The sequence below is a fragment of the Perognathus longimembris genome, chromosome 4 (assembly GCF_023159225.1).
Source record: "Perognathus longimembris pacificus isolate PPM17 chromosome 4, ASM2315922v1, whole genome shotgun sequence".
NCBI lineage: Eukaryota > Metazoa > Chordata > Mammalia > Rodentia > Heteromyidae > Perognathus > Perognathus longimembris.
The window spans coordinates 63804203-63948381 of record NC_063164.1 but is presented as its reverse complement, the minus strand read 5'-3'; the positions used below and the strand labels follow the sequence as shown (position 1 = coordinate 63948381).

General features: G+C 37.0%; 1 protein-coding gene across 2 annotated transcripts; it reads right to left on the bottom strand.

Annotated features, from left to right (window-relative positions):
• Positions 1 to 65885: 65885 nt before the first annotated feature.
• Acvr1c (activin A receptor type 1C) lies at positions 65886 to 143686 on the bottom strand. 2 transcript variants are annotated; one of them, XM_048345440.1, is made up of 9 exons: positions 143447 to 143686; positions 111469 to 111699; positions 93795 to 93956; positions 79758 to 79988; positions 76893 to 77060; positions 74916 to 75072; positions 73160 to 73284; positions 69039 to 69169; positions 65886 to 68217 (listed from the first exon to the last, which is right to left on the bottom strand). In XM_048345440.1, exons 1-9 carry the CDS (start codon positions 143517 to 143519, stop codon positions 68092 to 68094), a joined length of 1404 nt encoding a protein of 467 aa, XP_048201397.1. In that variant the 5' UTR covers positions 143520 to 143686; the 3' UTR covers positions 65886 to 68091. The 2 variants fall into 2 exon arrangements, with proteins under 2 accessions (XP_048201397.1, XP_048201396.1); XM_048345439.1 differs by having other exon boundaries at positions 93795 to 94034; positions 143447 to 143684.
• Positions 143687 to 144179: the final 493 nt, after the last annotated feature.

Genomic DNA, 144179 nt, shown 5'->3' with positions numbered 1-144179 from the left:
ACCCATAATTATAGCCATCTACAGAGAAAGCATTTAAATAAGCAAAGAAAATTTGATAATAATAATTTGGGATATGGAAGTGAAAGTATGCATTGCAAAAACTATGCTTAATTGAGCATCAAGTTATATTATAGGACTTAAAGATGTTTCATCAAATAGAAGACACCAATAAAAAATATTGACAAATAGTGTGAAATGATTAGAGTCTCCCCAAACATACCAATGTATGTACAGCAATTGCAATATAGTTATTCCAACCCATTAGGAAAAGCAGATCCTCCAATAAATGAGGATATAACTCATTTGAGAAAGAAATTGAGTCTTAATCTTTCCTCAAAATACATTATTAAGCTACAAGTAGCTTAACAGTAAACTTTCAGAATATATAAAATAATAGTAGGAAATATAGACTATTTTAGTATGATAATGTTGGGAAGAATTTTCCTAATAATACATAAAAGTCAAGAGAGTATTAACAATATAATATGAAAAACTCCTAATAACTTTCAATAAAAGCTACAAAATACAAAGGTAAAATGAAGTGACAACAAAAAATTGTGATAGACAATTGCCTAATGTTTATAACAGAGTGCTTAAAAATATGCTTGTTAGAAAAGTATTTCAAGTGGGGAAAAAGCTATCAACACATAATTTATAGAAGAATGAAAACTATTAATATGTTGAAACATGTTCAAACTCATGATAACCAAGACAGTAAAATTTAAAAGAAATATTCATTCTTTTCTACCAAGTGGACAAAAAATTTTAAATTGATGCTAACCAGTATAGGCAAAATTGCAAGACAGTGGGAAATCAAACATTTTCTGTAGGATTATAAATCAATAAAGCCTTATTAATTAATATCAAAACTTAAAGTGTCTCATTAGCAATTCTATTTTTAAGAAATACTCCTACAAAATTGCTCCTACCTATGCAAAAAATCATGTAAGAATAATTAATATAGAGTAAGTTACAATTTCATAAACTAGATAATTTATGGCAATTCAGTAGAATGCTTTGTGCCCATTACAAAGACATAAAACAAATATTTGTTTGCTGATAAAGATCTTTAGGACCAAATGGGAAAAGGGTAATATGTCTGGTCTCATCCCATAATTCCATTTATGCTTTGTGAGGGGAAGGGTCATCTTGGGCCTTGAATTTAGGTCATAGATACTGTCCCTGAGCATTTTTTCCCCATAAAGCTAGCACTCAACTACTTAAACCATAGTTTCAATTTTCCAGGTGTGTGTGTGTGTGTGTGTGTGTGTGTGTGTGTGTGTGTGTGTGTGTGATTAAATGGAGAAAAGTCTCCTGGACTTCCCTGCCCTGGCTGGTTTTAATCACCATCTTTAGAATTTAGCTTCCTGAGGAGTGAGGATTACAAGCTTGAGCCACAAGTCACTTAGCTAAGCTCTTTTCTTAAGGAAATACCACACGCACTAACATATATAGACTTAGAAAAAAAAAGAGTAGAAAGCCTGCTGTTGGCAGAGATGGAAAAGAGTTTGTTACATAAGACTTGAATCCTTTCCACAAATTTGATGTATACTAGTGTATATTACATCTTATTTGATAAACTAAAAATATCAAAACTTCACCGAGCATTTTAAAAACTCAATTACATTTTCTTGGTGATAACATTATTTTATAGGTCCACAAACTTGTATTTATAGTTCTGAGTGAGAATTATTAGTATACCCACTGGATGTCTGGTGTTTGTTGACAGCCTTAAGAATTTATTTTGTTTTACTGGATTTTTTTAATACAATTTCATGTTTCTTCATCATTTTCTATCAATGGAATAAAATTCTTCATCAGAAAGTTCTCCTGAGAAATATACAAAGTAATTCAGTAAAAGTTAGGAATACAATCAGAGGCCATAATTCTAGGTAAACAAGTGACAGAGTTCCTTCCTCTTCCCCTAGCTCTACTACACAGACCCTGTGTAAACAGACCCTGAAGAGCTAGAAAAACCTTCAGGACAATAACAAGCAAACTTGTTTGGGGACTGAAATAATACATGGGGGAAAAGAAAAACATGAGTTTGTCCCTTCACCTGCGAATAAGTTCTAAACATCTTAGCCAAACTCTTTCCATGTCCTGTATGTTCTAGCCAATCTATCTCATGATCTCACATCCCACCAAATCTTGGTCACACTCCTTCCTTCTGTGCCTTTAACAGAATGCAGCTCCTTCTCAGGGTTTTTCCTGCTCCTCATTCTTCTGCCCACACACTGCTGCTGAAAGCTACTGCATTTGCCTCTCCATTCATATCTCAGGGCTAGAGAACTAGAAAGGCACCAACTCAATTCAACTGAATGGATAAAGGTGTTAATCTGTTCCAAAAGGAACAGCTACAGGGAAAGCTTTTCCCTTAGTGTTCAATAAATAGTCCTCCCTCCAGTCTGTTCTCCATCTGTTGCCTGGATTAACTCTGCCACCTGTAGGGAATTTGTCTTTGAACACAGTGAGTGAATCAGCAGGGAAGGGCCAACAGGAAGGAAATGATGAGAGGTGTGCCTCACCATCTCCATTTTTGCTTCACATTCTAGAATTGTGTGTGTGTGAGTGTGTGTTGTGTGTGTGTGTGCACCCACGGGGAGGGAGGGGGACATGCACATGCCTGCCTGTGTAACAGAAGGAACTACAGACATGCAATAAGGTAACTTCTTAGACAACTAGAATCCTTGCTTTTATTTCTATTGCAACCACCTACACTTTTAAAAATAGATACAAAAATCTCAATTTAAATATACTAGAAGAAAATATAGTGTACTAATCATTTCTATGTCCCCTTAGAACAGAGAGAATTTATAGTAGGAGAAGGACAGAGAGGTCTTAGAGTAGGAATCAAGAAATATGTCTAAAATTTTACTTAATTAAAATTACAAGCCAAATATATGTAGTATAAGTATTAAGCACAGCACAAAACCCAATAACAGCATGTCCTGTTTAATAAATCCATACTATCTTTAGAACCTCCAACAGACAATGGTATCAATGATATCAGTCCATCTGCCTTTTTGTCTCCCCTTAAAAGCAGGTTGCTAGCTGAATTTACAGAACAGCAATCATCTTATTTAACTCCCTTTATTTCCAGATGAAAAGTTAACGTTAATATGAGGTCATTAGAGGAGCCCTGATCCATGATGATTGGTGATGCCACCAGAAGAAACGAAACCTATGTAATGACAAGGGCAAATTCTGATTATAAACTCCATTTGCAAGCCAAGGAGCACCAAGGTTGAACCGTTACCATGTAACGTAGGAAGAATTCTACCTAGAGTCTCAAGGAAACTTATTCTTAGTGACATCTCAGTTTCAGACTTTTCCCTTTTAGAAATCTAAGAGAATAAATTTCTGTTGTTCAGTACTACTAAATTTTTAATATTTTTAATATGTATGGAAGCCCTAAAAAATTCAGATATTCTCCATTCCTATTATTGAGAAATAAGATAGTATAAGAAGTGAAAAGAACAGATGACTATTCATGGTCTTTTGGGCCTACATACTGAACAAAACATATCAGAAAGTTATTTTGAAATTTTATAAACAATTATACAGTGAATTAGAGTGAATTTTTTAAAAATGTTTTATTTTTGGTATAGCACTGTAACTATCATATTTTATTCACTGAGGAATAGAGCAATGAGTGGGAAGAAAAGATTGTGAAATAAATTGTTTAAGCTAGGACAATTGAACAGCTAGCCTAGTTTTAAAATCAGAAGCCTATGGGATTTGCCATGCATTCCAAACACTGGTTTTCCAGAGACATCTATCCACTTCTGCTCCTTCATTATGTTTCCAGGAAAAAAGCACAGTATAAGCCTACTGTCCATCTGGGCAAAACATTTGGCTCTCCTGCCAGTGGGTAAGCAAGAGTGGTCCATTTCTTCTCTCTTCTACATTGACTTCCAAAGCCATGTGAACTTATAACCATTTACAACTCTGTAAGAAAGGGTTGTCAAGATAAAACTAGTGGGGCTAGGAGTATGGCCTAGTGGCAAGAGTGCTTGCCTCCTACACATGAAGCTCTCAGTTCGATTCCCCAGCACCACATATATGGAAAACAGCCAGAGGGGGCACTGTGGCTCAAGTGGCAGAGTGCTAGCCTTGAGCAAGAAGAGGCCAGGGACAGTGCTCAGGCCCTGAGTCCAAGGCCCACGACTGGCCAAAAAAAAAAAAAAAGATAAAACTAGTGAAAGGAGGAGAGAAATGGAAGGCTATAGCAATCACGTAGGTGCCAGACACCTTGTTTTCTTCTCTACTAACCTCCCCATCAAGGGGCTTTGATAAGGTCAATGGCAATTTAGACTGTGTTTCCCCACAAACGCATGCAAGTAGAAACACCACATTATTATGAAGATGAGATGACAAAGACATAGGAAATGGAAACGATCTCTGATAATACAAAGTATTATTTAAAAATATCTGAGTTTCAAAATTCCCTGGCAAATGAGAATGATAGAATTTGATACAACTACACTGCCCTGATACCATGTTACGAAGACCATTACAATCTAATTCCATTATTGAAACACAGCATCCCAAATTCAAGGAATGTCATCACTTCACCTACACAATAAAGTTCAAATTCTTTTACATATTTTGTAACATTTCCCAAACGTCTTTACACAGCAGTGTGTCCCTATGGGTATGCCTTTGACCTCATATGTGAAAGGATTAAGGCCCACTGGTTAAGCAAAGTCTTTGAGTGTGTTGCTTAACTTATCTGTGCTTCAGTGCCTCTGCTGTCAAACACATAAGTAATGCTCCATGTCCCCAGTGAGACGCACCAGTATCCACAATCATGTCGTTCAACAAGGCTTCCTGTTGTCATTACTATTAATTCTCGTTATTACTATTATGTCTCGTAGTATTTCTCACATTATTTCTCTCCAAGTACTCTGACTTGCTGTGTTTTCTGCACATACATAGTTCTTTCTAGGTTTTTACCTTTATAACACTTTCATATTGTTGGTACCCACTCTCTCAGGTCAAACTTCGATGTCCCATCATTCACAAAGCTTCACCTGAGATTCAGGCAGCTACAAGCAGTTCCTGCCCAGGTAATCTAATCACACCTTGGGAGTTTCTTATATGGTAAATCACATTTTTCTTGTTGTTATTATAAATATTTGCCTTTTTCTCTTGAGTGTTCCAACTTCTCTTCCTTATTCCAACCCAGATCTCTTCCTATTCTTTTTGTGTGCCTTTAGAACTTAAGAGTGATTTCATTAGCATGCTCAGCATTTGATGAATGCATTCATAATCCGCCCAAAGCTCTGGAAGTTGATTTATCTTCCCACAGACTTCTTACTTTGGGCAATGTAGGTGTTTGTTGAATAATGTTTATGATGATTTTAATACTCAAATGTAATTTATACCTGCTGGGGTTGTTTGCTTAAATTGTAATGAATATGAAATAATTTTGTTTGGAAAGCAAATCTCAAATAGGATAATAATGTACCTTTTACATTATTTCTTTGCATGAAGTACCATCAAGTAAAATATGCGGTCTTGATTTGCTGACTGCTTTTTAAGAAAATAGTTCACATTAACTGTGTCTGTAGATGATTAGAAGAATCTTAATTTCAGAAATGTAAAATTGGGAAAGATACCCATCAGAATTGAAGAAGCACACTTTTCTCTCAACACAGCCCCCCTCCATCTCCAAGACACAGTTACCGTAGAAAGAATAAAACTTGCCAGTCCAGTTCTGCAGGACAGAATACAACCTTCCTTTGCATTTGTCCCAGTCACCTACACCTCATGGTCTGTCACTCCTTCCTCTGGAATTTCTGACATCTTTCTCCTCATTAGCATAACACCAGCATCTTCCTAGTGCAGGTATGATGTTCAGTCCTCAACACGATATAATAGACAGCAAATGGACTCTGTATATATAATATTCTCAGCCTAACTGTCCTTACCTGATATATCTTGTCCAACTAACTGTTCGATTAAGTTTGAACTTCCCACCCTCACATATAAATCCATTTACAATTTGTTACTTAACTTTCCAATGTTAACTTGCAATAAAAATAAATTGGCTTACTGCTCCAAGATGTAATGGCTTTCCTTGTGACACCATCACCTTGCACTATTAAACATCAGTGACATTATGTAAATTGCTCTCTGTTTCAATAACTCTCTTTCTATCTCTAATCTTTGACCTTCTGGCCACTGTTAGGATCTCATCTCTAAATGCCACCTTTCTTATTTGACATCTTCCTCCTAAAAGGATTTCCTGATGACAGCAACCAGAAGCTCTCATTTCCCCTGGAAGGCTCCCATAGATTTTAGTGTTTGCCTTATTCACCTAGTCCTAATACCTCATCATGTATCCCAGCTATTTATGTGCATGTCCATTCACCTATTAGGATAAAAGCCTTGTTTTATGTATTTAGTAATCTCCCCTAGGCATAAGCAATATCCTAGTTCAGTTTTTGTAAGTGAGTGAATATATAACAAATGAAGAGAAAACAATATTTGGAGCAGATAATTTACTTGATTAAATCTAAAGTTTCTGAGATATCATGGGTGATAATGGAGCAGCTAAAAATGTCTTAGGTTAAGAATTTTATTGCATGCTATTTCATTTGATCACTTGATAGGACACACAGCAGGTTGGTAGGAGGTACTAAGCATGTTTAGAGTACATGAGGAGATAAAAACAGCCATTGTGCTTGACTAATTGTTTTATTTAATCCAAGTAGAACAAGGGCAAAATTGATTTTTTGATGTTAAATATTCTTTGGACATGAAGAAGGAAAATAAGGTATATACAAACAACTAAATAGTTGTGCCTTAGGTCAGAAAAATCAGAAAAAAAGAGGCTATGTAAAAAGAGGGAGAAAGGGTGAACAAATGCAGTCATTATATGTAATGCACATTACATAAAAATTAAACTAAGTAACTTGAAGATAGGGATGGGAGAGGTAAAGATGGGGGAGAACAATGGGAAGAAATGACTTTGATCAAGATGCATCATATCCATAACCTGACATACAGATTTATAATCTCTTTGTATAACTACTTAATTATAATTCAAGAAAACAGCAAAAAATAAAAAGAAGCAACTGTGACTCAATTTATAGGAAGTGAGATTGAAGCATATTGTGTCTTTCCTGCTGGTGATACAACTTCAAGCTCTATACTAAGGAGAATTTCAGCCCCACCCCACTCCACAGCACTGGAGAAGAATTAAAATGCAGGATGTGTAAGTGATGTGTCTAGAGAGAGAGACAGTAATTACTGGCCAGGACTGATGAAAATTCTCATGAGGACCTCACTGAACGTGGCTAAGCACCAAAAGGAAGACACAGCAGCTGCTTACCAGAGCACGTGTGTGGTGCAGAACAAAGACAGCAAAAAATATATCACTGGCTCTTAGCTACGAGCTAAGAAACCGAATGAAGGAACAGCCAGATTGTATTGATCTGTCACTCCTCTCTATGATATGATATTCAAGTCCATAATCAGTGTGCACTCATAGGTAAGCAGATTGCTAATATTCCTTAATCTTTCTTATGCTCTTATACTTCATTTCCCTAACTAATAGCTCTCTGAAAAGGATAATCTGCTTGGGTCCCATATTTTGTCCTATTTATAACACCTGGCAAAATCATTTATTATGCACAAATCATTTACTATAACCACAAAAGTAATGTTCCCTTCACCCTGCATTACAGACCCAAGCTTTTTCCCCGAGAAACAAGGTTTGCAAGGTAGGTATGTCAAATCTATTGACTCTCTCCTTTTCTTCCCTGGATTAACAAGTCAGTTTCCTAGCTGACTCCCCACCCCCTGAGATTTTTTTTTTAAATAGATCCTTTTGAAATCTTTTCACCAATGTAAGTGCATCCACGATCTGATGGCCACAATTTATTTCTTTTTAACCGTTGCCACTGAAATAGTTAACAGTCCAAAATGCATTTACTATATAGAGTTTTTATTCTTTACTATATATCCCTTGGTAGCTATTGTCTTTTTTTTTTCTTTTTGCCTAATGGGATACCTTTTTGAGCAGACTTTTCATGAAGTTGAAAAACCAAAACTACCTGAACTAGCGGTTGGTGGGAATCTGTTTGTATGTAATGTTTGGGGGTATTTCTTTTGTTCCTTTTCCTTCCTTCCTTCCTTCCTTCCTTCCTTCCTTCCTTCCTTCCTTCCTTCCTTCCTTCCTTCCTTCCTTCCTTCCTTTCTTTCTTTCTTTCTTTCTTTCTTTCTTTCTTTCTTTCTTTCTTTCTTTCTTTCTTTCTTTCTTTCTTTCTTTCTTTCTTTCTTTCCTTTGTCTGTCTGTTGCAAGACCGGAACTTGAACTCAGTACCTGATACTTTGCTCATTGGCTAGCACTCTACCAACTGAACCTGGAATGTTAAGAGTATTTATAGACACACAAGTACACAAATAAGCATGCTTCCTTTTGTCCTTTTCAGCAAACTATTTTGCCTTAGTCTAATCTTCTGTTTGTCTGTGGAAGTAGGAATCATGCTTGGTACCTTTTTACTACATGGGCCACTGAAGATCATCTACTGCTTGTTCTAAAAGCCCTGAAGTCTTTCCTTTATTTTCCTAGTGAGTCGTAGTTAGGTATAAACCTTTCTTGTGGTCTCTTGAAGAACTTGGGTGCTGAGAGAAACACAATTCTGTTATTTTGTTTTAAAGTATTGGTGCCTGGAAGTTCTATTCCATTCTGTAATTGTCATTCTGTTTCTTTTCCTTTCTTTTTTTTTTAACATTTTGCAAAAACTCTAACAAGATTTGCAAAGAAATATGCCAAATTGGCATGCAAGCCAGGTTTAAGAAAAAGTAGGGCAGGCTGAGAGGAAACCAGTGGATGCCCCAAAAGAAATTTCACTTGCATTAAATTTTTTAATTTTAATTCTTTCTTTTCTAAAGTTTGTGCTTGAATATGGCTATGAATAACAAAGACACAATGAACTATGGAGAGATAAAGAAAAGAAGGCAAGTATTGAACCCAAATATCAAGATTCTAGATTAAATAACATTCTTCAAATTCTGAGTGCTTTTTCTTTAGCTTTAGAAATGCTGTAATTTTTTTCTTCTTAACAACACTAACTCCATACACTCTGCATATGTTCAGATGTCTTCTTGTTTTGTTTTCCTGGTTAATGAAAAGCCATTATAAAATTTGAGGAAGGAAAAATTAAAAAAAAAAATCTCCTGATATATCAGGCACTAGTAGCTCATACCTATAATCTTAACTACTCAGGAGGCTGAGATCTGAGATCTTAGGCTTACAGTTCAAAGCCAGCCATAGTAGACAAGTCCATGAGATTTTTTTTTTTTTTGGCCAATCCTGGGCCTTGAACTCAGGGCCTGAGCACTGTCCCTGGCTTCCTTTTGCTCAAGGCTAGCACTCTGCCACTTGAGCCACAGCGCCACTTCGGGCCGTTTTCTGTATATGTGGTGCTGGGGAATTGAACCCAGGGCCTCATGTATATGAGGCAAGCTCTCTTGCCATTGGCCATATCCCCAGCCCAAGTCCATGAGATTATTATCTCCAATTAAGCACAAAATCCTGGATGTGGAGCTGTGGCCCAAGTGATAAAGTGCTAGCCTTGTGCAAAAAAGCATAGGGACCACCCCCATGCTCTGAGTTCAAGCCCAAGGACCAGCACCAAAAAAAAAGAAAAAAAGAAAAAAGAAAAAAAATCACCTGATACAAGCCTTTGCTGCACTGAAATGGTGAATTTGACAGATAGGAGCACAGTTTGCTTGGAGATACAACCTATCATCATCTCCTCCTTCCTTGCACTATAAAACACAACCTTTCCCTAGAAGACAGTGTTTTGTTTTGTTTTGTTTTTTCCTCAATTGTCTTTATAAATGTACTCTTTCAGCCTTTCAATCATTTTTCTTCTCTTTCAACTATGGTGTAAGAGTTCAACATGGTATAACATAACACATCATTTTCTTTTTTTTTTTTTTTTTTTTTGGCCAGTCCTGAGCCTTGGACTCAGGGCCTGAGCACTGTCCCTGGCTTCCTTTTGTTCAAGGCTAGCACTCTGCCACTTGAGCCACAGCGCCACTTCTGGCCGTTTTCTGTATATGTAGTGCTGGGGAATCGAACCCAGGGCCTCATATATACGAGGCAAGCTCTCTTGCCACTAGGCCATATCCCCAGCCCCTCACACATCATTTTCTGATACAACATAAAATAATCAGATCATTTATTCATCATGCCATCAAACATTTTAGCCTTGTAGCTTTACTATTTTTCTATTTCTCATAGTAAAAATAATTCTTTGCTGCTATTTTCTGATTTAAGACCCAAATTCCCATACATATTTCTGGTTTTGCTCTTTTCCTACACTTTTTCATGTGCTACATATCAGATTGCTAAGATTTCTGAAGCCTGACAGGAGAAGCATTTAGTACTCAATCCTGCTGCCTACTGCCTGTCAGCCATCCATCAAATCAAAAATGAATATGTAGGAATGTATTTCACAGACTTGGCAGGACAAAATTTTTAGACTCTGATTGATTTTACAACATCTACCCAATTGCCAGAAATCTATTCTGACAAACCTTCAATACTAAAACATAATTATAGAAAAATAAGTTTAAAAAAAAAGGTTTCATTCTTCAGGTACATAGAAATGATCCAAAAGCAAACAGCAATGCAATATTTATTTTTTATTTCTTATTAAAAATAAATAAATAAATTTAATACATGGTTCTGTGTTAGTTTCTAAGGTAAGGTCGGAACTGTGATATAGGTTAAATTATAAGTGGATAGTCAGTGGAAAATAAAATAAAAAGTATCAAAGCAAAAATGAAAACCCTATTGATTTCAAGAAACACACATGAATTCTTTTTGAGTGTTTTTTTGGGTTTTTTTTGCTCAGTCTATATGAGAAGGAGATATTTGAAATAATTTTTGTAAAAACTTCCCAGTAAAATTCTGCCCTTTACTCATAGAAAAGTTTGTCCAATAATATGGAGAAAATACTTCTAAGTAAATTAGAAAACATAAATAAATATATTCCAAAATAAAATTTTCTCTTAGGGAGAATCCTTTAAATCCATTTAATAGTAATTATAATTTATAAACCTGAATGTTTAGAAAAACAGATAGTCAAGTGGTCAACACCATCCATATGAACATATGCATACTGGAACACTGAGAATTGTTTGTTTTTATAAAAGCTGTCACTGAGGTATCTTTTCTGATCCTTGAATTCCTAACTAGGAAAAATGGAACTGAGTTGGTTGGTAAAAAGCCAACTTCCTGCACTGCTAATTTCATGTAGCCTTTTGTAGGTAGATTATAGTGGTCTGAAAGATAAGTCAAAGATGTTACCAAGGGGCTGGGGATATCGCCTAGTGGCAAGAGTGCCTGCCTCGGATACACGAGGCCCTAGGTTCGATTCCCCAGCACCACATATACAGAAAACGGCCAGAAGCGGCGCTGTGGCTCAAGTGGCAGAGTGCTAGCCTTGAGCGGGAAGAAGCCAGGGACAGTGCTCAGGCCATGAGTCCAAGGCCCAGGACTGGCAAAAAAAAAAAAAAAAAAAGATGTTACCAAGAAGTAGAGACTTCAGGAGGAGACCACAAGGACTCCTGCTATCCGTCTTTTTTTTTTTTTTTTCCTTCTTATTTATTGTCAAAGTGATATACAGAGAGGTTACAGTTTCATATATTAAGCCTTAGGTACATTTCCTATACTGTTTGTTACCTCCTCCCTCATTCCCTCCTCCTCCTCCCCCTTTCCTTCTCCCCCCCCCGCCCCCATATGATCAGCCTTTCTATTGTCAGTTGAGGGACAGGACATGACTAACCAGCCAGTGTCAGGCACCCAGAAAGAGTAAAGGGGTTCTGACTCCACACAACTCTTTGAGGTAGCACTTTTCCTGAAAAGTCAACATGGACATGAATTGCTAAGAAATTTATGGAGGATTTGAAATATCGACACATCAGGCAAGACATCTACAGAAGTGGGTGGATGAAATCCGGTGACTACAAAGAAGAACTGAACAGTGTCACTGAATTTTTGCTTAACTTTTATAAGTAATAAACAGAAAAGCACTGAGAATGTAGGAAAAAAGAAATATAGTGAATTGTATTTTTTTAATAGGGGTGGGAAGGAAAGGAAATTGTCTTAAATTCTCTTTTGACTTTTGCAGAAGAGAACATGCTGAAAGACATAATAAAAAAAAAATGTTTGTGGTCACAGTTCCTGCCAGAGTAGACTAATTGCCTTTGACTCACTTCTAATCTAGATGGATGTGGTGAAAATGGCTGAGGCTGTTTCACAGCACTGAGTGTAAATATAGAAAATTATACAAAGATTCTTATCTACAGAGGAGTGGAAAACATTGCCACATAGTGATGAAAGAGTCCACTAGAGAGGAAGGTAAGAAATGCCTCCCTTCCTGCTTCACTCCTCACCTGTGCATAAAGCTCCTGCCAGTTTCAAAAGAAGATCTGCACTGAAAGTAATAGTAGAGTATGTGGTGCAGTCTGAAGAGTTGGCCACTAGGAATGACATTAGCAAAAAAGTACATAAGAACTAAAGGAACTGACAGAAATATGACAGACTGGACTTCCGGGAAGACAGCGGAGGAGGAGCAGAGCCCTAGCTGAGCTCCCTCCTACATCGCAGTTTTCTCACCCCATAGAAACTTTTACTCCTAGAAAGACAGCCAGAGTAACTTCTAAGAGTACAGGGATTCTGGCCAGGAAGGAATAATCGACCTTGCTCATATGAAAACACAGATTTGAGCTCCAGGCGGAATCTCGCCACCGTGCCAGTGCCAATGCTGGCACAGCACCCGGCACAGTGACCCACACTCCGTGCAGCTAAAGCACACAGCGTAGACCAGGGAGAAATCCTCCAGACGGCGGTTGAGCACAGATGGGTTGAAATCGCAGAGAAAGCGTGAGTACCCCACGAAAGATATTCTCACTCACAACCACAGAGCAGCTTCTGGAAGGTAGCTCTTCCCCCACCGCCAGAGCAAAGCACCATCTTTGCCACTGGCATAGGGTCAGACCAGATTGGAACTAAAGCAGGCCTGGGGAAAGCGAGGACAAAGGAGCCACCTTTGAAAAGGGCAAGAGGGCCTGACCAGTGAGAGCCAGCTCCGCCCAGGAGAACGCCCCCTGCCCAGGCGGGAGGCTCGTCCTGGGCCACGGCTTAGCCAGAGGTGCCCTGCACTGCCTGCCGGAATTTCTAAATTTAAAGCGAAAGCGGTGAGCAGCTACCGGCAGGACGGAAACACCAGACGGGTGAACAAACAGTTCCTGAGGCAGATAAATGGTCCTGTCACAGAATAAGCCCAATTCCCAGCCCAAAACGGAGCTGAGTTCCATAGCCAGCTCTGCCAGGCAGCCACCCCGCCCAGGAGGGAGGAACCTCCTCCAGGCAAGCAACTGTCAGCCTGGTAAACCAGGCCAGAGGCGCCCCGCCCTGCTGAGTCCACTGCCTATTCAAAGCCAGGCATTAAAGGCCGTGGCCCCACAGCAGACAGAGGAGCCACGGTTCCCGAGACTGCTCACATCCCCATCTACACAGCACACCCAAGGCCTACCTGCAATCTGTGCAAACCACAGAGACCAAGGATTGCACCAACAGGGGAGAAGGGTCAGAAGAGATCCAGCCCCGGCAAACTGAAAGCAAGTCAGGAACCAATCAGGAAAATAGACTGCAGACCATCGCAAGGAAACCAGAGGCTGGGGAAAGACCACCCAAACATTTTTTAAATTTTTAAAAAAAATTTTTCACTTCTGAAAAGTCATTGGTTTTTTTTTGTTTTCCATTTTTACCTGTTCGTTTTATCAAGGTTTTTTTTTTTTTTTGGTTGTTCATTTTTCTGGGTTTTTTCCTTTTTATTTTTTATTTTATTTTTTTAAAATAATTTTTCTCTGTTTTGTGCATCTGTCTTCCAGTAGTTTTTCTTTATTTCTCTCTTTGCGTCTCTTTCTTTAAAAATTACTTTCCTATGAATAACACCTCCACTCTTTTCTGCTAACTCTCCATTGTCTATCATTTTAACCTTGTTCTTTCTACTGATTCTACTCTTCTCCACATTTCCACGTCACTGAAACTAAACCAAAATCATCATCCACCCCACAATATATTTTACTCTATTCACTTTACTACCTCTAACTTTCCCTCCTGACTTACTGCCAGGACCTTCAGGTTCCATTGACTCCTGGTTATTGGAAAGAGGGTATCCCTGCTTAATCCGAGTGAACCAAAGGGGTTCATAGAGAAAGCCAGTCCTAAAAGAACTTAATATAAGAACAAGAATTGCTGATAGGGAAGACACAGCTTTTAACAAGAAATGCAAATCAAAACAACATTGAGTTTCCATCTCACCCCAGTAAGAATGTCCTATATCAAGAAAACTAACAATAACAATTGTTGGAGGGGATGTGGCCAAAAGGGAACCCTACTTCATTGTTGGTGGGAATGTAATCTGGTTCAGCCACTCTGGCAAGCACTATGGAGATTCCTCAGAAGGCTAAATATATAACTCCCTTCTGACCCAGCAACCCCACTTTTGGGTATCTATCCAAAAAAACACAAACAAAATCACAGTAAAGCCACCAGCACAACAACGTTCATCGCAACACAATTTGTCATAGCTAGAATCTGGAACCAACCCAGATGCCCCTCAGTAGACAAATGGATGAGGAAAATGTGGTACATATACACAATGGAATTTTATGCCTCTATCAGAAAGAATGACATTGCCCCATTTGTAAGGAAATGGAAGGACTTGGAAAAAATTATATTAAGTGAAGTGAGCCAGACCCAAAGAAACATGGACTCAATGGTCTCCCTTATTGGGAATAATTAGCACAGTTTTAGGCAAGTCACAGCAGAGGATCACAAGAGCCCAATAGCTATACCCTTATGATCACATAAGATGATGCTAAGTGAAATGAACTCCATGTTATGGAAACGATTGTTATATCACAGTTGTAACTACTTTCAACGTCCCATGTGTATCTGTAGCTTCTACTATTGATGATGTTCTTGTATCACCTTCCTGTGGTTCTATCTATACTATCTCTGTAATCTTATCTGAGTATATTGGGAACCATCTATACTGGTATTAGAACTAGGAAAGTGAAAGGGAATACCAAAATCGAGAGACACAGGGTAAAAAAAAAGACAAACAACTACAAAAGTAATACTTGCAAACCTGTTTGGTGTAAGTGAACTGAACACCTCATGGGGGGAAAGGGTAAGGGGGAGGAGGGAGGGGGGAATGAGGAACGAGGTAACAAACAGTACAAGAAATGTATCCAATGCCTAACGTATGAAACTGTAACCTCTCTGTACATCAGTTTGATAATAAAAATTAAAAAAGAAATATGACAGATTATCCAAACTATTGCTACCCAGTTCAAGAAAAATAAATTCTAAACCACTCACAGAAGAGAAGGAAGATTTGAAACAATGAAAAGAAAGAGCTTTTCTTTAAAAATCCCAGTTTTCTAACTTTAATATGTATTGTTTACTTGAGTCTCAAACTAGCTTACATATAGTTGCATCATGTTACTCTGGTGGAAAAGTAAAATACTATTCTTCATTCTTCTCATAAATGTGCTGTATGATAGAGTTCAATTCTAAAAAGAGAGGAGGGAACAGAAACTACAATGTGTACGTATCAAAATTTTTAATGATTTCCCAGGACAGCGTAATAGATAAACATCCATTGGCATCATTAATGTGTTTAGGACTTGTGTCTGTAGGAGTTATTAAGTTATTAAGCTGTCATATATAAAAAAGAATCAAATTCTAAACTTTGATGTCACTGACTACTGATTTTTGTCATATACTTATAACAAACTTTATAAAATCACATTTTGGATTTTTAATTTAGAATAATCAAATAATTAGATATGAACAAATATACATTCTACATTTGCTTTATAATATTCTTAATACAGAGAATCTTAAGTTGATGACCTATATTAAGTTACTTCTCCCCAAAGATAATCTATAAAAACTCATTTCCGGGCTGGGCATATGGCCTAGTGGCAAGAGTGCTTGCCTCGTATACATGAGGCCCTGGGTTCGATTCCTCAGCACCACATATGCAGAAAATGGCCAGAAGTGGCGCTGTGGCTCAAGTGGCAGAGTGCTAGCCTTGAGCAAAAAAAGAAGCCAGGGACAGTGCTCAGGCCCTGAGTTCACGGCCTAGGACTGGCCAAAAAAAAACAAACAAACAAACAAACAAACAAAAAAACTCATTTCCAATAAACAACATTTCACTAAACCTGCTAAAGTCTTATCTCCAAGGGGAACTTAATACTGAATTTGCCTAGTTTCTGCCTCTGAATGAAGAAATCTTAAGAACAACTTCGTGTTATTTCTTTTTTCTTTCATTTTTTTTTCTTTGGTTTATCCTCTGTTGTTTGTTTATCCTATGTTGTGATTGATTTTGGTGCCCTATGTCTTGTATATATGTTTATCTGAATTTGGGAAGGGATGAGGAAGAACAAAATGGTGAGACAAAGGACAAAGGGTGAACAAATGCCACAGTAAAAAACTGTGTTGGGAAGGAATTTTACAACTGGGGTGAGTTAAGTCGGGGGGAAGGAAAGTGGGAGAAAATGAGGGAGGGCGTAACAATATTCAACAAGAAATGTATTTATTATCTTATTTATGTAACTGTAACCACTCTTTACATCACCTTTACAATAAAATTAAATTAAAAAATAAAGAACTTGATCTTTGTAGGGCACAAGACAGAAAATGATACGAAGTCATTCAAAGGATCTAGCAGAAAAGGGAATTTCTTCTTTAGCTGGTGACAAATATTATCTTTGATGGAAAAAGACAAGTTTAGGGATTCAGTACAATTTCAACAATTGGAGTCAGTGGCCAGTATTGATAAGTGGTAAACACAGAGAAAGAACACATCGATAACAAAGCAGGTATGCCAAGAATGTGGGTGGCTTCAGAGTTAACTACCAATACTGTAAAATACTAATAAACACTATAGTAAATGCTTTGGACGTGATTCTACCATAAAAGGGAATTTACCAATTTTTAAGCAGAGACATAAATTAACTAATTTTAGGGAAATTGACTTGGCAGTGGGTTATAAGTTAATTGAGGCTTAGAGAGATGAAGTTGAGTTCAAGTTGTGCCATGATCTTAAAAATAGTTAATAAAAGCTTGAACCAGAACATCATAGCAAGAGGCACTGTGGAGGAATCAACCTAGGATTTAGTGAATCAAAGCCTCAAAGAGGAGTTGGCGAGCAAATGGAAGGCTCTGAACCAACTTACATGAACACTGATGACAGTGAGCCTGTGCATATTGCTCTTCTGTCTCACCCTTACTCCTAACTCCATTGCCAGTACTACAAACAAGTACTGAAAAACATACTCACTTTGAAACCCAAAAGTTGAGCCACAAAATCCTTGCCACACTGGGAGATCTAATTTACTCTTTATCTATTCTACAGAAGCCATTGACCATACCAAATCAAGGAGCACCAAGATTGTGTAACTACGTAATCTTGTTTCCAAAAATAGTAATTGTGAAAGCTATACAATAACTAAATATACCTTGACCTCAACAAGATGATGAAGAGTCTGAGAATCTCTGTATATCAGTGCCTCACCAAAAAATCTGACCTGACCTGAACATGAAATGACTCATAATGTCAGAAAATCCAGTTGTAGTTGCCTACTCTCCTTCCACTAGTTACTGTCAAGTCAGGCACTGCTTGCTGCTGGATCTTATCAGTACAATGATGTATGAACAATGACAGAAGGCATGAAGGTAGGCCTAAAAGGACCTGTTCGACCATAATGTTTTAGAATTGTTTACATTTTAAAAGAGAATTATACATTAGTGCACTCAATACTTGGGGTGCCCATTTGGGTAGAGGAACTAGAAGAGACAGTATGGCAGCTCCTGCAAGTAGCATGACAACTTTAACAAAAGATATTGAGCTTGCCCTTCTAATAGATAACTTCTAAATGCACTCAAATATCAGCACACTAAACTTTCTTGGATTGATATTTAATTCGAAGCCTCATGAAAATATCATTACAGACTCCAAGGCTTTTGGTTTAAGCCTTTTGGGGGCCAAACCAGAAAGACAAGCAAAACTCTGGAATTAAATGCATGAATTGAGAGTTCTGCATGAAATGACCATGAGTACATTCAGGTGTGCATGTATGCATGAGGGAAGAGGGTAGCTCTATTCTCAGGGTCCAGGTTGGTCTGATATCAGATTATCAAGTATCAATGTCCAGAGAAGTGGGGGGGGGGGGTACACTGACAGCTGACTAGAGAATGGATAGAGCCTGAAGGATGGTACAGAGAACATAAAGATCAGAGAAAAACATTATATAGCAACAGGGATACATTCTGAAACAAATATGTGAATGTGACCTTCTGTCTGGGCTGCCCATACTTCTCTTACCCATAGCTTGCTTTGCTAGGCTGGGTCGCAAGTGTTCTTTGACATCAGACCCCAGCTGCCATTAGAGACATAGTCTCCATATCAAAGGCCCAAGAGAGATGTTATCACTTGCTCTTGACCTAATCTGGTAGGTAATAATTATCAGCTTCAAATCTAAAAGCAACAGAAGTCCAGACTTGACATTCAGTCTTCCTCATTTTTATCTTCTCACTCACCTTCAAAAAAGTAATTCTTGGAAGTCTCTTGGACAAAGATATGCACTAGCTATCACAGAATTATTTTATAAACAACTGTCTCCTGGCTTTTGTATCAAAATTGTTTAAATACACTAAAAAATAAAAATCATTGTCGTTCTGTGGATTAGTCCTGGAATGCAGGAATGGGTAGACTTCTTTTTCTTTGTCTTTTGGTATGATTAGTACTTTTCTTATGCATGGGATAATATCTGTGAGTTCAAACACTGTTTCAATCTGGGTAATAGTGGAAATCTAGAAGGAAAGAGCTAAACAGTGCTGCAGGTCCCCTAAGGACAACATGCAATGAAGCTAGTGAGGACAGCTGCATTTTCCCTTTTGTTGCCTCAGTTTTTGCATCCATATAAAAATAGCATCAACTTCCTGGGGTCTTTGTGAAAATTAAAGTGTTATGGAAAAACTTGACAAAATAGTAAGCCTTCAATACATATTAGAACAATTCCTAAGGAACTCTGAACTGCTAAGCAATGGCATGGCATGTGGACCCGCTACTCCCAAGTGGTAGAGTCAAACTTGCTTTAGAAAGAAAGATGTTCTGTTTCCACTTTAGGTAACAGTACAAGAAATGTATCCAATGCCTAATGTATGAAACTGTAACCTCTCTGTAATTCAGTTTGATAATTAAAAAAAAAATACAAAGTAGTCATTCTTAGGGAGAAATTAGCACAGGTTTAGGCAAGTCACAGCAGAGGATCACAAGAGCCCAATAGCTATACCCTTATAAACACGTAAGATGATGCTAAGTGAAATGAACTCCATGTTATGGAAACGACTGTTATATCACTGTTGTAATTATTTTCAACATGCCATGTGAAACCGTATCTTCTATTGTTGATAATCCTCTTGTATCCCCTTCCTATGGTTGTACCTGCATTATCACTATATCTTATATGAGTACATTGGAAACTGTGTATACTGGTATTAGAACTAGGAAAGTGAAAGGGAATACCAAAATTGAGAGACACAGGATAAAAAGACAAATGATTACAAAAGCAATGCTTGCAAAACTGTTTGATGTAAACCAACTGAACAACTCATGGGGGGAGAGGGAAAGGGGGAGGGGGGAGGGGGAAATGAGGGAGGAGGTAACAAACAGTACAAGAAATGTATCCAATGCCTAATGTATGAAACTGTAACCTCTCTGTATATCACTTTGACAATAAAAAAAATCAGTCATTCTTGGGTACAATCTCAAAGAAAGATATATGGTGGTTTTGATAATCATGTTGTCACTTCTTCAAATACCACACTGACTTACATTTTCCAAAATGTTAAAAAGACCACTAAATTTACACCTTTAATCTCACTTCCCAGTTCTGCTTCCCCTTCTTTATGATTTCATTGGGTAGGGCAAGATGTTTGCATGTGATAGATGACTGCCCAACCACAAGAAGCCAAGGAGATTGGTGGCTAACTGCAGTTTTGTGTCTAAGGTTTAGTTTCTCACAATATTCTAAGATATTGCATATAGTCTCAATCATGTTAAAAAGTATACTGATGTTTCCATTTGTTTTCATATGTAGTTTTTCCACTCAAATTAGATAGAGTCTAAGTAACTCAAAAGATTGCAGGGGTAATTTTATCTTCTTCCCTGAAATGGCCCATTTCCTAAAAAGTTTCCAAAGGCATGATTAATCTAAGCATGAAGGGATAGAGTAGTCTAAGGGAAGTGGAGAGTGGAGAATTTCCCATGAGATGAGATGATACAAATGCATAGCCATAATATCTTCACTTTTTATAACTGAGAGCAAGTTATCTGAAGTTTTGTGCATTTTGGGGTAATTACACCATTGTTCTGCTTATAAGGAACAGTTCCTCTCTGACTCAGGACTGTTGTGGGTTTTTCCTGTTTGACCTGTAGGTTTTTTCCTGTTGACCCAAGTATCTTAGTAACAGATGAAGTGGCTAAGTGTGAATTTTCTCTTTAGTAACCAGATTTTTCTGGCATTTTAGAGGAAAAACAATATATTTTTCTCTATATAACTTTCTTTTAACAGCTATAAAATAATTTTATACCTCCTCTTTGTTTTTTTCAATGTAGAGGTTTCTGAGGAACAGAAAATATGCCAAATATAAACCAAGGAGAACTTGTTGAATTTCCCTAATTTTGCTACTTCAAATCACTTTTTGGTATAAAACAGGATGAGATTAAATAAACAAAGAAACTAACTAACTAGGAAAATCACACCAATTCTATTTCTGTGTTGTTAATATGAAGAAATGTGTATGTGAATTGTAATGACTTCAAAGAGAGGGCTGTGCTTTGCTCAGTTTTTTCAATGATATATTAAAATGACTGTATAAGCACAGTGAGCCACCAATTACCTCTATAGAAAGTTTTTGAAGAAGGAAAAATCACTTACAAGGGGTTTTTTGTATGTAAACACTTAATGGGACTTTGACAAGCTGGTTCAAATCATCAGCAAAGAGACTGTATATAGAATGTATGTGACATAGTTACCCATAGGTCTTGTAGACCATTTCCTCTCCTTTCAGAAAAGAAAACCTTCCTCACTATCAAGCCAAATGACTCTCTTGTATCTACAAAGTTCTCTTTAATCATAATTCATCAGCACAAGCAGATGCTTCAACAGAAAGGCCACTAATGGTGATATTACTTCAAAACAGCAAAAAATAAATCCCTGTTAGGGATAGCCTGAAACTACACACACCAGTTCCCAGTCCCGCCAGGCTATGTATTCCTCATTGCTAACCTAGATTTTTTTAATGCTGTGATTAGAATCAAGATTCCTACTATAATTCCATCTCCTCTAGTCAAAAGTTTCTACACTTATCAAATTGTCAAAACCCAAGCATGTGCATGTACACACACACACACACACAAACACACACACACATATTCCTAAGTTGATAATAATAATTAATGATAACAAAATATGTAGGGGGAAGAAAGAAAAGCAAACAACCAAACTCATAAAGCAATCAGAAGGAAAAAAATAAAGGAAGTAAGAACAGAAGTCAGTAAATAAAGAACAGAAATGGTAGAGAAAATTACTGAAACCAAAATCTTCGCTCTTGGAGAAGCAATATAAAATTAGTCTATACAAAAAATAAATTTAATTAATTAATTGAACTGACTTCTTTTGTGCTCCCATTTACATATAGGTTGTACATCTTTTTCAGTCCTGGAAGCCCAGGACACATTGGGCATGGCATCTTCCTGCAATAAAATTTATTAGCCCATGAACCCCAATTTTTTCCAAAATCTAAATAATTGGAGCACTAGAATAAGCAATCTGATTTTGTAACAAAGGACAACAACTATAAGTAAAGGTTCTCTTTTCTAATAATAAATGTCATAGAGCATGTCAAAGGTCAGTATATTTGCTGGGCTGCATAGGGATTCCTGCTGTTAGGAATTTTGACACAATAATCCTCGAACGTTTTACCCTGTCTCCAAAAGAGATGATTTCAACTAGTTTCAGCTCATAAGTTTTGAAGAATTAGCGATCCACAGGGGTGTAGACCTGGTACAATTGTAGAATGCCAAACTACCAAATACTTGGTCCTGTGGTCTAACCTCAGTACCACTAAAATAAATAAATAACAGCTCTCAGTCTATAATCACCAACACCCAACAAGCAGTACAAACAAAAAATACATAAAAACTAGTGGGTAGTGAGTCTTTGTGCTAGGCAGAAGTGGTCAGATTTCCTAGCTCCTGGCTGCCTCTGGTGTCTGACACACTTTTCCTGCTCCAATGAGGATTTCTGACCCCCAAAACTTCTTTAGTTGCCTTAAAACGTAAAACAGCCTACGACAGCAAAGGGCCTGTTGGACTATTTTATCACAGGGCCACTGTGGTCCCCACATCAGGAAGCACTGTCAGCAACTCAGACTTTCTGAGTCAAGGGAATTAAAAATGGTGAAAGATTTGATAAACCAACGTTTGGAAACTTGCTAGGCCTCAGTAACCTCCACTAAAAAAACAAAAATCAAGCAAAATAATATTTTTCTCCTTTTTGCCTTTAGGCTCTGTTCTGTGGCTAGGACAATTTATGCCTCTCATTTTTTTTTCTTGTTCTCCCTTGGCTTTCTTGGTTCTAAGTACCCTTCCCTGCAGAGTCAATCTCTAACACACTTGCTTGTGTTCTGTATTCGCCTAAACACCACCACCCAGCCCTATGTGTTACAACAGTGAAATGACAAAGCTTATAAACCTGGAGGAGAGAATGTTGTCTTTCATGTTCTTTTATGGGATAATAATACATTTGGATAAAACACCAACATGATATTTTACCCCTAATAAACTTGTAGAGAACCAAAGTGTATTCAAAACTATATTTCTATAGAGACAATCATTTTATTCCACCCACTCTCAGGAAGATGACATTGGGCTCTCTGGGTTCCTGGATTTTTAAACTGTGATATCGTTGAGTCCCAGGGCATTAATTACTGTGGCATATGTATTATTTTGCTACTTTGCTCTGCTGAGCCAAGATGATACTCATGAATTCACACTTCCCCACTCTCACCCCATTCGTCCATCTTCATTTTCTATTTGAAGGCAACTTGATTTATTTTTTAAAAAATTTTATTGACAAACTGATGTACAGAGAGGTTACAGTTTCATACGTTAGGGATTGGATACATTTCTTGTACTGTTTGTTACCTCCTCCCTCATTCCCCTCTCCCCCCTCCCCCTTTTCCTTCCCCCCATGAGTTGTTCAGTTCATTTACACCAAACAGTTTTTCAAGTATTGCTTTTGTAGTCGTTTGTCTTTTCTACCCTGTGTCTCTCGATTTTGGTATTCCCTTTCAGTTTCCTAGTTCTAATACCAGTATACATGGTTTCCAATGTACTCAGATAAGATAGAGATAGTGCAGGTATACCACAGGAATGGGATACAAGAAGATCATCAATAATAGAAGCTACGGTTACACATAGCACGTTGAAAGTAGTTACAACTATGATATAACAATCGTTTCCATAACATGGAAATTGGAAAATTATATCTACTTTTGCTGTTCACACACTCTCCCCAATTTATTATAAAATGTGAATTAGAAAGTTCATGGACAAATAGAAAATATGAGACTGAACTTTAAGACTTATTCATTTGAATATGTGTCTTTGTGTGCGTGCGTGCGTGTGTATGTGTGTGTGTGTGTGTGTGTGTGTGTGTGTGTGTGTGCCAGTACTAAGACTTGAACTAAAGGCCTGGGCATATCCCTTAGCTATTTTACTCAAGACTTGCATTTTACCCTTTGAACCACTGCTCCACTTCTGCCTTTGTAGTGGTTAATCAGAGACAAGAGTCTCATGGACTTCCCTGCCTGAGCTGATTTGAAATCTCAATCCTCAGACATTAGCCTCCTTGAGTAGCTAGGATTACAGGCCTGAATCACCTGTGCCTGATTCATTTGATTTATCTTAATCTGAATCTGTTGGAAATAAAATAAAAGCTATGTGAGATCTATTTTTTAAATGTAAATTTAGGTATTGAACTGGTTTTGTAGGGGTTTTTGTTTTGTTTTGTTTTTGCCAGTCCTGGGCCTTGAACGCAGGGCCTGAGCACTGTCCCTGGATTCCTTTTTTGCTCAAGGCTAGCACTCTGCCACTTGAGCCACATCACCACTTCTGGCCATTTTCTATATATGTGGTGCTGAGAAATCGAACCTAAGACTTCATGTATACGAGGCAAGCACTCTTGCCATTCGGCCATATTCCCAGCCCCAGTAGGGTTTTTGTAAAATTGACTTTTTCATCAACATATTCTTGGTGAGAGCAGTTCAGATATTTGCTCCCACTAGCCCTGAGTACTCCAGTGCCCTTAGGGAGCTAACCAATGGGAACGATTGTTAAAATAGTTTTTATTTGAGCTAAGCTACATTCCAATATCAATGCTACTTCGGATTTGAGATTACATTCATGTGCTTCTCATTTCCCATCATCAGCTCCTTATTTCTTTGTCTCTGTATTTCCCACTGTATAGCTTTTTCTTCTTGTTTTAAATAAGTTTCCCCCTATTCTTATTCAACTTTCTTGTAGACCTTTTGTAAAATATAGGTCATCACACCAGCATGTTCGACATGTCACCTTTCATTTTGCTTTTTCTCTAATTCTCATAGCCTAGTTTAGAAACCAAGTTGTGAATGCATACAAGAATTTTCCAAGAAGAGTATCCAAATTTCTTGGGACTGCAGTCACAAAGAATCTTTATAGAGCTGTAACAATCAGAACACACACGATGATGAGTACTTCTTTGCAGTACTGAAGTACAATAGATTCACTGTCTAAGCTCCCAGGAAGAGGTGACCTCTTCTCACCCACTCACGTTGCTTCCTAGTTCATTGGCCAGCCTTTGTAAACCCTAGGGCTGATGACATGAGTGACATCTTACTGGAGCTACATGTACCCCCTCCATAGGGCGGATGCTTTTGAAAATACCAACATGCAGTACAGAGGGCCCCAGCTTACCAGGCCACACTACTAGGTTACTATTAGCGGTGGGATGCAAGTCCTTCTTACCTTTTTCCTCTGTGACCAAGTCACCTCAAGTAGTTGAAGCCTAGAACAGGGAGAGGAAAATGGTAATAGCTTTAAATTGGACTGAGATTGAAACTTTTATCAGAGTGCCAAAGTCACTAATTGTGATTTTGCTTTTTATAGTGAAACTAATCAAAAGATCATGGTTTCATCCCAAAGAAAAGGGAAATTTGTCATAAGTTAGGTAACTGGAGGAAAGAAAATAGTTATTTATGGAAGTAGAACTGTATCTCGAAGTGGTAGAATGTTGGCCTTGAGCAAAAAGACCTCGGGGACAGCACCCAGACTCTAAATTCAAGCCCCACAACAGACAAAAATTTAAAAATAGTTATTTTCATATATATGTTTGAGATCAGTTCAGATATTTAGCAAATATAATTAGGAAAATCTGAATTATTTGATTAATTATGGTGAGAGTCACAATATCAAATTATAGTCTATTATAGGGGTAAAAAAAAGTGGGATATAAAAATGAGAGACCTCGATTTCAATCCCTCCATATTAACACAGATTTACAGTATACAGGATTTCACTGTGCTGTCTTCATAAATGCATATAATGTACTCCAATTAAACTCTATTTCGTATTTAGGTTTTTATTTATTTTTAATTTTTTTGCCAGTCCTGAGGCTTAGACTCAGGGCCTGTCCCTGGCTTCTTCTTGCTCAAGGCTAGCACTCTACCTCTTGAGCCACAGCACCACTTCTGGCTTTTTCTGTTTATGTGGTGCTAAGGCATTGAATCCAGAGCTTTGGGCATGCTGAGCAAGCACTCTATAGCTAAGCCACATTCCCAGCCCCTCTATTTAGTTTTATCTGAAGGGTTATCATAATTAAATTGAAGGAAAAACACTGGGAAGCCCATCAAACAGAGGCTCTTTTAACATAATCAAAAGTATCTTCTTCAAAATATTTAGAATTTTTATTTATGCTTTTAGTATTGATTTTTTTTTAATTTTTCCCGTACCAGTATTTGAATTCAGGGTCTCTTGCTTGCTCTGTGTCCTTGCTCATCTGGCGCTCTTCCCCTTGAACCACCCCTCCAGCTCAACTTTTGTGTTTGTGATTTTTTTAGAGATTGAGTCTCACAGACTTTTCTGCCCAGACTGGCTTCAAATCATGATTCTCTATATCGCTGTCTTCAGAATAACTAGGATTGCAGATGTGAACCACCAGCATCTAGCTAAATGTGGAGCTTTATTTTTTCAAGCTACTCTGACATATCGTTATCTCCACGTCAGCAATACTTCCTGTGAGTATTACTTCATAAGACAATTAATAGATTGTATGTAGTACATACTCATAATAAGTTATAAATGTGTATATGTATGTCTATACATGAGTGCATATAGGCACATCTAGATACACTAAGAACAGTAATGTGATGCCATGGTTTAGATGATAGAAAAGGCCATAACAAATCATAATGATGTCTAATGCCATCAAAAAAGACTAATTTGGTAGGCAGCATGACAGTATTTGATACTAACTTTGGCATGTAAGGGAAACATTACTGACTCAGACTGTGAAACTACATATTATCAGGCAAAAGGGCTCAATTAGGAATATATTAGGTGTAGGGACACATAAGATGTCTTGAATGTAATATAAAGTGATCACTCAAAATATTTTCAAGTAGTTAAGGTAATGTTACTTTCACCAATGAACTGAGTTGACATTTTAAAAAATGGAATGGTCTTTACTGCATCACTCAATATAAGCAGCGCCATGAAGAGTCAAATCCAGATAATTTAGATTGTAATTTTATTGTCTTTCCATTGTATCTTTGGGTTATCAAGCAATCAGTCACTTGGGATAAATTGGTGATGTGTTACAATTAGTCTATTGATTTATTTACTACTTCTCTGACAGCTCAGAAATCACATTGGAAAGGGTTACAATGGTGCCTCCTAGCATGGCTACTGTGAGGACTGATAACCAAACATGGCCTGGCGAATGGTAGGTCCTCAGATAGTGATGGCTACAGTTGTCAGAGCTTCCTCATGTCTTCCTCATTTCCAAAGATTATTGTGGTTGTTCAATGTCCAATAACAATTTGTCACAATAACTATATTGGCCAATTATGTTCCAGTAATATTCAAAGACATAACTGTACTGGCAAAATAGTCTTTACAAACTGCATTGAGGTTGAAATTTTAGTATATGGAAAGTAACTAAAATTTATAGTTCAGGGTAAACAAAATTCCTCAAAATACTAACATTTTAGTGATCACTCTGATGCTTCAATATATGGACAACTTTTCTGGTAAGAAAAACATAAGGGAAGAACGGTGAGGTTTGCTTCCTATCCCTATTGTCTTACCGTAGATTCAGACTAAAAGAGAACAGAGAAGACTAAGTCTCCCAAGAGGTTAAAACAATTTTAAGCTAAATGACAGCCTGATCACAGATCACCCCACTCATCTTTCACATTTCCCATCATGTTGCCTGCAGCTATTCTCTTCAGCACTTATGTGCCCCATATTTCTCCGTGGTTGTAAAGAACAGCACCTATGAAGCTGATCCTTCTACTCCTGGTGCTGGGCTTGGGGAAGAGTAACTGGCATCAGCCTCATGCAAGCCCACAAGTTGGTTCAAAACAACCTGACATTGGACAGAATTACCAGATGAGTATTTGATTTAATCACCATCTATTTGATTTGTGATCGCTGTTCCTTTCCTTTCTCTGACCATTTTCCCCTTCTTTCATTACTTCCATGCAGGGCTGGTGGCAGATGTGAACAAATCAGAATTTGATGGATTTGATGGATTTCACTTTGTTCTCTTTTAGCAGCTCCTCTAATGGCTTTCCTTAGGAAAATCAATTAAACTATTGACTGAAATACTATTGTGGGATTGATTATAATTCCAATTAACTGTGCCATCTGGACTGCTCATTACTTGGAAAAATTTGTGGTGGTGAGAAAATCTGTCTCATATTCTCATCTTTATTCATCATCCAATCTAGGATCTACGGGGTCTATACCTTCAACACCCAAACAATACCTGTCACCTGGCTGATGACACCTTAATTCTATCTCTGATCATTTTATTTCTGGCCACCTAGAGCAACAAAGACATCCCTTTTCTCCCTCCCCTGTGAGAAGTTTAGTTAATTGCTTTATTATGCAACAGTCACTTTGCCAATATACTTTGCATGCCATATTTTTTTCAAATCCTTTGAGGTATTCTACTCATTTGAAAAGGAAGACCCTAAATCTTACAGAGGAAAAGCTCTGTGGACACTGCCAGGAGGGGTTCAAACCTAGGTCTGGGTGACACAGGAGCTGCTTCTCCATTTAGATTTGCAGTATTTCTCACTAGTCTTACTTGCATTGGCTGGCCTCCATTGAGATGAACAAATTAGAGAAGTGCCAAAATGTTTCTTTACATTAAGGTTCTCCAGATGGGCCTGGTGGCATAGCTGTAATCCCAGCAGGCAGGATTAAGCTGAGGCAAGAGGGTGAGTTTGAGGCCAACCCGGGCTACCAGTGAGAACTATCTAAAGTTTTTTTTTTTTTAATTAAAAAGAAAATATCCTCCAACACCTGTATCATTTACAAAATTAAGATTCTCAGAGACATATCTACTATACCTCACTAAGGGCCAGTACTGAACACTCACCAAGGGGTTTACACAGTAAATGTTTGAGATCTACTATGCTGTCTTTCTTCTTAGTGTATTCAACAAAGGCCTGCTGGAGACTGTGTTCTGACCACTGGAGGTCTAGCCCAAAAGTGTAACTGACCTGATTGGGGCTTGACAGAATATCTTATTCTGTTCAGAGCTCTCTCCTTGTAGCTAGTGATTTACTTTATTAAGTTTCAGCTGCCTCTAGCTGAGCTTTGATCACCTCCTTCAAGCCTATCTCTCAGCATCTAAAGGCAATTAGTTTGCTGACTTTTAGCAAAAATAGAAAGGGATACTCCATTGGATGAAAATATTTACCTATCATCTGGTCGTTGGAAATGACACAGAACAGAAAGGATAAGAGTGCCCCATCCTTAGAAAGGCTAGAGGAGATAGTAGATAAAGTAGTTGTCAAGATGTATTGTCCTTACAAACTGATATGGTGAATTGAAACCCCTTTGTATAACTACTTAAGAATAATAAAAATGTAAATGAAATGAATATCAGTTCTCTCTCTCTCTCTCTCTCTCACACACACACACACACACATACACATACACGCACACTGTTTTGTCCTAACTCATTCAAATGTCATGTATGAGTTGTAGTACTTAATCTTGGCTTTGCCAGATCCCTCTTTTCTCTTAATAAGAACCTTCAACTTTTTAGACCAATCACTTGTTTCTGTCTCTTTCTTTGCAAAGATATCACACCCATATTCAACATTCCTATTATAAAAATGTCTGCATGTCCTAAATTCAACATTTCCCTTGACAGAAGACATTCCTAGCACCAAATACATTGTCTATAACAAGGAAACACAGAATAAATCTAATACTAAGTAAGTAGAAAACCAACTCACTTAGAAAATACACCTTCATCAAAGCAGTCAGCTTACTCATTAAGCACTTGTGAAAATATTCTCAGCAATAATTTTTCAATGTTTTTCTTACCTTCATATGTAATACTTTATTTAAAAATAATTTCCCTTTCCTTTCTCCTCACAAGACCAAGGAAATAAGGAACAATGAGAAACAACCCACACATCTCAAAGTCCAACTTACCATAGATATAGTCACTACACCACAATTAGCGTCACCTCTTGGTCTCCAAACTCATAGGAACTCACAGTCCTATGATGCCACAGAAAAATAACCCACAGAAAAATAACCCGCAGAAAAAGAAACAGTCTCACACTGATTTGTTCTTCCTGCCTCATCTTTTCAGCAACAATGTCCAATTTTTCATGACATGATCAGATAGTCATGAACAGTGAAAAACAACAAGAAAACTTCAAGTGATGTCTATATGATTCCTAAGTATTGTACAAATGAGAAATTCATTCTATAATAAATCTAGAGCTGAAAGAAAGACTCTCTGGAGTCTTTCTCAAATAAATGTTTTAAATATGGCTTTTGTGCACATTGTAAGCTTTCAGAGTTTCAAATGCTATTTATTGTGATCTAACTAAAATTTTCCTTCACTTGCTTGTGTTTGGAGGTAAATAATGAGTGTATTTCAATTGGAAGATTCCTTCTACAATTTTTTCCTTAAAACTTTACTTTAACTTTGTGCTCTTCAGTTAAAACCATACTAACCTGAATTTTTTTCTTTAATTCCTGAAACACACCATTTTTGTGTTTTTTCTTTTTAACACAATGGTGCATTGGGATTTTTTCCATATAACATTGGTTTCTCTATAATTTGTAAAGATAGCAAATGGACATGTGGACAGTGGCTATCATATAAATAAATTTCTATATAAATTTTCTATAGAAAAATTCATTATTTCAAGGTTGTGGGAAATAGAAACTTTTCTTTCCCATTAAGGTGTGATCTGTCACCAAGAATGGCAGGTTTACTCTCCTTGTTTTGAACTTGTAATTGGCTCTTGTATTATTTTCAGATATTTATTGTGAATAATCAATTGAAAATTAATAAATTGACAATTCATGGGGGGAAGGGAAAGGGGGAGGGAGGAGGGGGGAATAAGGGAGGAGGTAACAAACAGTACAAGAAATGTATCCAGTGCCTAACGTATGAAACTGTAACTGCTCTGTATATCAGTTTGACAATAAAAATTTTTAAAAAGGCAATAAGCAAATGAATATGTTCAGTAAAATGCAGAATCATTGTAATAACAAAATATTTTGTAGTTTTGAGTTCTATATTAAACCTAAAGGACATAGTATGATAAAATGGAAAGAAGAAAAGTTTATTATCTTAATCTACATTGCCTATGTTTTTAATATTTTCTCTAGTAATATATTGGCAGTTGTTCTCACATTAAAAAAAAAGAAAATTAACAAATTGTAAATCCAGAAAATGAAATCTCTTTGGCTTGAATTTATTCATAAAGGATATGCATTTTCCATTTTTAAAAAGTAGCACTTGTTCTCCATATATTCTCTCTCTCGCTCTCTCTCTCGCTCTCTCTCTCTCTCTATCTCTCTCTCTCTCTCTCCTCTTCCCCCCTCTCTCTCTTCCCCGTCTCCCTGGATCTAGCTTGATGAAGAAATCTGTCCCATTGCTTCTCCCATGGCTGCCTGTGCACCTACATCACTCTGAACATGAATCCTCCTACGAATCATTAGTACAGATCCAACTTTTATTTCCAGACTTCCTTGCAGATCTTGAAGAAATTGTTCTGATGATTGCTCTGTCCCTACCTGCGTTCTTGTGTTGGAGCTGGCTGGAGGAAAGCAAGCATGGCCGGCAGCTTCCCTCACGATCGCCCTCATGTAACCCGGGGGAGGGCACAATGTCAGCAGCTAGAGGAAGAGAAGGTGGAGGAATTTTGTGTGCCATTGCAAACATGATTCAGTGCCAACAAAAATACCATTCTTTCTTTCCAAGAAGTTCAAAGTACTTTGTAAATATTAATTCATAAGGCCAAGTAGTCATGAAACAATTATTACCTTAATATAGCCTTAAGACAGTTAACTGCAGGCAAAGTCATTAGAAAAGAGACTTTTAATTTTTTAAATTATCTTTCCTGTCTTCACTGAGCACCTAGTATGTGAAGGATGATAGAAATAGAAGAATGCCTATACAGAGATCACATTACTCCCTCTTCCACGGCCTGACTTGTTAGCTATTATGCACTGAGTTACACTATTTGTTATACTTACACTCTTTCTTTGCCAAATTGTTTAATGGAATGCCTCTGCTCTTCAGAATGCTCATGATGTGCTAAGTGCTGAGCAAACACACAAAAGGAAAAAATTCAAGTTACCTATAAATCTCTTACAATTACAAGAATTGAGGACCATAAACTCAAAGTGCTTTCTTTTATGATGCCATAAACAAAGCTTTCATATGAGTAATCCTTGTCCCTTTCAGTATTTGTAGAATTTCTATGGGAGACAAGGAGAATTAAGATCAGTAATTTCATGCTGAGCAGTTAATATAATGAATCTACATCTATGATTAATGAGATGAGCAAGCATGTTGAGTGAAGCAGACAGGCTTTATTCATGGGTCTTTTCTTATTGTTTTACTTTATGTGACAAAAATGGCAAGCCAAACACAGGAAGTGATGGATGTCATTTCTAAACCGTTCTCCTGAGGCAATGATGTCTGGTTAGTATTGTACAGTTTTCTAAGATTACAGGACCAAGGGGCAAGTAGTTGCTTCTTAAAAATGATTTTCTCATGAATCAAAAAGGATTCAACCTGTTGTCTTCTAAAAATGCAAGGTAAGGATTCTAGGTTTTTTTGAGGGGGTCACAAACTCACCCACTTTGAAGCAAATATGAATGCTACATCAGTTCTCATTTAGAAACTCACATGTATTTTTAAAATCATATAGTCATTTCTTTAAAAATGTTGACAATGTCCAATTGTGGATGCCAAAGTTATTAAGCAAGAAGTATATACATGACACATAATGAGTTTTTTTCCAGGCTATCTGAAATCCCCATAAAATCCAAATATCATTAGGCAATGTATAAACTTTATAAACATGCAAGCAAATGTTTGTTTTTAGAATAAACTGAAAGCTTCTGGTCTTAATTCTTTAGCAAGCAACGTGGATGCATTTTTCTAGCCAGATCCAGCAGAGGGCAGGGTGTTCCCACCAACGGCCAGCTGGCTGCAGCCTCCAGCCAGACCAATCCAGCACCCCAGTGGAGAGTTATCTGCTATTAAATTAATCACTGCTCACTTACCTGAATCTGAACCAGGGTGCAGTCCTGACCTGCGAATAGTTCTGAGTTATGTCCCTGGAAATGCCAGAGAAAGTTCTGCATTCAAGCATTACCATATTTCATAAGGAATATGATGTTAAGAATTCTGGAAATAAGCCAGTTCCTATTATCTTCTTGGAATGTCTTGTTGAAAAGGCAACAAAGAGACTTAATTTAAGATATATCCCAATATTGCTGTTTCTGGCTGTTGTGCATTCACACTGCTTATCTAGCCTCATACTTCACTCTGCAACTACTCTCTGGCCTAGAAAACTCTTAACAGCTCTAGTTACATGGCCTACTCCATCATCACTTCAGCTGTCATGGATCAGGGAAAATGATCTCCAGGCCACTGATAATTCTCTCTCTCTCTCTCTCTCTCTCTCTCTCTCTCTCTCTCTCTCTCTCTCTCACACACACACACACACACACACACACACACACACACAACTAAATCTAGAAAACATTAAAAACCAGTGTATATATAAAATTAAACGGATACTTCCATACTTCAGTTTCTAATCCATGGGTCTCATTCTAGCCTTTCATTTTCCTCACTGTAACTCTGTTCTCTAACATTTAGAAACTGGTCGTTGTTACCAAAAAGAAAGAAAACAAACCATATTTACTCAGTCATATATACAGAGTATATACAACGTAGTATCTGAATCACTAACATACACCTATGAGAAACAAATTTACTACATCATTCTTGTGCGGTGCAATTTTTTAGTCATTGTACAATATATTGATAACGTATGCCAGGCTAGGATGCCTTACACCAGTAATCTTGGCTAATTGTGTGTAAAAGATTAGAAGGATCATAGTTCAGGCTTGCTTGTGTAAAAGTCCAAAAGAACCTTTCTCAGTAGAGAGGTAGAAGTGGTGGTGAGCTCCTGTTATTCTAGTTATGCCTGGAACTCTAACATAGGCCTACTATACAGGCAAGAAGACAGAAACCATCTCAAAATGAGTAGTAAGAAACAGGACTTGACATTTGCAGGGAAATGGATGCCTCTAGAAAAAATCATGTTAAGTGAGGTAAGCCAAGTTCATAGAGAAAAACAGCCTATGTTTTCTCTCACATGTGGAAGCTATATCTAAAATACATAGGAACATGACGTTATACAGATCTGCAGGGATTCACACACAGTGAGATCAAAGGCAAATACATTTAGGAGAAGAACACAAGGCACAATGCCTATGAGCATCTGATTATGGAAAATAATATTTATTGAAATGAACTCCAGGAAATGGAAACAGGAAGTTTTGTGTTTGTTTTGCAACAAACTAAAACTAGATCCTTATATATCTCCCTGCACCAAAATCAATTCCAAATGGATCAAAGACCTTGAAATAAAAACAGATACTCTGAAAACACTAAAGGAAGGAGTAGGAGAAACACTTGGGCTCCTTGGCACAAGACGAAACTTCCTTACTAAAGGCCCAGAAATGCTACAAATCAAAGAAAGGTTGGACAAATGGGACTGCATCAAACTGCAGAGCTTCTGCAGACCAAAGGACATAGCTCGCAAGATAAACAGAAAGCCCACAGATTGGGAAAAGATCTTTACCGGTCATACAATGGACCTCATATCTAAAATATATGGATAACTAAAAAAATTAAATTCCTCCAAAACAAAACCGCAAAGAACCTACAGCCCCCTCATCAAGTGGGCTAAAGACTTAAAAAGAGACTTCTCTGATGAGGAAATGAGACGTGAAAAAGTGCTCTACATCACTGGCCATAAAAGAAATGCAAATCAAAATAACATTGAGATTCCACCTCAACCCAGGAAGAAAGTCCTTTTTCAAGAAAACTAACAATAACAAATGTTGGAGGGGGTGTGGCCAAAAGGGAACCCTACTTCATTGTTGGTGGGAATGTAAACTGGTTCAGCCACTCCGGCAAGCAGTATGGAGATTCCTCAGAAGGCTAAGCATAGAGCTCCCCTAGGACCCAGCAGCCCCACTTTGGGCATCTACCCAAAAGACCACAAACAAGAACACACTAAAGCCACCAGCACAACAATGTTCATCGCAGTAAAATTTGTCATAGCTAGAATCTGGAACCAACCCAGATGCCCCTCAGTAGACGAATAGATCAGGAAAATGTGGTACATATACACAATGGAATTTTATGCCTCTATCAGAAAGAATGACATTGCCCATTTGTAAGGAAATGGAAGGACTTGGAAAAATTATACTAAGTGAAGTGAGCCATACCCAAAGAAACATGGATTCTATGGTTTCACTCATAGGGAATAATTAGCAAAATGTTTAGGATAGTCATAGCAGAGGAGCACAAGGACCTAATAGCTATGCCCCCTATGAACACATAAAATGATGCTAAGTGAAATAAACTCCATGTTATGGAAATGAGTGTTATATCACTGTTGTAATTACTTTCAACACTCCATGTGAAACCATAGCTTCTTTTGTTGATGATCCTCTTGTATCCCTTCCTGTAGTTGTACCCACACTATCACTGTGTCTCATCTGAATACACTGGATACTGTATATACTGGTATTAGAACTAGGGAAGTGAAAGGAATATCAAAATCGAGAGACAAAGGATAAAAAGACAAATGACTCCAAAAGCAGTACTTGCAAAGCCATTTGGTGTAAACCAACTGAACAACTCATGTGGGAATGGGAAAGGGGGAAGGGAAAGGGTGGAATGAGGAAGGAGGTAACAAACAGTACAAGAAATGTACCTAAGACCTAACGTATGAAACTGTAACCTCTCTGTACATCACTTTGACAATAAAAAAGCCACCGTTACTGAAGAATGTTTCAGTATGAATGTCTATATTAACACTATATTACAGACTACAAAGTCTGTAATTTTCAATGATTGGCTTCCCTATGATCTGTTTCCTATCACCATCACCAACACCACCACCACCACCACCACCACCACCATCATCATCATCATCATCATCATCATCATCATCATCATCAGTACTGTTATTGGTAATAGGAGCTGAACTCAGGGCCTTGGGCTTGCTAGCCAAAAGAATTACCACTTGAGTAACATCCTTAGTCCAATAATTTTTAAATTGACTTTTGTTTCATGAAATGTAAAATCATATCTAAGCTTTCCTTCTTGAGCAATAAAGTGGGACTGGTACTTGTATTTTACAATCTGATAATTAACAATGCAATAATTTACTTGGACAAGATTCCCTACTAGAAGTTAAAATCATTGGCTATAAGGTTACTGGGAATTAGGGCACCCACATGGCATTGAAGAATCACTCCATAGTTTGTTCATTAAGGAAAAAATGTACCCTGATATAGAGATTTGATGGCTGTCATGTTCAGTGGTAGAACCAAGAGAATTTTGTGTTACTGTTTTTGTTTTCTCTTTTTTATGTCTTGTTTGTTTATATGTCTTTGGAGAATAACAGGAGGCACAGAAATGGATTAGCAAACAGATTAGCAAATGCAGCAGTTATTCTTACTACACACTATGTTGAAAATCAACTACACAACTTGTGTCCAGGATAGGAGGGGAAAACTGAGAGAGAGAGGGAAGGAGTGACATTGTCCAAAAAGAAGTATACTCTTTACCTGACGTAAACAACCATAACCCCTCTGTACATCATCCTTTTTGTTGTTGTTGCTGGTCATGTGACTTGAACTCTTGTCCTGAGCACTGTCTCTGAGCTCTTCAGCTCAAGGACAGCACTACTACTTGAGTCACAGCACCACTCCCAGTTTTCTGGTGATTAATTGGAGATCATAGTCTTGTGGACTTCCCTGCCAGGGTTGGCTTTGAACCATGACCTTCTGATCTCAGCCTCCTTAGTAGCTAGGATTACAAACGTGAGCCACCATCAAAAGGCTTGTAAATCATCTTTATAATAACAATTTTAAAAATGTTTAAAAGAAGGAAAGGAGAGAGAGAGAGAGAGAGAGGAAGGAAGGAAGGAAGGAAGAAAGGAAGGGAGGGAGGGAGGGAGGGAGGGAGGGAGGGAGGGAGGGAGGGAGGGAGGGAAAGGAGAGAAAGAAAGAAGTACTCCTTCTAGTACTTAAATTTATTCTTTTCCTCTTTAATCCAATTTGTTGTGGTTGTTGTACTAATTTATACTATAGTTATTTTCCTTGGTTACTGCAGTCTATTTGAGTTCACACACATCTGAGTTATTATTACTTTTTAGTATTTTAAATAATATTTGAATCTAAAAGTCACAAAAATACAGGGCATGATTAGAGAAATGTTTCCTTCTACCTACTCTAAGTCCCTTGTTCTAATCACCCCAATTCCCTATAATCCCTACAGATACTCATCATTAGATTTTACTTTAGCATTCCCACATTTCCTTTTGCACAAATATGTGCATATATATATGTATATACACATATTGTTTTATAGCTTTTCCTTTCTTATCTGAGGGTACCATGCACTTTTTTTTTTACTTCTGCCATATTTAGACTTCAGACTACAATTCTTCAGACTTTCAAAGCAACTCTCCCAAGGACTTCCCAGCTTTCAGCCTCAGACTAAAGGCTACAGCATTGGTTCCTCTTCTAAAGCTCCAGTTTCCTAGACAAAGAAGGTGTGTGTGTGTGTGTGTGTGTGTGTGTGTGTGTGTGTGTGTGTGTGTGTGTATTCTGGCTGTACACAGCCATGGTGGAACTATCCAGACTCTGATATAGTAAGCTGATCTTATAAAATTGCAGGGGGCGGGGAGCAATGACAGAAAAGTCAGACAGCCAATATGATGAAACCAATCAGACACTATTTGGAAAAGGGAAGAAAGGGAGAAAAAGGCATTTGTTCAAAGTACATGGTTGTGTGTGTGCTTGGAAGTACAGCAATAAAATCATCTCATACTGCAAGTGTATGCTAATTCAAAAACAAATAAATAAATCTGTGCATTACTTTGATGCTTCTAAATTTCCTTGGGCAGACATTAATATCTATCCACATTCAACTACTATCACTACATGGTCCATTATGATTGCCCAAAGTAGAGGCAAGCATTTGGACCAATTTTTAGACTTTTATTTACATACTATAAATTCAGAAACCCTAAGTATACAATTTAATGATTTTTAAAAGAAATGTATACACCTGTGAAAATATCACCAGTATTGGTATCTTTTTCACATTCTTTCAGTGATTTTAATAATTACAGTCTAAGATGGCTGAACTGGTAAGTTATTTTTAATGATATGCTGCTACCACGTGTTGGTGCTGCTCAACTTACAATTGGTTTAGATCCCATGGGATTTGTTTCCACATTGAACAAAAGCATGCAGTTCAAAATTGGTCCTTCTTCTTTAAAGTCAAATTCAAATCACCAGGCCACTTCTGAGGGAGCTTCAAACACAGGTTATCTACTTGTCTAATCTTGCTCTTCCACTGGAGTTTCGGGCTGCAGCCATGTCACTAAACTGTACTTGTATTTCCTTCAGGACATCCTTTACTCATGTCCATTGGCCTGTTCTGTCCCAGCAACTGGTCATCCATAACTTTAGAAATAGAGAAGTCAACATTAATTTCAAATACCTTTCACATGAGATGGTTTATGAATGACTCCTCTAACAAGCACTCATATTGCTCCATCTATCTAGGATCTCTCTAGATACAGAGAAGTGCTGGAGCTGGATGTAGTGTTTGTTCACTAAGAATGCCTGACCTGAGTTTTAACTGCTGACTGTGAATTAACCTGGAAGAACACAATGAAGTAGAGGGCAGCACACTGCAGGCAAAGCAAGCAGCCCAGGCAGACTAAGAACAAAACAAGCAAAGACCAGGAATCAGAAGACTAAAAAATGCAGCTACATTAGACTGGCAAGGTATACTGAGACCAGATTACCTGGCCTAATGGATTTGGGTCCTGATAGTGAAAAAGGTGGAAATTAAGTGAAAAATTTTAAGTTCTACATTAGAAGAGGGTAAACAGGCTTGTAGAATATGAATATGTTTAGTCAAAAAAGTTAAGTGGTTACAGTGAAGTAAATAGACTGACAATAGTAGCTATGGTGAAAGCAATTAGAAAACCAATGTGCCAGCATAGGAGAAACATTTTTTCTTAAGTCTACTGATGATTGAAGTGGAGTTACTATTGGTAATAACAAGAAATAGGCAGGAGTCAACACTGAATTGATGTTGAGGGATAAGGCAACAAGATGTCTCATTAATAGACTACATGACCCACTTTGTGGATATTCAAAGCCCTCTCCTCCTCAATCTTCATTTTCTGGAGCTTTTGACATCTAGCTATCTTTATTTCTCTCCATCCTACCATAATTCTTAATGATTTCATTATATATGCAGATTATCTTTCCCTGGGTTCTTTTCTTTCAATTGTTTTATATTCTCAACTACTTTACCTGCTGATTTCAGGAATGTACCTTTGACATCTCATCATTGTTCATCTAAATCTCTCCATAATCACTTTGCAAAACCTTTATTGGTATCTTAACTTCAGCAATCCTTTGATGCTTTTGTGCTCCCTATTCTATTGATTCTATCCATAGAAACGACATGGTCTCTTGCCCCACCATATCTTCATTTTCATTATTAGGCAGTTTATATTAGACTTAATCATTGTAATTGCTCCTCTTCATTTACCCTTAACTCACTTACCCCTCTCCATTATTCAACCTTTTGACCAAGCTATCAATATTTCAAGTAAATAGTGCCACGAGAGGAGGAATAAATACTGTGGCATAAGGCTGGTGGTATAGTTTTATGATAGAATATGTTCAAGGTCCTGGGTTTGATCCCCAGCACCAGAAAGCTTTCTTTCTCTAACTTAAATTCTCTTTCTCCTTACTCTATGCCCTGAGAAGATGACCTACACAGATTCCATCAACAAAGCTTCCATACTGTCTGACTTTCAAATGGTTGGAGCAGTGGAGAGCCCTCACTAAAAGTAAGAGCGCAGAGGAGAATCAAGTTCTGGATTCCACCTTTAAGTTCATCAACCACCTTCTCTGTCCCTAACTGCAATCAGTCTACTGGCCTCTTAGGGTAGAGTCCTTTCCCTTCTGATTTCTCTTATCTCCCAGGACCTCCCTGTTTAGAGATGTGAATCACTCTCAGACGTAGGTTTTCATTTGTTATAACTTCTCATGTTTGTCAAAGTGAAATACAGAGGGGTTACAGTAAGTGCAGGACTCTAAGCAGGTCTGTAGACTTACTTTCCTCATTTGTGGAATGGAGATACTAGTGGGTCCGATCTTACAAAATTATTGAGATAATGAAGTAAAATAAGTATAGTATTTTAAGAAAAAAAAAGTTCTCATGTTTTACTATGGTTTCTCTTCATAGTGTATAAATCCTTTGCTCTTTTACTACAGTTTCTGTGTGTTATCCCCCTTGTTTTCACTCCATCCCAACTTATTTTACACTTATTACTAATGTATAATTGACATAGTAGAATATGTAGAGCTAATAAACTTTAACAAATATATATTTTTAGAAATTTCACTGTCCACTTAAGGTATAGAATACCACCCCAGCGAGTTTTCTGCTCTAAATAATCTCTACCAAGCCAAACCTTCTGCTTTTTATTACTATGAATTATTTTTATTCATTTTGAGATATATTACATACAGAAGGTTCTGTTCCTGTTATTTCTTTGATGTCATACAATCTCTTTAAAAATATCTATGCTGAACTCTGGAGGTTGAGGAAACAAGGTTCTGAGTTTAAGAACAAACTATATGCTATACAGGACCTTGTCTAATAAAACAAAAGTATATACTGAAATAATTTCAAACATACAGAAAATTTACTAGTAAAAGTAAGTCTTAGATATACTTCCCTCAGATCCTTCATGTACTAATATTTACTATATTTAATATCTCTGTCCTATCTTACAAACCACTTTGAAAGACTGCCATTTTCTTATAATGATAAGAAGGAGGGTGTGTACACTGAATATTTGTTTTCCCTGTGATTCACGTTGGAGTCTGCGTCTCAAATTCAAATGGTATTAGGAAGGGGTGAAAGGCTTGGGAAGAAACTAAGCTAAGTTCATGAGGTATATCCTCTATGAAGATTTGACCCAATAAGAAAAGAAAGAGATACCAGGGCTTCCTTTCTTTACCATATGAAGAAGCAAAAAGTCAGCAATCTGGACATCAGTAATTTTTCTTCACTAGAAAGTGACTCTTCTAGAAATCTAATGTTTGATTTTCCTTGCCCAGGATCGAGTTGTGAGATATAAATGTTGATTAAGCCATTATGTCTCTACATGTTGGTATAGCAGCCTGTACTGACTAAACTTTATCAGACTTTTTGTACTTATATGAAGTTAAATCAGATAGTAACTTAGCAATGTTGGAAAGTAACACAATGTCCAATTATAAGTCTTAAGATTTTACTTCTTGAGGACAGCAGAGATTCGTCAACAGTTATTAAACACAGGGACAGTATGTGTGATACACTGTCATAGAAAAATTCATCTAGAAAAAGCTGTTTGACATGCTAATTAATATGTAAGTATAACATTCCAGGGAATGGAGTTTTAGAGGTGGGTAGTAGTAATAAAAGAAGAGAATGTGGCAGATATGAAGAGCATTATGATATAGTAGCTCTTGGTAGGCCATTGTAATTTTCACAAGCTCTGTTAACCAATCCAACAAGGGAACTTTGCAACTTGAGAGGTACTCACTCCATATGATGATGCTAATGAAGCACAACTTTGGGCCTAAGATTAGTGGTCAAAAGGAACCAGATCAAAACTAAACAAAATATGAGATTTATGTAAAAATGTGGGTTTATTTGTTGCAAGCCAGGGAGCTTGACCAAAATGAAAGTTTAATGCAATAAATCCAAAGGCAATAGAATGGATTCAATAACTATATATGATAGAAATAGAAAGATTTTGGTAGGGACTCTCCATATTGTTTCATCCAAACTATATTTATACTTTTTATTAAGTTACAATACACTTTAGGTTTTATTTCATGTAATTTGGGGACAGTATTAGTGATTCAAATATGTGTGATACAACACAAGCTGTATCTACTCCTGTTCTTTTTCTCCATCTCATTATTCTGAGCTGTAAAAATCTCCCTTGAATAACTCTTAATGAGTGAATAAAATGTCTTCCCAAAGGACCTTCCATTTCCATGTCCTACACAGTTTCGCTCTCATGATCCTTCATGTAACAGGACAGAGAAATGCTTTATGCTTTGGTGTGAAAGAACAGGGAAGTCACTTCCATAGTGAGAGGGACAATGTGTTTATCCTTTTCCTGTTCCCCATCAACTAGAGGTCATAAAATCACCTACTAGTAAATATACTCCTAAAAAGATAAAATTTAGCTAAGCCAAAATGTAACAGTTTCATCCAAAATCTAGTGTATCAAAGTGGCCAATAATAAATACTAGTTTGTCCCAACCCTCAGAGTTCTACCCACTCTTTAAGAAGGATGAGGACTACAAAACAATTATCACAATTTTAAAATAAAATTAACTTGTTTTTGCTGTCATCTTCAGTTTTCTCCACAGGCAAAAATTTCATTTCTACTAGATTTTTTTCAGGTTGCAGAGTATTTTCCAAAAAGGGTATGGAGAGGTTATAAAGTAACTTTCAGGAATATTGTAGGAGGAGAGAGATTGTAGGCAAAGAACTCTGGGAACAAAATTGCCTCTCCCACTAATCTATCAGTTAACAGTTTCAAAGTAGGTAATGAGCTGTTCTTTTGAAGTTCAAAGGTCTCGTAGGGTTATGCCTCATAAGTTTAATGAATGCCATTAAACAAATAATAATCAGATTTTGCTCAATTTCAAGGCAGAAAAGTCTTGTGTCAGGGCAATGTGATAGGAGAGGAGAGGAGAGGCTCCTGAAGCCAGAGACCTTGAGGTCAGAAAATATCTAAAGTTCCAAGGAGAGTGGCAGGGTCTAACAGAGCTGCACAATAGAAAAATGCATAGGTGACATTTTGTTCAGGAATCCTCAGAGTGCCTTGGGTGTGGGCCCCTCCTCTCCTAGCAATGCTTTTAGACAGAAGTTCTTCAGACAAATAATGTTACTTTCATTTTCATCTTAAAATTAACTCTTTAAAACAATTTTTCATCATTGAAACCACATTCTTGTCTCCAAGTTGAGAAAACATGCACATAAAGAAATCATATAGATTGCTGAAGTTCTCATGAAAGTTTAAAAATACAAGGACAGAATATGACCATATGTTTGTTCATTTGTTTCAGGGAAGTCCTCTATATTGACAGATTAAAGCTGTGATCTTGATTCTACTGAGCTCAATTTTCTCATACCAGAGCTTAATAGATTTTCCCCTTCAACTCCACGTCTTTCTGGTCAACCTATACTATCTTATAAGAATGGTGGATGAGTGAAAAGAACTGAGACCTCATGCGTACTGTGTTTACAACTCAGCTCTATCATTTACATGATGCATGTCTGTCAACATACTTTCTCACTAGTAAAAGATCCCTATCGATCTTTCAGAACTCTTAGTGTGTTGTTTACTGTTGTATAGAGAACCTGGTACATGATTTGCTGGCTTAAACTGATATTGACTATGGTCACAATTCTGTAATGTGATGTGTCTATTGGGAATAGTTCATCCCTGCTCCCATCAGTGTTTGGGTGTCATCCCTTACTCACAAGTCAGACAACTCCTTTTGGCTCTTGTCTGATATCTTGGTGGGTGCCCTCAAACAGAAGTGCTACGCCCAGCCTCTGCCTACAGCTTAGACTTCTTCACTATATGGAATCTGAGTTCCAAAGACAAGCACTCTGAGGAAAAGGATGCTCTTGTGGGCCTTGTATAACTTCCTATTATCTAGCCTGGTGAGTCACTCCCCTGCGTGTGGTGGGCTTCCACTCTGGAAATAATTTCAGAATCTTACCCAGTTTTAGTAAATGGGACATATATTGCACTCACGGGGCACGATTCTGGAAAGGCATTTGGCACCAAAATATTGGGGAGGATATTCTTGGAAACTAAAATCTGCCATAATCCAGTTTCAGCCACAACAATCACATCTCTTTCCTATGCAAAACACATGTATTTGTTCACTCCTGACTCTTCTAAGGTTATCAGACTTAAGTTTGTGGTCAAGATTTATTTTTTTAAAAAAAAGTTCCTTGTGTTTTCCATTTAAATTAACAATCCTTTTGATCTGAAAATCTGAGAACCTAACATATGATTTCTCTTCTCCACAACCCCAGGCATCCAATAAAGTGACAGAGAAAAAAAATCATTGAGAGAGAAGTCAGACAAAGCACAAAAGTCACTGGTCCACACTAGTTATAAAATTATACCGGGTACATGATACCAGATCCTTGATTAGGAGTTACACTTACTACCAATGAATTCTCCATGCCTTTTGCTCTGCATTTGGATTTTACCAACTCACTAGTGTACTTTCTCCAGGCCATAAAATGTAGGTCATCTCTGTAGCTCAGCTAGTTTTTCTTGGTCAATTTCCTTCCCACAGATATTTGGAAGCTGAAAGCTTCTTTTAGTTGTATTGTATCACCATACTTTTCAGTACAATGTGATAGAGTTCCTTTAGGTACTTCATAGGTTTCTTGTGAATCAACTTATAATCAAATCCATTACACAAAAGCCACATGCCTAAAATCAGTGAGATAAAACTTTCTTCTTTGAAAATGTGCTCTCTTTAAGAATACCCTCTCATAAGTTCTCTGAAACTGAAAGTTTCAAAGACAGAATTATTGAGGTACATCATAGATCCTTATATGGGCTTTTTTTCTGTTCAAAATGGTCTTTGACACACTATTTCAAAACTTTATGGGTCTTAACAAAAGGTATTTATCTTTAGATCGTGTTTTCTTGACAGCACCCTGGATTTGATCTCTACTCAGAAGCCTCATCTTAATTTAGCATCATTTACCATCTGGGGAGGCTGGGAATGAGAAGCAGTTTTCTTTTCCAACCCAGCAAGTCCTGGAGACTTTATATATAACAGTTCTTTCTTTAGCTCATCTTTCTTCCTTGCTTTTTACTACAGGCAGCTAGAAACAGACAGAAGGCAAAAGCACTCCTAATCCTTTTTCTGTAACACTCCTTAGCTAGAAAATAGGTATGTTTCCTGTTTTCACCTCACTGCAGGAAACATTGTTGCTAAACTTTCTGCCAGTAGATAACAAGAGTTCCCTTTTTTCCTACTTGTAATAGGCAGTTTACTCTCTTTCCTCCAAATTCTCACCATCAGTCTTTTCAAGGTCCTTTAGATTTTTTCCATCAGTCTTCTTGAGCTCTGCTAGAAGTTCAGAGGCACTTTGCCTCCCCACCTGTGGCCTCACCCTAAACCTACCGCCACATAGTAAATTGGATTTGGGCTGCACTTCACAAAATACATCTCAGCTATCTACTATGGTCCATAAACCCTGAAATTCAATGGACTAAAAGAATGGAAATTCAATGGGCTAAAATGTTTTGTAGGTATCGTTCATCGCTGCTCAACTCATTGTAAGTAGGGAAACTTAGATGCTGAGGACTGAATTCATTTTTTTCTTTAATTTAAATTGTATTGTAAAAGTGATGCACAGAAGGGTTACAGTTACATAAATAAGGTAATGAATATATTTCCTTCCGAAAAGTGTTACCCCCTCCCTTGTATTCTCCTCCCTGCAGTTGTAGAGTTCATTTCCAACATAGTGTCTAGAAAGTATCACTGTTACATTGGTTTACCCCTTGTCCTATAATTTCTGTGATTCCTCTTCCCCTTCCCAAATCAGATAAACTGAAACAAAAAACAGTGACAAAATGGAATACACAAAAGAAAAGAAAAAGAAATAACTACAAACAGTGCAATAAAAAACCTCTTGTTTCCGTGTCTTGAAGTTCATTCTGAAAAGCATCATTTAATAGGATCACATGCCCTTGAGCCCTTGTAATCCTCTCCTAAGCATATCCTCCTTTGTTCTCACCGTGTGAATACTTAGAGTGCTATTTTAATTAATCATATTCAACTGTATTTGTCTTTTACCATCCATTGGATTAATTTGTAGATTTATATACACATTCTAATAATTACAAATGAGAAAAACCATGCAGCCTATGTTTCTTTGGGTCTGGCTTACTTTGCTTAATATATTTTTCCCCAAATCTTTCTATTTCCTTACAAATGGGGCACTGTCATTCTTTCTTATGGAAGCATAGAATTCATTTTGTTACTGTTCTATGATGATTGAGAACAGTACCTGCTCATTGGAGATTGGGCTCCTTTGAAGACTTGCTCAGTATCATGAATGATAGTTGTTACTGTGAATTGGATGTGTTAACTTTACTGAGGCTATTGACTAGAACACTTTCATGTAATATTCTATGTCCTGGGCTTCCTGATGATATGAAGACTGGGTTCTAAGAACCAGCATTAAAGAACACTAGTGAGCAGGGAAGATGTAATGATCTCCATGACTTAACCCTTAGAAGTCATAAAGGTCACTTTTGCTGTATGCTTTTCACTGTGCATTCAAAGGAAGGGAAATGGACTCCATGGGTGGGATGTGGCAAAGTTTTGGAAGATTATATGCAAACAAAAATCTTGCTGCCATTGATTTTGTTAAAGGTGTCCTGCCTCAAATGTGTTAATTTATATTTAAAAAAAAACAAGTAATCAACATGTTAGTTCCCTCCAAAACACACGTTTATTTTCCCAGTTTCTTAACAATACTGCTTCAACAGAATTGGATGTGATATTTAAAGATCTTTTGGATAAGATAAAGCTTCTGAGGAGATATATGTGCATACAATTTCTTTTTGAGTCTTAAAGACATTAATTAGAGGCTATAAATATTAATATCCAGGGAAATAACAGTTATGCTATGGTTTGTATCATTGAGCTCAGTATTTAAAAAATATCTGGGGAAAAAGACCTATTTTTCTGTACAACTAAAAGTCAACTTTAAAGATGTTTTATTCACAGAAATTACTAGGAAATTACTAGGAAAAATGTGATCAACATCAAAATAATTAAATTTTCAACCATTTCTAGAAGTCAATAGATACCCATCGCAACATAAATAAGCAGGCATGTATGTTTGCCCCGTCTTTAAATAACTTAGCTCAGTTTCAAGTGATAATAACTTTAGTAGTTCACAATTCCTATTTCCTTAGAGTATGTACCCAAAAGATACATGCTGATAGAACTGAAAGCCATTATTAGACACTGTATCAACTCTCCCTAGAGTTGTTCATACTCAAAAGTCAATCAAAAAGTCACTTGTTTCACAACCCTAATTTCGTAAGATTGTTCTACATGTTATACAGTTAATGATAATTACTTAGAGTTAATAAACTCTAAATGCTCCCCACTTCTAAGCCAACACTGAAATCTTCTGCCCATGATGCTTCTCAAGTGAGGAAGCCTGGGGAATGGAAGAACATTCCAAGTCAGAAAGAGAAGAAGAAAAGGGAAGAGTAAGAAAGGGAAGCTCAAGTGTCACACAGGGGCACACATCAGGTCCCTGCCAATACAAACCCCAACCATCCAAAGAGGTTAAAACTGTAACTGTCAGAAATAAGATAGAGGTATCTGTCAGAAATAAGGTAGAGGTATCCAGTGTGTGTGTGTGTGTGTGTGTGTGTGTGTGTGTGTGTGTGTGTGTGTACATTCATTTGGGACAATAATGATTTTAGCTGAGTTTTCTGTAAAATAATGGCAGATTTCATAGAAAACTAACGTTTAAAGATCCAAGTAACAGAAACACAACACAAAACAGTATAGACAAGGTTGCACATTATAGTGGAAGTATAGGAGGTATCTGTCATGCTTACAAGTTGTCCATCCACAAAATTTACTACTCATCAATTCCCACTATCAGGCTGTTCCAGTACTCAATACCAGTACTCAAGCCATTTTGGAGATTCCATGATCTTTTTCTCGTTAATTTCCATATCCTCCAGCCCTGCCATTTCTCTCCCATTAATATAAACATGTTCTAAAGAACTGGATATGTTCGAACTTTTATTTTACTTTAGGTATGTCTCAACTGTTGCCTTAGACTTAATTCCATCTCAAAAGATGTATTCCGTAGAGTAGACAAACACTTAAGTAAATAATTGTAAAAATAAACCAAAAACCAAATATAATGTGTTTAGAACTTAAAACATAAGCACAAGGACTTCTGTTTCCACCCATGAAAGACTATCTGGCACTGTAATTGCTCTCCTGCCATAAATAACTAAAATCTGAGGTTATATAGACATGTATGTGTGTGGTCCTATATATTAATTAAACATGTATGCAACATCCATGTATAATAAACCATACATTGTTCATACATAGTTTTAATATGTATTCTGTAGTTATATGTAAGATAACATCATTATATATAGTTATATAATATATTATATATTAATATATACATTGTATTATGTATTGTATTAAAATTTCATATAGCATAATATATAATGTATTATATATAGAATATCTGAAGCCATTTTATTATATATATTTGTTTTTATATATGTGATACACACATATACATATACATATATATATCAAAAACACTTCAGATATTCAACAACAGAACAACAGGTGGCAGTACAGGATCATAATCTCTAAAGTGAAGGCCATAGGAATAAGCCTCACTACTGTCCAGAATTTCTTTCCTTTTTATTGTCAAATTGATATACAGAATAGTTACAGTTTCATACATTAAGAAAACAGGAAGAGCTACTCTGAGCATGCAGTCTTGATGAGTTGAGGACTCAGATATTGTAAAGAATAGTTTGTGTTTTTAAAGAACAGGAAGATACTTCACAATGAAATAAGATTCTACATTGTTACTATTGAGTCTTTCTCTAGATGTTCACACAACTGACTGAATCTTCAGTCAAGGAGGCAAGAACTATTACCAGAAGCTACAAATGTATCAATTTCTAGAGTTTGGGCTGAGCAGGGAAGATGAATGAGTGCTTTCAGAATTATTGAAAATTGGCCATTAGATCAAAATTCAGAAAGGTTCTATTGGAAAAATAAGCTACTCCTTGAGTTAGGTTACTATAAACCTTTCCAAACAAATTTTAAAACTCAGTCTGGTAAGGAATGAGCTATTCTTGAATCACCTTAAATGAATACCAAAGCAAAGTTCAGCTCACCAGAAAGAATGAAAAATAATTTAGAAAGTCAATAGTGTAACCTTTGCAATGTCATGAATCGAATAGGAAATTACTAGAAAATTAGATTTCACAAGAGAAGAAAGAGCAATTGAGAACAAACTTAGATAGGGCAAAACTCAGAACTGGGATAGGGATGTGATTTTGGAGAGATTGCTTGCCTAAAATGCATGAGGCCATGGCTCTAGACCCAGCAGCACAAAAAATTAAACAATAAATTTAAAACCCTCAGAACTATGCAATGGAATTACTATCATCAGAGGAAATATGGAAGAAATAGTCCTCATTGAAATTTTAATTAAAAATATAACTGTTCTGTAATCAAAATTTATTCCTTCTCTTCCTCTTTCTCCTCTTCTTCCTCTTTCTTCATTTTCTTCTCAGCGGTTCTGGCATTTCAACTGTATAGCTTTGTGATTACTAGGCAGGCATTCTACCATGACTACAGCCCTAATTGGTTATTAAAAGCAAAACTTAAATCAAAATATTACTGAATACAAAATATTACTGAAATTTATAGTATCTATAAAAGTAAAATGTGTGACAAAAACAAAGAATAAGAGAAAATTAAAACATGCTTTGCAATACTTACTTTATAAACTGGTTTATTAATACTTCAGAAGAGACTATCACAAATTAAAAGTATATACTGCAAATCCTAGAATAACCCCGAAAATTTGGGAAATATCACGTACAAGTTATAGAAAGTAGCATACTAAAATTACTGAAGTAAAGCAAAATAAGAGGAAAATGGGAAAATAAGGCAAATCTGAAAATGGTGGGGGGGGGGAACAAAGTAATAAGGTTAAGACCAAACACATTGGAAATTACATTGAATGCCAGATACACATTATAATTTTTTAAATGAGACCTTGTCAGACTGAATAAATATGTAAAGATTCTACTATATACTGTCTACAACTGTTATACATAAAGATAAGGATATATAAATTTTGACATACAAAGAACCTATGCAAAATGTATCCTTTATAAATACTAATCATAAGAAAGCTCCACTGGCTGTACTAATATTAGACAAAGTAAAGTTCATATCATGGAATATTATCAAACATAAAAAGAGATCTCTTGATAATAAAAGCATTAATTCATTGGCTCAGCAAGAAGGCATAGAAATATAAATGTGCCAATACCTAAAATCACAAATTCAAAATACCAGAAACAAAAACTGACAAAATCAATAGAGAAATCAACAAAACTACAAATCTAATTGAAGATCTCAGCAGTTATTTTTTTAGTCATTGATGGAGTAAGTAGGCAGATATCAGCTTAAATAAAAAGATTTGAACAGTATTAAGCAATTCAACTTATTTAAATTCATAGAACACTATAGACAATGCTCTGGAATACACAGAGAACAAAGACCAAGATCAATCACACTCTGGGCCATAAACAATTTTTTGATACATTGAGAAGAAAACAACCAGAGTGGGACTTTGGGGGGCAAAACTACTAGTAAATAGAAATAGATCCAGCTCAGACGACAGCTCAGTAGGCAGGCCCATTACAACCTCCTAACAGTAAAAGGGAAATACTGACTGCTTCTGGGAAGATGTTCTCATACCCCTACCCTCACCCCTTGGGGAATTGTCCATCTAAGAAAATGTGAAACAGAATTCAGACATCCAAACCCTTCCATCCCATAACTTTTTCTATTTTGCTTATCCAGTATTATCATTGGATAGCTACAAAGAGGAAGAATGAGATTTTTACCCACACCCTATTTCTATCCATGGAAAATTTCCAGATGAGTTTCTCTGGTGTCAAACTTTATCCTTGCATTCTTGGCAATCTTGAGCAAATTGCAGTTATCAAGTACAATGCACAGCGTGTCACTTCCCTCCATAATATTCAGGTTTCTGTGATCACAGCTATAGCTGTGATTATTACCACAGATGGTCAGCTATTTAACATCCAGTCCTCAGTTTTCTCACCTGCAAATGAAAGGTTTATCTTAATTTCACGTTCCATCACTTGCCTATAAAAGCCACCTTCAAGGGGTTTGTTGTTGTTTAGTGCTAGAACTGGCACTTGAATTCAGGGCCTCCCACTCCCATTAGGCTTTCTCATTCAAGGCTGGTACTCTACCACTCAAGTCACAGCCCATTTCAGGTTTTTTGCTGGTTAGTTGGAGATAAGACTCTCATGGACTTTTCTGCTTGAACTGGTTTTAAACCACAATCATCAGCTCTCAGGCTCCTGAGTGGCTGGGATAACAAGTGTGAGCTACCAGTAAAGAGTTTTAAAGTTGACAAAGAACATATGACACCCCTTAACTTAACTTATGAGGGACTAAAAATATCAATGCTTCACTGATTAAATTCAGACTTGGAGATAAACTACTTTTGAACACAAATTCATTAAATTTAACAGATACTTACCAACAGCTTAATATATCTATACCACTGTCTGTAGTACTATCAGTAAATGAGCAATAGTTAAAGTAAGGCCTAAAACCTTAATAAACAGATGTAGCAAGAACAATTGTATTTCTAAATAATAATAATAAGGTGAAAATGTTTCAATTTTGAAGGAAATTGCAAAGCTTTTACTATGTCATCCTAAAATTGCAATATTTAGGGATAAATTAAACAAAATAAACGCAACACAAAGCTGCGTAGGAGATTAAAACTTAAACCTAACACTACAAAACTTCTAGAACACATAGAAGACAAGTTTTTATTATCATGAAGTATACAGATCATTAGATGGAAAATAAAGCACAGAGCACACACTAAAAATGTAGTAAGCTGGTTTTCACTGACTTCATCAGTTTTAAAACTTTTTACCCTTTGAAAACCATGTCAATATAAAGAAAATCATGAACTTGAAAAGAATATTACCAATCCTTACATAAGGCAGAGTAAAGCTCTATTAATTCCATTCATGTTAATTGGTTTTTGCATATCAGTCTTGTGTTTTGTTTTGCTGAATTAATGTTGCTACTTCTAGTAGCCTTCCAATCCATATTAAAATTGTTATATGGCCAGGTGCTACTGGCTTACATCTCTAATCCTAGCTATTCAGGGGGCTGAGATCTGAGGACCAGGCTTCAAAGCCAATCCAGACAGGGAAGTCCTTGAGATACTTATCTCTAGTTAACCACCAAAAAGCAGAAAGTGAAACTATGGCTCAAGTGATAGGGTGCTTAAACAAACAAACAAACAAACAAAAAAAGCCTCGATAGTGCCCAGACTCTCAGTTCAATCCCCAGGGCCAGCACACAAAATAAATTTTTTTAAAATTGTGGGTAATAATTTCCTCTCACCATTTATTTCTTCCTTTCCTTTCTATATATGTTTTATTAGTTGATGTCATGGGTTACTGTTTCCAATTCAATGCTGGATATATAAGTTACAAAAATGAACAGTGTGATTATTGACCTGAGAAAAGCATTCAGCCTTTAACAATTAAATGTGACACCTCTATGTTTTTCATAGGTGTGGTGTCAGAATTCAATTAAGCATTATGTACCATGATTTTTCATATGTTTGAAGGAAATAATTACAGTGCAGTTGCTCTCCCCTGACCACCCTGCCTTGCATATCCCTAACAAGACAACATTGTACAATTTCCTTGACTCTCTTTTCAAGCAAAGCCAGGTGTCTACCTCAAGAATGCATGTGTGAGAATATCTGAAAGAATAAGATTCTTAAGCTAATTAGAAAAATAGACAAAGAAAAGGTCCAGAAAGACAAAATAATTATGCAAAATCTCAGGGTCACAGAAGAGCGTATGTTTCTATCACTTCTGATAATTGGGCTTGGTAGAAGCATTAGAGACAGAGAGAGGAGCCTAAGAGTGGACAAATCAATGGAAATTAATTGGAATCAAGCCCTAATTTCATCACAACATAAATGGAAAGTCTTAAATATGATTTTTAAGGAATAGGATGTGGTGGTAGTTATGGTTTATCATCATTGTGCTCACTAATTAGAATACTCACTAATAGTTTAAAAGAAAGAACTGAATAATGTAGAAATGAAAATATAGAAAATATATGAGGAAGACCACAGCAAGACTCCAGATCAGAACTGGCAAGGAACTAAAGAGCAGCAGCAACCGTCTACTGAACAGTAATGGCAGAAAGTTGGAGAGAAGGGAGAGTTCTTTTACTAAGGTAGGGACAATATGACACAGTTGTTGGGTAGAACAGAGGAACCATGGATAGTTTTGTCCTGAAAGACAGTGAGTTAACTTACAATAAAGTGTTTGTATCCAGACTATATAAACTTACAACTCAGTAAGAAAACCACCAATAAAAGTGAACATAATATATTTAATAATAATTTACTCCACAACACATGGAAGTCGATATAGGAAAATGTATTTGGTGATATGCAAGTGTATATAAATGTCTTAACTGAAACATGGCAGATACGAAAGAGAACACAAACAGCATAATTTCTTAGAAAGGCAAAGTCCAAGTTCAACAAATAAATACCAGGAAGTGGGCACTTGAAAGTGGTGGGGTATGGTCAAGGAGAAAAGAGTAAAAAAGGGAGAAGAGAAGAGGTAGCGAATGCAGTCAAGAGTTCAATTAGGAAGAATGAGGGAAGGGTTGGGGAGGGGAAGGATATATGAGAATATTGAAAGGGGTGACATTGACCAAGATGTATTGTATTAATAAATTCTGCTTTGTTAAATAGCAACTCCTTTGTACAACTACTTAAATATAATAAAAGTAAATAGATAAAACTTTTCAAAAGAAGCTCAATATAATTGGTTATCACCAACGTATAATTTAAAACACCAATGAGGAGCTAGTGTATCCTCATTAGAGACTGGAGTGAAAAGGACTGAAGTAGCTTTGCTCTCATACATTGCAGTAAAATGAGGGTGTGACAGCAAAAATTAAAAAAAGCCAAACATCTTGTTTCCTTTGCAACTACTCTGCCTAACAGAGAAACTTTCATATGTCAATTGTTTTACCATTGCAATGTGATTTTCAATATAAGAAAGACAGTATAAAAGATAAGCCTCTGCCCTAATAGTCCAGGTTTTGTAAAAATTTAACTTTATTGTCAAGGTGACGTACAGAGGGGTAACAGTTACATGTATGGTACTGAGTACATTTCCTGTCAAACTTGTTACTTCCTCTCTCATTTTTCTCTGACCTTCCTTCCTCCCCAGTTCCCCACCCCCACTGAATTGTACAGTTATTTTCTACCTTATTGTCTTGTAAGCATCACTGTTATCACAGTTTTTTAAAAAAAAATATGTATTGATGCTCTAACACATCCAAAGAAGATTCAAAGTTGAAATAAATGAGCTTTATTTTTTAATCAGAAAAAAATGAGGGTGTGAAATAATATGAAATGTTGGGCAATAGTTTGCACTTACAGTCTTAGCTATTTACCCAATTATACTCTTAGGTATTTAAACTCCAGCAATGACACTCCTAAGTATTTACCCAAGATAAATGAAAACATGCTTTCTCCAAAATCTCACACATGAATGTTCCTAGCAGATTTATTCATAATAGTTCCAACCTAGAAACAATCTGAATATTCAAGAAGTGAATGGATAAACAAAATGTGGCATGCTCATAGACCAGAACCATACCCAGCAATATAAAAGAACAAGCTGCTGATACATCTATCAACAGGGTTGAATTTCAAAAACAATATGCTAAGCAAAAGATGTCAGACACAAAGAAGCACACTTGGATATTTGAGTCTGATGTGACGTTGCCATCTCTGAAGAACTGCATCCAGAGGCTTCTGAACATCAGGATCCTGGAAGAAGAGTCAAGAACAAATGTGTGGATTTCTAAGTAACCAACCAGGAAAGACAAAATTGTGGAGGCAATCACTAAGGAGCCATGCTTAGAATGAAGAGTACCCCAGCCAGCATTCTGGTTAAGCATAAGCATGTTAAACAGAAATAAAACACTATAAACAGAGAAAGTAAAATATATGGAAACAGAAAAAAAATGAAGGGAAGGCAAAGGGAAAATCAGAAGATGGCATTTTAGAGTGGGGTGATGGTGCTGCATGCCTGAAGTCCTAGCTATTCAGGAGACTGGGTTTGAGGATCTCAGTTTGGATCTAGCTGGGACATAGAAATCTTGTCTCTAAGAATATGTGGTATATATATATACAAAATGGAATTCTATGAAAGAAAGAATAGTATTGCCCCATTTACAAGGAAATTGAAAGACTGGGAAAAATTATACTAAGTGAAGTGAGTTAGATCCAAAGAAACATAGGCTGCATGGTTTCCCTCATCTGTAATAACTAAAATATGTCTAGGGTATTCTTAGAAGAGGATCACAATAGCTCAATAGTTATGTGCATATGACCATTATAAAATGATGCTTATTGCAATAAATGGAAACATGAAGTTTTTCTAGTGTATTGTTTGCAGTTGTTTCTCCTCTCTCTTTCTCTCTCTCTCTTTCTCTCTCTCTCTCCCTCTGGTTTATTCCCTGTTGCCACTGTTTCTTGTTTCAGTACTCTGTCTGGCATATAAGTTAATCTGATTTGGGGAAGGGGAATCACAGAAATGATGGGACAAAGGGTGAACTAAGTCAACAGGGGTACTCACTGGACACTATGTTGAAAATAAAATTTAAAACTTGGGAGGGGGGAGAGGGGTAGGAATATGGAAGAAAATGAGGGAGGGAGTAACACTATTTAAAAAGAAATGAACTCATTACCTTACTTATGCAACTGTGAGCCCTATGTACATCACCTTTACAATAAAGAAAGAAAGAAATTAATCTTTAAAAACCCTAAAATACTGAAACTAGAAGAATTGTTCACATGTTTAAGTGCCAGCTACAAATAAAAAAGGCAAGTGAAAGCTAAAGACTCTGAGATCAAGCCTCGGTAATGGAACAGGTGGGGAGAGAGAGATCAAGAGAAGGAGGGAGGGAAGGAGAGAAGGAGAGAAGTGGAGGAGAGAGGGGGAGGAGAGAAAGAGGGAAGTAGGGATAGAGGAAGAGGGAAGGAGGGGCAGACAGAAAGGGAGGAGGGAGGGTGAGCTAGGAATAAGGAGGGAGGGGAACAAAGATAGACAGACGAAGGGGAAGAGGAAGTAGGGAGGGAAGGAGAGAGAAAAGGAGAAGGAGAAGGGGAGGGAGGGAAAGTGAGGGAAGGAGGGAGGGAGAGAGAGAGGAAGAGAGAGAAAGCACATGTACATGGGCAGAAGAGAAACCTAAGAGAGATAAGAAGAAAGAAATGCAAATAATCCTCGGACAAAATATTCTATTATTAAAACAAAAAACCTTCCAAAGATCCACGTGAAAAAGGATAAAACATTCTTTGTACTAGGTTTGTTTACAGTTCTCAATGAGCACAGAGAAAGCAGCTTTCAAAACTGTTTGAGAATCCATGGGGTTGGCTTATGTCTGTAATCCTAACTGCTCAGGAGGCTGAGATCCAGAGGAAAGCAATTTGGAGTCAGCCCAGGTAGAAAAGTCTGCAAGACTCCTATGAAATCAAATACTAAAATTCAGGTGTGGCTCAAAGGCTAGAGTGCTAGCCAGGTAAGAAAGCTGAGAGTGAGACAGCGAGTCCCTGGGTCCAAACCATGGTACTCGCACAAAGCAGAACAAAACAAACATGTACAAGAGCAAAACTTGATGTTCAGTGGCAGGGACTGGAGCAGCGAATGAGGGAATGGGGAAGACAGATCATATATCCAGTGCCTACAAATATTTGCTTCAGAAAGGAAAGAATACAGTCCATGTATTCTACAGTTCATGTTCCCATCTGGTTCCTCACAGTGATGGGATTCTCCACAGATGTTATAAAAATTGGCTGTGCATTTCTGGTATGGGAAAAGCTGACACAGAACAGTACATGTCATGAACTACTTCCACGTGTTTCACCCAAGGAAACAGCCAAATTGTGCTATGCAATTAGAATGTGTTCTGTAAATCCTTGCATTTTGCTCTGTATAGGAAACCTAGGCTATATTTCCCCTTTGATTCTGGTCCAGTTGTATCTTATAGGATTGTGTCACCTTGTGTTTCTCCATTTAAAAATAAAAGGCAAACTCAGCAATTCCATTTTCTTAAACTGCTTCAGTAACCAACAGTTGCCACATTAAAAGCTTTAGCTGGAAGACTATAAAAATAGTCTAATGCTCCCCAGCACGTAGCTACATTTGAGCCAATTCTCTCAGGGATACACGAGGTCAAACCAAATGACCATGGAAGGACAAGATTGGGGTGGGGAGTGGGGGGAGCCAGTTGACATTCAGAAGGCAAAAGAGCATTGTGCCTGGAATGTTCTGTGTAAATGTTAAACAGCTCAGCATTTAACCACCTGCTTCTTGTTTAGAAGGGTTCGAATGAACAATTTCAAGCACAATTGAGTAACACTCAAAAGAAAATCAAGTGTAATTTCCTAAGTTGATGAAGCAAGGTTCTTCTATGAAATCGCCGTTAGTATTTCTAAACCCGATTTGATTATATTTGAAATTTAATGTGCACAGTTCAGTGGCACCTGGAAATTTCTTCATGCAGAGATAAAATTACAAGTTAGACCTTTTAGTGTTTGTTTCTGTAAGTGAAAGTGTGTGTGTGTGTATCTTTAAATCCCAGGGTTATATTTGTAATAAAATGAAATTATTAAAGATGATGTTATTAAAGATTGTGTTTTCTCTTCCTCACAGCAATATCATTGCTTTGCTTCTAGGAAACAGTAAGGAGAAAACACCATATAAATATGCCTATACCATGCCATCTTGCAATTCTTCACCTGTCTACTATTTCTAAACTTTCACCAATTAGGAGAGAAAAAATATTCTGAACATTCAGGTCACTTTGCTTAAGAAGGTAATTCTCTTCTTGCCTTTATTTATTTATTTTTGGCTTTACTTTTCTTTCTAATTTTTTTTTATCATCTTTAAGTAGTTGTACAGAGGCGTTACCATTTAACAAATTAGTTTATGAACACGAGCTATCTTGTTCTGCCCTCATCCCTTTCATCATTCTCCCCCACCTCAATTTTCCCAATTTCATTGGGGATACATTGAATACTATGATTGCATTCTCCTTCAACCAGTGTCTTCATTTGTCTACTTCTCTCACCTTGATTTTTTCCCCTTGCTGCCTTTATTAACTAAAATCTCACATTATTACTATGGCAAAAAAAAAAAAGACACTTCAGTCTCTCACAACTGACAGGACCAAGTGTAAATGCTATAATCTGAGCCTTACAAACAAACCTTCCATTGTAGTTTTTGTTTTACTTTTTTATTCTTTTTTAATTTACTGTTATTGTCAAGGTGATGTACAATGAGGTTACAGTTACATACATTCCACTCTAGTCCTGTAGGTTACTCACTATCATGAGCAGCACTGTCTTTGATTTGGATACTACCAAGAAACACTTCGTTGAGCAGGCTTAATTCTCTAAAAATCATGATTTTAAAAAAAAATATCACTTCCAGAATGGTTCACAAAACAGCCTAGGTTTGGGGCTGGGAATATGGCCTAGTGGCAAGAGTGCTTGCCTTGTATGCATGAAGCCCTGGGTTCCCCAGCAGCACATACATAGAAAATGGCCAGAAGTGGCGCTGTGGCTCAAGTGGCAGAGTGCTAGCCTTGAGCAAAAAGAAGCCAAGGATGGTGCTCAGACCCTGAGTTCAAGCCCCAGGACTGGCAAAAAAAAAAAAAAAAAATCCAGCCTAGGTTTAATGATTCTCAATTTCTAACAGTTTACCCTGATGGGAAAAAAATGTAACTGTCCAGCTATAAGTTCATATATTAGATAAGCCATTTTATCAGTAGGCCTATCTATTAAATTTTATTTAAAAACTATTATCTGACATTGGAGAATGGCAACTAAAGAAAAAGTTACTGCTAATGCTGTTGAAACAAATTCATTTGACCACTTGATCAAATTAGTATCAATAGATAAGTATCACTAATTGATACTAAAGCGACAATAAATAATTTACTTGCCTCTATAACCCCAAAGAAGACCATGAGAACTTAATCAGAAAAGTTTGATTTGTGAATCTGCTGAGTACCAGCATGATACAAGATAATCAGGACTAGAGGAATAATATTCCGGGCACAAAATATAGTCTTGACAGAGCTCTTTGGGACACAAATTCAAGGAACAACAAGAAGCCAGAGTATGGAGATGGAGATGGGGGATACCAGAAATGAAGGCAGAAATGTGCACTGTATTTTGAAAAGACCTGTAGAAAATGCATTTGTGATTTTTATTGTGGCACAAGCTATTTTAGGCTCAAGAGCAATTCAACAAATTAGTTCTTCAATAAATGCCTTAAAAAGTACAATATGGTGGAAAAAATAAATGCCATATAGCAAATAGCTGTGAAGTCCTTCTTTGGGAATTCAACATTTTGTAACCCTCTTCTAGGGAGGTGGGAGGAAAGACGGAAGAAAGGAAGGAATGGAGGGAGGGAAGGAAGAAGGGAGGGGGGAGGGAGGAAGGAAGGGAGGGAGGGAGGGAAGAGGGAAGGAAGGACAATAGAAAGAATGAAGGAAGGGAGAGAGAGAAAGAGGAGGGAGGGAAGGAGAGAGGGAGGGAGGCAAGGAATGACAATAGGAAGGAAGGAAGGAAGGAAGGGAGGGAGGGAGGGAGGGAGGGAGGGAGGGAGGGAGGGAGGGAGGGAGGGAGGGAGGGAGGGGAGGAAAGAGAGCGAGGAAGTACAAAAGGAAAGAAAGAAGGAAGAGAAAGAAGGAAGGAAAGGGAAGCAAAGAAGGGGAAGGAGGAAGAGAAGAAAGAAATGGGGAATGAAGGAAGGAAGGGAAGGAGAAAGGAAGAGAGGGAAGAAGGACAAAAGGAAAGGAGGAAGGAAGGGAAAGAAGGAAGGAAAGAGAAGCAAAGAAGGGGAAGGCAGGAAGAGAAGGAAGGGAAAGAAGGAATGAAGGAAGGAGGAAAAGAGGAAGGAAGGAAGGAAGGAAGGAAGGAAGGAAGGGAGGGAGGGAGGGAGGGAGGGAGGGAGGGAGGGAGGGAGGGAGGGAGGGAGGGAGGGAGGGAGGGAGGGAGGGAGGGTCCAGACTAGCTCTTAGAGCTAGCATCTAAATTTCCAATATTTACTCCATCCTCTGCACATAAACATAAGCACAGTTTTAAATAATAATAAATAAATACATGGAAACCAAATTATGACACAATTCATTTATTTAAAATAGAGCTTTATGTGCTTCACAGAAACAAGTGCAAGAAGTACTTAATTGATCATTTTTGCCACTTTACAAAACAATACATTTTAAGAAAATGCATACATAAAAATATAACATTTAGGCAGATAAATATTTACATCTGGAGGCAGGTGAAAATTATACCATAATATTGAAAAGATTTAAAATAAATACTTTTATGGCTTGCTGTTGGTAGAACTTTTATATGAAGGCTATCACTAAGTTCTTTGTTAAATTTTATAATACCATTATTTCGACATAAAATAAGTATGTACTACTATAAAATGCATATCTTCACAGACTAAAATTAATAAAATATCTGAATAACAATTATTTCTCTTTGGAATTTTCAATTCTCTTCTCAACAATTACATGGTGATTGCATACTAAAAGTCCCATCTACAAATATTTGATACAATTTATTGCCCAGTTCTTATTTTAAATGCTAAATTTAATTTTTTCATGTCTTTATATACATTCATTTAGACCTGTCTATTGAAAGAAAACATCTCTGTTCACATTTAAGAATACCAGCTAGCTTTTCAAGTCTTTACAACAGTGATTCTTTTCACAGTAGTTCAAGAGTTCAAGGCATGTTTTGCAATGTCAAAATGCAATGGTTTTGACATTTGTAATATGTTCTTAGGTATAAGAAGAGTCACGCTACCAAAAGAAAAGTATAATTAGTATTAGTACTTTGAAAGTCAATCCCAAATTCTTTTTTTGGAGATCTGAATCTAATTTTCTGTTTTTATGGCATTTTTAAACCTAAAACACAGATCAAGTTTGAATAATTTTATCCAGTCTAGGATCAGAAAAGTACATGAACTTAACATCAGTCATTGTAGAAATGAACTTGAACTTAATATTTTGCTTTTATATAAAGGGGGAAAAAGTGTTGGAACTTAAAAAAATCTATTTACTACTCTTAGCTTGGGAAAACTGGAAACGATGGTAAATCTCATTCTATGCTTGAACTTAGACAGAGCCTAGGCAAACTATCTTGTTTGAAAGGCAAAGTCAATAAATAAATTCATGTATGGAATGAATAGAATCCCAATGGAGGGTCATTCTCCTGAAGATAAATAGAGCACATAAAATTCTTTTCTTCAAATCATAAACACATCCGGATAGAAAGGACAACTCAGTTATTTAGTTCCCATCTGCCTCTCAGCTAGGAGTGTTTGCAAATAGCACAGCATACCCAGGTAAATGTGGTGACAGTGGATATGAGGTTGTTTTCCCCCTGCATTCACATGTCTTAGTGGCTATGTTAGCAAGCAGAGTAAGAAAGCCCAGTATCAAAATCTTACAATTAAAACTAGGAGGCATGTGAAGAAAACAGTTCTTGAAGTACAAAATGGAGAAATGATTTGGATATAGTTATATCTGACAAAATTAAAAAGGAAAAAGCCGGGCCCCTGTGGCTCACATTTGTAATCCTAGGACTCAGGAGGCTGAGATCTGAAAATTGTGCTTCAAAGCCAGCCTGGGCAGAAACATTTGGGAGACTCCTATCTCCAATAAACTACTTCCCCCAAAAAGCAGGAAGAGGAGATCTGGCTCAAGTGGTGGAGTGCTGGCTTTGCCTGAAAAGAAGCCCAAGGACAGTGCTCAGGCCCTAATCAAGCCAAAGGACTGATAGAAAAAAAAAATTGGGACAAAATAGAACTCATCTTCTCCCAAGTGTTGTGTTCATCCACAAGCGCAGTAGAGAAGTGTCCTGGCACTTCTTAATAGATAAAATTTTAAGTAGAGAAATAATTGATAAATTTTGGTATAAAACCCAGACCATAGGGCAAAATTAATTAGTTTTTAAAAGATGGTAAAAACAAAACAAAGCAACAGTAGTAAACATCACAGCAGTAAACTTAACAGCCACTTAATGGGACACATTATTTTCTATTCTCTTTCAAAGTCTCTGTCTCAAATGAAATTTGAGATTAAAGCAAAAGTAAATGTTCTTCATTCTGTAGCTAAAAATGAGAATATAACAAGTCTTTTTAAAGTTTAAAAGAAAGTCATTTCTGCCATTAACAAAACCCTCTTTTATAGTGCCAAGAGAATAATTACTGGTGAAATTATGAGGCGAAACCTCTTATACATGGGAAGGGAAATTAAAATCTTGTTAAGAAATTCAGTGTGTAACAATCTGGACAGGGCTAGAGCACAACTCAAGAAAGACAAGAATTATGGAGTGATTTGGGGTTGATGAGATCTGGCAAGGATTTTTTTTTTCTAAATGTACTGAAAGAAAATGAATGTCAATGATAAAACTAATGAGAAATTGAGGGAGAAAAGAGTGAAGTAAAATAACATACCATTACACATAATCTCAGATTCATCCACCCAAATGCACTTTTCACCCCACCCCAGCCCTGCCAAGAGAAGAGTCCAATCTTTACTTGTACTAAGATTCAAAAGTAATAATAATAGGGACTGGGAATATGGCTTAGCAGTAGTGCATGCCTTTCATGCATGAAGCCCTGGGGTCAATTCCTTAGCACCAAATAAACAGAAAATTCGAGAAGTGGTCTTGAGGCTCAAGGGTTGGGGTATTAGCCTTGAGCAAAAAGAAGCCAGGAACAAACAGTACAAGAAATGTACCCAATGCCCAACGTATGAAACTGTAACCTCTCTGTACATCACTTTGATAATAAAAATTTGAGAAAAAAAATAAATAAAAATAAATTAAGTAAAAAAAAAAAAAAAAGAAGAAGCCAGGGACATCACTCAGGCCCTGAGTCCAAGCGTCAGGAATGGCAATAATAATAATAGTAATTAGTAATAACAATAATCCTGGGGAAGGGCCTGTACATGCTAGGCAAGTGCCCCAGCACTCCCCACTGGGCTATAACCACCACTATGAAATTCTGCTTGCTTATCCTTTCTAAATTTTGTCAGCACTCTTGTGATTTTTCTACCTCCCTTAACAATTACTTTAATTTTTCCTTTTCCTGTTTTAGTTTCTCTCACTGACCTTACTCTGAACAAATTATTTCAATAGAGACACAAAAAGATGGAAGATTTGACCATCATCACTGGAGGCATATTAATGTACAGTCATGGCAGGTTTTGTTAGGTGCTAAATATATTTTTAATTAGAGTAAAAAGGTGGGGAAATTAGCCCAGTGGTGTGTGTTTCACCTCCAGGTTTCTGTAAGAACTAGATCTATGGTCTATAAAATATTATAATCAATTCAAAAGTCTCAGAGTCTAATTCCCAAACCCTGGTTTTCTTTTTATTGCTTATAGTACATCTGAAATAATTTAGAACACTAAGAGATTCCTTTTAATTTGAAGGTTAAATTTCTAGAATGACTAACTTAAAACTTAAATAATTTTTGTTTTATTTATTTTTATGTACCAATACTGGGACTAGAACTCAAGGCCTGGGGTGGGGGGAGGCTGTCCTTTAGCTTTTTCATTTAAGCCTGGCAACTATAACACTTGAGCAAGAGTTCTGCTTCAGGTTTGGGGGTTAATTACAGCTAAGTGTTTCACAGACTTTCTTGCCCCTGCTGGCTTCAAATCATGATCCTCAGCCATCAGCCTCTTGAGTAACTAGGTTTATAAGTGTGAGCTACTTGCACCTGCCATAATAGCTATGTTTTAAGAATTGTAATTTGGGAAGATAGTTCCATGGAATATTTATTTATAAAGAAGGTAAGAAATGTAATGAAATATGGAAAATCTAGAGGGAAGGAAATAAATTCAAATGTCTGTATGCATTAAAATTAAAGTTTTGAAAACTTCCTATATGATAGAAACTGTGCATAATATTATAACTATAATGTAAGCTTTACATTTCCACTAACCTCTTTTGTTTTTGTTTCAAGAGAAAAACTCAAAATAAATGAGTATATAAATAAAGCTCTCAGTGGAATAAATTACAATGAATAAATCCAGGTAAAAATTAGTATTTGAAGCCAGAACAAAGTATGATGAAAGGAGTACTGTATTCATGAAAGAAAAAAAGGTATTTAGGATATCTTAAAGAACCAATGACATCCTTTCAAGACATGAACACTAAATGTTTCTTATAATATTGTATTTGACAATTTATGTAAATAATTATAAAGAAACCTCTACTGCTTATTTTCATTCACTTTCTATTGATAGTCAATTTCTTCATGGGAAATAAAATTTCCATATTTTAAATAAATTTAACCACATAAAATTCCCTATATTTTCAATAAGCACTAAACCATGGTTCCCTCCCAAGTACTGTTTACTTGTTCACTTGAACTTTGTGTGGTGGCATATCCCAACTCCGTTCCTTCGGGTGATTACTCAGTAGGTCTCCTAATTCTATTGTGGAGATATTAAGATTGCCCTGAGCTTGCTCTGCCCAAGGAAATCACATGGTAGTAGCATTCCAGAATGGCAGAAGCTTTGTTTTCCTTTGTTTAATTTGTCTACAATGGTAGAAGTATTAAAAACAATAAATTATTGTGCAACTTCTCATCTAATGAATTTGCTGTAGCCTCATTTAAAAAAATAAAAACCGATTTTGAATTCTTTCAACACTGCAATCAAATTACTATTTTCATACAATCATGGAAATTTAAAATGCAAAGTTAATTGAAAGTATAAAGCTGAAAAGCAAGTGCTATGCCTAAAATAGTGCACGACAGTCATGTTTCACTTAACGCTCAAGTCAGAACATAAATTAAGAATTCTAGATGTGACATGCCAAATATCTGAGACATGGAAGAATGCATACAACAGAATCTGTATCAATTATAGACCTAAACACATAACTTAGGAGGCAACAAATTCATGCTTACACACTGGCAACAAATAATACTTCTCTTATTTTCAGAAAGTGATGCGCATATAAATCCCAACACCACTTGACACAGTATCAAAAATTCATAATAGCATTTCTTCAAGCTTTTCATTACACCGCAGAGAATCAAAAGACCACTGACACTTGGAGTCTAACTTTAGAAGAATAATATTTTTTGGTCATAACAAATCTTAAATGAAATGAATATTACACACAATAGGACACCATTAAAAAAGATATTATATAAAAACAAACAGCATAAGTATATACAGTAAATCTTCCTTTTCCTTATTTTTATAAGTAAGCAATTTTATGGATAATCAGGTTTACAATTAAAAAATTAAAATATGTGATATTTTCCTTATTTCAGTTTTTATAATCCTTTCTTAATTTTTTTGTAATTGAAATATAAGATGACTTAGGATTTATAGTTAACACAAAACAAGAAAAATATTTCAGAATATACTGACATACAAATTACTCCAGCATGAAGGCTGAATCAATAAACTACAAAATAATTTTAGACATCCTCAAATAAATTACATATAACATGTTAAAGAAAATAGAGATATTCAAATACTAACTTTAAAAACTCACTAAGTAGGGCTGGGGATATGGCGGGCTGGGGATATAGCCTAGTGGCAAGAGTGCCTACCTCATATATATGAGGCCCTGGGTTCGATTCCCCAGCACCACATATACAGAAAATGGCCAGAAGTGGCGCTGTGGCTCAAGTGGCAGAGTGCTAGCCTTGAGCAAAAAGAAGCCAGGGACAGTGCTCAGGCCCTGAGTCCAAGCCCCAGGACTGGCAAAAAAAAAAAAAAAACACAAAAAAAAACTCACTAAGTATATTCACCTAACAGGAACAAATAAAACAGGAAATATTATTCTTACTTAAGACTACAGTACAGCCATCATAAATAATCTCATCCGCCTTCTTGAAGAAGCAATCTGTGAGAAATAAGGTAACAAACATGAGTAATATTACCCTTTCACATAAGTTCTTTTTAAGATCCCTTCACATAGGCACTTTTACAAAATGATGATATATTTAGACTGTAATATCTAAATAAAGGTTCTTGCTAAATGTGTTGCAAATTGAAGTGATTTTCAGACCTATTCTAGAAACCCACTGTCATGGAGAACTCAAGACATCCCACTTTGTATTTTATCTGTCAACTTACTTTCTTCCTCCACCTGTTTGCATCTTTGTTCCCATTCCCAAATTAGACTTTAAAATCCCTGAGGGCAGGACCCATCTATCTTTTTATTCTCACTTGTACCCAATATTGTGGCAAGCAAGACAAGGGGTGCTCCATTTTTATTTAATAAATGGATGAATAAATGAATGAAAATCAAAGTATACGCAAACCCCACAGCTGTCAATTTTCTGACTTTCTTATCTCAAGTTAATCACATGGAGATGTGTTCGGTAACATATGTCCACAGTGAAATGAAGTAACATCACTAAATTATACATATCTTTTATAATACTGCTACCCAAGCAGTGTTTTGCCAATGCTTAAATAAGGAATAGTTAAGTTTTCCCTGGCTTTTAGAATTTCATGGTGATCAAATAATCTTGAGAAATCCAGTCTTTAAGAAAAAGAAATCAAGTAACTTATCTTTACTGCTAGATTCTTCAAAGCACATGATATGCTAATGTACTTTTCCACTCTTGGAGACATTATGAAAGAACACCTTTGTTCTTAGATCATCTCAACAAAAGAATGTTCTTAGGAACAGAGTTTGGGAAGAATAAAAGATGTGTTAAATCTCCTTCAGTAAAGCAGTATTACTGACTGAAAAGAAATGTTTAGTGTTGCAATCAACATTCACCAGTTTGACTGTACTCACCTGTTTCTCTTAAATGGCTAGTGCTGATATTCTTTGTAGGGATTGATTGTTAGAGTCTTTGAATAATTTTCTTAATTTTTCTCAAAATATTTACTTCCTCCTTCTTTTCAGTCCTTGTGTGTTCAGAAATAATAGAGAGCTTAGAATTGCTTTTAAAAAATAATGTATCTTCAGACAATAGATATTCATGTTTGATTCATCTTTGGAAGTGTTCTGGAAACATTAATGCTCATTACTAAATGGGGCAACTATGTCATGTCTATGAAGAAAATATTGATAGATCTGGTTATGAGATTTCCTGTAGGGCCATTGTGATTCTACAGAATTAGTGTGCTTCCTATGTAACTAAACTACAAAGGTCATAATTGGAGGGATTTTCTACATGGGGAGAAAAGTACTATAAGAATTCGAGAGAATTGGATCTAGCACCCCATTGTCAATTGCCACAAGATTTAAACCAATTGCCAGCTCTGCAATTAGTTGTATAACATTGGAAAACCTATCAGTGTTTCCAGATGTCAGGCGTATAAACCAGAGAAAGTAATGACTTATGTCACTTTCAAACTATTTCTTTAAGGAACGCTGTAGTAGTCAGTTTTGAAGGGTATGGGAACAAGGAGGAGTGAACTAACAAGCAGGAGTCTGCACACCTGAACCTGTTTCATATATTTAAGTCAGAGCAATGTTTATTTTTTCAGAATCCGGTTAATTTAAACATGAACAAGTGTAGATTGCATGATTTAAATTGTTTAGCTACACATTCTAGTCCACATTTCTGATGAATATGTTTTCATCTCAGAAAAGCTCTATGTTTGTCTCTATTCATTCATATGCTCTTGGTTCAAGTGAAAAGATAAAGCCTTTCATGACTTTTATTATCTTATATAGCTTATTTTATACTTCCATAATGTCTTTCTCATCAAATAAAAAAATGAGTTGGCATGCCACTTTTCAAAGTAAAATCAAAGACAACATGGAGATTGGGTAGAGTCAACGTCTGTCCATGCAAAACTTCAAGTCATCTTTCCATGCTTCCTTTGGCCACTTAAATACTGTTCTGAATTATCTTTGAGGTAGAACCAAACTAAACCAAACAAAAACAACAACAACAAAAAAATCATTCACAAGTAAAGCAGAAAAGCCAGAAAGAAAGCTGTGAGAGATTTCATTGGGACATGACTATCATAATTAGGCTTTGCAGTCTTCCTTGACACAAAGTTGAGATATGGTCTTCTTAACTCGAAGGGCTGTCAGACGTGCTGCGCCATTGGCATACCAGCACTCACGCATTATTCTTCCCATGACCCGGAGTGCCTTTATGAAAAAAAAAAACCATCAAAAGTTTTAGCTACTTTCATGAAATAGAATAGAAAAGAAGCAAAACCAGAGGCCCAGAAACTGATGTCAAACTTAAAAAAAACAAAAACAACAACCAGACAAGCAAACCAAAAAACAAAACAAAACCCCAAATCAGTGAATGCTAAACAACATGAAAAAAACATTGGGATCAAGGTTCTTCAGAAATTCTTATCAAGACGCAAATATTAGCAGCGTAATTGAAAATTCAATCTATTGGTTCCTGAGATTGTAGTAGGATGCTCACTTTTAGAGTTTTACAGTTTGATGCTTTCAAAATGTCAGCATTCAGAAGACTGAATTAGAAGGATTGCACGTTTGAGGGCAGCCTCGACTAGAGTGAGGTTTAGTCTCAAAAATTAAGACAAAAAAGTAAATAAAATTTAAAAATTATAAGCCAGGTGCTGGTGGTTTATATCCATAATCCTACCTAACTACTCAGGAGGGTGAGAGCTGAGGATCATAGTTCAAAGCTAGCCCAGGCAGGAAAGTCTGAGAGATTCCTATCTCCAATTAACCACCAAAACACCAGAAGTGGAGCTGTGGCTCAAGTAGTAGAGCAAAAAAAAGGTCAGGGACGGTATCAAGACCCTGAGTCAAAGCCCCAGAACCAGCACTAAAAAGAGAGAGAGAAAGATAATTATAAAAAATATACAACAATCACCTAAAATAATATAGTAGGAGTGGTGGATATATATTAGAAAAAAATCATAAGAACATATCTTGTGCTTGATTGCTGGTGTTTTGTTCTGGATGAATCAATAACATAAAAGCCTTACTTCACAGCTTTGCCACTGGTTTGGAATACTGGGTCGAAACTTCTGATCACAAACAACCTTCCTCATTTCCTCGATTGAGGGGTCTGAAGGCACCATGTCATAATAAGGCAACTGATATTCCTCAACAATTCCTACAAGAGATTTGCAGAATCAATTTCCCTGCAAAATAATCACTAAGGATGCCTGCTTCAAACTAATACATATTTGGTCTTCTAGGTACAAGTACCACCCTAGAAAACTGGAAAGGCAAGTTCATTAAAATAATGAATCACTATAGAACAAAGGATTCCATTTAAAAGCACTCATTATGGCTAGTATGCAAAGTTATAAAAGTTTATATAATTGAAATATAAGATGTATTTATTATATACAATATATTGTATAATTTTCTAATTATAATAACTTTTTAAAATTAATTAGTTATTTTGTCACCGTGATGTACAGAGGGTTTACGGTTTTATACATAAGACAGTGAGTACATTTCTTATCCAATTTGTTACCTCCTCCCTCACCCCCCCCGCCCCCTCCTGCTGCCTGATTCCTCTCCTCATTGCCCTCTCCCCATGAGTTGAACAGTTGTTTTACAGCATATAGTTTTGTTTTCTTTCTCTCTTCTTTTTTTTTTTTTTAACAAGTCCTGGGGCTTGGACTCAAGGCCTGAGCACTGTCCCTGGCTTCCTTTTGCTCAAGACTAGCACTCTACCACTTGAGCCACAGTGCCATTTCTGCCTTTTTCTGTTTATGCGGTGCTGAGGAATCAAACCCAGGGCTTCATGTATGCAAGGCAAGCACTTTACCACTAGGCTATAGTCCCAGCCCAGCATATAGTCGTATAAGTATTGCTGTTGCATTGGTTTGTCTTTTATCCTTTGTCCCTCCATTTTGATATTCACCTTCCCTTCCCTAGTTCCAATACATGTATATACAATATCCAGGGTAGAGAAGTCAGTTACAGAGACACCAGTGGTAAAGCCATGGGGAAGAAAAACAAAAGAAAAAGGCATGTTTTCACATGGTATGTTGAAAACAACAATAATAAGCCACTTGTTTCCATAACTTGTAGTTCATTTCACTTAGCATCATCTTATGTGTTCATATGTATATAGATATTAAGCTATTGTGATCTTCTGCTAGGATTATCCTAGATGTGTACTAACTATAACTTTTTAAGAAATCAAGCTCTGGTGGTTCATATGTAATTCTAGCTACTAGGGAGGTTAGGATTGTGATGTGAAGCCAGCTTGAGAAAAAATTTGTAAGACTCCTTTTCAGCCCACAGCTGGGTGTGGTGGCTAGAACTTGTCATCCCAGATAGGTAGGAAACTAACATTGAGAGAGCTGAGGGTCCCATACCAGCTTGAACAAAAAAATTCTCAAGATACTATTTTGAGAAATGGGGTAACTCCTGTCACCCCAGCTATAGCTGGAAGCATAAGTAACAGAGGACTGTGGCCTAGGCAGGCTTGTGCCAAAGGTCAGACTCTCTCAAAAATAACCAGAACAGCTCACATCTGTAAACCTAGCTACTCAGCAACCAGAGATCTGAGGTTCGCAGTTCAAAGCCAATCCAGGCAGGAAAGTCCATGAGACTCTTATCTTCAGTAAACTTAAAAAAAAAAATCCTGAAGTGGAGCTGTGGCTCATGTGGTAGAGTGCTAGCCCTGCGCAAAAAAAGCTCAGGGATAGAGCCAGACCCTGAGTTCATGCTCCAGAGTAGCACGCACATGTGCACACAGAAAAAAGGGCTGAAGGCATGGCTCAAGCAGTAAAGTACCTATCTAGCACGTGTGAAGCTGTGAGCTCAAACCACAGTACCATTTTTTTTTTTTTTGCCAGTCCTGGGGCTTAGACTCAGGGCTTGAGCACGGTCCCTGGCTTCTTTTTGCTCAAGGCTAGCACTCTACCACTTGAGCCACAGCACCACTTCTGGCCTTTTCTATATGTGGTGCTGCGGAATTGAACCCAGGGCTTCATGTATATGAGGCAAGCACTCTTGCCACTAGGCCATATTCCCAGCCACCCAGTACCATTACAAAGCCAAAATTATAGATTATCTCCAGTGAAACTTCTGTGAATTTGTATTTATATAAGAAAATAAATGTGTGATTTTAAAATTACCTACTTTCTACAGTTTAGGCACATTGACCTTTGAATGTATATTTCTCCAGCAAATAAAAGTGCAAAAGAAAGCTATTCTTCTTGCACAAGTTGACTTCCTCTTGTTTAGATTTCAGAATATCCTGGACAATGTACACATGAATAAAATCTCCAATCCGTAGATAAAGGAAGCTTTAATGAGTAGAGTAAAACTTGAATTCCAAGAAATTCCTTATAAACTTGTTCTCATTCACTATCTCCTTTGAATTAAGATATGTAGGGACAACAATGAAAAAGAAAATTTAGACAAATGTCCATGTGTCACTTTTACAAAAAGAAAAGTAAGGGTAGGTGTGGGTTAAAAAGGGTATGAGAATGTTGAAGGGAGCAACACTGATCAAGATGTGTTGTGCTCATAAACTGCTTTGCTATATTGCACCTCCTTTGTACAACTATTTAAAGATAATTAAAATTAAAGTAATGAGTGTGTTAGTAATAGATAATGTGCCACATTCATTTTTTTTTTTTTGCTACTACCCCTCAACTTATGGGCCAGTGAAGGTAACACAACACCCTAGATTACTGATGAGGAGTCTGAGGCAGAGTATTGTGAATTTGCTCAGAAATACACAGCTAGCAACTGGCAAATCTGGAGGAAGAATCCAGACCTCCTGTTCTGCCCAGCTCCAATTGGCTTGTTTCTATGAAGAGTTTCATGTTCCTGAATTTTTTTATAACTCATCTATGAATGGAAGAGAAGACAGTTGTTTTTATCATTGGTGTATATTTTAACCTTATATGTCTTTCATGGAATCTGCTTGGTGTTTTAACATAAGATTGACGTAATACAAAGTGATATCATCACACCATGCAAAAAGGACAGTGACAATTTTTGTTGAATATTTACTCAGTAGTAATACAAGCTTCACATGAATTAATTCCATAAGTCATCAAAACCCAAGGAGCCAGTTTCATCATCTCCATCTTCAAGATAAAGAAAGTGAGACTTGCCTGAAGTCTAACATTCAATGCTAAACTAATGCTTCATTCTAAGACCCTCATCTAAAAGTAAACACTCTATACATGGTGTCGTGAGTACCTGCAATTCCATTTACTTTGGAGGCAGAAATAGGAAGGATCATGATTTGTGATCCACTTCTAAGATCTCATGTTTCCATCATAAAGAGGATCATACTGTGATACTAGCTATGTGGAAGAGAGAGGTTGAATCTTAGTCTCCAGTTGGATGGGGCAAAAATCAAAGACAGTCTTAAAAAAATAAAAACAAACCAACAACAACACCAAAAAAAAAAAACTAAAGCAAAACAGCTAGAGCCTGGCTCAAATGGCAGAGCACTTGTCATACTAGTGAAAGCCCTTGAGTTGCAACTCCAGTACCTCAAAAGTAAAAAAGGAAAAATTCTATAAATCATATTCTACCAGCATTTAACTTTCCTCCAGAGCTGCACCAAGCTCATCAGACTGTGCACATAGGTTTTTGTATACTCAACTTCTTCTTCTCATTATTAATTCCTAACTGCTGACAGAAGCAGAGGCACCAGGTCTGTCTTTGCTCATGTACTCTCTTCTTCACTCCCACAGACTCACCTCAAATTCATCACATCAAGGGAGAAAAAAGATGAACAAGAAAAGTCTAAGAAACACAAATCTACCTTACGTACTATGGTCTTGAGCAGTCATTAAACTTCTTTAACAGATAAGCTACAAATAACTGTATACAGCCTTAAGTAAGATAATTTCCAAGTGGCTCACAAAGCAGCATTACAGAATGTCCAGGACAACTGTCATCTCCATCTCAGCAGTACTCAAAATACAAAATCTCCAGTATATAAAGCAGCATGCTCCACTTTTATCCCTGAAAAGATATCACCAAAAGGCAATCTCTTAAGTGTTTAAAAATGATTTGATATAATGCTTAGGGAAAAAAGATAGACAGTCACATTTGTATTCAGAGTGTCAAGGAAAGGTAAAGCAGACACAAAGGATATTTTCAAAAATCTTACCTCCAACTGAACACCTTCGGGCTATTTCCCAGTAAACCAGACCAAGAGAATAGATATCAGCTCTTTTGAAGGACTCAAAAATACTCAAGTTCATTGTATCATCCAGCATTTCTGGAGCCATGTACCTTCAAAAACATGCACATGTCAGGTTTTGTGTATGACTTTTTAGCAGTCCAATTAAATAAAAACCTTAACAAACCCTGGTATGAAGTACAAATTTAGATGGCTCACATCTGAACTGAGTACTGGTGGCTCACACTTGCAATCCTAGCTACTCAGGAAGATGAGAACTGAGGATCATGGCATGAAACTAGCCTGCACATAAAAGATTGGAAGACTCTTATCTCCACTAAACTACCAAAACAGCTGAAAGTAGAACTGTAGCTCAAGTGGTAGAGTGTTGACCTTGAGAAAAAGACTCAGGGACAGCGCCAAGACTGAGTTTTGGGGCTGGTATCAAAAAAAGAAAAAAAAAGGAAGAAAGAAAGAAAAGAAGAAAGGAAGGAAGGAAGGCCTGAGGTAGTGCCAGTCACAGAAAAGTTAAGGCTGTTTTTTTTTAATTTTGCTTTGTTTGTTTGTCTATATGTCTTTGTGAGTATAACAGAAGATACAGAAGTGGAGGGAAAAAAGGGAAAACAAATGCAGCAAAGCATGTTGAAAACAGTATACAACCTGTGAGTGGGACGGGAGGGGAAAACTGGGAGAGAGCAAGGAAAGGGATGACATTATCCAAAAGGAAATACACTTTTTGTCTGACTTACATAACTGTACCCCTTCTGTTTAATAAAGGTCTTTTCAATAATAATAAAAAAGACAAACAATTCCTTAGGGCTGTTCAATCTAAATACACTGTCATTGGAGTGGTTCTTCAACCTTATTAATGTATCAAAGGAAATCTTGCAACGAACTCAATGTCACTGTCCTGAGATCTCAAATACAGCTTAGAAACTAGCCATACTAGCTTTTTTCCAAGGCTTTTAACAACTGGAGGAAAACATTTTTATTTCAAGGTCAAGATCTCTGGAAATATGCCAAAGCAGCCTGGAAGCTGAAACTTAAGAAGAGGAAATGGAAATCAACTGGCTGGATGGCTACCTGCTGTGCAGAAGGAGAAACACATCGAAAGCCCATGGCCATGAGCCTGTCCTGCCTCATCTGTCCTACAGGCCATTTATATCATGCATTTCCTTATGTTTCATGAATTTGGTTCCATTCGATAGCAATTGTGTCCAAACTCACACTATTCTAGTACACATCACTTCAGGGCATTTAAAGGTAAGTTCAACAGTAGGTAATGAATCAATTGCTAGGTCATGTATTTAAATATGAAGGAAATACAATCACACACAAATATATTTATTATAGTCTCTGACCTGTCAATATATTGATGATAGACTTATTGTTTAGAATATGACCACATACAGCCATTCTGATACTCAGTTTACCTCTGAAGGATAAAAGCTTTGGAGAAGCTATACATTGCTGAAGAGTTTTTATTATTGGTAGGAAAATGTGACACTCTAAAAATAACACATAATCCCTCTTTCCCAGTTCCCAGCACTGGAGTCAGCACTTAGCTGACTTCTTATCCATAGTGTCTAACATGTCATCTCTCCCTCTTTAAACTTATTGGATCCACTGACTTCTCTGCGACTCCAGAAAACCTCCTGTTTTCTTGGGTCTGTGATTTCTTCATTTGGGACCTGAGTCTTCTACATCCCATAGGCATTCTTTTCCCCACAGTAAGCCAGCTTACCTCTTGGTTCCCACCCTTGGGTTCTGAGGTATGTCAATGGTGTTCAGTACCGAATCGTGCTTTACAGCCAGCCCAAGGTCGGCAATGGCACATGTTTCACACTTTTTCACCAGGATGTTTTTTGACTTTATATCTCGATGAGCAATGGCAGGTTTTCCTACAAAGCATAAGAGAAATATATTCACCACTTCTTATAAAGACATTTGTTCCAAGAGAAATCATCTTAAAGACCCAGCTCAAGCATCACATTCTCAGACAGTTCATCCCTGACACCCTATCTTGCACTTCAAGTCCTTCATCAGAACACCCTTTTTATTGTTGATTGATTGATTTTATTTTAACTTGGTGATTCTAGGGATTAAACTTGGCTTTGCATTTCAGCTTTTAGTTTGTCTTTGAGATTAAATCTCACTAACTTTGTCTACACTAGCCTCAAACTGTGATCTTCCTAATTCTATGTCTTGTGTCGCTGAGATCTCAGTTGGGTGCCACTAGCTCTACCCTTGCTTTCTTAAGAACTATTATTATTGTCTAGATTGTGTTGCTTATTCTGAAGCATGTCTATCCATCTGTCTTTCCACAGTGAACTATGTCTTGTTTGTCATCGTGGCCCCAGTATTTAGAATACTGAATGACATTTGGTAGGCACCAATAAATTTTTGAGTAAGTGTAGAAGCTGTAAAAGCTGGGTGCCAGTGGCTCCCATCTGTAATTCTAGATACTCAGAAGGCTGAGATATGAGGATCACAGTTTGAAACCAGCCCAAGTAGAAAAGTCTGTGAGACTCTTATCTCCAAATAAGCATCCAAAGGGCTGAAAGTGGAAGTACAGCCCAATTGATAGAGTGCTAGCCTTGAGAAAAAAACCTTGGGGACAGTCCCCAGTCCTGAGTTGAATCACAGGAACACACACACACACACACACACACACACACACACACATCATAGCATATATATTTTTACTAAATTCAAATTTTTACTATCCTAGATTGGTGAGTCCCAAATGTGAACTAACTAAAGTTCTGTGGACATACTTGAGAGTATTTTCTAACTACATTATTTATGAGATCCTGCCCTTTTCTCAACTAAAATACAAAGATGTAACTAAAAACAGGTACAAAAATCTAGTCCATAAATCAGGCATTAAACAGCTATGCAAAAATGTAAACAAAATACTATTTTCCCTGCATAGATTTTCTGTATCAAAAAATATGATGTAGAGAGACAAGGTAACAAACAGTACAAGAAATGTATCCAATGCCTAACGTATGAAACTGTAACCTCTATGTACATCAGTTTTATAATAAAAACTTAAAAAAATCCAGAAAAAAATATGATGTAATGTTTAAAAACTATTCTTTAATTAATATTTAGTTAATTGCTATTACTTTGACAGTAATATTATTTGTTTAATTTCTCAGTTTTATTTCTGTTACAGCAAGTGTTAATGTAGCCTATATGCTCAAAAGCTTTTTCAGAATTTGTAATAACTTTTAATAGTGTAAAATTTTCATGAATCCAAACTTGAGAACCATTAACCTGTTTTAAGTCAATAAATTGAGAGAACAGTTAAATTATATGGGATTTAATTAGATGATATTCAAATACTTTTTATGAGTACATCTTTTCTGACTTTTTAATTGTAAGAGATGAAATTTAAATTATTTTTATTCTTGAATATAGAGCTTTTGCCACAACACAAGATCTGCAGTCATATTGGTTAAATGACACAGATAAAGATACTCAGAATAAAATTATATTGTGGCTTATATAGAAAATACTGAATAAGTATGTGAATGGTGGTGGTACCACTTTTATTAAGTACCTATAGTCATAAATTATCTTTGGTGTTCCTTCAATATTTGGTATTGTCTTAAGGAACTAAAGTACAATTAAGTACTAAAACAACTTGACTACTGAGACAAACTAATAGTCTTTCTCTTATTTGGGCATAAAAGGTTCCAAAGGAACTACATACCTTGTGTCCCAACAATCTCCATATGGAGGTGGGCCAGACCGCTAGCTATTGAAAGCGCCAGTCTGACCATTCCAGCTTCAGTCACTATGTTTCTGTTCAAGTAGTCATACAGGGAACCCTGTTCATGGTACTCAGATACAAGCCAGAGCTGAGTCCAGGTTCCATTATCTAGCAGGAAAACATGATGTGTGGTTGTTAGTACACGTTAAGGAAGGATCCAAAAACATGTTAACAAATGTCAGTATTTAGCATTAACCTTTATTGTTAACAGAGACAAGTGAATTCATTTAGTAGGGAGGCTTATAGAGCATCATATGAATATTGTACAAAATTCTCACTGAATCACTGATATTGCTGGGATGTGAGAACCCTCCGTCAAAATCAGAAACTGTGAAACAGTAATTCTAATAACTGAACCACTCATTTCTTATTCTTTCTAATCGATACCTGCTAGTAATAGTAATCAATGGTAGGAGGTGTAACCAATAGGCTTTCGTGGGCTCAGTACTGTGTTGTAATTTACCTCACTTTTAAGAAAGATTGTCAATGAGAATGACATAATGACAAATTTACAAAAAGTATTTTTACTATCATAGACTTTCTAACATTCAAATAGTGAATGGACACATTAATGCCCCTTTCAAAATATGAAATTGATGACTTTCCCTAAGCCCTTATACAAATAGCCAAACACAATAGGTAGTCATCTTCAAGTAATTTATTTTATTAACCCAGCTAATCCACTCATGTTTTTAATGACTTTTAAAAGAGAAATTAGTCTAACACTTCTCTAAGTAGTAGAGTATCCAGAACCAACATTAGTTTTCTAAATAAAATATATACAATTATCTGGGTTACTCTGACCAGTTCTGATACTCAGTGTATGGATTCTACAATAAACATTTGCTAAGAATCCATCTTGCCAGATGCTATATTACAGGAGCTCTTTGTTTCTTTTCCAAGCCTAGATAGCCATAAGATTTCCTAGGAACACAAACGTCAACATAACACAAGATCACTAAGAAACTGATCACATGAAAAGCTCAACCTTACCTTCTCTCCTTTATTGATAGATAGTAGCTATTTTTGCCCTCTCTCTACTGAATCGTTGTCAGATAACTGACTAACAAGTGAAACTATAAATGTTACAGAAGGTAAGGGAATTTGTGAAGGTAAAAGAATATTAGAGACACAGGCTGACAGGTAAGAATATGACAGAGCTAGACCCATTAAATTGGAGAAAATGAAAGGTGATTTGATTTGCATATTGCTTTATAATTGAACAAATATCAGCTCATTGAGATGAAACACCTTACTATAGTCACAACCAAGTTGGAGTTGATAACATTGATAATTAGCCAAGCCAGCAGGTAGCACAGAACAAAATTAGGAGGGGGAACATTGCCTAGTCGCCAAATAAGAAATGTCTTTTTTCAAGTTTGGATGTACTTTTAAAGTACAGGTCATCAAGAATTTGGAAAGAACTTATTCTTTAAGTTCATCTTAACTTTATTATATTTCTCCCTAGCAAGTCAGAGAAGAGAAAATCATCATAAAACACAACCATAGCCAAAATATATGATAAATGCGAATCCTCTTTATTATGAGTACTTTTATGAACAAGTTTGTATTTGATAAAAATAACCATAGGTTTCTAATTTGCACAGGCACTAGTGGATGCCTAACACTCTCAGCTTATTCACTTTAGCATTTATTTTGTAACTATGAGTCCATTAAAGTTCTTCATGATAAATGCTATAATTCAAATGGACTGGATCAAGTTCACTCATTTTTGTTCCCAATTACTCTTCCTTGAATATTTTAGTGAGGAAAATTTTTATTAAAAAAAAGAAAGTGCAAGTAATCCACAGCTTTATATCCAACCACTGTTTACTCAGGTATAAATGAAATGTTTTAGAAATATTAGAAAATACTACAAAGTAGATGTTCTCTTTTGGCTCCAGTGAGCTAAAAAGAAAAAGAACTCTATCGTTTCTTAATGTTAGATTTTAAAATGTAAGCCATGTTCAAAGCAACATTGAAATTGACTTGCCTGCAGTCATTCTAACAGAATCTAAAGATAACATTTGTTGAAATTTTGAGTTCTGAAGAAGAACTCAGTTATGTGGATGAAAAACAGATTCTTGACAAAGGTTAGTGATCAGTTTGCATTCACTAATATGCTTGTATCTCTTAGCAAAATGCTGAAATGTTTGCAACCTGATTGGTAAACAGGTGCTATTCAATACCCCCACTTAGAGTACTTTGCACTAGACAACCTATTGCCCTTGCCCTCCAGATCTTGACCAGCAGCCACTGGAAAACTGACACCTGGCATGGCAAGGTCTTCTGTGATTGGGCTATAGCTGAGACTTCCGTTTTGATTGGTTGGTTCATATTCCACATTAGTCATAAAATACTTTTTTAAATGTCCACCCTGGCCACTGTATCAGTGTTATTTTCTATCAGTCACTTTCCTGTCCTTATTCTATGCTTGTGTGAATTTTATTTGAGGAAAAGAAGAAATAATTTTTCTTTCCCCAATAAAGAAATTAGACTTTTATGTCGTTTTTATTAAAAATGAGCAGATTAGCCAGATGTCAGTGGCTCACAGCTGTAATCCTTAGTTCTCAGGAGCCTGAGAACTGAGGTTCATAGTTTGAAGACAGCTGGAAAAGCGAAGTCCATGAAACTTTTTCTGTCCAATTAACCATCGAAAAGCCAGAAATGAAGATGTGGCTTCAGTGATAGAGGGCTAGTTTTAAGCAAAAAGCGCCAGGCCCTAAACTCAAGCCTCATGACCAGAAAAAAATTAAAAAACAAAACAACAGAATTGGCCTTTATAATACCTTTACTTGATAATACCTTTGTTGTCGGCAGCAATGAAGCCAAGGATGTTTTCATGTCGCAGCATTACGGTCTGGTAGATTTCTGCCTCGCGAAACCACGATCTCTCATCTCTGGAGGAGAATATCTTCACAGCTACATCTTCACCACACCACCGGCCATGCCACACCTCACCAAATCTGCCTTTCCCTACTATTTCCTGAAGTACAATCGTCCTCGCAATTGTTCTTTGAACCAAGAGGGGCAGACCTGACCAGAGAAAAGTTGGGATTGTCTTTGAAAGCAACTTTCAGAAAAGAACTGCTCAGCAAGCTACTCTTCTCACATAAAAAGCAAACACTTTAGCTTTATCCATTTTGAAGAAATAGGCAGCATAATACCAAAGTTTAATGTCAAGTCATGCTTGAAAGCATACTCTGATATGAATATGAATCTCTTTTCTATTCATAAATAAATATTTTGAACATAGCCTGCTCTTAGAAATATCTGAGCTCCAAGATTGTTCCAGATCATCCTGAATTGTCCATCAAAGCCTATTAGGTGAGTAAAGACATAAAGGAAATAAAGTGTTTTGTTAACATTAAATTTAAATATGTGATCCCTAGTACAACTAGGAAAACAAAAAACTGATGAATTTTTTAAAATGAGATTACAATTTGAAAGTAATGAGTCAAATTTGGGCTGGCTATATGGCTTAGTAGTAGAGTGCTTGAGGCCCTGAGTTCACCAGTTGTAGACATAGTTTAAAAAGAAAAGAATCAAATTCGTCTGAGGGCATGTATAATTAGTTATATTCTCTAAATCAACGATATCACATCTAGAATTTAAAGATTCTAATTTAAATCATTTTGATTTATATTTCAAAGGTTGGGTGTATTGGCTCACTTCCTCTATCCCAACTTCCCAGGAAACAGAGATTGTGAGGACTATGGTTCAAGGCCAGCCAGGCAAAAAAGTGAAGTCCATGAAACTTTTTCTGTCCAATTAACCATCGAAAAGCCAGAAATGGAGATGTGGCTTCAGTGATAGAGGGCCAGTTTTAAGCAAAAAGTGCCAGGCCCTAAACTCAAGCCTCATGACCAGAAAAAAATTAAAAATTAATATTTTACCTCACCAAATTAGCCAAGTGTGATGGGTCACATCTGTAATTCCAACTATGCAGTAGGCATAGGTGTCCTGGTCCAAGACCTACTGGGACACAAAATCCTATCTGAAAAGAAAATATCCTAAGGCAAAGAGGGCAAGAGGTGTGGCTCAAGTGATAAAGCATTTACCCAGCAAGTCCAGAGCCTGACATTAGTAGAGTCAAAAGTATAAATAAATAAATAAAATGCAGAAAAGTTATCTCCAATGTTGTTTACATTCTTATTTATAGGAAACAATAAGGAATCTTACAACCAAATAGACATTGTGAAATGTGGTATAGATATCATAACAGATAAATTTCCCTCATTGGTAATAATTAGTACATGTCTAGGATACCCCTAGCAGAAGATCACAATAGCTCAATAGCAATATGCACATGAATACCTAAGATGATGATGCTAAGTGAAATGAACTCCCAGTTATGGAAGTAAGTGGTCTATAATTATTGTTGTTTATGTTCAATGTACCATGTGAAATTATGCCATTTTCTTTTATCTTTCTTCCCCATGGTTTTACCCCTGATATTACAGTAACTGATTTTGGTATTGTACTTACATTTATCAGAAGTAGGGAAGGGAAGGGGAACATCAAAATGGAGAGACAAAGGGTAAAAGGCAAACCAATGTAACAGCAATACTTACAACTATATGCTGCAAACCAATTGTACAAGTTGGGGTGGGAAGGGGAAGGTAGGAGAAAATGAGGGAGGAGGTAACAAGTTTGATAAGAAATGTATTCACAACCTTACATATGAAACTGTAACCCTTCTGCACATCACTTTGACAATAAATAAATCAATTTAAAAAATAAAAAAGAAAGATGGGTTCAAATGTCAGCTGTACCACTTGGCAACCAATTACAAATTATTTAGCCATTCTATTATTTAAAGGAGCTTTAGCTTCCTTCTCTGAAAACAAAAAACAATAGGGACTATGCTATTGCCTGTGTCATGGGATAATATAAAAATTAATAAGCATGGCGTACTTAGAATGGTATCTAGCATAATATTACCCAATATTTATAATCCTTTTAATATTATGTTAATCTTAGCCAGTGGCACTCTTGATGGAATGGGAATCTATTTTTCCTACATTGTCAATTGAAAACATCACACAATGTAACTTATTCACCTATACAAATAACTGCATGTAGCTTTTTCCAATCCACTGGAGAAAGACTGAAAAAGAAATAAGCTATGTGCTAATGATAGTTACTACCTTTGGTAGAAGGTGAGTGAATTAGGATATTCTTTCTCATTTAGGTATCTTCATAATTTCCACACTGAAAATTTATTGCTTTTATTATTTGTTGCATATAGTTGGAGGCCATAGGATACACTTATTCTGGTACTCACGTTTGTTATTGTCATTATCTTCAGATGGCTGAGACAGCAGCTACTCAAGCTCCTGGGGGCTTTGGCCTTGACTCTCAAAAAGTGAGCCAGTGTTTATTCAGATGTTCTCATCTTCGTGAAAACCACCCACTGTGGCTAAATAGGCACAGACTAGAAATTTGCTGGGATGCGCCTCAACAACTAGTCACGAAGCTTCCCAGTCAAAAAGTTCTTTTGAAACCTTATTAGGAGAAAATTTGTGGTCTAACAGTGATGATTTGACTTGCCCAGGACTGCGTTGGTACTGGAAGGCAGACCCAGATCTAAAACACTGATCTGGTCCAAACCCTTCTCACCAATGACACCAGTAGACACAACTACAGACATGCCTTTGGGAAAATTCCAATAAAAATGGTAAAGAGTATTTTTGTAGCTTATTGTCCATTTTTCAACTGAGGGCACACTGAACAGTTAATACACATACACACTCAGGAACCAGAAAACATCATCACAAATAACAAACATATGGTTATTACAATAGATAAGCCAAACTGCAACTGACTGGGCACAGGACCCAAGGTACAGACCAGCAATAAAACACCTTAAGATTCTTAATAGAGCAAGTAAGTTGGGGAAGTAAGAGGAAAGTGGCTTCAGTCTCTTTCAAAGCAACCACCAAAATGAATCTGTGTGTTTCTTGGATTGTACATCTAGAGTTCATTTGAAGCTACCTAGATTTTACTTTTGCTGTAAATTCATTTTGATTTTTCTCCCAGTGATTTTTGCCAGCTTGGCTGGCAACATGATACTTCACAATTGTTATGTCAGGAGAGAAAGAACCAAACTTCCTGGTCTCTCAAGAGCCACCTGAGACAGAATTCACTCTCAACAATAATCCAATAAAGTCCAATCAGCCCATTTTCCTATCTTGTAGGTACCGTATCTTTCAAATATGTCCCTGACCAGGTCAAGGATAAACTTCACTGTTTTTGTTGCTCAACTGATAAAGCTGCTTCACATTCAAGGTCAGTGGCCAATTAGGATAGGCAGAGGAAACCCATCTTGTCCCCTCCCTACTAGTGAGCTCCTGTGGTAGAAGTTTTGCTGTGGAAAGACCCACACAATCTGATTGATGATTGACGGCAAAAAGATCATCAACTACTTTTAACCAGGGACTACTGCCAAATCTATGTAAATGATTGATGTTTGTTTAGCTTGCATTAGTTGTAAAGGGGGTTCATTTTTGCATCTCCTTACATTTACAATGTATTGTAATCAATGTACCCCTCTATCATTCTCTCTGTCCCTCAAAAAAACCCCAAAACAAACAGGAGGGTGGGGTGGGATGCCTAAAAACCCTTCAAATGGATCTTTAAAGAAGTCTTTATGCTTAGTTACGCTTATTCCTTTTTACAAGTCATCTTAGAATAACCTACAAAGGAAGAGCACAGAAGTCAGTAAATCTAGATTTAGATTTAAATTCACAAAAACATAAGAAAACCCTTAACACGAATTTTTTATTTTATGCCAAACTCATGACTACTTTTGTAAACTAAACATCCAATGTGGCATTGCCTTTGAAACATTATTTTCTTCTTACAAATAAGTCTTTAAGAACATTACAGATTTCCCATCTCAGAGAAACTTTTACTGCTAGAAAGACAGCCCAAGTAAGTTATAACAGTATAGGGATTCTCACCAGGAAGGAAGAATCGACTTTGCTGGCCTGAAAACACAGATTTGAGCTCCGGGCAGTGACCTGCCACCATGCCAGTGCCAGCGCAGACACATGCAGATCGCAGGCTGAGCACGGATGGACCGAAATCGCAGAGAAAGCGTGAGTAACCCACGAAAAACATTCTCACTTGCACCCAAAGAGCAGCTCCTTGAAGGTAGCCCTTCCCCCACTGCCAGAGCAAAGCGCCAGCTTTGACACTGGCATAGGGCCAGACCAGACTGGAACTAAAGTAGGCCTGGGGAAAGCCAGGACAAAGCGGCCATCTTTGAAAAGGGAAAGAGGGACCAATCAGTGAAAGCCACCTCTGCCCAGGAGAACGACCCCTGCCCTGGCAGGAGGCTTGTCCTGGGCTGCAGCTCACACACTCCTGTGAACTCAGCCAGAGGTGCCCCGCCCTCCCTGCCAGAATTTCTAAATTAAAACCGAAAGCAGCAAGCAGGTACCTGTGGAACAGAGCAACCAGACAGGAGAACAAACAGTTCCCAAGATAGATAAACGGTCCCGTCACACAGGAAGCCCAATTCCCAGCCAGAAACGGAGCTGAATTCCATAGCCAGGAAGCCGCCCCACCCAGGAGGGAGGAACCTCCCCCAGGCAAGTGTCTCTCAGCCAGGTAAACAAGGCCAGAGGTGCCCCGCCCTGCTGAGTCCACAGCCTATTCAAAGCCAGGCATTAAAGGCAGCGGCCCTACAGCAGAAGGGAGGAGCCACAGTTCCCAAGTCTGCTCACATGCCCAAGGCCTACCTGCAAGCTGTGCGAACCACAGAGACCCAGGATTTCACTAACAGGGGAGGAGGGTCAGAACAGATCCACCCCCTGCAAACTGAAAGAAAGTCAAATCACCCAAGCAGCAAAATAGACTACAGACCATCACAAGGAAACCAGAAACTGGAGAAAGCCCACCCAAACAAGGAAGACTTCATTTTTTAATCTTTTTTTCAAAACATTTTTTAGGCTTTTTTTTTTTTTTATTTCTGAAACATCATTGGTTTTTTGGTTCTCCATTTATACCTGTTTGTTTTATCAAGTTTTTTTTTTTTTGGTTGGTCATTTTACTGTTTGTTTTTTCTTCTTTTTTTTTTAATAACTTTTCTCTGTTTTGTGAATTTTTCTTCCAGTATTTTTTCTTTATTTCTCTCTTCACATTCTTTTTCTTTAAAAATTTACTTTCCTGTGAATAACACCTCTACTCTTTTATGATAACACTCCATTGACTATCATTTTAACTTTGTTCTTTCTACTGCTTCTACTCTTCTCCACATTTCCACGTCACTGAAACTTAACCAAATCATCACACCCCCCCATCCACTTTATTCTATTCTCTTTACTATCTCTAACAATCCTGACTTACTTCCAGGACCTTCAGATTCCACTGACCCCTGGTTATTGGATAGAGGGTATCTCTGCTCAAACAGAGTGAATCAAAGGGGTTCAAAGACAAAGCCATACAGTCCAAAAAGAACTTAATATAAGAACAAAAATTGCTCATAGGGGTGTAACAGTAAATAAATAATTACTGAATACAGGGCTCAGGAGTGGTTGTTATATCAAAATGGTATTCTTTAGGAACACCAAATCTAACTTTATATACAGATATAAAGGTATCTGTATATAATTGTGAACTTCTAAGATTTACATAACAGTGCATGGAAAGGTCTGCTTTGGGTCTTAAATGGTGCTCACAAGTGCTTGCAGATTGGCATTCCCAATCCAAATGGGCAGAAGAAACACAAGAAAGATGACAACCAATGAAGGATCATCTCCCACTCAAAACTAGCAGGAGCAGAGCAGTCAAACAAAGACGTAGAAGAGAACCCTCAAAATGCTCTACAAAGTCTACTGATAAGAATGTTAAATGAAAAGTTTGAATCTCTTCAGTCAACTATTCTAGGGTGTGAAGAGGCAAAGCAAAAATTAATGGAGAATTTCATGGCCTCCACAAATAGAAAGATAATTGAATTTCAATAGTCAAATTAAAAGATAGTTACTCAGCTAAAAGATTTGAGAAACAGCACTCAAAACCAAATAAAAGAAGTAAATGAAGTCAAGAAGTCCATGTAGGACCTAACAGATAAGTATAGCAAGGGCATGGAGATCATCAGGAAAGTCCAGTCAGAAGGAAAAGAGATTCGAAATCAAGTAGCTACCCTACAGTCCTGACTAACTGAAGCAGAGGATCGAATCTCAGGAGCTGAAGATTCCCTAGAGTCTATGGAGAAAGATCAAAAATCAATACAAATCCAGTCCAATCAACAAAACAGATCGCTACAGGAGATTCAAGACACAATCAGGAAGCCCAATTTAAGGGTAATAGGTATTGAGGAAAACTTGGAGAAAGAAGTTAATGGAATAGGCAACATATTTAACAGAATATTAGCCAAGAACTTCCCAAATATCCCGAAGGATAGGCCTATAAAGATAACAAGAAGCATTTAGAACACCAAACCGACCAGACCAGAATAGGACATCCCACCGACACATTGTGATCAAAACAGAATCAGTAGAGTCCAAAGAAAGAATCCTTAAAGCTGGTAGGGAGAAGAAAACAATCACATATAAAGGAAAAGCAATCAGAATTACCCCGGACTTCTCAGCAAAGACCATGAAAGCAAGGAGAGCCTGGAATGAGTTATACCAAACACTAAATAAAAATAACTACCAACCAAGAATACTCTACCCAGCTAAAATCTCATTCATAGCCAAAGGTCAAATACAAGTCTTCCACTGTAAGGAAAAACTGAAACAATATATCTCCACTAAACCAGCTTTACAGAAAATCCTCAAAGATGTACTATAAAGGGAAAATAATCAAGATCACAATACAGACAGAGAAATGAACCCTAACTAGAAAACCAAAATATTAGATCAAGAAATGGGAAGACACAGCTTTTAACAAGATAGGGATAATGAAAGGAACAAATGATCAGCTCTCAAGCCTAACTCTCAACATTAATGGACTTATTTCGCCAATCAAATGACATAGGCTCATAAGTTGGATCAAAAATCAAGATCCATCTTTCTGCTGCCTCCAAGAGACACATCTATCCAGCAAAAGTAAACATCTTCTACAAGTGAAGGGCTGGAATCAAATCTATCAAGCAAATGGCCCCCATAAGCAGGCCGGAGTTGCAATCCTAGTATCAGACAAAATTGACTTCAAATTAAAAAGGTAAGAAGAGACAAAGAAGGTTACTACATACTAGTAAAGGGATCTCTCCTACAGGAGGATATAACCATCCTAAATATCTACACACCAAACACAGGAGCACCCAACTTCATCAAACAAACACTACTGACTCTAAAAACACTCATAGACCCAAATACATTGATAGTTGGGGACTTTAACACTCTACTATCACCTCTGGACAGATCAACACACCAAAAACAGAACAAAGAAACCACAGAACTAAACAATTGCATAGACCAACTAGACTTAATCGACATCTACAGAATATTCCACCCTGCAACAACAGAATACACATTCTTCCCAGCAGCACATGGAACATTCTCCAAAATAGGTCACATCTTAGGGCACAAAGAAAATCTGTACAAATTCAGAAGTATCAAAACCATGCCCTGCCTTCTCTCAGACCACAATGGATAAAATTAGAGCTCAACTCAAACAGCCACCACAGAAAATCCTACAATTCATGGAGACTAAACAACACACTGCTGAACCATCAGTGGGTCATTGAAGAAATTAAAGTGGAAATTCAAACGTTTATGGAATTCAACCAAGAAAAGGACACAAAGTACCAGCTCCTTTGGGACACAGCAAAGGCAGTACTCAGAGGAAAATTTATACCATTGAGTGCATACACCAACAAACTGGAGAAACAGCAACTCAATAATTTAAGGAAGCACCTTAATTTCCTTGAAAGAGAACAACAAGCCAAACCCCAAGTCAATGGACGGAAGCAAATAATTAAAATCAAATCAGAATTAAATCAATTAGAGACGAATAAACCATCAAAAGAATCAACAAAACAAAGAGTTGGTTCTTTGAAAAAATCAACAAGATTGACAGACCCCTGGCAAACCTGACCAAAAAACAAAGGCAGCACACTCATATAAACAAGATAAGAGATGAAACAGCTAACATCACCACAGAAACAACCAAAATTCAGAACATAATAAGGGACTATTTTGCAAACCTTTATGCCAACAAATTCGAGAACTTGGAAGAAATGGATGATTTCCTAGAAAAAATTCATATCCCCAAACTCAACTATGAAGACTTAAACCTTGTAAACAGACCTATATCCAGTATTGAAATAGAAAAGGCAAAAAGTGATCTCCTAGCCAAGAAAAGCCCAGGTCCAGACGGATTCACTGCAGAATTCTACAAGGCCTTCAAAACAGAACTCACACCAATATTTCTCAAACTCTTCAATGAAATTGAAAGAGAACGTTTGCTAGCAGACACATTCTATGAAGCCAGTATAACCCTCATCCCAAAACCAGGCAGGGACTCATCACAGAAGAGGACTATAGACCGATTTCCCTGATGAACATAGACACAAAAATCCTCAACAAAATTCTGGCCAATCGACTTCAACAGGTCATCAAAAAAAATCATACACCACGATCAAACTGGATTCATCCCAGGGTTGCAAAGTTAGTTCAATATACGCAAGTCAATTTATGTAATCCACCACATCAACCAGAGCAAGGTAAAGAACCACATGGTTATATCACTGGATGTGGAAAAAATGTTTGATAAAATTCAGCACCCATTTATGCTAAAAGCCCTGGAAAAACTGGGATTCCAGGGACCATTCCTTGATATAATCAAGGCAGTTTATGACAAAACAAAAACAAGTATAACTCTAAATGGTGAAAAACTAAAGCCATTCCCTTTAAAATCAGGAACAAGACAGGGATGTCCACTCTCTCCCCTGCTAGTACTAGAATTCCTAGCCAGAGCAATTAGGCAAGAAGAAAATATAAAGGGGATCCAAATAGGAAAAGATGAAGTTAAACTTTCTCTCTTCGCAGATGACATGATCCTATACCTAAAGAACCCCATAGACTCTACCCCCAAGCTACTAGAGCTGATCCAAAACTTTGGCAAAGTTGCAGGATATAAAATAAACCCTCAAAAATCAGCGGCCTTTCTCTATGCTAATGACCCGAAGACCAAGGCTGAAATCAGGAAAGCAACGCCTTTTGCAATAGTCTCAAAAAAACATAAAATAACTAGGAATAACCTTAACCAAAGAAGTGAAAGACCTCTATGATGAGAAATTTAAAAACATGAAAAATGAAATTAAGGCAGAATTAAGGAAATGGAAAAACCTCCCAATGCTCCTGGATTGGGAGGATTAATATAATCAAAATGGCAATATTGCCAAAGGCTATCTACAAATTCAATGCAGTACTCATTAATATCCCAACACCATTTTTTAATGAAATAGAGGAAGGAATCCTGAAATTCATATGGAACAATAAAAGACCTAGAATAGCCAAAACAATCCTAAGCAGGAAGAACAGTGCTGGAGGAATTACAATACCCAACTTCAAGCTGCATTATAAAGCTATAGTAATAAAAATAGCTTGGTATTGGCACCGCAACAGGCCTGAACACCAATGGAACAGATCTGAAGACCCAGAAATGAACCCACAGAACTACGCCTACTTAATCTCTGATAAAGGACCTAAAAAATAATAGTTTAGAAGAAAGATAGCGTCTTTATCAAGTGGTGCTGGCAAAACTGGCTCAACACCTGCAACAAACTAAAACTAGATCCTTATATATCACCCTGCACCAAAATCACTTCCAAGTGGATCAAAGACCTCAAAATCAAAACAGACACCCTGAAAACACTAAAGGAAGGAGTAGGAGAAACACTTGGACTCCTTGGTGCAGGACGGAACTTCCTTAACAAAGACCCAGAAAGGCTACTAATCAAAGAAAGGTTGGACAAATGGGACTGCATCAAACTGCAGAGCTTCTGCGGGCAAAGGGCATAGCTCGCAAGATAAACAGAAAGCCCACAGATTGGGAGAAGACCTTTACCTGCTATTCAACAGACAAAGGCCTCAAATCTAAAATATATACAGAACTAAAAAAATTACCTTCCTCCAAAAGAAAACCGCAAAGAACCAATAGCCCCCTCATCAAGTGGGCTGAAGACTTACAAAGAGACTTCTCTGATGAGGAAATGAGAATGGCCAAGAGACATATGAAAAAGTGCTCTACATCACTGGCCATAAAAGAAATGCAAATCAAAACAACACTGAGTTTCCATCTCACCCCAGTAAGAAAGTCCTATATCAAGAAAACTAACAATAACAATTGTTGGAGGGGATGTGGCCAAAAGGGAACCCTACTTCATTGTTGGTGGGAATGTAAACTGGTTCAGCCACTCTGGAAAGTGGTATGGAGATTCCTCAGAAGGCTAAACATAGAACTCCCCTATGACTCAGCAGCCCCACTTTTGGATATCTCTCCAAAAGATCACAAACAAAATCACAGTAAAGCCACCAGCACAACAATGTTCATCGCAGCACAATTTTTCATAGCTAGAATCTTGAACCAACCCAGATGCCCCTCAGTAGACAAATGGATCAGGAAAATGTGGTACATATACACAGTGGAATTTTATGCCTCTATCAGAAAGAATGACATTGCCCCATTTGTAAGGAAATGGAAGGACTTGGAAAAAGTTATGCTAAGTGAAGTGAGCCAGACCCAAAGAAACATGGACTCTAGGGTCTCCCTTATAGGGAATAATTAGCACAGGTTTAGGCAAGTCCCAGCAGAAGATTACAAGATCCTAGTAGCTATACCCTTATGAACACATAAGATGATGCTAAGTGAAATGAACCCCATGTTATGGAAATGATTGTAATATCACAGTTGTAACTACTTTCAACGTGCCATGTGTAACTGTAATTTTTATTGTTGATGATCCTCTTGTATCCCGTTCCTGTGGTTGTACCTACACTATCTCTGTATCTTATCTGAGTATATTGGAAACCATGTATATTGGTATTAGAACTAGGAAATTGAAAGGGAATACCCAAATCGAGAGACACAGGGTAAAAAAAGATAAACAACTACAAAATCAATACTTGCAATACTGTTTGGTGTATATGAACTGAGCAACTCATGGCGGGGGGGAAGGAAGGGGGGAGGGGAGAAGGGAAATGAGGTAGGAGGTAACAAACAGTACAAGAAATATATCCAATGCCTAATATATGAAACTGTAACCTACTTGTAATTCAGTTTGATCATAAATACTTTAAAAAAATAAATTAAATCAACAGAAAACATCCAATGTACAGGGTTTCTTAAAATCTATATTATTTTCATTTGGAAATGAAATTCTTGGTCATGAATGTTTTTAAAAGAGTAGATATAAACATGAATTCTTACCAAACATTTTTATATGAACTTTAGATTATCTTCTGGTAGGATTAACTATATGTTAAATAAGATATAAATAAACAACCAGTTGGACTTTATGAATAAAATGTATAAGTTTTCAAGAAATTAAGCATAGATCAATGTTCTTTGTGCCCAAAATCCAGCCAGTCCTCAAAAAATTAGAGGACAATGATATAACATGAAAATAATAGAAATCCAATGAGCATTACATTGGAAGAAAGAATATCTGCTTTCTATCCAATGATTTCATTTTTATTCTACTTTATAAACTTGGTACTTTTGAGACTTTCTTTGTAGTTTTTCTTCTTTGAAAACATAAAACTTAATTTGTGTGATGGTGATGTAGGCATTTAGGTGATCTTGCCCCCAAAGTAGTAGAATATTTTAGCTTTATTGAGGACTATTGTGTTGATTCCAATAAACCCAAAGTTATTTCTCATCAAGTCTGATTGTTATCATCCCTCTATCACCTGCCTTTTCAACTTCTGTGCCTGCCTCAATATTACAAAAGGCCATTGACCAGGGAGTTTTTCAAAATGTGTTTTCAAAATGGTCTTAATGATCTTTTGAAAGCAAGAAGAGATTCAGAGACCTCTGAAATAGCTTACCTAAGCTTGTCCTCTACAGAATTCCATTTAAATGAGCAATGAAACATGCACACACCACTAGTTATCCTCCTCAGTATTTCAATTAATGTAATATAAATAACAAATTCACAGGAAACTAAGAAGAGATAATCACAACAAGGTAGCAATACTCAAGAGCTCATGTTTCTACAAAACTAAGTGCTGGCTTGATTTCTTGGAATATATGTATAAGAGCAGGGAATATTGTTGATGATCCTCTTGTATCCTCTTCCTGTGGTTGTACCCGTACTATCACTGTATCTCATTTGAGTACACTTGATACTGTATATACTGGTATTAGAACTAGGGAAGTAAAAGGGAATATCAAAATCAAGAGACAAAGGACAAAAAGACAAATGATTCCAAAAGCAATACTTGCAAAACTATTTGGTGTAAACCAACTGAACAACTCATGGGGGGAGAAGGGTGGGGGAGGGGGGAATGAGGGAGGAGGTAACGAACAGTACAAGAAATGTACCTGAGGTCCAACATATGAAACTATAACCTCTCTGTACATCACTTTGACAATAAATAAGAAAAAAAGAAAAAGAGCAGGGAATTCCCTCCCTCTTTGGAGTTTGTTCTTTAGTGGAGAAACCTACTCAGTCCCCCTCAAATACTTTGTGCTTTGTGAAAGACACATATGTTGGGGTCAGCTGTGCCTTTAAGAGGCCACAGCTGGCTTGGCCTGTCCCCTCTTCTTCCCCCTCTTCTTCCGCCTTTAACAGGAAGAGAAGCCCCCTGCTCCTGGGGCAGGCACGTGTGCAATGGTGGGTTCAATCCTTGGGGGGCTGGGCCTCCACCCACAAGGGAAGTCCCCTGACATCACTTGACAGACAGTTCTCGTGGCCAATCTGTTGCCCCTCCTGTGCCCGCCTTTGGGGTATATCTATGCCTCCTCATTTGAATAAAATTAGAATTGTCCTAAGATGGTCTCCGAGACCCCACGTGCCCGTGTCTTCCTTGGGCTGGCGGGCAAGGGGTTCTCCCGACCACATGCAAACCGAGGCACCCAGGATTCCGCTCCCGCGTCTAAACCCTATCGGCCGGGGGGACATGAGAGAGTGAGTATGGATCCCACACGGAAGAGATAGATAAGCCCAGGACCCCTCCCCACGTGGATGGGGAGGAGTAGAGTGAAGCCCAGCACACATATGGTCTGTAGTCCAGCCTGGAACTTGGAGTTGATGCACCAGGACTCTGGAGCCAGCTCAGAAAGGCAACGATGCTCCACTTAAACCCTGTATTCTACTCTTTTAGAACATATTGTTGACTAGATTCTAGGTCAACTCCTCGATAGCCTCTCATGTACAGCCCAGGTTTGTCTACTGATTCCTAGCCCTTCATAACCAGAAGCAAAAGTGCTACATGCAAGTGTACTACATTGCATAACGAGTGTATTTTCCCAGAATTCACTGCCTTGATTACAATGACCCTAACTCTTATGTGCCCATAAAACAATGTCAAGTCATTATTATTAACCACAATGGGAGAAGTAAGGAGATGTGCAGAGCAGCAGAAATCATAAATAAATCAATAAAATGAAATTAAGTGAATAAAACAAATGTTGAATGGATAAGAAAATAAAATCTGAACACAAAGCTTTCCAAAGGGCAATCAGAAAAGACTTTTAAAACATGACAGGTTTTGTTTTCTCTCTATCGAATTCTATAATGGTAAACTCTATACCAATGTTTACCATTTGCCTCACCAGACATCTTAAATAATGAACTCATAGTATTTGGGTACTATGTTGTCAGAATGTTTTGCCATTTAAAATTAGGAATTTCTAACAGAAAAGTAGAAATTGGGCACATACCAGAGCCAGATCCTGAGGCAGTCACATCATAGATCAGATCTTTCAGGGTTTTTCCGGCATTTCCTAGGTTGCACTCAGAAAGCGCTTCCTCCACATTCGATCTCTTTTTCTTCCTGTGAGTGCACTGCCGGTCCTGGCACGCCCATAGTGTCAGCATGGCAGCTATGGACAGGAGGCAAACGGGCACAGTAACAACAATGGTCAGCTCTGTGGGTCCAAGTTTGGGAGCACGTGGTGATCCTGCAGTACAAGAGAGAGAGGGAGAAAAAAAAGAATACAACTATAAACTAACCCATCCACAACCTCTCTGAGACTGAAAGTACAGCACCAAAATTTCACATCCAGACAGGTCTGATCCCTGAACTGTACTCACTCCTGTTCAATGCCAAAGACACTGTGACAGAAGTCAAGACAGGAAAAGAGAGTCAGGATCACAGCTGCAGTGAAGAACAATTACATCGGTAATAATGAGAGACGGAATCAAAATGGAAGGAAATCATTACCATTGAAACCTTTTCTTTATAAAGCTCTGGGCACCAGTGGCTCCTCCCCATAATTCTAACTACTGAGGAGGCTGAATTCTGTGAATCATACTTTGAATTCAGCCTGGGTAGGAAGCTCAGTGAGACTCTTATTTCCAGTCAATCAGCAAAAGTCAAAAGTGGAGCTGTGGCTCAAGTGGTAGAGTGCAAGCCTTGAGTACAATAAAGCTCAAGGACAGCACCCAGGCACTGAGTTCAAGCTGCAGGACCGGCACAAAACAAAACCAACCAACCAACAACCAAATAGGGTGATAGATGAAAAAAAAATCTATGACAGCTATTCCCTGTGGTTTTCAAAAAAGTTATTTTGGCATGTGAAATTGGTATGTTGTTCATGCATTAAAGCCAACCGTAGCATCAGTTTAGTTTTTACTCCAAGTCTTACCACCAGGAATGCTATTTTTGTGTTTGATAAGCCACAAGATGTTTTTGATAGAACATGGGAGCAGAACTGAACAGCCAAGTTCCCAAACATCAAGATGAATAATGCAGGCTCTGGAGACAAGAAAGCCTGGCTCAGCTGTGTACAGCTTCTTTGTCACCCTGAACTACAGGGAAACTGCCCCTCTTGAAGTACATGTGTATACGTACATGCGCACGCGTGCACACACACATACACACACACACACACATACACAGATGTCTTCACAGCCCCAAGGACAGTTAGAGACCTGATCAGGAATATAGTCATATAACTACTGCACCTTTGAGTCTAAACCAAGTACAACGCACCTGGTGAATAACTTTATTCACCAGATTTCCTTGTTTTCATTGAGAAGGCAAGAAAGTTATTGCACTAATCATACTTGGATTTTACTTTACAACGTGCCAAAGAATACAGTCAAGAATTCAATGTGTATGTTACAAAATTAAAAAGAGTGAGGCAAGGAGTGAGTAGGGGAGGGAGGAGTGAGAAGATTGGAAGCAGTGAAAATGATCAAGATGCATTGTATTCATAAACTGTTTTCCTAAATAACAATTTCTTTGTATAACTACTTAATGATAATAAAAAATGCAATAAAAAGACTATCATTTGATTGTAAATATCATTTCATTATAAAAGAGAAAAGAATAAAATTCTCAAATCTGTGCTCATAGATGTTTCACCACAATTCTAAAAGTTATTAGTCTACTATCAATAAAGAAAATATTTTAAATTGTTAGGTAAACTTTGGAAACATAATGCAAGCTCTTCTACTTTTCCTTATAATTATTAGTGGCCCACCAACTTCCTTTGCCCCCAGGCTTCAGGGTTCTCATTGTACAGGTACATAGGACAACTCGGCCTTGAATTCTCTTTGACAGGTACTAAAAGAGTTCTGTGATGACTTTGCCTTGGAAATCATTAACCGTGGTTTTTGTCACTTTCAAAGTTTACTGTTATAAAAGAAGTTTATTGACCATTTCACAATGATCTTTTATACAGTACTCACAAAGGAATTCTAGGTTTTCTAAGCCATTCACAAAATGCACTAGGATCAATCTGAATTAACTCAAAAAACACCCATTTAAACATAATTTTAAAGATAAAAGTTCACTATTGGATTTATTTATATAGATAAATTTTATTTTAATATTTCCATTAAGAACTACCAATACAAACCATAGCTTTAAAAGCCATATTGATTGTCTTCATTTTAGTAAAGCAAGCAGAGCTCAGATGGCCACAATAGCAACTAATAAAGAAGCAAAAGATCAGTGACCCTATGAACACAATCATCTCAGTACAAGCACAGGGCTCAGGCCTTGGGACTGCTTCTAGAGATATTTATTGCCATGGCCAATGTTTCTGCCTTTGTGAACAAATTTACCAATATGAGATACCAAGAAAAAAAGATTACTTAGCTAGGGAAAAAAACTAACAGTGCCATCCAGAAAGAACTCCTTAAGCACTGAGCAATTTCAAAAGCAAACATTTGTAAAAGTATGTTACATCAAATGGCTAGCATAATCTCCATTGGAGAGAAATGTGTGTAGAAGCGTTGTGTAATCTCTACCAGAGAATTATGATAGGCAAAGATAATAATGGAGCTAGGAGCTAGGAATGTATTTTAGTAAGAGAACCTGATGATGGGTATACTAATTTTATAGCAGGTTCTATACTCTTTCTTTGTGCTGGTACTAGAGCTATCCCTTAGCTTTTTCACTCAAGCCTGGCACCCTACCACTTGGGCCATTGCTCCACTCTGGCTTTTTAGTGGTTGACGGGAGATAAGAATCTCATGGATTTTCCTGCCTAGGCTAGTTTGGAACCCACGACCTTTAGATAGCCTCCAGGGTAGCTAGGATTCAGGCATGAGCCACCAACTGCCTGGCTCACATTCTACATTCTTGATCACAGAACTCTTACTATCTGATCATTTCTAGTTCAGAGGATAGTAAGATTCATTTTCCATGGAGAGCAACTCCATAAGAGCATACTTTAAATACAAAAGTGGAGGTAGGTAGGGGAGAGTGGCAGGGATATTTAACTCCTGAGCTAATTGAATGGTAGAGGATGGAGACACTGAGAAGAAAGCACTATCCTAACTGTGTGACTGCTAGCCCTTCAAGTAAACTTTGGGTTAGATTCAATTGAGAACATGCGAAGGAAAGAAGTACAGGCAGCCTTTACTATTCACAGGATTCCAAATTCACAAGTAAATACAATAGCAATGTGTGTATATAACCTAAACACCAACTCCCCTAAACTTCCACTCATCCCCCAAATGCTAATAATAGCTAAAACAACATAAATGCTGTGCAGTAGTCACGTGCTTTCAAGAATAATGACAAGGGAAAGTCTGCCTGTGCATCACCACAATGTTTTCTAAGTATTTTCACTCTGCAGTCGATTCACCTCGCAGATGCAGAACTCGGGGATAAAGAGACCTGGCTAGCAAGGACCCCACTCTGCTACTTGCACTTGTAACCTATTTCTTCTTCCCAGCAACAATTATAAAATTGATTGGGAATAATCAAGTCACAGGTTGGATACCACCAGTGTGCACCAGGGTTGGCAGCTGCAAATGGCCTTCCTACTACACACGGATACCACAATCAATCACATCAAGTGTTGTGAACAATGTGAACCTCCCACAGTAAACAAGAACGAGAAGTTTTCTAATCTACAAATTCTATCAACCATGACTGTGATAAAAATAAGATGAGAATGATTTCTAACATTGAACTGAATCAAGTGTGTTATCCAGAGGCCATTCCATTGTCTGTAACAGAATCTGTAAATGACTATTTGTATGACCTTTCTTTATCTTACCAGTTGCTTAATTTTGCATTTAGGCAAAGGACATTACCAATAAAAATAATTTCTGGAAAGTTTCACCTGCTGCTTTTCTGGGGTGGGCAAATCTATTAAAATCTATTAACATCTGAATATAAGAAGAAGAAAAATGAGGGTGTAAGATATCACAAGAAATGTACTCACTGCCTTATTATATAACTGAACCCCTTTTGCACAACACCTTAAAAATCACATAAGTTTTTCTAAGTAGCTTATTATTTAGAAACAAAGTTTATTACTACGAAACAAAAGAAATGCCAAATTGTCATAGTATACAGGTACATCCCAAATACCTTCGGGATTTGGGTATTTCTTCTCGTCATAGTATACAGGTACATCCCAAATACCTTTGGAATTTTGGTGTTTCTTCTCTTCTCATGATCAAAGGTAATACTGAGAACTGGGCACTGGAGGATCACACCTGTAATCCTAGCTACTCAGGAGGCTGAAATCTAAAGATTCCAGTTAAAAGCCAGCCCAGTCAAGAAAGTCTGTGACACTTATCTTCAATAAAAAAAAAGAAGAATGGCTTTATGTATTAAGGAAATAGGAACTTTGGATTGAAGAATATTTTGACATTGACATAAAAGGTATAAAAATTTCCATTGAAGGAGAGATATCATTAATGAAATACTGGAAGGAGAATTCAAATAGGTTTCATAATTCATTCTTCTTAATTTCAAGGCAATAAAGGGATAAGTCTTGCCAGGCACCTGTGGTTCCCTCTTATAAAACTAGCTAATTAAGAGATTGAATTTTGAGAATCCAAGTTTAAAGCCAGCCCAGGCAGACAAATCCATGAGATTCTTATCTCCAGTTAACCTGAAAAAATCCAGAAAGGGAGGCATAGATTGAGTGTTAGAGTACTAGCCTTGAGTGAAAAATCAGAGCCAAAGCATGAAGCTCTGAGTTCAAATCCTACTACTGGCATGCACACACACACACACAAATGGATAGTCTTTTCATCCCTATCATCAAAACACTTATTTTCAAGTGATGCATGCTTTAATGAAATTAGATGGTAATTATTTGAGGAACACTCTATACTTTCCCCTTAAATCTGCCCTTTATAGGAGAAGAATCAAAGTCCCTTGGACTTTGCATGCATGTCTCATATTCTATCTCACCTAGGCATTGCAGAAAGCCTCCTTTGTCAGTGACAATACTTAAAATATTGATGACAGGGGAAAAGTCACAGTTCTTTGTCCTCAACTTGATGTTAGTGTAACCTCTCCCATAATATATCCCACAAAGCAGCTTGTTATCTTGGAAAAGGTGGATGTGGAATAAACATATTTTCACCTATCTCAGTGTCCTGTTAATGATAACTATTCAAAACACATTCTAGTACATGCATAATGGCATTTACATGACTGAGAAAGCAGAGCCTTACATAATATAGAATCCTCAATATATAGTTGGTTGTAAATTTTACTTTGCATATCCCATTATTTCCTTTTGAATAACATGTTTATAATTTAAATCAATATTCTTGTTTTGGGGGAGACAGGAAATGCTTCCTATGTTAAACTTTTCAGAACATAAGTTTGACTTCTTCGTATGCTTAGATTTCAGAACACTTTCTACAAAAAATAAAAACTATAGCACCTTTCACTTTATGAAGGAAAATAACCCAGGCTGTTTGGCACACCTGTCAGGTGTGCATGGAATCCTCAGAGAGTGAGCTATAAATGGATTTGTTCATGTGGTGGCAGTATAATTCCATGAAGGGTCTCGTGAGGAGTTCTCAACATGCACATGCCATCTGACTCTGAGTACAACAACAAAATTGTGTATCAAATAGAAGCCATAAGAAAGTTAAAAAAAAAACTACTATGGTTATTTTAAAGGCATGAAGATCATAAGACTTATACTCTAAAAAGAATACCACATCCTGGGTCTACAGTTGTTGTTTTTTTAATTAGGCCATGCTTTAAAATGGTTGAGTCTTGCTAAGTTTAATTGTTTAGGCAGTTCATCTTTGTTCAAATGCAAGCCTTTCATTCGGTATAAATGAAAGTCTAATCCAGACAAGTACATGGCACCTAATCAGTATGCATTATAATCCTAACATAACTGATAAAAATAATCTTCTTTTCTCTTTATACAATTGAGAACAGAACAAGGCAATAAGAATTGCATGAAAAGTTAACAAAACACCCACGTTTTAATGTTGTGTCTGTATTTCTTTATTGAAAGTAATTATTTAAATTACCAAAAATATAATAGTATTATTTTAAAAAGTGTGTTGAGAAATCTGAAAGGGAAAAAAATCAGGAATTATTTCTACACTTTCCGTCACTGTATGTTTTGGCAGCAAACAGGAACAAAGATGCCTGGAGCTTGAAGGTTTCTGTTAAATAGTCTATTTCCATGTGAAGGGATATAATTAGTATAAACATGAATGAAATTGCAATTCCTACTGAAATTATCCCATGATAATCAGCTTTCCTATTTCAGGCTTTCTGACCTGCTAGATGAATGCTAGTGGGCAGTTGTAGAGTGCTCCTAATGTTATTTGTTTGATATGGCAGTTATCCCTCTAGAGAGATGTCACCTGAAATAAACTTTTCATAAACTGAAATGCAAGCCAGTCACAAGTCAGGCAACATAATGCATTCTCTTTCTATAGGAAAAAAGTATATGTTTTTAAGAAAGAAATAGGTGCTGTAAGTTATATTAAATACACCCATTCAACTATGTTAGAGCAGAAAATTTACAAAGCTGATGATTCACTAAACTACCTCTAGGAGAGTGGACCTAAGTTCTGTACATATTGAGTGAACATGAATGGGACAAGCCTATGTCTCACAAGGAAGACAGTCACTATTCAGCTTCTGCCAACCCTGTGAGGGAAATCACAGACATACCAAATCTCTGCTTTAGAGTTTTTCATCTGGGCACTGGTGGTTCACTCCTGTAATCCTAGCTACTCATGAGTCTGATATACAAGGATCATGGTTCAAAGCTAGCCTGGGCAGGAAAGTCCATGAGACTCTTATCTCCAATTGATCAGCAAAAAGCCAGAAGTGGAGTCAAAGCTCCAGTGGTAGAGCATCATTCTTAAGCAAGAAAGCCAAGTGAGAGCTTGAGGCACTGAGTTCAAGCCCCATCACTGGCAACAAAAGAGAGAAAAAAAAAGCTTTCTAGTAGTACTAGAGTTTTAATTCAGCCTTCTGCTTTGAAGGCATATTCTCTACTCCTTGAGCCAGTTTCCCATTCCTTTCTGCTTTGGCTGAATAGCCTGTAACTCATGACCTAGAAGCCCCACAATCTTTCTTTTCTCTTTTCCCGTAGACATGAAACCACACTCTGTATTTTATTGGTTGATATGGAGGTCTCACAAACACTTTTCCTGAGGTGGCAAAAATACCTTCACCTCCCAAGTAACTGGGATTACAAGCATAAGCCACTGTACTTATTCAAAGAAAGTTTTCTACTGGGAAAGTCCTCAGCCAATAGAAACTCAGTCATAAAGTCTACATGAATGTTAGGCCATGTTTATGGGTCCCCTCCCCAAATTGTTTTTTTTCTTCTGTTATTGTTTTCATTTTTTTTTATTTTGATTAGTAATAAACCAAAATATTCTCTCTGGGGTTAGACAGAGAGTTTATATATCCTATTTAGATTTGCAATAAGGAGTGATATCTTTGATAGCTCTGATGAACATAAAGGATTCTGTTACATTACCTATTCTAAACAAACCATGTTTCTTGACTTTTGTCTCCCTTGAAACGAGCTTCTTAAAAATAAAATTGAATTTTTGCCTCATGCATAAAGGCAGATGCATATGAGTAAAAAATATCAGATGAAAATTATTAACAATATATTTTTTAAAGGGTCTGGGAATATGGCTTAGCAGTAGAGTGCTTGTCTTGCATGGATGAAGCTCTGGATTTGATTCCTCAGCCCAACATAAACAGAAAACGCCAGAAGTGGCACTGTGGCTCAAGTGGTAGAGTGCCAGCCTTGAGCAAAAAGAAGCCAGGTACAGTGTTCATCCCCTGAGTCCAAGCCCCAGGAGTGGCATATATATTAAGAAACAAAAAGGGGCTGGGAATATGGCCTAGTGGCAAGAGTGTTTGCCTCATATACATGAAGCCCTGGGTTCAATTCCTCAGCACCACGTATACAGAAAACGGCCAGAAGTGGCGCTGTGGCTCAACAGGCAGAGTGCTAGCCTTGAGTGAGCAAAAAGAATCCAGGGACAAGTGCTCAGGCCCTGAGTCCAAGCCCCAGGACTAGCAAAAAAAACCCAAAAAACAAAAAAGAAACAAAAAGTGTTCACAGACTGACTAATAAGAAAATCTGAAAGTAGTCTGCTGACATTGTTGAGAGTCTGTATTAATAAACCATAGAACCAGACTGCTTTAAAAGTTCTTGTCATATTAGTCAATTAATTAGTTTGTTAAGACATTATTATCTAATTTTCTGATACTCTTAGTTAAAAACATTCTGACTGATTCATCATCTTTCTTAACTTTTACCAGTCTAATGGATGGAAAAAAAATAGTATGTGGTAATTTTAATTTCCATCTCACCAGCTATTAGTGAGATTAGACATAATTTTAATGCTTGGTCACATGGATTTCCTCTTCAATACAATTTTTATTGGGGACTTTTGCTCATTTCTTTCATTTAGTACCCCCTTTGGTCTTTTCCCCATCCCTTCCCTCACAAATACAAAAACTTGCCCACACATACACACACACTCAAGTTATTCATCTTCTAATAGTTACTATTCAAATCATATATGTTCCAAAGATTTTCATCCAATATTTAATTTATCTTTTAGTTTTATTTATGTTCCCTTTTATCATTCATTTTTATTTTAGTTTCCATGTAGACAATTATATCTGCCATGTCCTTTTATAGCAGCTGAGTTTCCTGTCTTATTTAAGAACAGCCTCCATACTAGAGTCATAAAAATCCTTTCTTCTAAATTTTCCTTTGACATTTAGATTGTTTTATATGTCACAATTAGATATTTAATCAGGCTGTAATTTATTTTCGTATATGGTATGACACTGTGGTCCAACCCTGTTTTCCTCCAGATGGATAGATAATTATGCCAGTATCATTTCAAAAATAAACCACCCTAGAATTTCCATTTGTGCCAACTTACACTTTAGATGTCCACAGAAACCCTCCTTGATACAGTACACAAGCAAATGTTTTTAAAAAGTATAAAAGAAAAATCTAGTTTCTAATTTAGCTGGTAGAAAAATAAATGAATAGCTTAACAGCCAAAAATACAGCAAAAATCTAGACAGGCTCTTGAACAATAGAGATGCCCTTTATCCAGGAGGCATTTTTCAGTTCTTGGTGGCCAAAGTCAGGAAAAAATAAAAATGCTTCCTGGAACAATTCAAGCTCTAATCAAAGATCTTTATACAAGTCTGCCAACTATGAATGGTGATTCCTTGAAAACAAAACAAAGAAAACAGTCCACATAATCAGAGTTTATACTTCTATTTTAGTTTTGACTTCATAGTCAAAAAATTTTCTAAGACCTTTTTACCACTGTAATATACTCTCTGAGCAGACTTAGGGATTAGAATTCACTCCACATGTTGACCCAAAAAGACCTAATCAAAATACTGAGTGGTTGATCAATATCCTTCAGATACCAGGGTGGAAAAAACTAATGCAAATCTTCTCTGAAGGAACACATTTTAAATACAAGCTATCAGAGTTTCTTCTCGATATGGGTCAGAAAAAACATGATCTCAAAAGCAAAATTCGTAAGATGAAGATGGACTGCAGCCAGCAAAAATATGATTGTGCAGAATCAAAATGGCAGAATTCAACACATAGAAACTGTAGATAGTAAAAGTATCAGATTCAAAGATTATAAAATATGAACGAAAAGTGTGAGAGACATAGAGAGGATAGAAACAGATGGCCCAAAATATACCAAATTAGTAAAGGAATTGATTACATGACTCACAGACAGAATTTACTGGAGAGACAAATATTCCCATTTTCTCCCACTGAGTACAGAAGTTTTTCACCTGTTATATATTAGTTTACTTGACTTCCTCCTTTGTGAACATAAATTTGTGAAAGTAAGTACTTTCTTTTGGAGATTGAAATATGGTAAAGTGTCAAAGTGTTAAAGATATGTCATTTCCTTCTGGAAAAGATTTTTTTCTAAGCAAAATAGCTGCTCTTCTCATCCTAGAGAAAGTTGAAAGTGGATAGTCCTGACGTTATGACTGTGCAAGAAATATGATAAATTCTTCAAGGACCAAATAAAGAATAATAGCACCCACAGAGGTGGGTAGATATTTCTCAAGCAGAGAAAGTTCTTCTTATCTGCTCAAAAATGAAAAGGAAAGCTCTGGAGTTTGATGGACATTCAACAGACAAAGGCCTCATCTCTAAAATATATGCAGAACTAAAAAAATTACCTTCTTCCAAAACAAAACTGCAAAGAACCAATAGCCCCCTCATCAAGTGGGCTAAAGACTTACAAAGAAACTTCTCTGATGAGGAAATGAGAATGGCCAATAGTCATATGAAAAAATGCTCTACATCACTGGCCATAAAGGAAATGCAAATCAAAACAACATTGAGATTCCATCTCACCCCAGCAAGAATGTCATATATCAAGAAAACTAATAATAACAATTGTTGGAGGGGATGTGGCCAAAAGGGAACCCTACTTCATTGTTGGTGGGAATGTAAACTGGTTCAGCCACTCTGGCAAGCAGTATGGAGATTCCTCAGAAGGCTCAATATAGAACTCCCCTATGACCCAGCAGCCCCACTGTTGGGTATCTATCCAAAAGCCCACAAACAAAATCACAGTAATGCCACCAGCACAACAATGTTCATCGCAGCACAATTTGTCATAGCGAGAAGCTGGAACCAACCCAGATGCCCCTCCATAGATGAATGGATCAGGAAAATGTGGTACATTTACACAATGGAATTTTATGCCTCTATCAGAAAGAATGACATTGTTCCATTTGTAAGGAAATGGAAGGACTTGGAAAAAGTTATACTAAGTGAAGTGAGCCAGACCCAAAGAAACATGGACTCTATGGCCTCCCTTATTGGGAATAATTAGTACAGGTTTAGGCAAGCCATAGCAGAGCATCACAAGGCCCAATAGCTATACCCTTAGAAACACATAAGATGATGCTAATTGAAATGAACTCCATGTTATGGAAACAAGTGATATATCACAGTTGTAACTACTTTCAACGTCCTATGTGTATGTGTAGTTTCTATTATTGATAATGTTTTGTATCACCTTCCTATATTTGTACCTACACTATCTCTGTAATCTTATCTGAGCATATTGGAAACCGTGTTTACTGGTATTGGAAGTAGGAAATTCAAAGGGAATACCAAATTCGAGAGACACAGGGTTAAAAAAAAGAGAAATAACTACAAAAGCAATACTTGCAAAACTGTTTGGTGTAAGTGAACTGAACAACTGGGGGGGGGAGGGAAAGGGGGGGGAGGGAGGGGGGCATGAGGGACAAGGCAACAAACAGTACAAGAAATGTATCCAATGCCCAACGTATGATACTGTAACCTCTCTGTACGTCAGTTTGATAATAAAAATTTGAGAAAAATAAATAAATAAAAAGGAAAGCAATAAACCTTATATGCAGGAATCCACAAAACATATATGTTTCTCTCATCTAACAGATCAGTGTAGTGAAAGTTCAGTTGAATTTGTCAGATCACTTCTCCAAAGATACTGAAGATATCAACATTAATAAGCTTCAGAGAGAAGAGCAGGTTTTCTAATATTATATTTCTATAAAATATAAAATTATTCTACCAAACAAAATGACTAACTCCTAAAAATTAAAGCCATGTATAGTGTGAAACAAGAAAGTATTTTTAAAGTCAAATTGTTGGATTCAATATAGACTAAATATCGATTAAACTGTTGTGATTACAATGATCTGAATTAATTTGCCTCAACTAATAAATCTTAGTATTTAAGAATGAATAGGCAAGAACATTTAAAAAGTCCATTTTAAAGGGAAAACATCCTCTTTGGGAGGTACACATTGAGAGGACTGTATTTCAAAGACAGTGCAAACCAACGTTTGCAAAACTCCATCTCTGAAAAACCCCATCTCAACCAGAAATAAACAAAGTTGGTTGCAGTGGTATGAAACTGCCATCCCAGCTATAAAGAAAATGCAAATAGCAATACCTCCAGCCCCTGTTCAAAAGGCAAAAAGACTAAGAATATGGGTCAGATGCTAGAGCACCTGCCTAGCAAACATACAGTCCATGCAACCCCATAACCATTAAAATGAAGAGAAGGAAAAGAAGGCACGAAACTAAAATAATAACTAGATATTTTGACACATATTTATCTGTTTAATAGTGAAGTAAACTAATAAATAAATATTAATTTAGTAATAAAAATAAAATTCATTATTTTAGTAAAAAGTTAAATAATTTCCTAGTTTGTGGGAAAGTTCTACATTTTAAATATTAATTAAAACAGTGTCTTTAAACTGTGAACAAATTAACTAGTGGGGTCTAATCAGTACTCTTATTTAACAAAACAGCAAAGATCAAAATAGCTCACACGTTTCCAACGCAATCATTGTTTGCAGAATTCAAGTACATATGAGTCAGTAGAAGCTATGTAAGATGAGCTCAGTTCTGTATGTCACAAAAAAAATCCTGTACAAAATAGTGTCAAACACTTGAAAGGATTTTCAAGATGCCAAGAGGAGGTGCCAGCACTTCCCCAACTGCTGAGTTACTAGTCACTGGGCAGTGAGCATGAGTTCTGTTAAAAGATAAAATTATGCCTGCAATCTTAGCTACTCAAGAGGTTGGTATCTGAGAATCATGGTTCAAAGCCAGCCAGGGTAGGAAAGTCCATGAGACTCTTATCTCCAATTAACCACCATAAAATGGAAAGTGGTACTGTGACCCAAAGTGGTACAGTGCTGGCACTGAGCAAAACAGAGCATAGGGACAGCAAGCGGGCCCTGAGTTCAACCTCTATTACTGACCAAAAAGGAAGGAAGGAAGGAAGGAAGGAAGGAAGGAAGGAAGGAAGGAAGGAAGGAAGGAAGGAAGGAAGGGAAAGAGTGAGAAAAAAGAATCTGTGTCACAAAGAAATGAAGATAAGTGCTCAATCATTACAAGTAGAAAGGGGCAGCTAAAGCATGCTAAGTCCAAGTGACTTCATTTACATCACACTGCCTAACCAGAAATGGTCTGGCCATTTGAGGTCATGGATGAAAGATCCAAGAAGGCAAGAATTCACTTAGTCTTTAGCTGCAGCCATAAAGAAAAGGCTCTGGGGCCTGGGGATATGGCCTAGTGGCAAGAGCGCTTGCCTCGTATACATGAAGTCCTGGGTTCGATTCCCCAGCACCACATATACAGAAAATGGCCAGAAGTGGCACTGCGGCTCAAGTGACAGAGTGCTAGCCTTGAGAGGGAAGAAGCCAGGGACAGTGCTCAGGCCCTGAGTTCAAGGCCCAGGACTGGCAAAATAAAATAAAATAAAAAAGAAAAGGCTCTGATTTTACTCAGCCGCTTATTGTCAATTCCTGACCTTTCCTTCTATGATTGAGCACATGAATGATGCTGACCATCACACACTCCACAAATACCACACTGCCTACTTGTCAGAGTGCTTTTCTATCTTTCATACATCCACAATGAGATTTGAAATTGACAGATCCCATCGACAGATCAGGAACAGCAATCATATTCACTGATGGACTCACAGTGATGTTGCTGGCACTGGCTGTGTGAGTGCCCAGCCTGGAGGCTCCCAACCTTTGCCCAAATATCTACCATTCCACAGATAGCTAATAAACACCTAGCTCTGCCTCCCAAAAAGAACACAACCTCACAGCCCCACATATGCACATTCCTTTCAATTTAATGTTCATTTCCTATGTGATGTCACTAAAAGAAACAGATTTTTAGTTGAAGTAACGAAATTTGAATTCAATGAATTGTTGTATAGCAATTCTTATTACACATTAGGGGCTAGAAAACACATATCTTCCCTATTATAAGTAATATTTAAAATTCAATTGATATATTATCTCAGTGTACCTAAAAAAATCTATTTAAAGAAAACCTGGTGGCTTACACCCATAAGCCTACCTACTCAGGAGGCTGATTTATGAGGATCACAGTTCAGAGCCAGCCAGGGTAGGAAAGCCAGTGAGACTTTTGTCTCCAATTAACCACCAGTAAACTGGAAGTGGCTCAAAGTGGTAGACCACTACTATCGTTGAGCAACAAAACTCAGGGACAGCATCCAGGCCCTGAGTTCAAATTTCACAAGTGACAAAAATAAGCTCATAAAAATAACCTCAAAAAGTCATAAAAATGCTCAAAACTATAATGTTTGCTCAAGATTTTTAAACACCTCCCACCAAATTATAAGTAAAAGGAAATCTCTTCAGTTTAATAACAAGAACTTATGAACCTTAGTGACTATCATAAGTACTGGTAACAGATTGAATGTATACCTCTTACTACCATGATAAAGACAGAAAGGAATCTATTAGACATCACAGTGAAGGTCCTGAGCAATGCAAAAACTGAGGAAATAGAAATTGTGTGTGTTTGTGTGTGTGTGTTTATGTGTATTGTAACAGTTTAAATATAATGATTTATATTATGTTACAATAGTTCATAAGAATGCCTGAATTCAAAGATAATTGGGTATGTCAAAAATTTCAAAGAGGGCTATGTTTGTGGCTTAGTGACAGAATGCTTGCCTAGCAATGCATGAAGCCCTGGGTTCAATTCCTCAGTACTACATAAACAGAAAAAGCCAGAAGTGGTGCTGTGGCTCAAGTGGTAGAGTGCTAGCCTTCAGCACAGAGAGGCTTGGGGACAGAGCTCAGGCCCTGAATTCAAGCCCCAGCACCAGCACAAAACAAAACAAAAAATTTCAAAGAAACCTTTTATAGAAAGCGCTAGAATGAAAAAGGAAGTGGGAAACTTGATATGGCCTGAGGGGGAAGAGGTAGAAGGCAAAGATGGTGGAAGGGATGACTCCGATCAAGATGCAGTAGACACATACATTGACATGTTCAATTGTAGCCCTGTTGTACAACCCTTTGAAAATTAAAACAAACAAATAAATATTTTTAATTGCTAGAACTAGCCATGCATCAGTTGCTCTTGACTGCAATCCTAATTACACAGAAGGCTAGGACCTGAAAGATTGCAGTTCAAAGCCAGCACAAGCAGAATAGTCTGTGAGACTCCATCTCCAATAGTAGCAAAATGCCAAACAGGAGGTGATGCTCAAGTGCAGAATGCCAGCCTTGATCAAGAAAGATGTTTTCAAGACCCTATACTGGGCCATGTGTACACTTGTGTGTACTCTTCCTCTCTCTCTCTCTCTCTCTCTCTTTCTCACACACACACACCTACACACACACACACACACACACACACACACACACACACTCATCCACACCAAAAGGGAAAAAACTGTTAGGATAACATAAATTCTTTTTTCAGTGGTTTAGGATGTAAGGTCAATATACAAATTTGATTTTTGTTTACATAGTAGAAGTTAACATTTAGAAGTTAAGGTAGTCAAAATACTGTATAAAGCAGCATCCACAAGCAGGAAAATGTCAATGAAATATGTATACGGCCTGTTCCCCAATAAATACAGATCACTACTAAGTAACTAAAAGACCAAATAAGTGTGAAGCATATTATGCTCATGGATCAGTACTGTTAACATTCCCATTTCCTCCAAATTAATCTATAGAGTCAACTAATCTAATAAAAATTTCAGCATGTGTTTTGTGGAAATATTCAAACTATTTATATAATTTAAAGTGAAATGTAAATAATGATTAAATACAATAATTACTAAATATGTTTTTGAAGCAATGTCGCAGTGGTCACACACCCTAACTTCAATACTTACTATTAAGCTGTAATAATCAGAACAGTTCAAAAGTGACCTAAGACATACAAAACAGCTAAATAACTAAAGAGACCCGACATACACACACACACACACACACACACACACACTTTATTTTCAATAAAAGTGTCAAAGTAAAGTTTCACCTTTACCTCACTGATATTTGCTAAGTTCTTTTATTAAAACTGAACATAGACTTATATTTAAAATCTGAAATGTTAAAACTTCTAAAAGAAAATATGTATAAACTTTGGGTAGATAAAGATTTCTCAGGACTTGAAACAGATAATAATAATAACAATAAATCAATCTTTCAAATGTTTACTCTCTGTCTCTATGAAAAATGGCTTCAAAAATAAACCCAAAATGGCAATGCATAGTAAAAAAGAAATAATAAAAACAAATATATCTAATAGTAGATTGACATCAAAATATCTCAAAACTTTTATACTTCAATTAGAAGACAACTAGCCCAATTTTTAATAGACACTGTACTACGGAATGGAAACGTAGCTAAGTAGTAGAATGCTTGCTCAGCAGGTAAAAGGCCATAGGTTTGTCTCCAAACACCACAAGAAAACAAAATAAATATTTATTTTCTGAAAACATCCTGAAAAGATCAGGCATGTTAGATCATGCCTAGCTGATATAAGCAGGAGACTGAGATCACAAGGATTGGAATTTTGAGGTCAACCTAGGGAAAAAAAAGTCTGCAAGACCCCACATCAAGAAAATTGGGTGGATTTGGTGCACACTTATGAACAGGAGGCCAATACTGCATTTCCATCACCACAGTATTCTCAGTCCACTACACTTATTCCAGGCCTAGATCTTATATCTACTTTAATCACTATACATTAGAATTTTTACTCATTTATTTCCTGTTTCTTGTTCTTTTCTTTTTTCTTTTTCTTGGCATACGTTGTAGGTCAGACCCAGAGAGACAAAGATTGCATGATTGCTCTTGTAGTACGGTATTTAGAATTAGCCTATAAATCTGTAAGTATACACATTGGTGGTATGCAAGTGGCTACAAATGTATTAATAGAAATATGGTAGATTCCAGGTTAATCTAAGTAGTGTAATTACTTAGAAAGACAAAGCCCACCAATAAACACCAGGAAATGGGTACTTGTAAGAGGAAGGGTGGTGTCAAGTGGAGAGGGGGTACACAAATTAAGAAAAGAAGCAAAGGAGAATGCAGTCACGAATCCAAAGTAGCTAGGCACCAGTGGTGTGCACCTGTAACCCTAGCTATTTAGGAGGCTGAGATCTGAGGATTGTGGTTCGAGGCCAACCCAAACAGGAAAATCTATGAGACTCTTATCTCCAATTAACCACCAAAAAATTGGAAGTGGTGCTGTGGCTCAAAGTGGTAGAGCACTAGCTTTGAGCAAAAGAGGTCAGAGACAGCACTGAGGCCCTGAGTACAAGCCCCATGACCAACAGAAAAAAAAAAAAAGAATCCAATTCATATCCTACAAAATTAAGAAGAGTGAGAGAGAGAGAAGAGTGTTTAGAGGAGGGATAGGTAAGAATGTTGAAAGGGGTAACACTGATTAAGATGCATTGTATTCATAAACCACATCATTAAATGGAAACTCTTTTGTACAGCTATTTAAAGATTTAAAATCCACAAAACACATTTCACTTTAGGTTTATTAATCACATCAAAAAATACTACTCATGTGGACAAATTTCTTCACATTGTCATGCTACTGTCAATGTTTTGACATTGATGTGCAATGTAAAAAGAAAGAAAAATCAAGCTCAACTATACTCTAGAGAATTTTACCAGCCCTAAAAGAAAAAAGAGAAAAAACTATAAAACAGATTTTCCTATTCAAAGAAATGTAAAATAGTTTGATTTCTACCATGTTTATAGTTTTTCAAGAGTAAAATTACATTTGGAATGAATAAAGATAAACTCCTTACCTGCTGGAAGATGTAGTGTTATGTTGTTGCAAAAATCTGTGAAGCAGCATTCAGTTTTGGTAACATTGTTGGAACTATGACAAAAGACTTGGGCATTTAGCTCTGGGAGAGACACACAAGATTTGATCACCTGCTCCTTCCCATTGGTTAGCATGACTGAGGCCCAACATGCTCCTTCTGTTTGGCAGGTGAAGTTTGAGGAGTCACACAAAAGGCACACACACTTCAGTCCTGGAAAGAGGAAGGCAAAATGCTTAGAAAGAAAAACAAAAAAGAGGTGTCATTCAATGTGATTCTACAGTAGTTGAAAATAGGAATTCAACCTGAAGGGAAATGAAGGAAGGGTTCAAATAAACAACAATTAATGTTTTCTTAAACAGGCTACCCAACAGTCATTTACTATTGCTAGTATCTTTGTGGTTTTTATTGTGTTTTCCTCTACATTGTACTCTAAATCCTTCATGAGCTCATTTAGTTTACTCCTGAATCAATAGCTTGTAGGAAATGCTAAGCAACAGCATCATCACAGCCAACAGGAGGTGCTGTCTAGCATCACTTGCAGAACATTCAACAGTGGTAACAGCAGCTGTGCAACCAACCAAGCAAGCCAGTGTGTTCTGCTCACTCGCCTGTTTTCCTTTTGACTTAGAGGAGCATGCTAAGCACTATCTGTAGAAATGTATAGCTTTAAAAAGAGTTGGTACTCTTCGTTTTTACAAACTCTGACATTTTAACATAATTATTATTGTGGTGGTAATGTTGAAGATATTAATGAGCCACCATACTGCCCCCCCTCCACTAAGGAATTTATCTCAGAATGACAGTTATTCAAACATAGACCATGACCTTGAGGCAAAGTTCTACAATGCACTCAACTATTCTGTAAAACTAACTACATTGATAATGGAACTCAATGAATCTACAACTTGCAAAATTTAGATTTTGCTAAATTAATTAGTTGAGTTGATCATATCTCAACATTCCCCATACACCCCCCCATACACAATAATCCAAATTACTTCACATACAAAATGGTGAAGTATTTCTATGTGTATCTGTCAGTATGAAGAATTATAGATTACAAGTAATTTATTCATATTTTATGTTATTTCTATATAGTAAAATTCTAAGTAATATTTTCATGTTATTTGTAAACCTTTTGTCAAATTAGAAGTGCTCCTATAATTATCTGAGTGTCCAAACTTTCATGGAACCATTACAAATAAAACTAGTCTTTAAATAGCTAATCACTCAAATTACACCCAATTTTATACTCATAAAATACCATAATAAACTCTACAATTAAATATGTTCATTTAATGTGCATTCATCATGGCATATAAAAAACCCGGTGCAATTGTCTGACTCAGTTGTCACTATCTCCACTTTGTAGATAATGAAATGAGGCTCAAAAATATCAACTAATCAACCTAATATAAGTCTCTAGACTACACGAGCAATATCTTTTCTATATCACTTTAGCTGCAAATTCTTCAAAAAGCATTTACTAACCACACTAGTTCCTAGAAACTGAAAACAAAGTATAATTCTTCTTAATAGAGTAACAAAAATTTAGTGTATAATAAATAATTGACAATTCATATTCTGCTCTGTATTGTTTTAGTAACATTTCAAACACAGTTTTTTTTTTAACACAGTTATTTTTGAACACGCATTATCTACAGATGGCCAGGTAAAAAGCAATATCATATTGCCTTTAACCTAAAACAAATAATCTCATTTTTCAGCTTATCTAAATTCTACATTAAGTAAGCTTCTAGCCAGCTACTCATACTCTTTCTTCTAAGTACCACTGGCTCCTTCAAAAGATGATGACATAATATTTCTTATCAAGGATTCATTTAAACCTATGTTTAACAAATTATAAATATTTCCTACAGTTTTAAACCAAATGTACCAACAAGAATAATATAGACCCAGAATAATAATATAGATATAGAAAATGACAGCTGACTTTACATTTTGCATGATGGAAAACACTGAGCGTTTGTTAATGATAATGGGTCCAAACATCTGCCAAATGTTTCCATTTATTCTAGGTCAATTGGTATTACCATCACACTGACAAGTAGAACAATTCCTACCATGAGTGAGTAACATGACAGATTCAGAGTAACATTTTTCATTTCTCACCAGTCCACTAGAAAGTCACATTTGGCATACAATTAAACAGTATTTATAGCAGCCACCCTCAACATAAAACCTTAGTGCTACCAATTAAAATGTAAGTTGCTATTAATGATTAGACTTATGCTTTCCTACTTGGTTTTGAAAACTTGATGTTTAATTGAGTCAATTATACTAGACTATTCCATGACAGGATAAATCTGGCTGTCCTGCCTTCTAATTCTTTATCTTACCCTTTCTCATTACAATATACTTGAGTCATACAGAGAGAGATAGCAAATGAGGATGAAGAATGAGGCAATTACCCACAATAAGGAGGTCTATTAGATCCTTCCCTACAAGAAGACTGCACTTTTCTTGTGTCTCCTCCCACCCCTTTAATTAGCTCCCTTTCTCTCCCTCTTTGCCAATTAGTCTGTAAAAGCCAAGACATCTGTTACCCACAAGACATCTGTCACCCACATCCACCAAAGGATGTGCACATTCCTAATCAACCAGGAAATAAAGTTTCATCCATATTTACACCAGAGGATGAGCACACCCTGGTGTACAGAAGTGGAGAGAGGGAGAGAGAAAGAGGGAGCAAGAGAGAAACTTTAACAATTTGCATTTTAAAAGTCAAATATTTTTCTTGGCAAATAGTAGTTGTTTTGAACTGGATACTATTTTCATTAAGTTGGTTTCATATTATCTCTTTCCTATATTTTCAGACCTATCTGTTTATTAACCAAGGTTAAATGTAAATGTCTGATATGCAGCTCTTCCTCTTATCCAGATGTTAGATATCTGGATACTTTTAACCAACATCTTTAATTATATACCAGCCTATCAAACATGAGTTGTTTTATTTTAATTTGTAGGGAGTGTGACAGGTCTGACACTGCATACATAACCTTTCCACACTTACAGGCTTCTGAATGAACAAAGAGAGCCATTCAAGCTTATCATTTTTTGGAATATGAACAGAAAAGAAGCAAGGACAACTAGCACTGGCGGATCTGAAGGAAAACCACACATTTTAAAACAACCATTTGCCTTTTTTTTTTTAATCTTTTGGACATTTTGTTGTTTATTTTTGGTTTTGCTTGAAATACACCATAGTCAATTTATTTAGACAATTTATTTAGCTTGAATATCTAAAATGTGCTCTATGCTAAAACAACACATTTTTTGTTGCCAGATACTCTATTTCAAATACTCTATTTTTCTTTTCTTTTCTCTTGTTCTTTCTGCAATGGGGGCTGTTGCCCAGCCTAATGTCTAACTGCTGAGCTCATGTGATTGTCCTCCCTCAGCTTCATATATACTGACACTACAGACAGGGGACCATGCTTTGTTTCTCTTACTGGTAATGAAAAGAATAGAGAAAGAAATATTAATAAAATATGGGCACTACATGCAATATTGTGAGAATATACTCAGCACAAAGGGAAATTGTCCTTTTTTGCCAAAGGGGAGTTATGCTCCTTTTTCTAAGGCCTCCTCTTTTTAAAATATATCTCATTTTATTATCTTTAAATACTTTTACATAGGAGTTGTCATTCAACAAAGCAGTTTATAAATAAATGCATTTGATCAATGTAACCCCTTTCAACATGCTCATTCATCCCTGTCCTACACACCCCTTCCCTCACTTGTCTTAATTTTGTAGGATATGCATTGCATTTTTATTTTATTTTTGCCAGTCCTGGGGCTTGAACTCAGGGCCTGAGCACTGCCCCTGGCTTCTTTCTGCTCAAGGCTAGCATTCTACCACTTGAGCCACAGTGCCACTTTCGGCTTTTGCTGTTTATGTGGTGCTGAGGAATCAGACCCAGATCTTAATGCATGCGAGGCAAGGATTGAATTTTGACTGCCTCTTTATAGCTGAGCAGAGATGGAACTACCCGGCCTGGAGAGATGTAAGAGAGATGTTCTAACTCCCCTTTCAATTTAGGAAGAATGGCTAGGAATATGGCCTAGTGGCAAGAGTGCTTGCCTTGTGTACATGAAGCCCTGGGTTCAATTCCTCAGCACCACATATATAGAAAATGGCAAGAAGTGGCACTGTGGCTCAAGTGGCAGAGTGCTAGCCTTGAGAAAAAAGAAGCCAGGGTCAGTGCTCAGGCCCTGAGTCCAAGGCCCCGGACTGACCAAAAAAAAAAAAATCAATTTAGGAAGAATGCAGTGCACTATGGTTTAATTCTAACTACTTAGAACTTCCCCTCTCCAACAGCAAGATTCTCAGTATAAGTAACTTAAGCATTACTTTGTCTATAGTATATAAGAGGAAAGGAATAGAGTTCAAGATATGAGTGCCCACTGGACAGGTTTGAACTGTCAGATTCACACACTAGTATTTCAGGTGATGAGAAAATCCTTCCGGTTTATAACCCAGCAAAACTTTTCCAGTTAATATTAAAATATTTATCTTGTCCAGCATTAATTTGTCATATGAAAATCTAATGTCCTCTCCAACAGCCTTAAAACACCCATCATTCCTGTGAATAAGTTGAAAACTAACTGGGATGGCATTATTTACATATAGTCTCAATATTTTGGTAAATACGGAACATATAATTATGCTGGCACAGTATCATAATGCTTTTGGTGCTATTTTAAAGCTATGTAACAGAGTAAAATGATCATTTGGACATTTTGCTTATCATCATAGCTATTAACTGAAAAACTCCCTGCTAAAAGGCCTTTTCCAAAATTACTATTACTAACATTAGCTACTAGAGTCTGCTGCAAATACAAGTCATGCATAAAAAAATACAACCTAATCAAGTGATATGACAAAATGATCTGTCTATTTGACTATCCTCTAGAACAGAGGAAAATGCAATGAGGGAACTCTTAGGTCAGGGGATGACAGACGTCTCCTTCCTACCTTAGGATGTCAGACATCAGTGGACAACAGGTGATGGGGTGGGTATATGTGATGACAGTACAGGGCAGAGAAATCTAAATCCTTATTCCATTAGGGGGGACATGGACTGTCCAAGGGCCTGTGACCACATTTAGGCCTTGTGGTAACATAAGAAAGAAAAGGACATTGTTTGAGGCCTCCTATCTGAATGCATCATATCAAAGCAAAGGCATGTCTAGTCACAAACACATTCCCTTGGCCACCCTTTCATACATAGAGCTTTTACTTAATGAGAGAGGTCATTTTCTTACATAAACAGCCTAAATATTTTCTCATCAAACTATTCCTCCTGTTTGGGTTTGTTTTTAAGCTATTAGCTTCTGTTTAGAAGAACAGTAAAGCTTAATGGGCTCCAATCATACTTAAAGCAACTTCACAACTGTCATTATAACCTAATAGGCAAAAGGTTCAGATCTTGTTGCCTTTTGCCCTTCGTTTCTTTATCTTGATCTTTAGTCTGCAGGTTTTCTCTTTATAGTTACAACATAATAATTTTTTCCCATCTTTGTCTGTTCTCTTGTTCATTTTTGCCTCTGCTCTTTTCTTTATAATCCTTCAAGTCCTGGATCAAATGTCACCACTTCAGAGAAATCTTTCCTGCTTCCTTTTTGGCCATCTGACACAGTTTCTAATTAGCTCATTTATTTTATTAGCCCCATAAAAGTATAAACTTTGTGAAGGTAAGAACTTCCTGCAATTTTCCTTTCATGAAAGAAATTGTAAGAATTTAATGAAAAACTAAATAATCATTATTCTCCCCTACTGATCTGCTACATACAGTAGCTGCCTTCCCATTTTTTTTTATCAAAAAACTTTATACCTATGCTTCCCCCCCCCCTATTATCTGCTCTCCCCTTATCCTCATCTCAATCCCTTCCCTCTGTATTCTTTTATCCTTTACAGTGTAGAACAAAGTCCAACTGTGAGGTAAAAATCCCATAAAGATGTTTTTAAATTGAAAATTACAAGAAAAGTCAAGATTCAGCCCCACAACTATTCTCATCATGACATTTCTCCCAGTCCCTTTTCTATTCATTTATCATAGTAAAATTAAACTCACAAACAAAATTTCAAGTGCTGTTTTTTTTAATATTATTTCAGCATTGTATTCTGAGCTCTAAATATCTTCTGTCTGATCATCTAACAGTGGCATATATCTACCATTAAGGTAAATAGACAGCACATAGAATTTCTTTACATTTAGGTATTTGCTTTGCAATTAAATAATTATATTGGATATTTTTGTCTAAATTTCATTTCCTAAGTTAGAGTCACAGAATTAGAAGTACCTAAGACATACCTCTTAGCTATTGTTAGATAGCTTCCCAAAGAAGTTGTATCAATTAGGATTTCCATTGGTTTTATTTAAAAACACTGGTTTTGCAATGCATTTGTTAGGTTTAGGTAGGCTCAATGAAACCTTAATAATATAACAGGCAGATGTTGCATCTTATATTAACTTTTATTTCCATGCTAAAACAATTCAACTTTTTTCTGCAAATATTTCTTTTGCTTTCCTTCTGGGTAAATTCTTTGGTCTGAGGTATTTATCTTTGGAGTAAGTGTTAAGGTATCTTCTCAATCTAAAGAGCTCTTGGCAAAGTAAAGCTTGCATATTGTATTGCTTTCCTTCAACATGTTACCTTCACTTTGTTTGTTGGGGATAGAATCACCACTTTTCAAATGCTAGGCAAGTGCTCTGATTGGTTTTGAATTCTTTTTAAAAAGACATTTCCACTTGTCAAAATAAAATTCAAGTAAAACACAACATAAAGGAAGTAAAAGAAAATACATTGCCCTTATTCATATACAGCCCCAAAATGATTAATAGTCTCTCCAAATTTTTCTCTATGAAATTTTAACACATAAATTCTCCTAGTAAAATACTAATTAAAATCCTACTAATACTATAAATATCAACTCTTTCTTTAAAATTTGTACTATGTAATTTCTTCCTTTGCCTTAAAGCCTAGCAAATCACCCAGATATTTTCTAAGTATTCAATGCCCTTTTTCCCCTTTCCCCTAGTTTATTATTAGCTCTGGTAACTATATCTTAAATTCACATGAAATTGGGATTTAGATTATTCATATTAAAAGTAATACACAAATCTCTTTGACAGAATACAAAGGAATCACTTTACCTAAATCCTTAGATGTAATTGTATGCCCACCCGAGTTAACTCAGGGGGAGGGAGAAAGGAAAAGGGAAAAGGAGAGAGGAAAAACAGGTTTGCAGGAACTTTGCCCAGTAGGTTAAATGATGTCAGAAGAGTGTGGTAAAACAGGAGACATTGGAACACTTAGTGGGGCACTGCTTCATCCAGCTGGGGCAGGGACAGGGCCCCAGGCTTCTCTGAGAGGCGTCCTGTGGTACATATCTGTTCTCCCCATCCAACAAGTTCTGGGTTACCATGGCTAGTCCAGAGCTTGCTCTCAGCAGTCCACACACAGAGCAACCAGTACCCAGAACGTGGGGAATCCATGGCAATCCTTGTCTACAAGGCAGTGTGAAAGTTTCTCCTGCCATGAGGCTGAGTACAGCTCCCCCCACACTCACCTCGCCATCCCAGCCCCACCCCTGAGGGGCCATGGACTATGCAGAGGGATCAGACCTTCACCTTTGCACTTCAAGGTTGGGGCTCACAGCCAACAGCAGATCCAGGTACTGGGGGTTTCTGCTTCCTGGTAAATTTCCAGACCTTCCTTGGGGTCAGGGGGATGTTCCTTTTCAAACCTAGTTCTGGCTACAGTGACGTCCACCCTCCAATTTCTCCAGGCTGCCTGTCTACCTGTCCAGGTAACCCCAACCTGGCTCCTCTGAAGGATTCCAGGTACATTTAGGTACCATCCAGCGACAGCAGAGGCAGACATCACCTCAAAGAAAATAATAGTCTCACACCTTCAGCTCTGTGTTAGCTGAAAAACTCAAATGCCTCATCCAGAAACCAATCACATCGGTACAGTCATGACTTAAATGTGCTTTTCGAATTGGAAACTAACTCCACTAGCCCCTCCTCCACCTGCCTTCTCAATCCCCTTTGAACATTCCTGTGTGCTCTTAGGAAAGATGCTTTGAAAAATAATTTACTGGCTGGACAGGTATTTAAGAAAGAGAGATTTCTTGGTAGTATCAAGAGATTCCAGCTATGCAAATATTGCTAGTGAAGTCTTTGCAAATTATATGAAGAACAGAAAAACTAATATTTAAAATACTTCCTATGGTTTATGTATTAATTAGATTCCATGGTCATAGCAAGTATGAGGCGGTTATAGTTTTGCTCTCATCAAATGATACCTGATGGCACTGGTACACATCAAATTCTAGCTTCTGGGGACACAGACAAAGCAATTCCTGGATGAAGGCATGAAAGGTCACAGGAAGCTTCCTCTTAACCAATGATGGGCTCACTGGCTCATACCTCTTATTCTAACTATGAGGAAGCAATATCTGAGTTACATTGGTATATGTCTGTCATCCTCAGGGACAGAAGAAAAACACATGGTAAGATCATGGAATAGCCGGACCTTGGCATAATGAGAGACCTATCTCAAAAATAACCAATGTAAGAGTGGACTGGAGCTCAAGCAGTAAAGTATCTTCCTCACAGGTGCAAGGCACCGAGTTGAATCCCCAGTACCACAAAAAATGGTTATTTAATTTGACTTAACCAATCCACATTCTATACATATATTGAAGCATTACTTGTATCCCGTGAATGATTATAATTATAATGTATTAATTTAAAATAATATTAATTTAATAATTGGAAAAGAAGGGAGAAGAAAGTATAGAAAAGGACAAAGAAGGGAGATGAAGGAAGGAAAGAGGGGAGGGAGGGAGGGAGAGAGGGAAGGAGGGAGGGAGGGAGGGAGGGAGGGAGGGAGGGAGGGAGGGAAAAATAGTGAAGGGAGGAGGGAGAGAGGAAGAAGAGAGAGAAACAAAGGTAGAACAATTATTATAATACCAATGGGACACGAGTTAGGAACTGACTTTTCCAAGATCAATAATCTTTTTAAGGCAAATGTCATTAAAATAATATTTTAACATTTTACTTCTCTTTTGGTTATCTTTTTTTCTGGTATAAATGGTAAGTCTCAGGTTTACTGTGTAAGAAAGTGTAGCTTCAGTATCCAAGACGTGTTTGGTCCATCTTCATCGGTACACTCAACATAAAAATGTTATCACAAATGGAAGTAACCATTGACTATGGCACTATTTTCATTCCATATGGAGTGATCTAAGAAACCAAAACACAGTAATGATGAATAACAATGACCATCCACCCTAAACTACAAAGAAAGCTAGTAATGCCTGACTGGCTACCAGGCAAACAAGGGACTTCCTTGCTCAGGGGGAAGTTGTTGGGCCTTCCTGGATCAATGACCTCATTCTGTGTATATAGTCATGTGCCAGAAATTCAGGTATTCAAAGCCAACATTAACCTTGGAGCACAAATCTTAACAGTGTATCTGATCAGCCTACATGTTATCATATCTGATTTAATTGACCACAAACTCTTGATGAGTAACATATCATACAATTTTAACATTGTTTCCAGAGAACAGTCACTGCAATCAATTTCTGAAGAATACAATACTCAGCAGTAGCATCTTGTGATAAGGAACAATTGCTACTTTTTGCAAGGAGAATTAAAATTCAGTTAATAAAATAAGAGGATTACTGGAGTCCGAATTTATCCAGGACATTTAAGGGCAAAAGTTTATGCGATCTGTGGTTCTAACCTTTGTTCTTGGCATATGGCCTTTGAGACTTGTGTCTTCAACTGACCTGCCCCAGAAATAATTCAACTAACAACCTCTAGTTCTATAACCCTAACAGATGAAGTTATCATGGGAAATTGGGGCCATTAAATAAGAGCAGAATGAGTGCTCCAGAGATGGGATGCTGTTATCCTGGAGCACAGCTCAGGAAGAAATGCTCCAGACAAATTACTGTACGGAAGTCTGAAGCTAATAATAAGAGCTTATAATTTGTTTGGAGGTGTTTTAAGTTATAGAACTATATAGTGTTATGTTTTTCAATCTCCATGGAAGTCCAAAAAAGACACCAAATGGAAGACCAAATCATGGAGAGTTTGGTGGTAGAAGGAGAATATTGCTCGTGGTGTATTCATCTGTTAGGAAACATGGTATCAGACACTGAAAGTTAATTGCAAAAAAAGGTAAATTTGCAAGAAACAAAGAAGTCGTGTCTTGTTCAAAACAAGTAAGAAAAAGAGTAATTCATCTGTAATGAAACAGCCAAACTATATGAATAACAGAATACATAGGAAATATTGTTTCAAAAGCTTAGGAGCAAAGTAAATTATAAAGTTAAAATCCTCAAGAGTTCACAGGAGCTCACTCATCAAAAATTGTCATCACAATCCACTATCACACATTTATATGATCATATCTGGTGAAGAGTAGACTATTCTCAACCCAGAAATAAAAGGTAACTATCCAAAGTAAGAAACTGATCTATCTAAAAATAAAGTGGCAAATAAGGAGTTGAAAGAGAAAGAGGAGGACAAGTGATTTGGAAATGTGTGCATGTGTGTGATGAGACTGATAATAACTTTGCCTTTTACCAGCACAGATCCTATAGCTCAAAGACTTAGTCTAGATTATATGAGTAATTCATATTGTGCAAAAGGAGAAGGCAGAATCGCCTGCTCCTCTCTTCCAATGAGATGATGAGTGAGTGATAACGTTCTCAAATCCATAATTTAAAAATACTTCGAATTGTCTGACTCCTAGGGATTATTTTACCTCCTTTCAAAGATGAGTTGCATCACCTCTACTAGTCCTTTTGTCTACCAAAGCATAATTATACAGATGAATTGCCCCTTTTGTAGCTACACAATATATGTCAAAATGGAAGTAGGAAAGATAAGGAAGTAACTGGTGCTCTCAGAGGTGCCAAAGCATTAGCCAGAATACCAGGTAAGAGTCTGAGGCAGCCTGTCCATTGTTTTGCTGTGTCTATTGTGATAAGTAAAAATAAAACAAAATGAACAATAGTAACAAAGAGGCAAACAAACCTCTCTGTACATCAGTTTGATAATAAAAATTAAAAAAAAACAAAGAAGCAAACAAAACTCACTCTGAAAGAAAAAACTACCAATAAATATAAAAAGGTTTAATCTCACTAATATTTCAAAGGGAAAAATATGAAGTTATAATTTTCATTTGACCAATTAAAAACCACTTTAAAATTACAACACTCAGAAATTAGGAAAAATCTCCCAGTGGTCAATGAAATTCTATCTTCATGCACAGCTGAGTGTTAGTTAGTAAGCACAATCTTTTAGAAAAGCAATCTGAAATATTTGCCTCAAGCGTCCTGAAATATTTATTATCTTTATATCCATATGTCCTCTGTTCATATCATCACACACACACAAAATTTTGTTTAAAATTCCTATTGTACTTATCATTTACTAAAGTGAAAAGTGTGTAAAATGCTTAGGCATCTCATTATCAGAATAGTTAAATAAATTTGGCCCTATGTCTTGTATAATCTCACTCATTAGTAGCATTTGAGTACATATTGCTCACTATAAGTGTTAAATGAAAAGTACAGTACTAAATTATATATGAACTCAGTGTACACATATGTATTTTCTTAAAGATTCGAAAAGAAATATATCAAAAGGTGATACTGAAATATAGGGCTTGAGATGGTTTTTACATTTCATCACTTTTGTTATTTCTTCCAGTGAATATATATTCATGGTATAATCAGAAATGAACATTATTTTGCTAGTCATTTCTTGCTCTATCAAAGTCTCTAGTTCACAGGAAGTGAATGCAGATTCCATGAGAATATCTTCATCCCACCATTTTGCAAACTCCCCTGAGCTAGCACTGGTGACAAGTCCAGAAGCCCTACAGGTCTGTGTCACCTTCACACCAGCCATGTTCAAGTGCCAAAGCTGGAGTTGGTGGTCTATACTAACATTTGGAAAAGTGAAACTGTCCTTAAAAATCCAGATATATGACTATCACAAGTAATTCCCATTCTATACAGAAACTTACCTGATTATATCAACCACTGGCTTTGCCTGCCTGATCTGTACAGTCCCTATCATCTTTGATTTACCTTGGGAAAGAGTGAGAACAGACCTAATAACTTTCCCTGACTGTAGGAGATAGGAACAAAATTGCTGACTGCTCACTATGTGATGGTCCTACACTGAACAAGGAGCCCCTCAAATCTGACTCAGCAAAATGAGGTTTGTTAAGGGCATTAATGAGCCAGTATAGAGACTGCAGACACAAGCAAAATCACTCAGAGCAAGCTTAATGCTACAGCAAAGGAACCTAAATAGCTCATAAGTGCTCCCTGGTAGGTGACAAATGGCCTTTCAAGTTGAAGCAAATGCTTTCACCTTCAAATGAGCCTGTGAGCAATGTTGCATTTACAATGAGCTTTATTGATGTGTATGGGTAATGTCCCTGAGTTGCAATTTCCTTTGCTAAGAGAACTAAGCCATACTAGCATTAAACATAACCTAACATAGTCTGATTTTATTTCTGCCTGTTTCATGCCATATTACAGAACAAAGATGGTACACACACAGAAATCTTCTAACATGTATAGAAATTACTTACTTTAAAAGTTTTATAAAAGGATAAATCAATTACTTATAATTTTAATATTTTATTTAATCAATCTTATAAATATGTCACAAGAAATACACAAGAAAATAGTACAGGACTAAGAGAGGAAAACTTATAAAGCCTCTCTCTAGAGACCAATATTTTCCCAGTCTCCTTTCCCAGAGGCAATCACTTTTACTTGTTTTTGTTGTCATTTTTTAGGATATTATCTTGGGATAAGTACCATAAATATGATGTTTTATGCTTCCATCAGAAAGAATGGCATTGCACCATTTGTAAGGAAATGGAAAGATCTGGAAAAAAATATACATTAATCAAAGTAAACCTGGCCTCCCCCCAAAAGTAGATTGCAAGGTTTCCCTCATTTGTACGAATTAGAATATGTCTATGATAGTCTTAACAGAGGATCACAATAGCCCAATTGCTTATGTACATAATAAAGCGTATCAAAATGAACTTCAAGAATTGGAAACAAGAGGTCCTTATTATGTTCTGTATGTAGTTATTTCTATCTTTTGTCTGTTTTAGTTTTCTGTTCCCTTTTTCTTGAATATGTTTATCTACTCCATGGAAGAGAAAGCGAATCTCAGAAACAGAAGTACAAAGGATGAATTAATGCAACAATGATACTTGACACTATGCTGGAACTATACAACTTGCGGGGAGCGGGGGGAGAGGAGGAAGTGGTAAATAGGAGAAAATTATGGAGGAGTTCACAGTGTTTAAAAAGAAATATACCCATTACCTTGCTTATGTACCTGTAACACCCTTTGTTCATCACCTTTACAATAAAGGTAGAAAAAAAAACCGAACAGTAAAGCTCTTGATTAACCAATTTGAAACAATATCTACTAACTTTCTTGCTTATATAAGACTTTAAAGTTAACATACATCTCCAGTTGGGGGGGAAGAGTCAAGTTTATTGAAATCAAATTTATATATGCAACATTCATCCCTTTTGATGCCCGTTTATGGGGTTTGGCTACTACTGTTCCATCATTTCTTCCCATAAACTTCCTCATACTGATCTCATGACTATCTTCTCTACATAGGGAAAGTTGCCATGTCTGTTTTAACCTTCTCCAAAGGAAACTAAATGATGAAAAGAAATTTTATAGAAATGTTGTAGAAAAATCATCAGGCTGAACCCATCTATTGATAAAATTTCATGCAATTCCTCTCCCACCTAGCTGCAGGCAAGCACGAGTATGTTCTGTCTCTACACTTTTACCTTTCCAGAAAGTCAAATAAATACAAGCCCTAAAGGTTTTTGTTTGGCTTAAGTCATGTGAGATTTATTCATATGTCCTACCTCAGTAGTCTTTTGAATGAATGTGCAACTATCCAGTGTATCTACTATATAGATATTTATGTGAAATAAGTTTCATTTCTCTTTGCCAAATATCTAAGAGTAGAATTAATATGTTGAATAGAAGGTCTGTTCAGCTTTAGATCAGATTGCCAAAATGTTTTATAGTTTCACCAGACATGCATGTAAGTTCTTATCCAGTTGTTAATTTCTTTGAGTTCTGAGAGATCTCTACCCATTTCGTATGTACGTGATTTTTCAGATATATGTCACAAGTCTCTTAGTTGTGATGGCTCCTTTCTCTGAAAGGTCTCATTCAGAGAACAAAACTTTTAATTTTGTTGAAGTCTAATTTGTTTGTATTTTTAATTATAAGTAGTTGTACAAAGGAGATGTCATTTAACAAAGTAGTGAATGGTAATTTCTGAGCTCTCATCCAAGAAATAATGCCTAACCTAAAATCAAAAGATTGTCTTTGAAGATTTGTTTTTATTTGTAGTTTTAGATTTTACTTTGAGGTCCTTTATCCTTAGTTAACACTTACATGCAATGTCTGGTTTGAAGAATTAGTTTTGTTTCATTTTGATTGCTTAATAATATCCAATTTTCCACTATCCTTTGTTGAAAAAACTAACCATTCCCCATTACATTATATTTATATCTTCATCAAAAAGCAATTGACACATTCTTCCTCTGGCTTCTCTTCTATTCCACTAACCTGTGTTCCTTTCCTTTGGCCAACACCACAATGTTTTATTTACTGCAGTTTTTTGCCTGTTTAGATTTAGTTTATTTATTTTTTACAGCACTGAGGATTGAACAAATGTCCTTGTGCATGCAAAGCAAGTGCTCCACCACTTAACTATATCCTTAGCTATATATTGAGAAGTTAAAGGTCTTGAAATAGGATCACTGTGAATATACTGGCTTTCTTCTTTTTTTTTTTTCAAAATATAGTTTCCTATATCCTTTGCTTTTCTATATAAATTTTAGAATCAGTTTGTCAATTTCAGCAAAAAATTCTGTTAGGAATTGATTTAATACAATTTGTGATTACATTAAGCTTATAGGCAATTTGTGGGATAATTAACAAATCAACGACACAAATACTGGTTATGCCTGTATTCTTAGCACTATTAAGATTGAGGCTGGACTACACAGTAAATTCAAAGTCAGCCTGAAATAGATAGTGAGACTTTTTCTGAAAACAGGCAGAACTAATTGAATCTCGAGTTCTGCAACTATAACTTCTTTTTTTAAATCTTTTGTCATGTAGTTTTTCTTCTTTAGCTTATTGCAACCAACAGTGAATTTAATTTTTTTAATTTTTAATTTTATTGTCAAGGTGATGTACAGAGGGATACAGTTACAAATGTAAGGTAGTGAGTACATTTCTTCTCATACTTGTTACCCCCTCCACATTTTTCTTCCAACTTCCCTCCCTCACAAACCCTCTCCCCCACTTATACAGTTAATTTGCAACATATAATCTTGTAAGTATCACTGTTGTATTGGTTCGCCCTTTGTCCTTTGTCTCACAATGATGAATTTAAATATAAGATTTTTTAATGTTGCCACAATCTTGAATTTCCAGGGTGGACTATTGATTGTGACTTACTTTTATGTTGATGTTCAATTTGCATAATATTTTGTTAAGAATTTTGTATTTTATGAAAATATTAGTCAATAGTTTTATTTTAATATGGTGTATTTGTTTAATTTTGGTTTCCAGATAACATTGGTTTTTATAACACAAGCTTAAATATCTTCTTTCCGTTTCCAAATTTGCAAAAGTTTGTGTAGAATACACATATGTCTACCCCAAAATGTTAACTGAATTGTGCAGTAAAGCAATATTGGATTAGTCTTCTTGGTAAAAGTTTTTGAACTACTATTCTTAAGTAGCATTTGATAATTTATCTTCCAGAGAAATTTTGTGTCTCACATATTTTTGTGGGCATTAAATATTTTAAATTTCCCTTTGTTTTTATCTTTGTATCTATAGAGCACATGGTGATGGTCCTTATGTAATTTTTGGCTAGGAATTTGTTTCCTCTTTTACCTAGGTATTTCTACCTAGAAATTTATCAACTTAACCTTTTAAGGCATGAAGCGGCTCTTAGATTCCTTGATATTTTTTTCATAAAATAGGATCTCACTTTGTATTCCATGCTGGCCTTAAACTCAGTATCCTATGACTTCAGTCCCCAAAGGATTATGATTATAGATATGTACCACTATACCCCATTTGTTTCCTTAATCATTAAAAACACTTTCTATTCTCAATTTCACTGATTTCTTCTCTTGCCTTTATTATTACCTTCTTTCTGTGTGCTTTGAGTTTATTTGATGGTTACACAAATTGCATTCTAAATACTGCTTTCATTTGATTCAAAGATATTTTCTGAGATTAAATGAAGTGGCTCATACCTGTTGCCCTAGTTACTTGGCAGGTAGAGATATATGTATCAAGACTGAAGCCAGCCCAGGCCCCCAAAAAGGTTACTGAGATCCTATTTCAAAGAACAAACCAGATGTGAGGGAAAACTTAAAAAACAGCTATCTGGGAGGAACAATTAGGAAGATCCTGGTATGAGGCTGTCTCAAGCAAAAAGTAAAAGAGGCTGGAGGCATGGCTTAGGTAGGAGCATGCTATGGTAGCAACCGTAAGGCCTTGAATTCAAATTTTTTTTTAAGTTTTTATTATAAAACTGATGTACAGAGAGGTTACAGTTTCATACGTTAGGCATTGGATACATTTCTTGTACTCTTTGTTTCCTTGTCCCTCATACCCCCCCTCCCCCTCCCCCTTTCCCCCCCTGAGATGTTCAGTTCACTTATACCAAACAGATTTGCAAGTATTGCTTTTGTTGGTGTTTCTCTTATTTTACCCTTTGTCTCTCAATTTTGGTATTCCCTTTGAATTTCCCAATTCTAATACCAGTACACACTGTTTCCCATACACTCAGATACGATTACAGAGATAGTGTAGATACAATCACAAGAAGGTGATACACAAACATCATCAATAGTAGAAACTACAGATACACATGGGATGTGTAGTTACAACTCTGATATAACAATCATTTCCATAAAATGGAGTTCATTTCACTTAGCATCATCTTATGTGATCATAAGGGTATAGCTATTGGGCTCTTGTGATCCTCTGCTGTGACTTGCCTAAACCTCTGCTAATCATTCCCAATAAGGGAGACCATAGAGTCTCTCAAAATGTTTTTTTGTGATGTTGTTTTTTGTTTTGTTTTGTTTTGGCCAGTTCTGGGGCTTGGGACGCAAGGCCTAAGCACAGTCCCTTACTTCTTTTTGCTCAAGGATAACTCTACCACTTGATCCACAGCACCACTTCTGGCCTATTCTGTGTATGTGGTACTGAGCAATCAAACCCGGGGCTTCATGCATGCTAGGTAAACCACATTCCCAGCCCCTGTGATATTGTGATTTAATTAAATTTTTAAGAAGTATCTTGCAATTTTCATTCAGTACAGGTCTACAGGTGAAGGATTATCTTACTTGTTACTAACCTAAAAATTTATCATTCTCATTCATTTGAAAAGACAAACTCATGTGGTATGGAACATTTACTTGATAGTAAATTAATCACTGCTTTATAAAGTTATCATTTCATTGTTTTCTGTTTTGAATGATTTCTGACTATAATATACTATAATTCTATTAGATTGCACCCTTTAGGTCATTTGAATTCTCATTAGAGCTGAAAAATTACTAACCAGTATCTCTTCAAATATTTCTTCCCATTCTTTCTTTTCCATATCGAATTCCATTTATACAAACATACCATTTGATATTGTCCCATGTCTCTTAAATGTTCTGTTTAACTTCCATTTGTTCTTTCTTTTTTATGTCCTGACAGTTCTCATTTTATCATAATGACAGTGTAATTGTATAAAAATGGTACTATAAGATATTTCTACTGATCAGTCTTCAACTTCATGATTCTTTCTTTATCTGTGTCAAGTCTACTGGTAAACACATCAAAGATGTTTGTTTCCTATTTTTTAGATTTAGCATTTCCATTTACCCATTTATTATACTTTGTATTTTTTGTCTGAGATGTGACATCTGTTCATGCATATTTTCCATCTATTCCACCACCATGTACTTTATTATTATCTACATAATATTTGTAACATTTCTATCATATTTAAATAAGTAAAGTATCTAGTCTCTTAAAGTGAAAGTCAGTTTCTTGATTATTTGTGTCTTATAATTTTTGTCTGATGTAAATTAGCAGCTTACAAATTAATTATACTATCATAAGTTTTTTACATTTAAAGATGAAGATGTTCAGTGTAAACAGTAAGGCATGTAATACCACAACACTGACCCAAAATAAACATTAAGAACGAATAGTGTTAGGCTGAGAACAATGACTAAGAAAACTAAATGGCAGGTTAAGAAACCAATAAAAGAAATAAAATAGGGAAGTAAACAAATGATTAGCCAAAAGAAAGGCAAAAAAGAGAAAATGAGCAAAAATAAGACAAATAACAGGATAGTAGGCTTAAAACCATATCAATTATCAGACTGAATATAAGTAAGCAAATTATGGTAATTAAAAGCAAATATAGATATACTACTAAAGAACAAAAACTAGGCTGGGAAGGTGGCTTAGTGATAGAGTGCTTGCCTAGTGTGCATGAAGCCCCGTGTTCAATTCCTTAGTACCACATAAACAGAAAAAACTGAAAGTGGTGCTGTGACTCAAGTGGTAGAGTGCTGTCCTTGAGCACAAAAGCTCAGGGATAGTAAGTAGGCCCTGAGGTCAAGCCTCATGGCTGACAACAAGTAAGCAAGAGATTGAGAGAGAAAGAGAGAGAGAGATGATGAGAGAGAAAGGAAATTCATAAAATATAATACATATTAAGGGGTGGGCTGAGGGGAGGTGAGAATGTTGAAGGGAATGGCACTGATTGACATACATTGTATTCATAAATTGTTTTGTTAAATAGTACCTTCTTTGTACAAGTACTTAAAGATAATTTTTAAAATTTAAAAATATATTAAAGGACAGAGGGATAAATGGATGTATATTTGATAAGGCAAATGTAACTAAATGGTATTAGTAGATATACGGGTGGTAACCATAAGGTTTTTCAATTCTATTATATGCTACAAAGTTAAATAACTAACTATGGAGAAAAATAAAAGCAAAATAAAAACTTTCTAGAAGCAAAAATGAATTAGAGTGAATACATAGGTAAGCAAATGAAATATACTATGTTCATTTTGACAAAATATTTAATATATTCAAATACTCAAAGCCAAATTAATAGCAGTATATTTCAAGATTTCTAAAATATGTAAAGTAAAATGGGTCAAATTAATTGCACAAAGTATAAAAAGAAGTAACTGGAAATATAAGGTGATAGGGTTTTTGAACTATAACAGAAATAAAAGTAACAAGAAGACAGAGTCAAATGTAACCATGTTCATAAATACATTAACTGTGTGTTTTGAAGATTCCAGTTAAAGGTAAGAATATAAGACTCAGTGGGAAAGCAGAAAAAGCCCATATACTCTCTCCAAAAACAATTTTTTTTTTTTTTTTTTTTTTTTGGCCAGTCCTGGGCCTTGGACTCAGGGCCTGAGTACTGTCCCTGGCTTCTTCCAGCTCAAGGCTAGCACTCTGCCACTTGAGCCACAGCGCCGCTTCTGGCCGTTTTCTGTATATGTGGTGCTGGGGAATCGAACCTAGGGCCTCGTGTATCCGAGGCAGGCACTCTTGCCACTAGGCTATATCCCCAGTCCCAAAAACAATTTTTAACACAAAGACATACATGAAATTAAAATTAAGAGGTTGGAAAAATCTATAAAATGCAAACTAACATTTATACAAAAATGGAATAGCTATTTTAATGTTTCAAAGTAAATATAACAGGGCTGGGAATGTGGCCCAGTGGTAGAGTGCTTGCCTAGCATGCACAAAGTACTGGGTTCGATTCCTCAGCACCACATAAACAGAAAAAGCCAGAAGTGGTACTGTGGCACATGTGGTAGAGTGCTAGCCTTGAGGAAAAAGAAGCTAAGAACAGTGCTCAGGCCCTGAGTCCAAGCCCCAGGACTGGCAATAAATAAATAAATAAATAAATAAATAAATAAATAAATAAATAAATAAAAAACTCTCAAAGTAAATATAACAATACTAAGCATAAAAAACATAGGATGACTATGTTAATATTGACAGCGTAAAAAGAAATGCAAATAATATATAGTTTAGATAGACAGGTATAGATAGATAGTTGGTAGGGGGTTGGGGGCTTGAATTCATGGCCTGGGTGCTGTCCTTGAGCTTCTCAGCTCAAGGATAGTGGTCTACCACTTTGAACTACAGCTCCACTTCTGGTTTTCTGATCGAAAATTGGATAAGAGTCTCATGGACTTTCTTGCCTGGGCTGGCTTTGAACCATGATCCTCAGATTTCAGCCTCCTGAGTAGATAAGATTGCAGGCATGAGCCACCAGCTTCCAGCAGCAAATAATATTTTACTGGTGAAAGAGATAGACACGTCATATTTAATTAATACAAAGGATAAAGCAGTACATTCCCTGAAGATAAATACAGATCAAAAGAACATAAAAACTATGTGTATGCCTCCAATGAAAAAGTTCTCAAATACATAAAGCAAATATTGTTAAAGGAAAAAAGTAAATAAACAAATTCACAAGTGAATTGAAGATATCCTCAGCTCTTTAATAATTGATTTAAAAAGCAGAAAATGGCAGAGAAATAAATTATTTAAATAACATTGTCATGGGACTTGATCTAACTGATTTTGGGCGGGGAGGGAGTGAGGTGACAATATTGGGGCTGGAAATCAGTGCCTGGGCACTGTTTGTTAGCTTTTTTGCTCAAATCTACTGCTCTGGCATTTGAACTACAGCTCCGGTTCTGCCTTTTTTATGGTTAATTGGACACAAGAGTTTCATGAGGAATCTCCATACTACTTTCCAGAGCAGTTGAACCAGTTTACATTCCCACCAACAGTGTAGTAGCATTCATTTCGGCCACAATCCCACCACCATCTACTATTATTTGTTTTCTTGATAATGGCCATTCTAACAAGGGTGAGGTGGAATGTCAATATGGTTTTGATTTGCATTTCTTTTATGGCCAGAGATGTTAAACATTACATCATGTGCCTGTTGGTTATTCTTATTTCTTCTCTAGGAAATTCTCTTTTTATTCCTTTAGCCCACTTACTAATAGAGTGGTTGTTTCTTTGAGGATTTTTGAGGGAGGTTTAATTTTTTGAGCTGTAGGTGTATTTTTTATATGAGGCCCTTGTCTGTTTTATAGATAGTGGAGCTCTTCTCCCAATCTGTGGGCATTCTATTTATCTTGCTAGCTATGTCCTTTGCCATGCAGAAGCTTAAATATAGAATCACCATATGATCCATCAATCCCACTCCTGGGCATTTACCCAAAAGATCACAAACAAGGCCACAGTAAAGCTACCAGCACAATTATGTTCATATTTATCTTAGCATATAGCTAACATATGAAACAAATCCAGATGCCCTTCAGTAGATGAATGGATCAAGAAAATGTAGTATATATGGATAATGGAATTCTATGCTTCCATCAGCAAGAAAGGCATTGCCTCTTTTGTAAGGAAATAGAAAGACTTGGAAAAAAAATCATATTTAATGAAGTAAGCCACAGACCCAAAGAAACAGAAGATCTATGATTTCCCTTCTTTGTAATAGCTAGTATTTGTCTAGAGTAGTCCTAAAAGAGGGTCAAAATGAACTCCAAAATATGGAAACAAGAGATTTGGGGGGATTTTTTTGTTTTCTTTTTGCTTTTGTTTTTAATTAAGTTTTTAGTCAAGTTTATTTCTTTCTTCCTTTTTTCTTTCCCTTTGGTTGATACCCTATTGTCACTGTTTTTAATTTTGATATCCTGAGTCTTGTGTATATGTTAATCTGACCTTGGGAAGAAAAGTGGAATAACAAAATGGTGAGACAAAGGACAAAGTGTGAACCAATACAATAGCAATACTCACAAGAAACTATGTTGGAAATGAACTTTACAACTTGGGTGGGGAGGGAGTGGAGTGGTAGGGAAAATGGGAGAAAAAGGAGGGGTTTACAATGTTTGACAAGAAATATACACATCACCTTACTTATGTAACTGTAATCCCTGTGTACATCACCCTTACTCTTTTAAAAGAGTACTCTTTTTAAAAGAGTTTTGTGAGCTTTCTTTCCTGGGTTGGCTTCAAATATTGATCCTCAGATCTCAACTTCATGAGTATCTAGAATTACAGGTATGAGCCACCAGTGCCTAGTGATCTAATTGATTTTTAACAGAACACTGTACCTTAGCTTTCCTGTATGCCAAAAATGAGAAGAGTGGGTCTGAAATCAAGAAAGTAACTCCATTTGTAATAGCCTCAAAAAGTTCCTAGGAATTAATTTAACCAAAGATATGAAGGACCTCTATTGTGAAAAGTTTAAAATTCTGAAAAAAAGAAATTGAAGCAGATATAAAGAAATGGAAAAACCTTCCATGCTCCTGGATGGGAAGAACTAACATTGTACAAATGGAAATATTTCCCAGAGCAATAGCAAAACTCAATGCAATACACATCAAAATCCCAACAACTTTCTTTAATGAAATAGAGAAATCAATCCAAAAATTCATATGGAATATGAATTGGAAAAACAGTGCTGGTGGAATATCAGTACCAATTTTGAGCTTTATTACAAAGCCATGGTAATAAAACAGCTTGATACTGGCACAGAATAGGTCTGAGGACTAATGGAACAGAATAGAAAACACAGAAGTGAACCCACAGAGCTATAGCAAGCCACCTAATATTTGATAAGGGATCCAAAAACACAGATTGGAAGGAAGACAGCTTCTTCAACAAATGGAGCTGTCAAAAATTGGGTATCCACATACAGAAGAAAACTGGAGGTAGATACTCATGTATCTATATATTCTAAATGGATCAAAGAGCTCAATGTAAGGCCAGATACATGAAAATATTACAGGAAGGGATAGGGGAAATACTAGGTCTCCTAGGCACAGGTCAAAACTTCCTAAGTGAAGATTTGGAATCACAACAAATCAAACAAAGACTGTATAAATGGGTTTGCACCAAACCAAAGAGCTTCTGCACGGCAAAGGACATAACTAGCAAGTTAAATAGAAAGCCCACAGAATGGGAGAGATCTTTACTAGCTATGCATCAGACAAGGACCTCATATGTAAAATACACTTACAGCTAAAAAAGTTAACCCCCCCCCCAAAAAAAATAACCCTCAAAAACTCAACAACCCAATGAATAAATGGGTTGAAGAGAGATTTCTCAGAGGAAGAAGTAAGAATGGGGTCTGGGAATATGGCCTAAAGGTACAGTGCTTGCCTCTATGCATGAAGCCCTGGGTTTGATTCCTCAGCACCACATATATAGAAAAAGCCAGAAGTGGTGGCATGGCTCAAGAGTTAGAGTGCTAGCCTTGAGCAAAAAGAAGCCAGTGACAGTGCTCAGGCCCTGAGTCCAAGCCCTAGGACTGGCAAAAAAAAAAAAAAAAAAAAGTAAGAATGGCCAATAGACAAATGAAGAAATGTTCAATATCTCTGGCTACGAAAGAAGTGTGAATGAAAACAGCTTGAGATTCTACTTCACCTTAGTTAGAATAGCCATTTTATATATATATATATAACTAACAATAACAAATGCTGGCCAGGATGCAGCCAAAAGGGAACTCTATTACACTGATTTTTTTGTTTGTTTAAATTTTTATTGTCAAACTGAAGTTCAGAGAGGTTACAGTTTCATATGTTAGGCATTGGATACATTTCTTGTACTGTTTGTTACCTCCTCCTCCCTCATTCCCCTTCCCCCTCCCCCTTTCCCTTTCCCCCCATGAGTTGTTCAGTTGATTTACACCAAACAGTTTTGCAAGTATTGCTTTTGTAGTCGTTTGTCTTTTTACCCTGTGGCTCTCGATTTTGGAATTCCCTTTCAGTTTCCTAGTTCTAATACCAGTATAATCGGTTTCCAATGTACTCAGATAAGATAGAGATAGTGCAGGTACAACCACAGGAAGGTGATACAAGAGGGTCACTGTTGATGGGAATGTAAACTTGTTCAACTGCTCTGGAAAGCCATGTAGAGGTTCCTTACAAGAAATGTATCCACTGCCTTATTTATGAAACTGTAACCCCTATGTACAACACTTTGACAATAAATAAACAATTATTCAGAAAAAATAAAGACTGAACATAGAGCTACCCTATGACTCAGCAATCCCACTCCTAGGCATTTATCCTACAGAACACAAACAATGCTACAAGCACAAACATGTTCATTGCAGCATTGTTTATGATAGCCAAGATATGGAATTAACCCAGATGCCTTGTTTATAAATTTGCTTGTATTTGGGAGGATGGGGGGGGGCACAGAAAAGATAGAACAAAGTTAAACAAATATAACAGTGATACTTAGTAGACACCATGTGGAAAATGTACTGTGTAACTTGTGGGTGGGAACAGGAGGGAAAAACTGGGAGTGAGGGAAAGGGAGACATGGTTGAAAAAGAATTGTACTGATTACCTGATTGATGTAACTTTAAACCCTCTGTATTTCAACTTTACAATAACAATGTTTTAAAAATGTAACACTGTACCTATCAAAACCAAAATATACATTTTTCCAAATATACTATCAATCCAGACATATGCTGAGCTATAAAACAAATAATAATGAATTGGAAAGAACTGAAATTTTACATATTCATTTATTTTGGCAATATTGGATTAAAATTAGTATTCAATAACAAAAAGTTTGAAATTCCTAAAATATTTGGAAGCTAAATAACAAACATCTAAATATCCCATAGGTTCCTGAAAATTACAAAATTTCACAATGTATGAATGTTCCAAAACAACTGCCTGTGGGGAAATTAGAACTTTGTATATTAGAAACAAATAAATGTATTCAGTGATTTAGAAAGTGGTCAGCAAATTACAGCGATTGGTTGGACCTTTTGTTACTAAAGTTTTATGGAAATTCTTCAGCACCTATTGCTTCTGTATTGTTTAATTACTTCTACAAGACTAAGTCACAATTATGTAGGTGCAAAAGATACCCTCTAGTCCTCAAGTATGAAATATACTATCGGACCCTTTAAGAAAATTTGGCCAGTGCTCAATCTATGATATCATCTGAAGAAGCTATAATAAAAAGTGAATAAATTAAGCCCAAAGTAGAGGAGGAAAATGACAAGGAGAAAAGAAGAAAACTAGTAAGAAAACAAACCAAAATCAGTAAGATACACAGCTATTTATTATAGAATCAATAAAACCAATAAAGCTCCAGTTAGACTGATCAGTGACCAATCAGTAAAGGAAAAAATTCAAACTTCTGATGTTAGCACTATAAAGGGTCATTCCTATACACCCTATAAATTAAAAAACAAAGTAAGGAAATACTATGAAAACCTCTGTAGTAGTGGCAATATATCAAGCACAGTGTGGTAGAAGGAATCATGTAAAAGCATCTTCTTATTGAATTGGAACAACCTGCAAACCTCTTAAAGGGGCCAGTTGTCTATGTCGAGTCAACTTTCTACACTCTACAGAAGGAAATGCCTGGCTGGGAATGTGGCTTAGCAGTAGAGTGCTTGCCTAGCATGCATGAAGGCCTAGGTCGATTCCTCAGCACCACATAAACAGAAAAAGCCAGAAGTGGCAGTGTGGCTTAAGTGGTAGAGTGCTAGCCTTGAGCTAAAAGAAGCCAGGGACAGTATAGTGCTCAGGTTCTGAGTCCCAAGCCCCAGGACTGGCAAAAAAGAAGTAATGCCTATTCATATAATATAGCTAGACAGGAAACAAAGATATTTTAATAGTTTCATTCAATTACACATTTATTATCCTACGAAATCTTCTAATTATATAACAATCCTTTCAGTCTCTCAAGATAAGTGCATTGTCTACTTTCTGGAAATACACACTACAGATTGTAAGTGGAATTTAAGTGAGAGCTCAATCACATTCTGACTATCAAAGCAGGCAAATGTTCACAGAGTAGAATATTTACTCATGGAAAGTGATAAGGGAGATGGTAAAAAAGAAAAGGAAAAAAACCTTACATTTCTAGGGGAGCAGGCCAGGAAAATGTCATCTGATAAAATTGTGAGATGTGATGAGTTAATACTCTTTAATATATTCTGGCTCTGTTTTAAAACAATCTGCTAGATTCTTAAAGACTGTGTTAATCTAGATTATCACTCTCTATGTTAACCTCTCTAGGACATGCATGCATTTATGAAACAACATTTTACATTAAAATAATCATTATTCTATTCCTCATAGATTGGATATTTTCTAATCCTAGTTTTTGTCTACAGAGCCTTTATTTCAGTCAATCATAGAGTTGCACAAAATAATTATATGACACTTAATCAACATACAGCCCTTGTACCTTTACCCTGAGTTAAAGATGACAAAACAGAGTGAAGGGAAAAATAGTGCTTCACTCTCAAAAATTTGAGCACCCTAATGATTTTCTTGATGTGAAAAGTTTAATAAAAAAGCGGATTGATCTAATTTGGGATATTTAAGTCATTGCAAATTTAAATTGTTTTAAAAAATAATAAGCAAGCTTTTGAGTCATACTGAATGATTCACCCATGAATTCTTGAGAGGATTAATTTAAAACAGCTCTAAAGAAACAATATCTTCACATGCCTACTCTCTAAAAGACAGGAGAAAACAACAGAAAAAAAGGAAACTATTCTAGAGGATAAAAAAAGTGAAGAGTAGGGGGGTAGTATAGAACCTTTATAGTGTAGCTGGTCAATCAGAGCAGGTGAACTGAAGAAGAGCATGATGAGAAGCAGAGTGTGAGCTTTTATGGAAAGACCTTGTCTGTTTCACATTCATATTCACCACATCTCACCTTGAGTTTTTCTTGGATCCCTAGGTATGAGAGTAGTGATGTGTATTGTACACATTTTAATGACCAAGTGGCCCACATCTCAAAAATCCAACTTTCAAAGAAGGAGAAAGGTACAGGGTTCATGATCTGGGCTTTATCTTCTACCTCTTTCCCATGATGTGTGGGATGGTAAGACCTTCTTCCTCAGAGAAGATCTAGCTACTTTTTTCCACATGTTCCCTGGGTTTTCCACACTTAGCGGACACCCTTAAAATTACAGCCTGGAATCTTTCCAGGGATTTCCATGAGAGGTAGACTGATGTGCGATTTAGAGGGGGGAAAGTTCCATGTTCTGCTATCTTTCTGGCTCCATTCTGTCAGACATAAATGGCTTTTCAGTGGTACAGTATCAGAATTCTCACTTATCAGGACTGTTCTTTCATTTATCTGTGACTACTTGTTGCTATGGGTTTAGAGGAGTGAAAGGTATTGGAGTCCTGCTATGTAATTGGGGACCAAAGCACCAATTAACAAGAAATCCCTTTGACTTGCTTACCTCCTTCCTCTAGATATCTCTTAATCATGACATATTTAAGTATTTCCAGGTCCTGGAGGTAAAGTTCCATATCTCAATTCCTTAAACATATATCCCCAACTTCATAAAAAATGTAAGGAAACCCTTGCAATGTTGACTAAAGATTTTAAAATACAGAAAAACCAAAGTAATGGAAAACCCAGAATAAAATTTCAGATGTAAAATAAATTAAGTATTTAAAAATAAAATAAATAAATAATAAGGTGTATCACACACTCCTTGTGCTTAAATTCTTTACTTTTTCCTGCTTAATTTTGAAATTTTCAAAATTAGTTTTGTCATTTGATTATCTGTTATCACATACTACTTAGGCACTTGTGAACAAATTTCTTAGAAATTTTTTAAGATCTATGAATATTGCTGTCCATTTATATCACACTTTGCCCTTCTAACCTCAAAATGAAAAAAAAATATATTAAGTAGCTGGTACCAGCAAATTCAAGACTAAACTAGGACAGGAACTGCACAGACTTCAGCTGAAATTTATGCATGTCAGCTCCTTTTCCAAGAGACTTGCAATCACTCTCTTGACATAATTCTCCAAAGCTAGAAATTGTGTCAGATTAACAGATCTTGTAGGAACCAACAGCCACCTAAGCATGACTCTACCCAGTTTCCTCTCCTCACCTGAAAACTCTACTTAGAAAAATAAAAAGTGGGTCTTTCTTACCTGGAAGTATTTCCCCTAAAAGAGGAACATGTGAAATTTCATTCAAAAGGAAAATACTCTCAACACATCTGTAAATATAAATCACTTCATAAATTTTAGGGGGAAAAACACTTGATTTCATATAACAACCATTTCCAGGATACAGAGAGAGTTATTGAGCTCTTCCTAACCCTTAGATACTTTCATGTTGCATTGAGATTGACTAAATAGACTATGGTTTACATAGCTGCAGTGAGATTTCCTGTTCAAAAAGCTAGGAATAAGTCTCATGTGGCAACATCAGCAGAGCTAGAACAGAAGTTCTGATAGACATGAGGTGGAAAAAAGGTCTGCTCTCTTTTCTTCAATGAAAGCCCAAATGTGTGCTGCATCAAAAATAGCTTATTTCATGGTGTTTTTTTCACATTGGATTGCCAAATAGAGTTAGAAAACATGGAATTAAATTGAATTAACCAGCAGTGTGTGTGTGTGTGTGTGTGTCTGTCTGTCTGTGTCTGTGTGTGTCTGTGTGTTTGTATGTGTATGTGTTTCTTCTTTGTAGTATTTGGGACACAGTTATTCCAAAAAAAAACTCACTCTTTATCTGTAATTCAATGTAAATGAACAGTGTGTGCTCTACTTGCTAAACCTGAGTGGCGATTTGATGTGTCCTTCAAAATCATCTGTAAATGTCGTTGGCTCCATTTTGTCATCATTTTTGGTTTTTCCCTTAACCTTCTGCCTAGACATCTCCCCTGAGCTCCAGGCCCATAAAATCAATTGCTTACTTGAGAGCTCCACTTGTGTCTTATGGACATTTTCAACTCATGTGAGTTAATTCAATGCCCAACTGAGCTGGTACCTTCCACAAGTCCTTTCTTCTCTCTGAACAGCAATTCCTGCAGTGTGTGTTACTCTAGTTAAGGGTTCATTCATCCATTGCTTGATCAAAAATTTAATGTCATTTGTAGCTACTCACTCCTCTCCCAACTGATGCTCTTAATTTTTTTCTATGAGTTTACTGATTCAGAAGAATTCTCCATTATATGTGCCTGTAGGTTTGCAGCTGGGTAGTGGACTTGGGCAGTAGAGTCAATGAATAAGCCCCCAGGAGTGTCAACACAGTTTCTCAGGTGCTAGACATGTTTCTTCCTTGGAGCCATGGAGGCTCATGTCCCTTTCCCACCAATCAACCAATAAATGACTGTGTTTCAAGAAGGGCAAAGGTGATAACATCTCTTCCAATTAGCCCCAATCTTGTACTTTCACTTCCAATTGAAGAGCATCTGAAACTCTTCTTGAGAACTGCTAATTGTTGCTGAAACCCCTACTCCCATTCTTTATTAAAGGATACCCTTCTATTCCCACTTATAGAGTAAAAGCATATCACTCTCTAGACGCAATAAATCTTTCTTGACCAAAAGACAAAGGAGTGTCATGAAATTAGAAAGAATGGACAATATGAACAATATCTAAATCCATATAACAGTCAAAGCACAATTTCAGAGCACTGTTTCCACCAGCTTTTACTCTCTGAGGATCTTAAATAAGATTAATTATCTCTGCTCTGTGGTTAATGTATAATGCCTGGAAGGTGAGATATGAGGAAGGACAGCAACCAAACATGAACGAGTTGACTGGTTTATCATGTGTTCACACTCAGTTGAGCCAAATGGGAGGTTATGTTTTCTGTCATACAGTTCACTGATTGTGTCATGACAGCAATAATTTCACATCTACCACGCCAACAGTGGCAAGTACATATTCATAAGTGATCAATGTATTTAATAATATGAGTTACAAAAGTAGCCAGATCAAAAAGTGGACAGATAACAAAAAAAAAAAAAAAAATGTAAAAGATGAAGAGTGAGGCTATCTTGAATGCCTTTACTAGATAGCCAAACAAAAATTTATAAAATTTGAGAACAAATAATTTAGCTAGTAATAGACATTATTTATGTGGGACAATCAGAGGGTCCAAATTTCCTAAGGAAATTTGAGAATAATTGCTGACAGAAAAGCTCATTGTACAAGTTTATCTGTAATAACTATTTCTCTACTATCATATTGACACAATGATTCCATATCATGTATTTTTCTTAGATTCCAATTTTTGAGGAAACAATGGATTTGAAAAGTTGATCCCTATTTTTGTGTCTTCTCTTTTTTTCACATTTTAGTGTCAAGAACATAATGAACATAATGGTATGTGTTTTGTTGTGTTTCTATGCCCAGGGTCTCTGGAACTTTCTAAAGATTCTGTCACAGAGCAAAATATGCATTTCAAACCTACATAAGAGTACATGTTTCTGGTTTTAACAATGTCTGCAGCTCCCCCAAATAAACAAAGTTACACAGTCAGCCTATAGAGACAGTCTAGAAAACTACTTTGGAGGGGTCGGGGGTTGTGGTTTGGGAGACAGAAGCACTTTCACTATACAAAGTTGTCAAGATTTTCATCATTTTTATAAAGACTTTCCCACAGTTGGTTTTCTTTCCATTGAAGAATTCTCTCAGGCTGAATGCACATATGTCACTTCCCCCATCTTTTTTGTTTTATTTTGTCTTTTACAATCTCACAATAATTGCCTTTCTAAAAAACAATAGGAATGCTTTAATCATAAGATCTTATTCACTAATCCTTTTTCAGTGATCAATTTTTCTTGAATATTTATTTAGTGACTCTCACAGGCCATTTGAAACACAGATATCTGTACATGCCAGCAATCATACTATTCAAAACAGTCTCCTGCACATGTCACCAGGGAGGAAAACTACCCACCCTAAGTACGGCTATTAATGTCAAACAGATTGTCATCTGGGAAAATAAAAATGCATCAAAATCAGCTTCGGACAAAGTACAGCTCCATGGAAAAACACCAGGTTTTATGAGCAAATGTCTTCGACGTCTGGTTGAAATGTTTAAGGAAGGAGTGAGCAAGGAGGCTGTTCCTGTTCTACGAAACCCGGACCGTGCAATGAAAACAGTTGCAGAGCTACAGGATTTTACTCATAGATGAGTATGATTTTACCATAGGCACATTTGCCCCAGTTTCTAACAAATATCGTTTATAAAAACACACAAACTTGTGGGTTCTAGCTTGGGTTGAGGGCTCTATTGAGCTTATCAAAGCACAGACCTGTTATAAACGCTGGAGCGCTTGCCAGAATTATTTTTCCTGAAACTCGGAGTAAAGATCGTACCTCGAAAGCAATGTGTGTGGCAAAACACGCAGATTTAAGCTTCCCACGCATACCTGGCTAGCTTGACACCATCATAGGCCCTTGAGATATCATGAACCTTCTAAAACTCAGACCAACTCAACAGCACCATGCCACTCTCCTTGAGCAGCTCCCAGGGGCTTGGCACAGAGCGTCTCAAAGTGCACCTGCCGCTCTCCAAGTCTCTGCAAGGTCAACTCGCGGAGCCACCGCGTTCCCAGCCTAGCACACACCTATGAATTCTCCCTCTGAGGCAAACTGCCCTAAATTACTCACCCACCTCCGCCCTGCCATCCATAACCCCACGATCCTGTCTCTTTCCTCCTTTCCCCCTGGTGGTTTCGTCCGCAGCACACCTGTCTAGCCCTACAGCTGCCAGACGTCAGGTGCCCACGCTGCGCGGCGCGCTCTCCCGCGCCCCCTCAACCCAACTGGCGCGGCCCCCTCTCCGCCTTGCGACGAGCAGTGTCTTCCAAGCACCCTCTTTCCCTCGCTTCCCTGCCCCCCCCCTCCCCGGGCTCACCCACAAACGATCGCCAACTCCCACCCTCCAGAGCACAGGTGGAGAAACACCCACTATACCTGCCGAGAGCTCGGCGGCCACGGCACACAGCAGGAAAGCGTGGCGGAGCGCGGAGCGCAGCCCCAGGTTCATGGCCACCAGGCAGCCGCGCCTGGGCTCGGCGAGGCCCCAGAGCGCAGCGGGGCAGCCAGGGCAGTGCGGACCCGCTTTGAAGTTCCCGGGGCGCGGGAGGGGAGCCCCGATACCCTCTCGAAGTGTGTGCTTGGCTCTAGTCGGCGCGGGTGCTTGGCACTCTGGCGGCCCCCATCCCACGCCCCCCGCGGCGGGCGGTGCGCCGCGCTCCTGCCACTGGCCCCGGCAGCAGGCTGGGAGGGGTGGAAGGGGACAGAGCCCGCCCCTGCCGCGCCTCCACCCCTACTCCCGCTGCCAGCCACCCAGCCCCGGGCGGCGGGGCAGGCGGGCAAAGGCGGCCCGATGACGGGGCGGTGACAGGGACCAGAGCGGGGGCACAGACGGAAAGAAGTGACGAGGGGAGGGAGGAGGCGTGGCACAGAGACCATGGACTAGGAGTGGGTCGGGACCGGAGACTTTAAGGAAACTTAAAACCACAGCAGCTGCCTGCCGGCGATCCACTCTGTAGCTTCCAGCAAATGATCCATCCTTCTAGATGGCTGGACGTTGCTCCTCAAGTGGTCCTAATGCTAACTATACTTAAGACAACTCCAGGAGCATACCCTGTGGTATTCCTGCTGGGCGGCCCCACTTCAACATCCTGGCTGTTCCTGCTTCTGA

Coding starts and splice junctions, on each gene's coding strand:
- Acvr1c (XM_048345439.1), bottom strand. CDS start 143,519: ATGAACCTGGGGCTGCGCTCCGCGCTCCGCCACGCTTTCCTGCTGTGT. Junction 111,700..143,446: donor GGCCGCCGAGCTCTCGGCAG/GTATAGTGGGTG, acceptor TCCTCTTTCCAG/GACTGAAGTGTGTGTGCCTT. Junction 75,073..76,892: donor GGAGATTGTTGGGACACAAG/GTATGTAGTTCC, acceptor TATGCTTTGTAG/GAAAACCTGCCATTGCTCAT.